Genomic DNA, 144,179 nt, shown 5'->3' on the forward strand with positions numbered 1-144,179 from the left:
GATAGTTGCTAATTAGCAAGTGCTCTATTATACACATTACCAAGAAGAACAGATAAGATGAAATGCTGAGATAAGCTCATACAGAACACTAAATTTTATGGAGATCTGATCCTCTATAATGGGTAGTAGGTGTTGCTTTAAGGGTGTTTTGCTGTGACCTGACATTCCACAGGACACAGTATCAATCCTGAACAGTGATAGAAGAGAATCCATGCATCTGGTGTTTTCCCCTTGCAATATTAAGTTCTTATAAAAAAATCCTGAAATAGGAACACGACAGGCTGTCCACTCTCTCCTTATCTCTTCAATATAGTGCTTGAAGTTCTAGCAATAGCAATAAGACAACATAAGGGAATCAAGGGGATTCAATTTGGAAAGGAAGAAGTTAAACTTTCATTATTTGCAGATGATATGATAGTATACATAAGCGACCCCAAAAACTCCACCAAAGAACTCCTACAGCTGATAAACTCCTTCAGTAACGTGGCAGGTTACAAGATCAACTCCAAAAAATCAGTCGCCCTCCTATACACAAAGGATAAGGAAGCAGAGAGGGAAATCAGAGAAGTATCACCTTTCACAATAGCCACAAATAGCATAAGATATCTGGGAGTATCTCTAACCAAGGAAGTGAAGGATTTATTTGACAAGAACTTTAAGTCTTTGAAGAAAGAAATTGAAGAGGATACCAGAAAATGGAAGGATCTCCCCTGCTCGTGGATTGGGAGGATCAACATAGTAAAAATGGCAATTCTACCAAAAGCAATCTATAGATTCAATGCAATCCCAATCAAGGTCCCATTAAAATTCTTCACAGAGATTGAGAGGACAATAATCAACTTTATATGGAAAAACAAGAAACCCAGGATAGCCAAAAAAATCTTATACAATAAAGGTTCTTCTGGAGGCATTACCATCCCTGACTTCAAACTCTATTACAAAGCTACAGTATTGAAAACGGCTTGGTATTGGCATAAAAACAGAGAGGTTGACCAATGGAATCGGATAGAAGACCCGGATCTTAAACCACAAACCTATGAACACCTGATTTTTGATAAAGGAGCCAAAAGTACACAATGGAAGAAAGAGGGCATCTTCAACAAATGGTGCTGGCATAACTGGATGTCAACCTGTAGAAGAATGAAAGTAGATCCATATCTATCACCATGCACAAAACTCAAGTCCAAATGGATTAAAGACCTCAATATTAATTTGAACACATTGAGCTTGATAGAGGAGAAAGTGGGAAGTACTCTACAACAAATGGGCACAGGGAACCGTTTCCTATGCATAACCCCAGCTGCACAGACATTAAGGGCAACATTGAATAAATGGGACCTCCTGAAGTTGAGCAGCTTCTGTAAAGCAAAAGACATCGTCACTAAGACACAAAGGCAGCCTACTGACTGGGAAAAGATCTTCACCAACCCTGCAACTGACAAAGGTCTGATCTCTAAAATATATAAGGAACTCAAGAGACTAGACGGTAAAATGCCAATTAACCCAATTAAAAAATGGGGCGCTGAACTGAACAGAGAATTCTCAACAGAAGAAGTTCGAATGGCCAAAAGACACTTAAGGTCATGCTCAACCTCCCTAGCTATCAGGGAAATGCAAATCAAAACAACTTTGAGATATCATCTTACACCTGTACAGATTGGCTAAAATCCAAAACACCAATAATAACCTTTGCTGGAGAGGTTGTGGGGTAAGGGGTACACGCATCCATTGCTGGTGGGAATGCAAACTTGTGCAACCACTTTGGAAAGCAGTGTGGCGGTTTCTCAGGAAATTCGGGATCAACCTACCCCAGGACCCAGCAATTCCACTATTGGGAATCTACCCAAGAGATGCCCAATCATACAACAAAAGCATATGCTCATCTATGTTCATAGCAGCATTATTTGTAATAGCCAGATCCTGGAGACAGCCTAGATGCCCTTCAGTGGAAGAATGGATGAAGAAACTGTGGAATATATACATGCTAGAATACTACTCAGCGGTAAAAAACAATGACATCTTGAATTTTGCAGGCAAATGGATGGAAATAGAAAACACTATTCTGAGTGAGGTAACCCAGACCCAAAAAAGATGAACATGGGATATACTCACTCATAATCGGTTTCTAGCCATAATTAAAGAACATCGAGCCTATAAATTTGGGATCCCTGAGAAGATAATAAGGTGAACTCCCAAAAAAAGATATAGTAATCCTCCTGGATATTGGAAGTAGACACGATCGCCAGGCAAAATTGGGAACTTGAGGGTTGGGCAAGACTGGGCCAAGGGAAGATGGGGAGAGAAAAGTGTGAAGGGGAGAACGGGGGGAGCTCGGAGGAATGGGGATGCTTGGGATATAGGAAGGGTGGATATGGGAGCAGGGAAGCATATATCTTAATTTAAGGAGCTACCTGAGGGTTGTCAAGAGACTTGACCCTAGAGGGGTTCCCAGGTTTCCAGGGAGACGCCCCCAGTTAGTTCCTTGGGCAGCTGAGGAGAGGGAGCCTGAAAAGGCCAGTTCCTATAGCCATACTGATGAATTTCTTGCATATCACCATAGAACCTCCACCTGACGATAGATGAAGAAAATGACAGAGCCCCACATTGGAGCACCGGACTGAGCTCCCAAGGTCCTGATGAGGAGCAGAAGGAGAGAGAACATGAGAAAGAAAGTCAGGACCGTGAGGGAACAACCATCTGGCGACAGATGGGGAAGGTGACTGAGCCCCACATTGGAGCACTGGACTGAGCTCCCAAGGTCCTGATGAGGAGCAGAAGGAGCGAGAACATGAGGGAGAAAGTCAGGAACGAGAGGGGTTCGTTCACTCATGGAGACGGTGGGACAGAACTAATGGGAGATCACCAACTCTAGTTGGAATGGGACTGATGGATCATGCGACCAAACCCGTCTCTCTGAATGTGGCCAACAGCGGGGGTTGACTGAGAAGCAAAGGACAATGGCTCTGGGCTCTGATTCTTCTGCATGGACGGGCTCTGTGGGAGCCTTCTCAGCTTGGTCGATCACCTTCCTGGACCTGGGGGGAGTTGGGAGGACCTTGGTCTTAGCATAGAGTGGGGAACCCTGATGGCCCCTTGGCCTTGAGAGTTAGGGAGGGGTGGTATGGGTGGAGGGGAGGGGAGGGAAGGGGGAGAAGGAGGGGAGGGAAGGGGGAGGAGGAGGGGAGGGAGGGGGGAGGAGGAGGGAAGGAGATGGAAATTTTTAAATATAAAAAAAATAAACCATGAGAAAAAAAAAAGAAAAAAAATCCTGAAATAGTAGTAAAAGGTAATAGAATATCATTTCTGTGAATCTTTTTTTGTTTTGATATAGTTAACTACACTTCACATTTTCAAACAAATGCATACAAAATTCAGCATAGTGCTATCATCTTCTCAAATATGTGAGAGTATTTTTCAAAGGTATTCATCATTGGTGGAAATGTTTAACTCCTTGAAAGCTTTACTAAAATGTGTTCTGTCTAGGTCGATGGACTTGAAATGGCAGACAGAGAGAAAGGGCTGTGTAAGAATCCTCTATACATGAGGGTCCTTTGCAAAGAGATTTCCTTTCTCCTCTCATTTCTTTAAATGCATGCAAATGTGGTTTGTGAAACAGATTAAGTCACAGCAATTGCTGCCTTGATTTTTTCTGTTTTTAAGTCCATTAATTTGGCTCAATGGATTTGTTGACACACACATATCAAATATCACTCCACTACCAAGATAAGGCATACTTGGTTATAATGGTTCATATTTTGATGTATGCATTTGATTTGCAAGTACCTTGTTTAAAAATTATGAACATTTTGCAATTATTTTACATTGACTACAGTTTCCATTCTCTCATCTCCTCTTGTTGCTTCCCCCATCTCCTCACTGTCCCTCCATTCACTCCTCATCTGTTTCAGTTCAGAAAGGTTTTTTTGGTTTCCATCTCCTCCTCAAAATGAATATATTTTTCTAATGTGATATCACAGTGGTCCCTCATCTTTCAGCTGACTCCTGTATTTGAGTGTGCCAGGAATTCATTGTTGGATTCATGAGGGGCTGCATTTGATATCAAGACGCATTGTGCTTCTGACTTCTGGTGCTCTGCCTCAGGTGTATCATGATGAAGGCAACAAATACCCTTTTCTGTCCTTCTATCACCTGTTTTCACTTGGGTACTGTTAGGGCTGAAACCAGCTACTACCAGAGATACACCTGGAATTGAGAGGACATTGATATTTACATAAGCAAACCTTAAAATCAATCTTGGAAGCATACAGTCAACCTCTCCAGATAAACAATTGCTATGATGCTTGAATCTGAGCTCTGTGAGCAAAGAAGTTTCAGGGATATATTACTGCTCCAGCCAGATTGTACAACTTCAGTTTAAGCCATTACAAACCAGTGTTCAGGGGAGTTCAGGACCAACAGGGGCACCATGGAGATAAGAATGCATAGTACAGAGATGAGGTCGGTGTGTAAGGGACTCTATATCTCTGTATTTTTTCTTGAAGTCTACTAGTTGACCTGCACCTGCTGTTATTGATATTTCCATGCTCAAGCACAGAATCTTTACTAACTCTTCACAGGTTTCTGGTTTCTTGTTCATATTATTATTTATATTTAATTTTATAGCTTATTTTTAAAAATTCAAGTACTATATTCTGATCATTGATTCCCCCCATCACCAAGTTCTCCAGGTTCCTTCTTACATCCTTACCTTCCCAACTCTATGTAACATGAGGGCCTGCTTGTTGGGGTTTTTGTCCTTCCCAGTTCCTACAGCTTGTATGTCCCAAAGAAAATCACACAGAGGTCTACATAAGTTATAAACTGATTGGCCCATTAGATCAGGCTTCATATTAGCTCTTATATTTATATTAACCCTTCATTCTTATCTATGTTAGCCACATGGCTCAGTACCTATTTCACAGGGTAGGTCACATCCTGCTTCTTTGGTGTCTGGATAGAACTGCCAGGGAATGGACTTCCTCCTTCCCAGAATTCTCCTGTTCTTATTGCCGCAGCTGTACTTCCTGTCTGATTGTCCTGCCTATACTTCCTGCCTGGCTACTGGCCAATCAGAGTTTCTTTAAAACATAATTGACAGAACATAGAATTGTCCCGCACCAACTCTACCCACTTTCCTTCTTTCTGAAGAAAAAAAATAGGAAAGTAAGAACTTTAAGAGGCAATAAAACAAACAAACTATCAAGAGAAACACATACAAACCCCATAATATTACAATTCTGGAACTACAGTACATAGGCAAAACCAATAAGAGTAAAAAAAATCAATGAACAAACAAAATGCTATGTAATAATATATCTACAAAAACATCACTGAGGTAATTCTGTGTTGTGTTTCTACTGCTGAGCATGTGTCTATTCTAAAGTGTAGTTAATATGCCCAATGCTACTCCATTGTAGAATACTAATATATCCTTTGCATTATTAGGTCAATTCCAAAAAATGTTTTGTTTGGGGTGAGAGTCTGTGTCCATATCCCTCTCTAATACAGGGACTCCATTTGCTTTACTTGGTTCAGGCTCTATGCGTGCAGTCACAGTCTCTGTGAGTTCATATGAGCATCAGTCCTATTATGTCTGGAAGACACTTTTTCCTTGGAGTCATCTACCCTATTTTCTCTTACATTCTGTTGAGATATTAAATTTCTTCTCAGTAATAAGGCTGAACTGTGGATTTGTTCTGGTCAAACAAGAGCCCTACAAATACCTTATAGTTTTTTCAGTATCTGGTGAGGGGTCTCCCATCAATTTTAGGGGATTATCCTGTGCCTGGTACTGAGGTCTACAATTAATAACTCCTGTCTGTGGAGAAGCACTGTCCCTCATGAGGGCACCTCTGTTCAAAGACTAACAAGTTAAAACAAAGTACAAAACTCATGCATGTGATCTCTACTCAGTTTTCTGCAAGCATATATGTCACATAACCATAGAGAATGATCAGAAACAGACAAGACGTATTACTACCACCATCATGATCACAACCACCTTTGGTAAATCCATCTGAATACCTCTCACAAAGTGAATAAAATGCCTCAGGACAGAAATCAATTAAAATGTAAGCCCTGATGTTACATCCACAGGGTCTGCCATTGACTTAGGGAAATTATATGAGATGCATTTCCTCAGAGGGATTATTACATGGATCTCAACATACTGCTGACTGACCCATGTCTACTGTACCTCCTTCTTTTCTAGCTGGACTAGATGCTTCTCTAAACATTTCCATGCTAATGAATATGCAAATTACTAAAATCTACTGTGGTAAATACACTGATATTCAGAGGCCAGGACAATAAGGCCAGTATCCTCTCCACAGTCACTGAACACACAAAGTCCTCACTATGAATTGGAGCTGGAACATTCTCTTTCTTATGACAGTAACTACAGGTAACAGCCTTTCAAAGTTCAAAATCCTAATAAGGAACAGGTCTGAGGTGACAATGATACCTACTCTGTCTTTGTCTCTGCAGGTGCCAAATCCAAGGTTCCAGCTGCTGCAGTCTGGAGCTAAGCTAGGGAAACCAGGGTTTTTCTTGATCAGATTATATTTATTGAGTTAATCTTACAATACAAATATCAGTTTTACCTAAAATAATACATTAAACAAGAATTATAGTTTAGGCTTACTTTAGCAACCTCTTTAGTTTCCTCATCTGAAAAGTGGCACAATAATATTAATATAATCTACTTTTTCAGTTTTGTGAGAATTAAGGAAGAAATTCATGTAGTTTTGTCAGTACACAACTGTGGTTGTATTGAGGCTTGGAATTTCAAGTGATAGTGCTTACCCTGATGAATTACCACAACAGATTTCTTTGTCTGCTTGACTGGAAGAAATGTGTTAGTGATCATTTACTAACTCAGTGATTACAGACTTCAGTGGTCATCATTGCTTCTCATGTATCTCTAGCCCTGTCGTGCCCTTTTCTCTTAGGTGTCAGTTCTATAACGTATCCCCTCACTCCCATGAGTGTGTATAAAACAAAACCAAACCATGGGTTCTTGGGGATCAAGTTCGAATCTTCATGCTTGCCATACAAGCAGTTACTGAGCCATATTCTCTGATCATCATTATACCTCTATGACTTCTACCCTACTATTACAAACAATTGATGATCTTGCTTGTAGGTCACTGAGAAAATGGTCACTTCGTCATCTACTGCCTTACATCTGCTCTAAGAGTCTTCCCTTGGTAACTAGATCCTAAAAAGCCCATTTCTCTTTTCTCTCACTCATGTCCACACTAGTAGTTCTCCCCTCTTCTGCAATATCCAGTTCTTTTTCTATTGTATTATTTCCATCAGCAAGAATGCTCTAATGTATCCTGTGCATAGTAGACAGAATAATAGTCCCTCAAAAAAACCCATATCTGAATTCCTAGAACCTCTGCTGAGTTATATTGCAAAGAGAATTAAGGTAGATAATGAAATTAAAGCTGTTAATGAGCTGAACTTAAATGAAGATTATCCTGTATTGTCCCATTGTGACAAATGTCACAGAGTTTTCAGAATGGAACATGGAGGCAGGGGAGATCAGAGAGCGATGTGACTGTAGGCAAATGGAGAGATGTAGGTGGTTGGCTTCAAAGGGGCAGGAGGAGCCAGAAGACCAAGCCTTTAACAGATGGGCCTTTGGGGAACACTTATCTAACAGGAAGTGTAATCCTTACTTCTTTCTTTGTTTTTTCCCAGAGAAAGAGATCATATGAACCTCATGGAACTTCCCAGCAAGTGGGATCAACCCCACTGAAATCACTACCTTGGGAAAAGGCTGTATTGCCAAGCACCTGTAAGTATGCTCTGGCCTTAGGCTGAGTTCTCCTTTTCTGGAGAAGCAATGGCAGACGAAAGTAATTTCTCATCTATGTAACTTGTAGGCATTTCACATAGAAGACCTTCGTTTCTCTTGACCACAGAGCACCAAGTCAGTGAAGCACAGTTCTTGGTGCTGGTTCTTACCCATGAAAGCTATGGACCTAGAGGTTAATCTAAAGGGCCTTCCTAGGTCAGAGTTCTTTTTTATTTTTATTAAAAATTTCCACTTCCTCCTCTCCTCCCATTTCCCTCCCCCTCCCCCTTCCTTTCCTGTTCCCTTTCCAGTCCAAAGAGCAGTCAGGGTTCCCTGCCCTGTGGGAAGTCCAAGGTGCTCCACCCTCCATCCAGGTCTAGGAAGGTGAGCATCCAAACAGACTAGGCTCCCACAAAGACTTTATAGAACATGGACCTAGAGTGATACATTATTACCATTCACAGGCCATTGGATACTTGGTGGCTACCTTTATTCTACAGAGTGTTTGGATTTTTGCCTGGTAGAATACTTGTAGTCACCATCCATCGGTTAACAACACTAAATAATGGGCTTCATGGAAATGTGGGAATCAACCCAGAGCTCACATTCATCACTGAAACATCTACTCAATATCACATGAGACAATAGAGACAGATGTGAGAGCCATAGTTACAGCAGTGTGAACCAATTGGCATAGTTATCCTAGTGGATTCTTCAAATCTGCAGGTGACAGTGTAAATCTACCAATTCCTAAGAAGAAAATGGCAGCATAAGACATAACTTTCTCAGCCTAAATATGGTAAGAAGGCCTTGGTCCTGACTCAAAATAATGTGCCAGACTTTGTTGATTACCTATATACAGCCTTACACTCTCTGAGGAGTGGGTGGGGAATGGGACAGATGGAAGGTGGGGGAAGCAGGAGGAGGGAGGGAGAAGGAACTGGGATTTGTACACACAATGAGAAGAGATTGTTTCAAAAGACAAATCAATAAAAAAATTGTGCACAGAGATGATTAGTGTCCTTGTGTCTGATGGGGGCAGGATGCTGAATGCACCTTCTTAGCATCTCCTTTATGGTTGAATCTGAGAAGTATCAGATGGCTCATGAATCATTGACATTTGAGTCACATTAAAAAGCCTGGATGTATTGATATTGCTCTCAGTGATATGGAACAGCTCTTTCTACACAGGTGCCTGTGTGGAACTGGCAATTCTTTTCCCCAGACAGATTTAGGACTTGGAACTCACTACCCACTGACTAACACAGAATGGCTTTGACTTTAACATAACAAAATTACATATAACAGAACAGTTATCAAGTAAGTGTTACAGTTACAATATTTATATTTATTTTATCTTTTATCATAAGTAAGGCAACTACAACTATAACTATAAATTCTACAACTCCATCAAATACTTCAGAAGGATATAATATTTCCTAAGAAAACAGAAAGTACATTGTAAGAAACTTCCAAAAACTCTAGAATTGACAGAGATTTCTTGCTGCCTGGACAATCACCCAAAGTTCTTTCGTACTGATGGGTTATTTATCTTCAGCCTACAGGTCCAGAGTATCCAGCAGATTTTTCCATGAAGCAGGAAATTTCAAAGACAGTCCTACCTACATTGGCAGTTTGCCAGTCACTTTCTTTGTATTCTGTAGAATGTCTAGTAGAATCTTTCATGTAGCAGGAACTCTTAAGGACCATCTCACCTTTAGGCAAGTTCAGCAGTCATTTCTCTGTGGGTCTTGTATGTCCAGTTAAGGAGTCCAGGCAAAAGCAATTTTTAGCCCAAATGGCTATCCAATGCCATAAGGAACCTCTTCTTCAATGCCTAACTTCCTCTTGAAGTAATTGGTGATACCAGGAACAATTGTGTCTCATTGTCATGAAAAGTCCTAGGTTTTTAAACATTTTAAATGCCATATTCTGAAGTTCTCTGAAAGATATGAAGAATATCTAACTAACTGAAATATATCTCTATGTATTTAGAAAACCTAACTAAGATGACTGCACGTTTGACTATTCTAGATGATTATATATTTATGTATATTTCTTAATTATACATTACATTTCAAATGATCTGGACAAACACTATACCTTAATTAAGATCAGAAATACATATACACAGTATAACAAAATTGACTTTAAATTCTTATCAATAAACAAGATCCATACCAGTGCAAATCTCTATAGAATATTCCCCATTAAATGTAAACAAACATTTATAGACAGCATTTGGGAATATGAGAATAGTTATCTCCAAACTGCTTCCTGCTGGTTATTGGGCAAAGTAATTTTTGAAGGAATTTTTGGGATGTTCACGGCTCCTTTTCAGGGTGCCTTTGTCCATCAAACCATATTGGTCTGGAAGCAATCCACAGGTTCTCATCCTCTATGGAGACAAAAGAACCTCTTTTACAAAGTAATATATCCTTAGACCCAAATTCTGAAGTCAAGATACCTTTATAATGTACATGTTGGTTTAGCTTAGAACCCCATACAATGTAATGTGTCTCTGTATTTAGCTCATTCACAGTCAAAAAATTCAAAAATAACACAATAATATACATAATACAGACTTTCTTTGAATTTTCCATTTTACATGGCTCATTTTTCTCTACTCTTTTTAATCTATGACTATCTGTAATCTGTCTTTAAATATTTTAACCTGTTTTTTAAAGCATTACTTTTATTTTATGACTCTATATACTCTTTATACTCTCTTCCAAGCCTACATATATTTATCCCACACTATGACTCATCTGGATTTGTTTTTATTGCATATCTGTAAATTTTTTATTGTCCAGGAGTGCTTTTGAAAATGCTAAGCACTTCTTGAAACTCAATCTGCACCATTATTATGGTAGATACTCTACTGACTTGCTTGCTTGTCCGATCTAAATCTTAAGCTGCACAATTACTATATATACAGTACTGCCTGCTTAACAGCACAGCCCAGCATGGTGGAGCCACTTGAACCTCTTAGCCAGGCCACAGCCCCATTCTCAGGCACAGAGTCATTCCATGTAGCCATTAAGCAAGCCTCATCATTCTGCTCACAAACCCCATCCAAATGCTCTGTAGCTGGACCTCCTGGTGAAAGAGTTAGAGATTTTGCTGGCAGGATGGCCCAGAAAGCTGGCATTTCTAAACAGTGCGGCTTTTTTTTCTGCTATGACTGAATCAGGAAAATCTCTCTAAAAGTAGCTGTGGCATGCCACCAGTGAACAGCAAGAAGCTGTGTTAAACTCTGTATTTTTGTGTCTAGAATTCCTTTTCAGGCCCTGTAAGGCTTTACATGGATTTAGTGCACCACATTGGCACGCCACTTTGTAGGAGGAGGTTGCATGTTGGTTTCAGCTACCTGGCTAGCTTAGGCCTGAAATAATCACACAGAAACTTTATTCATTAAATCACTGCTTGGCCCATTATCTCTAGCTACTTATTGGCTAACGCTTACATCTTAGTTTAACCCATCTCCATTAATTTGTGCATCACCATGAGGTCGTGACCTACCAGCAAAGGTTCAGCACCTCTATCCCTGATGGTGGCTTCATGGCATCTCCCTGCCCATTTTTCTCCCAGCATTCAGCCTAGCTTTCCCTGCCTACCTCATTTCTGCTCTGCTGTAGGTCTAAAGTATTTCTTTATTCATTAACCTATGAAAGAATCACAGACACTGAAGAATCTCCAACACCACTCTTCTACATTGCCACCCATGATAGCCATCTGCATCTTCTCACACTGGAGTATGAAATGTTCCTTGTACACATTACCCAGAAGCATAGATTTTAGGAATGCCAAGATAAGCCCATCCATAACTCTGAACGTTAGGGAGATTTGTTCCTCTATAATGCGAAGTGGTTGTTTCTCTGACAGTGTTACGCTCTGACCTGACAATCTACAGGGCATTATATCAATTCTGACTAGTGAAAGACAAGAAGTCATGCATATGATGGGTCTCAGCTGCTTCTCTCTTGAAAAATTATATAATACAATGCATAATCCCAAATTCCATGTAAAAAATACAAGAATAGCCTTACTTTCTGTAGCATATATTTTTGTTTTAATATGTGTAACCATACTTTGGAAATGTGTAACTCCTTAAAAACTTTACTAACACATGCTCTGTCCAGGAATTAAAGGTCCCTGGACTTGGAAAGTTATACAAGGATAGATAAATCAGTGTACAGAGAATTCTCAACAGAAGTTCAAATGGCCAAAAGTACTTAAGGTCATGCTCAAACTTTTTAGCGATCAGGGAAATGCAAATCAAAACAACTTTGAGATACCATCTTATACCTGTCAGATTGGCTAAAATCAAAAACACCAATGATACCCTTTGCTGGAGAGGTTGTGAAGTAAGGGGTACACTCATCCATTGCTGGTGGGAATGCACACTTGTGCTATCACTTTGGAGAGCAGTGTGGCGGTTTCTCAGGAAATTCGGGATCAACCTACCCCAGGACCCAGCAATCCCACTCTTGGGAATTTACCCAAGAGATGCCCAATCATATTACAAAAGCATTTGTTCAACCCTGTTTATAGCAGCATTATTTGTAATAACCAGAATCTGGAAATAACCTAGATGCCCTTCAGTGGAAGAATGGATGAAGAAAGTATGGGATATATACATATTAGAGTACTACTCAGCGGTAAAAAACAATGACATCTTGAATTTTCCATGCACATGGATGGAAATAGAAAACACCATTCTGAGTGAGGCAACCCAGGCCCAAAAAGAGGAACATGGGATGTACTCACTCATAATTGGTTTCTAGCCATAAATAAAGGACATTGAGCCTATTATTCATTATCTTAGAGAAGCTAAATAAGAAGGTGAACCCAATGAAAAACATATAGTTATCCTCCTTGATATTAGAAGGAGACAAGATTGCCGGGCAAAAATTGGGGAACTTGTGGGTGGGGTGGCATGTGACTGAGAGGAGAAAGGGAAAGAAAAATGTGAGGGGGAGGATGGGGAGAGCATGAGGGAATAGGATGGTTGGGATAAAGGAAGGGTGGACATGAGAGCAGGGAAGTATATATCTTAATTAAGGGAGCCATTTTAGGGTTGGCAAGAGTCTTGACTCTAGAGGGGTTCCCAGGTGTTCAGGGAGATATCCCCAGCTAAGTCCTTGGGCAGCTGAGGAGAGGGAGCCTGAAATGGCCTGATCCTTTAGCCACACTGATGAATATCTTGCATATCACCATAGAACCTTCATCTGGCAATGGATGGATATAGAGACAGAGCTGTTGCGGGAGCTCCTTCTGCTCCTTCCGCCAATAGCCACTGAGATACCAGCCCATTGGGGCATGGTCTCTCTTTAAAACGTGGCCACTTCCCTCCACTTGCTCTCTGGCTTCCGGCTCTGCTTCCGGTGACTAGGTTCCCTTCCTGATTGCACAGAGGGCTATTGTCTGGGATGGTGATCTGTAATTTTTCCCCCTTCAAATAAATAACCATTCTATTAATCATAATTCCAAACTGGTGTTGGATTGTTTGTGACTTATGCCTTCACAGAGCCCCACATTGGAGCACCGGACTGAACCCCCAAGGTCCAAAGGAGGAGCAGAAGGAGGGAGAACATGAGCAAGGAAGTCAGGACCAGGAGGAGTGCACCCACACTGAGATGGTGGGGCTGATCTAATGGGAGCTCACCAAGGCCAGCTGGACTGGGACTGAAAAAGCATGGGATAAAACCGGACTCCCAGAACATGGCAGACAATGAGGGCTGCTGAGAAGCCAAGGACAATGGCACTGGATTTTGATGCTGCTGCATGTGCTGGCTTTGGAGAGACCTGGCCTGTGTGGATGCTTGCCTTCCTGGACCTGGATGGATGGGGGAGGACCATGGACTTCCCACAGGGCAGGGAGCTCTTGCTGCTCTTCGGGATGGAGAGGGAGGAGAAAGGGAGTAGGGGGAGAGGGAGGGAGGTGGGAGGCAGGGAGGAAGCAGAAATTTTTGATAAAAATAAATAAAAAATATGTAAAAAAAGAAAATGTCTGAAAAGACTGAACAGATAAAAGTGCTTCCTGACCAATCTGGCAATATTAGTTTGATTTCTGAGAGCCACATCTTAGGAAAGGAGAACTGAACTACATAAGTTGCCTGATACATTTTTCACACAGGCCCTGGCTCATGTGTGCCCTGCCCCCACTATTAAATGAAGTGTGTTTTAAAAGATTGCAACACAGGACTCCCCATGGAGCACTCCAAAATGAGGAGCTGTTGGGATAGCAATACTGCTTAGGAAGTGGGAATCACTTACTTTAGAGTTGGGCCACTCAGAGGTTACTAAGCTAGTGTAGGGCCCCCACCCTATCCATGTGTATAAATTAATTAGCCTAATCAATTAATTAGACTTAATTAGTTATTCGTTAATAAATCTAAGGAGATCAATATGTTTGGAGAGAGGTCATAAGCAGAGCAAGAGAGACACACTGGGGAATGTAATGTGCACTGAACATATTTACCCATAAACTCCATCTATCATTTATCCTTTTCTTCCTCCTCTCATTTCAGTTTGCCACTTTTATTTCATTAGACACTTTCAGTTCTATATCATTACATATATGCAGACATAATCATCTCTCACTATGCTAAATCTAAAGAATAGAAATGAGAATCTTATATAATATCTGTTTCTGAGATGGTCTTAATTTACTTAATAAAGTTCTCACCAATTGCATTCATTTTCCTAAAAGCGATGTAAGTTCCTAATACTTTTCTGATGAATGAATTCTGGTATATTGTATGTATAACATGTTTTCCTGATACAATAATTTGTAGAAAGACATATAATTTATTTATTATAGATAATATTCTAGTAATATTTGTGTGCAAGTATTTTTGAGACATTTTCAGTTTTGGTAATTTGGGTAAGCTTTTTTTTAGCATGCAAACTGCTGGAAATGCATTTAACCACTTCATGTATATGAAAGAAAAGTGAAAATTCCTGTAATTTAGGAGATTTAAAATTTTTAGCACCACAGCCATCTGCAAATATTTTTTTTTCACCCAGAGGAGGAACTGTCTCTGAAGTATCATTGCGAATTGTGAGCATAGGTTATAATGTTAAATCCACAAGGTATGGTCAGCACTTGAGGAAATAGTATGGGATGCATTTTTTCAGACAGGATTAGGACTTTGTACCTTATCATCCTGGTGCCTGATTCAAAGTTCTCTAAATCTTTTTTCTCAAGATGAATGAGATCTTTACCTAAGAAGTACCCTCTCTTAAATATGCAAAACATGTTTATCTATGGTGGTAAATACAGGGATGTTCACACCCTAGAATAATACATGTTCAGTGTACTCTCCACTGTCATTGAGCACACAGGTCCTCACCATGGAATGGAACTGGATTATCCTCTTTCTAGTGGCAACAGCAACAGAAAAGGGTATCTTCAGTTCCAGACTTGCGGAGGGTCTATATACTCAGGTGACAAGGACACTCTGCATTTGTCTCCACAAGTGACCATTCCCAAGTCCAGCTGCGGCAGTCTGGGGCTGAGCTGTAAGGCCTGGGGCCTCAGTGAAGTTGTCCTGCCAGGCTTCAGACTGCACCTTTACCATCTACTATATTAACTGGATGAAGCAAAGGCCTCGGCAGGGTCTGGAGTGGACTGGACATATTTATCCTGGAAATGGTGGAACTGACTACAATCAGAAGTTCCAGGGCAAGGCCAAACTGACTGCAGACAAATCCTCCAGCACAGCCTACATGGAGCTCAGCAGCCTGAAATCTGAGGACTCAGCAGTTTATTACTGTGCAAGACACAGTGTTGCAACCACATTCTGAGTGTGTAAGAAACCCTGGAGGAGTAGGAAGCAGTTCTGGGACAGAGATGACAGAGAATATTAGATTATAGACTTGCTCATAAATAGTCATCTGAGTGTCCATTTTTTGACTTCTCACAGTACTATAGTTTTTCCTTTTTTCATATTACACACATAAATAATATAATGCTGACTGAAGAAGCCCTTGAGCACATCATACTGTGACAGTCTCTTCAACAATGACCATCTCCATGGACAAGTATGTTCCTTAATAAAATAATAAAAACTGAAAGCTGTGATTATGCTTTATGACAAAAATATTTCTGGATTATTAAAGACTGCTCTCTTTGTCATGGTAGCTTTCAATAAATGAAAATACGAATTTGACTGGTAAGAGGTAAATAAATAAAGTCTGGCTAAACAAAAATATTTTCATGCTTTTAATGGGTTACTTAACCTCAGGTGTATAGTTAAGTCTGGCTTTATGGTTGAGCAGAATCCAGTGTCTTAGAATGTAAAATATGGATAAAAATGTACAGCCACATAAGTGTAATTATTGTAAGTTGGTATTACTAAAGCCCTTTCTTCAAAAATCATTAATCTAATAAATATATGCATTTGCTAATTGAGTTAGGTTCTGAGATCATACATTATTCCCTGATCCCATGTTTACTTTCTTCATGTTCTCAGAAACCTGTCCTACATTCTCAATACTCAAGAGAACATGAACCTATACTGATACAGAATCAACTCTCACAGGCCATTGGATAACCGAGGGTCACCGTTGTTCTAAAGTATGTTTGGATTTTGACCAGGTGGAGTGCTTGTAGACTCCCTCCATCAGTTGAACTGTGTATCAACTTCATCATCAGTGGTGGCTGCTATAGACAGATCCCATAACACCTAAGAAAAGATTGGGTTTCATGGAGGTGTGGCAAACAGCTATGCGCAGCTCACCATTCATCCTTGAATCATCTACTAATCATCACCTTAGGACACTGAAGACAGATGTGAGAGTTATAGTTTGGGCACTGTGTGAGCTCATACACAAACTTGTATTAGCTGATTCTCCAAATCAGCAGGTGGTACTGTAGATTAATTCACCAATGCCTGGGAAATAAAATTAGCAGAAGCTGATAACGAAGTTGTGCACTGACTGATTTCTTCTGTGGATTCCATTGACATCATTACATTCAGAGAATGTGGAGTAGTTGAAATGTGAGATCCCTGTGCTATCTCAATACTTGAGATAGTCTTTGTTTAATACAATAAATACATGAGGTCAAATTATAATATATGAGCCAAATTGGAATTTGCCTATTGCCACTGGATAGGAAACTATGTTATTAACCACTCATTATTATAGGTTAAGCATATTTGGGCATCAGAATCATAGAAAATATTTTTGGGAAATTGTCCCAAAAATACAGAGCTCATACCTCCAATGTGTCCACAGCTCTGCAGAACACTGGTCCTAAAAGGACAACAACAGTCTCCAGAGTTCTATGCTAGTGTATGATGGGGGAAGGCTCATCAATGCATCTTCATAGCATCACTATTATGGTTGACTCTGAGGAGCATCAGATGGCCCATGAATCATTGACATGTGGGTCACATTAACAAACATGGATGTGATGACATAGTTCTCAGTGGGATGGGAGAGCTCTGTATGCACAGGTGCAATAACAGAACTGGGAATGCATTTCCCCAGAGAGTTTTAGGACTTGGAACTCACCATCCCACTGACTAACTCAGAAAACATTTACCTTTCTGGGTCAAACAGATTCCTGCTTTGATCTAAGGAATGCTCTTCCTCATTCATGTATAAATTTCAGAAATTATGTTTGTAGATACAGTGATGTCCACCTATCCCACAATTCCACAATAATACTCTCTTGATCACTGTCACTGAGCACACAGGTTCTCAGCATAAACTGCAGTTTGCTCATCCTCTACCTGGTGTCATCAGGAACAGGTAAGTGTGTTCCCAGGACCAGACTTAGTGAGAAGCCAGAAAATGAAGTGACAAAGGCATCTTTTCCTAAGTGTCTGCTCCCATGTTCAAATGGAGAAACCTGTGGCTGAACTAAGGAATTCTAGAGGCACATTAAATGTGTCATGCAAGGAATTTTACTCATATCTTCCCCATCAGTATCACAGAACTCTGGATATGGGCTTGAAAGAATTGGATGGAAACTGCCAAACATTATCGGAAGTTTGAAGACAGAGTAGACACAGTGCCTGATACTTCCTACATGGAGCTCAGAAGCCTAATATGAGTAGTCTGTCATCTATTACTGTGTAAGTCACAGTTTCATATCTACAGCTGAGCTGGTTCAGAAACTCTGAAGGAGTAGGAGGCTGTCTTGGGATGAGAAGACAGACATGGTTAACCTAAAGACTTGGTAAAAACCTGTGGTTAACTACTGATGAAAGGAATGATAGGACTAAAATTAATTCTTATTGAATAAATATATTTCATAACCACTATGTATGCAAAAATCAGTTTTAAATTTGTAAAGTTGACCCACATATTCCCCGGTTATTGTCAGTGTCAACACATGTCTGACATAACTGGGTCAACACTTTGGAACAGAAATATTTGATCACACATTAAGTAAATGTCTAACTCCTAGGACATGACCAATATCCCTGTTGGGATATTAATAATACTCATTCATCAATCCAATTCGTATGAATATGCTTTGAAGAGTAGATTCAGGGTTTATGCATTTCACATAGTCTTCTTCAGTCCCAATAACTTTTCCTATAATCAGAAGCCTGTTACATAGTGTGATACTCAATTTTCCCCAATTTTATTAAAAATTTCCATCTCCTCCCCTCCTCCTCCCCCTTTCCTCCCCTCCCTTCCACCCATACCCCCACTCTCTCCCTCACCAGGCCAAAGAGCCATCAGGGTTCCCTTCACTATGTGAAGTCCAAGGTCCTCCCAACTCCCCCTAAGTCCAGAAAGGTGAGCACCCAAACTGACAAGGCTCACAGTGAGCCCGTCCATGCTGTAGAGTCCAAGCCCATCGCCATTGTCCTTCGTTTCTCAGTCCTCCTCCACCGTCAGCTACATTCAGAGAGTCCGGTATGGTCACCTGTTCCATCAGTCCCATTCCAACTGGACTTGGAAAACTCCCGTTAGTTTTGTCCGACCGTCTCAATGGGTGAATGCACTGCTCATGGTTCTGACTTCCTTGCTCATGATCACCCTCCTTTTGCTCCTCATCAGGACCTTGGGAGCTCAGTCCCGTGCTCCAAAGTGGGACTCAGTCATTTTCTCCATCCATCGCCAGGTGAAGGTTCTATGGTGATATGCAAGATATTCATGAGTATGGCAATAGAATCTGGACATTTCTGGCTCCCTCTCCTCAGCTGCCCAAGGAACTAGCTGGGGGTATCTTCCTGGATACCTGGGAACCCCTCTAGAGTCAAGACTCTGCCAATGCTAGAATGGCTCCCATAATTAAGACATATAATTCCCTGCTCCCAAATCCACCCTTCCTATATCCCAAATATCCTATTCCCCCAAGCTCTTCCCATCCTCCACTTCATACTTTTCCCTCCCCATCCCCCCATCCCCCAATCACACCCCACCCCCAAGTTCCCATTTTTTTTTGCCTAGCAATCTTGTCTACTTCCAATATCCAGGAGGATAGCTATGTTTTTCTTTGGATTCACCTTCTTATTTAGCTTCTTTAGGATCATGAATTACAGGCTTGATGTCCTTTCTTTATGGCTAGAAACCAATTATGAGTGAGTACATCCCATGTTCATCTTTTTGGGCCTGGGTTATCTCACTCAGGATGGTGTTTTCTATTTCCATCCATTTGCATGCAAAATTCAAGATGTCATTGTTTTTTACCGCTGAGTAGTACTCTAATATGTATATATCCTATACTTTCTTCATCCATTCTTCCACTGAAGGGCATCTAGGTTATTTCCAGGTTCTGGTTATTACAAATAATGCTGCTATAAACAGGGTTGAACAAATGCTTTTGTAATATGATTGGGCATCTCTTGGGTAAATTCCCAAGAATGGGATTGCTGGGTCCTGGGGTAGGTTGATCCCGAATTTCCTGAGAAACCGCCACACTGCTCTCCAAAGTGATAGCACAAGTGTGCATTCCCACCAGCAATGGATGAGTGTACCCCTTACTTCACAACCTCTCCAGCAAAGGGTATCATTGGTGTTTTTGATTTTAGCCAATCTGACAGGTATAAGATGGTATCTCAAAGTTGTTTTGATTTGCATTTCCCTGATTGCTAAGGAGGTTGAGCATGCCCTTAAGTGTCTTTTGGCCATTTGAACTTCTTCTGTTGAGAATTCTCTATTCAGTTCAGTGCCCCATTTTTAATTGGGTTAATTAGCATTTTAAAGTCTAGTCTCTTGAGTTCCTTATATATTTTGGATATCAGACCTTTGTCTGTTGCAGGGTTGGTGAAGATCTTTTCCCAGTCAGTAGGCTGCCTTTTTGTCTTAGTGACAGGGTCCTTTTCTTTACAGAAGCTGCTCAGCTTCAGGAGGTCCCATTTATTCAATGTTGCCCTTAATGTCTGTGCTGCTGGGGCTATACGTAGGAAGCAGTCTCCTGTTCCTAAATGTTGTAGAGTATATCCTATATCCCAAATATCCTATTCCCCCAAGCTCTTCCCATCCTCCACTTCATACTTTTCCCTCCCCATCCCCCCATCCCCCATCACACCCCACCCCCAAGTTCCCATTTTTTTTTGCCTAGCAATCTTGTCTACTTCCAATATCCAGGAGGATAGCTATGTTTTTCTTTGGATTCACCTTCTTATTTAGCTTCTTTAGGATCATGAATTACAGGCTTCCTACTTTCTCCTCTAACAGGTTCAGTGTGTTCAGATTGATATTGAGGTCTTTAATCCACTTGGACTTGAGTTTTGTGCATGGTGATAGATATGGATCTACTTTCATTCTTCTACAGGTTGACATCCAGTTATGCCAGCACCATTTGTTGAAGATGTTCTCTTTCTTCCATTCTGTACTTTTAGCACCTTTATCGAAAATCAGGTGTTCATAGGTTTGTGGGTTAAGATCCAGGTCTTCTATTCGGTTCTATTGGTCAACTTCTCTATTTTTATGCCAATACCAAGCTGTTTTCAATACTGTAGCTCTGTAATAGAGTTTGAAGTCAGATATGGTAATGCCTCCAGAAGTTCCTTTATTGTATAAGATTGTTTTGGCTATCCTGGGTTTCTTGGTCTTCCATATAAAGTTGATTATTGTCCTCTCAAGATCTGTGAAGAATTTTGATCGGATCTTTAAGGGGATTGCATTAAATCTATAGATTGCCTTTGGTAGTATTGCCATTTTTACTATGTTGATCCTCCCAATCCACAAGCAAGGGAGATCCTTCCATTTTTTGGTGTCTTCTTCAATTTCTTTCTTAAAAGACTTAAAGTTCTTGTCAAATAGGGCTTTCACTTCCTTGGTTAGGATTACCCCAAGATATTTTATGCTATTTGTGGCTATCGTGAAAGGTGATGCTTCTCTGATTTCTTTTTCTGCTTCCTTATCCTTTGTATATAGGAGGGCAACTGATTTTTTGGAGTTGATCTTGTATCCTTCCATGATACTAACGGAGTTTATCAGCTGTAAGAGTTCTTTGGTGGAGTTTTTCAGGCCGCTTATGTACACTATCATATCATCTGCAAATAACGAATGTTTAACTTCTTCCTTTCCAATTCAAATCCCCTTGATCCGCTTGTGTAGTCTTATTGCTATTGCTAGAACTTCAAGCACTATATTGAAGAGATAAGGAGAGAGTGGACAGCCTTGTCGTGTTCCTGAATTTAGTGGGATGGCCTTGAGTTTCTCTCCATTTAATTTGATGTTAGCTGTCGGCTTGCTGTAAATAGCCTTTATTATATTTAGGAATGACCTTTTTATCCCTAATGTCTCTAAGACCTTTACCATAATGGGATGTTGAATTTTGTCAAATGCTTTTTCAGCATCTAATGAGATGATCACATGGTTTTTATCCTTCAGTTTTTTTATATGATGGATTACATTGATAGATTTTCATATGTTGAACCAGCCCTGCATCTCTGGGATGAAGCCTACTTCATCATAGTGGATAATTTTTCTAATGTGTTCCTGGATTCAGTTTGCCAGTATTTTACTGAGAATTTTTGCATCAATGTTCATGAGTGAGATTGGCCTGTAATTCTCTTTCTTGGTTGAGTCTTTGTGTGGTTTAGGTATCAGGTTAATTGTAGCTTCATAAAAGGAATTTGGCAATGACTGTTCTGTTTCTATATTATGAAATACGTTAAGGAGTATGGGTATTAGGTCTTCTTGGAAGTTCTGGTAGAATTCTGCTTTGAAACCATCTGGTACTGGGATTTTTTTGGTAGGGAGGTTTCTGATAACAGTTTCTAATTCTTCGCAACTAACAGGACTATTTAGATTGTTCACTTGGTCCTGGTTTAACTTTGGTATATGGTACTTTTCTAAAAAAGTATCCATTTGTTTTACATTTTCCAATTTTGTGGCATACAGGCTTTTCTAGTAAGATCTAATGATTCTCTGAGTTTCCTCTGTGTCTGTGGTTATGTCCCCCTTTTCATTTCTAATCTTATTAATTTGTTTGTTCTCTCTCTGCCATTTGATTAGTTTGGCTAGGGGTTGGTCAATCTTGTTGATTTTCTCCAAGAACCAGCTTTTTGTTTCATTGATTCTTTGGATTGTTTTCTGTGTTTCTATTTTGTTGATTTCAGCCCTCAGTTTGATAATTTCCAGTCTTCTACTCCTCCTATGTGAGTCTGCTTCTTTCTTTTCTAGAACTTTCAGGTATGCTGTTAAGTCTCCAATGTCTGCTTTCTTTGATTTTTTTTTTTTTTTGGTTTTTCGAGACAGGGTTTCCCTGTAGTTTCTAGAGCCTGTCCTGAAGCTAGCTCTTGTAGACCAGGCTGGCCTCGAACTCAGAGATCCGCCTGCCTCTGCCTCCCGAGTGCTGGGATTAAAGGCGTGCGCCACCACCGCCAGGCCCTCTGTTTTTTTTTTTTTAAGTGGGCATTTAGTGCTATGAATTTTCGTCTTAGCACTGCTTTCATAGTGTCCCATAGCTTTGAGTATGTTGTGTCTTTATTTTCATTAAATTCAAGGAAGACTTTCATTTCTTTCTTTATTTCTTCCTTGACCCAGGTGTGGTTCAATAGTTGACTGTTCAGTTTCCATGAGTTTGTAGGCTTTCTGGGGGTAGCATTGTTGTTGAATTCTAATTTTAATCCATGGTGATCCGATAAGATGCAGGTGGTTACTAGTATGTTTTTGTAACTGTGGAAGTTTGCTTTTTTACCGAGTATGTGGTCAATTTTTGAATAGGTTCCATGAGCCGCAGAGAAGAAGGTATATTCTTTCCTGTTTGGGTGGAATGTTCTATAGATGTCTGTTAAGTCCATTTGGTTCATTACCTCTATTAAGTCTCTTAATTCTCTGTTAGGTTTCTGTCTAATTGACTTGTCCATTGGTGAGAGAGGAGTGTTGAAGTCTCCTACTATTAGTGTGTGTGGTTTGATTGTTGCCTTGAGTTCTAGTAATGTTTCTTTTACATATATGGGTGCTTTTGTATTAGGAGCATAGATATTCAGGATTGAGACTTCATTCTGAAGGATTTTTCCTGTAATGAGTATAAAGTGTCCCTTTCCATCTCTTCTGATTTGTTTTAATTTGAAGTCAACTTTGTTAGAAATTAGTATGGCCACACCCGCTTGTTTCTTAGGTCCATTTGCTTGATAAACCATTTCCCAACCCTTTACTCTGAGTAGATGTCTGTCTTTGTGGTTGAGGTGTGTTTCTTGTAAACAGCAGAATGTTGGATCCTGTTTTCGTATCCAATCTCTTAGCCTGTGCATTGATATTAAGTGATATTAATGACCAGTGGATGTTAACTCGGTTGTTATTTTTTTGGTAGTAGAGATTGTGTGTTTCCTTTCTTTGAGATGTGCTGGTGAAGGGTCGCTAGATGTCTGAGTTATTTTGGGCAATGCTGGACTCCTTTGTTTGTGAATTTCCTTCTATTACTTTTTGTAAGGCTGGATTTGTGGCTATGTATTGTTTAAATTTGTTTTTATCTTGGAATATTTTGTTTTCTCCATTTATAGTGAATGAAAGCTTGGCTGGGTATAGTATTCTGGGCTTGCATCCATGATCTCTTAGTTTCTGCAAAACATCTATCCAGGACCTTCTGGCTTTCATGGTTTCCATAGAGAAGTCAGGTGTTAGTCTGATAGGTTTACCTTTATAAGTTACTTGACCTTTTTCCTTTGCAGCTCTTAATATTCTTTCTTTATTCTGTATGTTTTGCGTTTTGAGTATAATATGGCGAGGGGATGATTTTTTTTTTTTGATCCAGTCTATTTGGTGTTCTGTAAGCTTCTTGAACCTTAATAGGAATATCTTTCTTCAGTTTTGGGAAGTTTTCTTCTATAATTTTATTAAATATATTTTCTGGACCATTGAGTTGTAATTCTTCTCCTTCTTCTATGCCTCTTATTCTTAGGTTTGGTCTTTTTATTGTGTCCCAGATTTCCTGGATGTTTTGTGATGAGAATTTGTTGGATTTGCTGTTTTCTTTGATCAGTGCTTTTATTTTCTCTATGGTATCTTCAGAATCGCAGATTCTTTCTTCTATCTCTTGTATTCTGTTGGTTATGCTTGTTTCTGTAGTCTCTGTTCATTTACATAGATTTTCCATATCCAGCTGGCCCTTGGTTTGTGTTTTCTTCCTTGCCTCCTTTTCAGTTTTCAAATCTTGCACTGTTTCCATTATCTGATTGTTTTTTCTTGGTTTCCTAGGATATCATTTATGGATTTACTCAATTTTTCAAACTTTTTGTTATTCTTCTCGTCCATTTCTTTAAGGGAGTTTTTCACCTCCTGTTTAAGGGACTCTATTAATTTCATAAAGAAATTTTTTTCTACTTCTTCTTGATTAGTGTGTTCAAGTCCTCCTTTTATAAGTTTGCTGGGTTCTGGTGCTTTCATGTTGTTTTTCAAATTGTTGGAGGAATTCTTGCATTGGCACCTGCCCATTTCTTCCTCTGAACAATCCCCTTTGGGTCTTCTTTTAGAAGTTCAATTCACCCCAATGAATTCAATTCACTCACCCCAATGAATGATGGATCTTCTGGTAGACAGTCAGGTCTCCTTGCTGGTCAAGTGGCTCACTGACAAAGGGCCTACGTTGCTGTAGGCAGGCTATTGAAACAGGGGACCTCCCACCGGCCTGTGTGCACTCAATTCCAGGTCCAGGTGCCCAAACAGGCTGATCTGTGGGATTTTGTGGCCCCAAAGACGGGAGGATGAAGCCGGGGGGGGTGTTCTGGGTGCAAGCTGGGAAGGTACAGGAAGAGAAAGGCAGTATCCGAGGAGAATAACCCCTGCAGGAAGAGCAGGTAGTGTGTGTTGGGGGGTTTGGGGAATGCCTGTGGTCCCTCTCAGGGTGGCTGCCTAGGTTCAGGCATTCACTCATCCCAATGAATGATGGATCTTCTGGTAGACAGTCTGTGATACTCAATTTGTCCGTCTTAGGAGAAGATGCTCTTATCATTTCTTCACAATCTCCCAGAGTCCAGGACTTTGTGAATCAATTCCCTTATGAGAACAGTATGTCTCTGTTAATCTATACTGCTTAACCAGGCAAGTATTTCTCTATTATCAACCGTGATAGGCATTGGCATTCCACCAAACTGCTGTTTTCCTTCCTTCCTCTCATTCCAGTCCCTACCTGCATTTTCCCTACTTCCCCCATCCAGTTCACAGTCTTGTGTGGTTTTATCTTAGGTCTCTGAGCTATCCATTCTCTGGATCATGGCCCTCCAAGCATTGCATCGCATTCCATGGGTCCTAACTTGGACCAGTCATTGCTTGACCACTCCCACAATTTCTGTGCTACTTATACCTTAGTGTATCTGTAGTCAGGAAAATTTGTAGGCTGGAGGTTTTGTGGATGGATTGGTGTCCTAATCCCTCCACTAAAAGTGTTACCTGGTTATTGGAGATTGTCAGTTCAGATTCTGGAGCTCCCATTGTTAGGGTCACCTCCATAGATTCCAGTGAATTTCTATTGTGATAGGTGTCTATCTTGTCCCTGAGATGCCTCCCAAATACAGTTGTCTCTCCCAATACTCTCTCTCCATTTTCCCTACATTTGACCCATTCTCTTCCTGTCACATTTAAGCCTCACATCCAACCATGATGTCCATTCTATTCCCCCATCCAAGGGAGATTCATATGTTACCCCTTGAACTCTCTTTGTTACTTTGACTACCTGTGGATTGTAACATGGTTCTCCTTTACAGATATCTCAATCAGGATGAATTTTCTAGTTCTATCCATTTTTCCACATATTTCTTGGTGTCATTTTTTAATAACTAAGTATTATTTCTTGATGTCATATTTTAATAGCTCAGTAAATGTATCACAATTTCTTTATCCACTCTTTGTTTGAGGGACATCTAGTTTGTTTCCAGTTTCTGTCTATTATGTATAATGCTGCTCTGAACATAGTTGAGCAGGTATCATTGGAATAGGTTGGGGTGTCCTTAGGGTATACGCCCGAGGTTGTATAGGTAGATCTTGAGGTAGAAGTTCCCCATTTCTGAGAAACTTACATATTAATTTCCAAGGTGGCTGCACAAGTTTTCTCTCCCATCATCAGTGGAAGAGAGTTTTTCTTGCTTTATATCCTCTTTAGCATGATGTGTTCCTGTGATTTTAATATTATTCATTCTGATATGTGTAAGATGGAATCTTAGAGTTCTTTTGTATTGGGGACATCTGAGTGCCAGCCTCACTGTCTCCTCAGTGTTCATGATGGCTAACAATGTTGAAATTTTCTTAAAGTGCTTCCCCAACATTTGAGATTCCTCTGTTGAAAATTCTCTGTTTAGATTTATACTCCATTTTATAGTGATTTTTTCTTTTTTATTAATTTTTATTGAGCTCTACATTTTTCTCTGCTCCCCTCTCTGCTTCTCCCCTCCCCTTCAGCCCTCCCCCAAGATTCCCATGCTCCCATTTTACTCAGGAGATCTTTTCTGATGGAGGAGTGTCTATGTGCTACTTTCATTATTAATAAAGAACTGCCTTGGCCCTTTAAGAGACAGAAAATTAGGTAGGTGGAGTAGACAGAACAGAATTGTGGGAACAAGGAAGCAGAGTGGAGGAGATGCTTCAGGCAGTCGCCATAGTGAGGCTCCATGCTTCTCCTCTCTGAGATGGACGCAGGTTAAGATCTCTCCTGGTAAGCCACACCTTGTGGTGCTACACAGATTACTAACTATGGGTTAAAGGAAGATGTGAGAATTAGCCAATAAGAGGCTGAATCTAGTGGGCCAAGCAGTGTTTAAAAGAATACAGTTTCCGTGTAATTATTTCGGGTGTAAAGCTAGCAGGTGGCCGGGTGGCGGGACGCAGCCCCGCCGCTTCCTTCTACAGATTGGCGCCCTCCGCTTCCTTTCTACACTTTTCTTTTCCTACTTCCCATGCAGATTAGATGTACATATGTCTCTCTTAGGGTCCTCATTGCTGTCTAGATTCTCTAGGAATTTTGATTTGTGGGCTGGTTTTCATTGCTTTATGTTTTAAAACTACTTATGAGTGAGTACATGTAATAATTGTATTTCTGGGTCTCGGTTACTTTACTCAAAATGATGTTTTCTAACTCCACATATTTTCCTGCAAAACTCAAGATGTTATTTTTTTCTGCTGTGTATTACTCCATTGCATAAATGTACCACATTTTCCTTATCCATTCTTTAGTCAAGGGGCATTTAAGTCATGTGCTCAACTATGTTTATAGCAGCATTGTTTGTCATAGCCAGAACCCAGAATTATTTGTTTTTTATGTCTACTATTGAGTTCTTTATATATTTTGATGGTTAACCCTTTCTTTGATGTGGGGTTGGTAAAGATCTTTACCACTCTATAAACTGCCTTTTATTTATTTTTGATAGTTTCCTTTGCCTTCCAAAGGCTTTTTAGTTTCATCACGTGCCATTTGTTAATTGGTGATCTTGTTGCCTGTGCAATTGATGCTCTGTTCAGGAAATTTTCTCCTGTGCTAATGTGTTCAAGGTTATTCCTTACTTTCTCTTCTATCTGGTTCAGTGTATCTGGTTTTATGTTGAGACCTTTTGTCCACTTTGCCTTGAGTTTTGTGCAGGGTGATAGATATGGACCTATTTGCACTCTTCTACATGTTGACAACTATTTAGACCACCATTTGTTGAAGATGCTTTCTTTTTTGTATTGTATACTTTTCCTTCCTTCTCAAAAATCAAGTGTCCATAGGTTTGTGGATTTACTTCTGGGCTTTCAGTTCAATTCAATTGATCAACCTCTCTGTTTTTATGTGAATACAATGAAATTTTTATTACTTTTCTCTACAGCACAGACTGAAATCAGGGATGGTGATATCTCCAGAAGTCTTTTTTATTGTACAAGGTATTTTTAGCTATCAGCAACAAGATTTCTAAAGTCACTATGGAAGTTAACATTTATGTCAACATGTGACTATAGATTACCCTTTCCCCACATGCATGCCTGTATTTGTGGTCTTTTATTTTCTTGTTTACCATCATTTTTATTGAGGCAATAATGTATCATTGGAGTTGTTTTAATTTGAATTTCATGGGTGAACTAAGGACTTTGGTTGGAGGCAATAGAGAATTGATCTTGAACAGAATGAGAAATTGTCCCTGCTGGTTATATTACTGCAGGAAGGTGCTGTGAAGCCTGCAGGGAGAGAAATCCAACACAGTACGTTGGCTTTGCAGTCTACTTTATCAGCCTCCAGGTAAGAGGTACCAATTAGGGATTACTATTACATACTAAATAACTGCTTTCTTACTGGATTTGTGACTGCTCCACAGGAAAGACACTATCCAAGATAAACCTGTTCAAAAACGCATGACTAGGAATGATATAGCCCAAGTAGACCCTAGTTGTATTGCTAATGGTTATGTTGTCTAACTGCCTGTGTGTGTGTGTGTGTGTGTGTGTGTGTTTATATAATAGATTAGTGCTGGTTTCAGCCATGATCATGGAAGCATCTGTGTGCAGTGTGTAATGATCATTGTAGACATTCATGACTGGTCAAAGTGCAGAGAATGAATGAATGAGTACTCAGTCACAGTGAATCCTCTTTATCAACCTCCTCCTTTCCCCAAATCAAGGATCGACATGAAAAAGAGAAAAGAAAGAATGTAAGGTTCAGAGAATGAGGTTGAAAGTCATGGGATTCTGTCTACAGTGGTTGAAGTGTTCTCATTGCACAAATGACCTCTTAGCAGCTGTGGTTACCAGCCTAAGTCCTACACAAAATTAGATCAGTTAAAATTACAGTGTGAAAGCTTGTGGAAAGGCTAAGCAGGTAAATGTGTCTCTTGGCCAAATTGACAATATTAGTTTTATTTCTGAAAGCCACCTCAGAAAGAGAACTGAACTTTATAAGTTGTCTTCTAAGTTCCTTAGCACATGTGTGCCCTGCCCCCTCCCTCTTCTAAACAAAGAATATCTTAAAAGACTACACCACAGTTGGGGGAGGGACTCCCCATGGATCACTGCCAGCTGAGGAGACATTAGGATTGGAAGAATACGTAGGAAATTAGAATCACTATTTTTAGAAGTATGCCCGCTTGGCCGTTACTTATGAGCTAGTAGATAACACCCACCATATTCATACAGACAGAATTTATTAGACTTACTGAGTTATTCGTTAATAAACAAAAGAAATCAATATGTTAGAAGAAAGACTTTTTGTTTTGGAGGATCATAAGGGGAATAAGAGGGACATAGTGGGTAAGAACATGATCAAAATCTATTGCTTTCATAAATGAAAATTGCAAGGGATAAACAAAATTATTCTAAAATAACAATATTCCATACGTTTAGAAGTTTTATATAGGTGTATAATGTCCACTGTTCATATTTACCCTATAAAATCAACCTATCATTTTCTTGCCTCTCCATATCCATTTGCCACTTTTATTCCTTTGGACATTTTCATTTCTACATCCTTACATATGTGCATTCACAATTGTTTTTAACTATACAATATCTAAGGACTACAAATAGGACTCAGACAATATCTGTTTCTGAGAGGGTCTTAGCTATCTTAATAATGTCATTACCAATTGCATTCATTTTCCTCAAAGTTATGTAAGTTCCTTATACATTATTGATGAATAGATTGTTTTATAGCATATATATCATGTTTGCTTGATACAGTCATTTGTTCAAAGACATAGTTTGTTTCTATAATTTATCTACTGTAGACAATGCAGCAATAGCATTGTGTGCAAAATTTTTTGAGACATTTTCACTTTTGATCATTTGTTTAGGTGTTTTAGTATGCAATCTTCTGTAGAGATACTTGCCACCTTCATGTATATGAGAAAAGATTAGAAGTTCTCATAATTTACAAGTTTTGAAATCCTTTTCACAACTACTAACTGTACATCTTTTGTCACAAGAGGAACAACTGTCTCTGGCTGAAGTCTCTTTGTAAACTGAGAGCTATGTCTTGAAGTTACATCCACAGGTCGGCACAAGGCTTGGGGATATAGTATGGGTTTCATTTACTCAGACAAAATTAGAACTGGACTTTAGAATCCTCCTGCCTGATCCAAGGTCCTCTACCTCTTTCTTCTAAAGCTGTTCTAGGACCTTCACTGTTCATGAATATGCAAATTACATGGTAAATATAGAGATATCCACACCCCAGAATAACATATGATCAGCATCCACTCAATAGTCACTGAGCACACAGGTCCTAACCATGGAGTGGGGCTGGATCATTCTCTTCCCCATGTCAGCAACTACAGGTAAAGGGGCATTCAAGTTCCAAATCTGAATAGGAAAGAGGGACAGAGGTGACAATGACACCTAAACTGTCTTTTCTCTACAGGTGTCCACTCCCAGGTACAGCTGCAGCAGTCTGGGCCTGAGCTTGTGAAGCCTGGGACCTCAGTGAAACTGTCCTGCAGGACCTCTGATGGTATCACTGAGTACTATATTACCTGGATGAAGCAGAAGCCTACTCAGGGTCTGGAGTGGATTGGATATATTGATCCTGAAAATGATAATACTGACTACAATGAGAAGTTCCAGGGCAAGGCCACACTGACTGCAGACACATCCTCCAGCACAGCCTACATGGAGCTCAGCAGCCTGACTCCTGAAGACTATGCGATCTATTACTGTGCAACACACAGTGTTGCAACCACATCCTGAGCACTTCAGAAACCCTGGAGGAGCAGGAAGTTGCCCTGGGACTGAGATGACAGAGATGATTAACCTAAAGGTTTACACAGAAATAATCTAAGTGTCAGTTTTTCTGCCTCCTTCTCTATAAATAAAATTATGCTGATTGACCCCTATTTACATGTTTCTCTGTAGTAAAACACTAATGAAGGAAAACTGTGTTAATGCATAGTGATAGATTATCTCTGGATTTGAAGAGACTTAAACTTTTTGGAGTAGCTTTGAATAATGTATAATATGAATCTTACCAGTAAAGTTCACATAATCAGCATCTGACCAAACCAAAACTCCTCTCACACTCTTAAATAGCATGAATGTGTGTTTTTAAATTCTACCTGTGTTGTGCAGCAGAATTTTGGCTTCTCAGAATGGAAGAAATAATTACATTATTAAAGTGGCCTTTAACAGGAATGGAGACAGCCCTCTGGGAGACTGGTTTTGATGAAAAAGCTCAACTTTATTTCACAGTATGGGAATATGGAGAACTGGGTTGTCTGTGGAGATACCATGATTTGCATTAAGTTGCAAGGTTCTATCATGCAGTTAAGTTTGTAGAAGCATGGCCTATCAAAATTTCTAGAGCACTTGCCTTATTACTATGTCTGTCATCAAAGGAAGAACACTTGCCAGAGATGTGTTAAAGGTAACGCTTGAGATAAGTCAGGAATCCTGTACCTTGAGACATCTTCCAGATCAGCCTAAGTAGAAAGCAGGAAACTTTTGCTGTGTGGAGGGAGACCTCCATGTTGCCCAGCTTAGAGAATGCTGCCAGGCCATGGTAGACTGTAACATCTGATCAGCCAGCAATGTCTTCCAATACATTCACTAGATTTCTACTTCCTTCTTCATATAGTTTTTTGAAGTTGTTAACTGATCTATAGATACCACATTGATGCCTCCTGTCCTGTTGGCTCTTGTGTCTGGAAACAGGTGGGAGCATGAACTAAGCTCAAGACTGTGATTCTCTGACTTTAGGTGCTCTGCCCCAGGTATAGAATAATGAGGGCAGCCAAGATTCTGCTCTTTCCTGTGGTCACCATGTTACAAGGGGGATTGCTAGAGTTGGATATATACAACTGTCACCAAGGAGAAACCTAGTTTTGAGAGGGACATTGATAATTATATAGGCATAACATAAAATCAATTTCTGGAACATCTATTCAGCATCTCCAGGTTAATCAAAAGCCATTTACATATGCAGCTGAACACTGTATTTAATGTCTATGTTACAAGTTAAACCAGACTCTGCAACTTCAGTGCAAGCCATGACAAATCAACTTGCAAAAGAGCAAAGGACCAGAGGGGGCACAATGAAGCTAAGAATCTCCATTAGAGAGATGGAGTGAAGTGTTGAGGGGATTCTGTATCCTCTGTGGTTTCCTTCCTTAAAGTCAGTTAACTGATTTGCACCATCTGTGATTGATATGAATTTTCCATGTTCATCTATAGTAAAGATTCCTCGTCAAACTCCTCACATGTTTGGATATTCTTTTAAAATTTTATTTAGTTTTATTTATTTTATACATTTTTTGAAAAATGTACAATATATTTGATTACTGAATCCCCTCCCCAAATTCACACCTGCTTCTTCTCTCTGTAGAAAGAAATCAAAAAAGAAAAGTTAAAATAACAATCATTTATGTATGAATAAAAACAGGAACTTACATACATATAACCCATAACAACACTCAACTATGAAACTATGTTATATAGGTAAAAGTCGAGTAAGACTGAAGAAATAATGCACAATGTGAAATCATAGAAAATATCTGTAAAATATTGCTTTCATTCTGTGTTAGCCATCTACTGCAAGACTGTGTCCAGTCTTGAGTGAAGTAAATACACCCAACAATACTTCAACAGAGAAAGCAAACATTTCCTTTGCAAGGAAATATCAATTATAGAATTTCTTGGTTAGGGGATGAAAGCCTGTGTCCGTGTTCTTCTCTCCACATTGGGATCCCATTAGGATCGAATCTGTGCAGACTTGGCATGCTTTCCAGGCTCTTGACTTCATATGTGCATCAGTTCTTTAGTGTCTGGAAGACACTCTTTTCTTGGAGTTATGAACCACTTCTAGCTCTTAAAATTTATTTATATTTTAAATTCTTTCTCAGAAACAAGGTCTAACTATTGAGCTAATGTAGACAAATAAGTACATTGGCAATACTTCATAGTGTTCTCAACACCTGCAGGTCCTCGCTGATTATTAAATCATAGAGAGCTGTCTTGTGCCCATACAGAGATGTTCATTAATAACTCATGGTTTCTGGGAGCAGAACAGTTCACCCATGCAGGTATCTGTGTTCAAATACTAATTAGTTAATTAGAAACCAGCTTTGTACTAAATAGAAAATTCTCCCTGCTGGCGCATTTTTCTTGTGTGGCAAGGAGCTAGGCAGCTTGAAGGGAGAGAAAAGACATCAAGGATCTTATACAGTAGCAGACCTCATGGTCTACAAATCTCATTCATGAGCTCTCTAACTCATATTTCTGGAAGCATATATCTCTTATATCCATAGAACATGATCAGAAAAAGAACACAGGGACAATGCTAATAACTAAATGACAAGTTTATCTACATCTCACTAGTTTTGATACAATTACTTTAAAATATAATTTTTGATAACAATACTGTATCATCATCCGATCCATAAAGCCACACCAAAAGCTGAACACAAATTTATTCAGGCAACACATAGAAAATCTCAAATGCAAAACTAGGCAACTAGAAAATATTCCTTATTTCATGAAATTTTGTTATAAAAATAACCTTATATTTACATTTCTCTTATTCCATAGTCTATTTTTCTTTACTTTCATGTTCTTGCTTCATTATGTCCTGCAAATGCATTTTATATCCTTTACATTGATATGTATACTTATGTTTCAGGATCCTCATTTTAATATGATTTTCTTACAACTTAAATTGAGTTTTCTTACACCAACAATTAATGTCTTCATTTTGCAAATTATTTTATGTTTCAAATTCTGTCACCTGTGTTTTCCTGATCTCCTTTCATTTTATCTATATTTTATATATTCTTGACCTTAATTCCTCAAACCCCAATAGCCAATTTTAAATCTCTTGGTTTATATAAATTAAACACAGAAACTAAATATTCACATCTTGCAATCACATATAAGTGAGAACATGTAGCATTTTTATTTATGGTCTAGGGTGACCTCACTCAGTATATTTTTCTAGTTTCATCCACTTATCTATAGATTTCTTAGCTCATGTTTTACTACTTTTTATTATTCCATTGTTTATACAGCCAACATTTTCATTATATATTTATCCTTTGTTGGAAATATAGGTTTGGTCAATCTTCCAGCCTCTTTGAATAGAACACCAATAAACATGGACACAGAACTGACTCTTTAATAAGATATGGAGTCATTGAGCACATGCTTGGGAGGGATATGGCTGGGACACCGCATAGTTTTATTGATTAATTTTAGTAAAAATCTACAAACTGATTTCCCATGCAACTACACTAATTTATTCTTACATCAACCTGTAAACAATCTTTCCCCAGCTCATGCCTGTATTTGCTGTGCTTTGTTTTCTTATTTATAATCATTCTCAGGTAAAAAGAGAACAAGAAAGTTGATTCAATCTACATTTCACTGTGAGTTGAGGACTTTAGTTGTAGGGCATAGAGAAACCAACATTGAACTGAACAGGAAATTCTCCCTGCTTGGTAAGTTTACTAGTGCAGAAATGTGTTATAAAGACTGAAGGGAGAGAAAAGACATCAATAGTCTTACACAGTGGCAGACCTCTTGATCTACAATATCAGACTTCAGCTAAGATGTATCCACTAGTACCTAGTAGTTATGTAATAATGAACTACTTTCTACTTGGATTTGTGGTCAGATTCATAGGAAAGTATCAATTCTTATTACACATGTTAAAAAATACCCATGACTGGAGATGACATACTACTTACCTAGTAGATCCTACTTGTATTGCTAATGGCCATCTTGTCAAACTGTCTTAAAAATATCTATGTCTATTCCCATAAGTTGATACTGCTCTCAGCCTTGATCCCAGAATTTCTTCTGTGCTGTGTTTCATGATTAATGCAGACATTCATGACTACTGAAAGTTCTGAAAATGAATGTTTGAGTACACAATCCCAGATGAGTCAATTAACTTCCAACCTAAAGCACAATGATCATTACAAAGAGGCACTGGAAAGAATGTAAGATTCAGAATACAGGGCAGAAAGTCATAGAATTCTAATGTTACTACTTGACTTGAACATTGCACCTATGAGCTAACAGCCACTATAGTTTCTAGCACAAGAAATGAAAAAAATCCAGCCAAACACAAAGACAGACTGAGAGCCTGTAAAATTGCTGATCATGTAAAGGTGTATACTGGCAGTCTTGACAATACTATTTTGATTGCTTGCAGCCACATTGTACAACACAAAAATTTAATTTCTTAAATTGTACCAGGTGTGAATGCATCCCCCTTGGTACATGTGTGCACTGCTCTCACCATTAAATAAAATTTAATGATATTAATGATAAAATATTCAATAATATTTTAAAATATTGAAATATGATGTTGAGGCACGCATGAAGGCCCACACAAACATGGAAGTCTGTTTGCTTTTCAAGACTGATGAGGAAATTATAATCACTTTTCTTTGTACGGGTTCTGTAAGTTGTTTATGTATTGCGAATGATCCCAACTCTATCTGTGCATATAGCACTGATTGAACTCACTGTGTTAATGATGAAAAGAGGTCTGGAATTTGGGAAAGAGATTAATTGGAAGGTCCCAAGTGGAGCCAGAGGGACATATTTGTGATAGATTTGATCATAATATATATCATACATCAATAAACAATTAAAGAATAAGCAAAGTCATCTTGAAAACTGAAACTATTTTAATGTATGTTTAGAATTTTCACTCAAATTGATATTGTAGACTGTGTAAATTTCCTGAAAATCTCTACTCTTTTATTTCTTGACACACCTGTTTTTCCTCTTATCATGCTAGACAGTTTCTTTTAAACATTTTTGTGTATTGGTATATGTAATTGTTTTGTCACAAAATCTAAAAATTAATAATAAAATACTCTTATAATGTCTGCATTTCTAAGTTGGTCTTTAATATAGCTGTCTATAGTTGCATTGAATTTCCTGAGAGTAATGCCATTTATTTATTCCCTTTAGATAAAATATTTCTGTTGTATTGCATATATAAACACATTTTCTTGCTGGAATCATCTGTTTACAATTATATTTGTTTCCATAATTCAGTTATTAGAGAAAATGATGTAATAAACTTTGATATACAAATGTTTCTATGGTATGTTCCCTTTTGCTCATTTTTGTCAGTTTTTATTTATTGTGTATGTAACAGGGTGCAAAGGCAAATATAAATTGTATATATCTGAAAGGAGGCTACAAATTCTAAAAATTTAGCAGGTTTTGGAATTACTAACGGCCATCACCTTCATAATCACAATCATCTCTTATAACTCAATCTCATATCCTTGTCTCAAGGTGAAGTAATTGTTTCAGGCCTAAAATCAATTGAGATCTTAGGTTCTGATGTGATTTACAGAGGGTCTGCACAGTGTTCAGGGAAGAAGTATGAGATCATTTTCCCAGAAAGGATTAGGATTTGAACCTCAACATCTTGCTATCTGATCCAGGTGCCGTGTACCTCCTTATTTAAGGAGTTCCTTGTTCATGAATATACAAATCACATGAGTGTATGGTGGTAAATACAGGGATGCACATACCATAACATCATATGATTAGTGTCCTCTCCACAGTCACTGAGCACACAAGGTCCTCACCATGGGATGGAGCTATATTGTCCTCTTCCTATTGGCAGCAGTTACAGGTAACACTCTTCCCAAATATAGATTTCAGCACTCTCAGGTGACAATGGCATCCACTCTGCTTTTCTCTTTGCAGGGGTGAACTCACAGATCCAGCTGCTACAGTCTGTGGTTGAACTTGTGAGGCCTGGGGCTTCAGTGAAGATGTCCTGTAAGGCTTCAGGATACACATTCACTAGCTACTTTATGTACTGGATAAAACAGAAGCCTGGGCAGGGACTGAAGTGGATTGGAAGGATTGATCCAGCAGATGGTGAAACTAAATATGCTCAGAAGTTCCAGGGCAAGGCCACACTGACTGCAGACACATCCTCCAACACAGCCTATATGGAGCTCAGCAGACTGACATCTGAAGACTATGCGATCTATTACTGTGCAACACACAGTGTTGCAACCACATCCTGAGCACTTCAGAAACCCTGGAGGAGCAGGAAGCTGCCCTGAGTTTGAGATGACAGAGGGATTAGCCTGGAGACTTGCTGAAAAATAACCACTAGGAGTGTCCCTTTGTCTGTCAAATCAGTCTTTTAGGGTCTTTGTCACCTTTTCAAAAGGACTGCTGGGAAGGAAGTGATGCTGATTCAGGATGCCTCAGAGCAGGCCATAACTGAACCAGATGTTTCCCAATGACCACCTCCACTGACACAATTATTTTGTTTATAGACAAAATAGGACAAACTGTAGAAATACATTATGATATAAATATCTCTTCAATCTGAGGGTTTGGAACTGTTACTGGAATAGCTGGGAATAAGCTATAATCACGACAATATAACACAAATCAACAGTGTTCAGGCAAAAAAAAAGCCCCTTTCATAGTCTAGTTTGATTTCCCACAAATAATCAATAGCAGTTTGTTGGAAGTGGGTCCCTATAGATGTTGAGTTATGTTTATTAACCTCTCTTATGAAATCAAATGGTATGTCTTTAGTTTTTGATACATTGTGGTCATGAATTGCTTTTATTATTATTATTATTATTATTAATTTTCTTTAATAAAAAATTTTCACCTCCTCCCATTTCCCTCCCCCCCATCCCCTTCCCCCTCCCTCTCCAGTTCAAAGAGCAGTCAGGGTTCCCTGCCCTGTGGGAAGTCCAAAGTCCTCCCCAGTCCATCCAGGTCTAGGAAAGTGAGCATCCAAACAGACTAGGCTCCCACAAAGCCCAGTACGTGCAGTAGGATTAAAACCCAGTGCAATTGTCCTTGGCTTCTCAGTTAGCCCTCCTTGTCAGCCACATTCAGAGAGACCGATTTGATCACATGCTCTATCAGTTCCAGTCTAGCTGGCCTTGGTGAGCTCCCATTAGATCAGCCCCACCATCTCAGTGGGTGGGCACACCTCTCCCTGTCCTAACTTCCTTGCATTTAATAAACAGAAGGTAAAATGAGGCAGAAGCAGCTTCTTTATCATCAATGTGCTGCTCTGTAGGAAATATGTCTCTGTGAAGCCATATGGATTAAGCAGGCAAAGACTATTGTACATTGTCACAAATGATATAAATGCCAGCTTAAGTCCATTCAGCCTCCTGAACTGTACAGAGAACTGCTCCTTTATAATGAGATGTTGCCGTGAGGGTGCTGCCCTATGAACTGAAAGATCCAATGACATCATACCAATTATGGTCAGTGATAGAAGAGAAGCCATGTAACTGACAGATTCAAGCTGCTTTTCTACTGCAATATCAGCCACAAATGATTCATGATCCTGAAGTTAGAACAAAACATATGTGAGTAGCTTGGCTTTCTGTAGCATGAATTTTTGTGTTAATATTTGTAGTTACACTTCAGAAATTTAAAGTCAAACAGACAAAATATTGTGTAGTTGTCTTGGATTCTCTCATTCCTGGAAGCATCTTCTAAATTCATTCTTCCTGGTGAAAACATTCAACTCCTGTAAAGCTTTATTAATACATTCTCTGTCCAAGAATAAGAGGATCCTGGATTCGGAGAGATAGACAGAGACAAAACTGTCTAAAGAGATATACCTCTACCCATAAGGACCCTTGTCAAAGGATCTTTCTCCCCTTTCATTCCCTTAAATACATGTAAATACGTAATGGTAAATACATTGTGTTAAATTTCAAATTGGCTTGACTTTTATCTCCTCAATGTGAAAGTATTTTTACTGAGTTATTACATGGTCTGTGAGTGCCACAGTTGTTTCTCCTCTTCCTTTTGACTCCTGTTCTGAATGTCTAAGGAAGTCATACATGAACACCTGGGGGAATACAGCTGAACTCAAGATCCACTGAGCTTCTCTGAGTTCAGGTGCTCTTCCCCAGTTGTAACAAGATGAAAGCTGCAAATACCCAGGTCTGTCTTCATTTTGTGTATTACAAGAAGGATTTGATAGAACTGGATCCTTTCAACAGGAACCTGACATTGAGAGAGACATTGACAATCATATAGGCATAAATGCAAACCAATCTCTCAAATATCCAGTCATCATCGACTAAGATCCAGATCCGTTTCTCCCTGCAGCTGAGCTCTGTGAGCACTGAAGTTGCAGGGGTGCTGATGCTCATGGCAGACAATGTCACTTCTGTGTAAACCTTGACAAACCAACCTGCAGGGGATCTCAGAACCAGAAGAGGGCACAATGGTACCAAGAATCCATAGTAAAAAGATGAGGTTTGAGTGGAGGTTACTCTGTATTCTCTGTGGTATCCTTACTTAAAATCTACTAGCTGATCAGCACCTGCTGTGATTGACATGTGATGTTTCCATGCTCAAGAACAGTAAAAATTATTTATTAAAATATTCAGAGGTTTAAATTTTCTTGCTTATTTCACTCAGTTTTCATTAACATTTATGTATTTTTTTTTAAAATTAATGCAATATATTAAAATTTCTGATTTCCATCTTCTAACTTTTTATAGATATTTTCTATCTCCTCACTTTCCAGCTCTTTCTCTGTAGAGAAAAGACACATAAGCAAAAAAAAATAAGTTTTAAAATAGGATTAAAACAATCAAAATTACACAGATCACAGAAACATACACATACACACACACACAAACACAGAGACAGAGAGAAACAGAGACAGAGAGAAAGAGAGAGAGAGAAACTATTGAGAGAGAGAGAGGGAGAGAAACTAAAGTAAACCAAACCAAACCAAAAAAATTTAAACAGTTCAAACCTAAAACCATAGTATTAATCAAAACATTTTGTTAAGATCAGTATTAAAGATTTCCCCTCTATTCTGTACCCCCAGTGTTTTTAACTTGATTTTAGAGTTCTTTGTCTTGTGATGCAGAGTGGAAAGACTGAAGCGCTTTGGCTTGCTCTTGCCTCTGCTTGATTTACTTATCATGTTCACTCTGGTCTCCCTGTCATCAGTCACTTCCCACTTCAGACAGAATAAAGCACCCTTAACTCCACAAAAAAAAAAAAAAACATATTGGGTGAAAAAAATACAGTAAAAATCGATATGATAGAAAATATCTACAAACATACAATTGAGGTAATTTTGTGTTGGCCTTCTAATCCTGGGAATGGATCCACCCTTAAGTGTGTTTAATATACCCAATGATAGTCCATTACAGAAAACTAATTCTTTTTTGCAAACATCAATTGCTGAAACTTCTTGCTTTGAGTTGAGAGCCCTTGTCTGTCTGTCTGTCTCTCTATCTCTCATCACTGGAAACCCATGTCTATTGAATCTTTGAGGCATTGTGCATACTTTCACAATCTCTGTAGGTTCATGTGTGCATCAGTCCTGTTGGAAAAGATATTTTCCTTAAGAGACCCATCTGCTCTGGCTCCTATTGAGTTTTTAATGGTTTTCAGAAAGAAAGTCTAACTATTGAGTTATTGTGGAAACTAAAGACAATTGCAGTACCTCATACTTGTATGTTAGGTCTCTCTGACCATTAACTCATAGAAAAATATTCTAACTTGGCATTCAGATGTTCAATTGAAAACTCATGTCTTTGGAAAACAAAACTGCTCACCCAGGCCAGTACCTCTGTTGAAAGGCTCACAGGTTAAAATAAATTTAAAGTTCATCTTTGTGCTTTCTACTTAGGTTTCTACAATAACCCAGATAACCATAGATCATGATGATAACAGACCTTTGAAATAGCACTAACAGCTGAACTACAATTTTATCTAGATATAACAAGGTTTGCCCACAATTCATTAGTTTTGATATAAATGCTCTCTCATCACATTATTGTCTAAACACAGAAAATATTGTCAACCAAAGAAACTGCACATTTGGAACAAGGCAACTATTTACTGTTTATTATTTCCCCTTTTTTGTTATAGAAACAACAAAGGTTATTTCTGTTTGTCTTTATTCCATACTATACCTAACTTTACTATAAGCAATCTCACTTTATTTTTTTCAGGCAACACACACTCCATGTTATCTACAACTTTATTTTTTACTTCTGCTGAAGGATCCTATATTTACACATAATTTTGTTATCACCTCTAATTTTGGTTTGCCTTACAACAATTCCCAATTTCTCAAATCCCAAGTGCCACTTCATGCTTGAGAATTTTTTTCTCCAGGATCCCCCTCTGGTTTCCCTTTGTCCCTGTTTTATTATACCATCTCCCTTAATTCCTTAGGCTGTAATGACCCATTTCTAGTCATTTGAGTTCTACAATTTAAATACACAAAGCAAGTATTCAAATCGTGGAATCAAATATAAGTGAGAACATGAAGTATTTATCTTCATGGAACAGTGTGACCTCACTCAGAATATTTTTTTCCAGTTTTAACCACTTATTTATAGAGTTCATGATTCTTGTTTTACTACTGAGGAATATCCCATTGTTTTTGTGCCCCAGCTTTCATTATCTATTTGTCCTTTGTTGGAATCTAGGTTGATTGCATTTTCCAACTGCTGTTAATAGAGTAACAATATATATTGATGTGCTACTGTCTTTACAGTAAGATGCAGAGTCTCTTGAGTATATGCTTGAAGGAATAAAGCTAGAGTGCAGAATAGTTTTGTTTAGTAATTTTATGAAATTTCCAAAGTCAGGACACTAGTGTATACTGTCATCAAAAGTGTATTAGGCTCACCCTTCCTCCACAACCAAGTATGCATTTGTTATTATTTATTTTCTTGTTCCTAATCATTCTAACTGAGGTAAAAAGAGAACCTTAAGTTTTTATGAACTGCAATTCATTGTGAGCTAAGGACTGTATTATTGTACACCATAGAGAAATCAACCAGAAATTGAATGGGAAATTCTTCCTTCAGCTTCCTTTCCTAATATAGGAAGATCTGCATTGGGAGAAAGGACATCAATGAGCATGTAAAGTAGCAAATCTTGTAGTCTTCAATAACAGCCTTCAGTAAAATATACCCACTAGTGTCTGAGAATTATGTGGTGATCAACTTTATTCTAATTATGTTCATTGATTGATTCATGGTAAATATTAATCTCTGGTAAACATGTCCAAATCCCATGGCTTGGGATGACATAGGCCCTAGTAGACCCTACCCAAGTTTCATTGCTAACAGTCATGTTGTCAAATTGCAATATAAACATTTATTTTTAAAACCAAATGATTAGTCTTGCTCTCAGCCATGATCACAAAAACTTCTGTGTGCAGTGGGTAATAATTAATGTAGATATTCTTACCTGGTCAAAGTGCTAAGAATGGAAGACTGAGGGCAGATCCACAGATGAGCCCCTAGTACCTACTTTGCACCCAAAACTCAGGGATTTTCAAAAGAAAGATGGGATCAAATTTAAGAACCACAATGTGAGGTTGGTAGCCATGAAATACTGTCTTCAAGTCCTGACATAACTAATATACAAATGAACACTCAGCAGCTATAGTTACCAGCGCAAACCTCAACCAATCAAGCAAGTCAATGTTACAGCATGAGAGTAACTGAGTAAAGATGTCTACTTGTAAACTTGGCAATATTGTTTGAATTGCTTTGTATCTACTTGGTAGAAATGATAATTGAATTTCATAAACTGTTTTCCAAGGTTCTTACAGGTATCTTGGTTTATTTGAGCCTTGATTTTACCATTGAACACAATGTAACAATTTTTTAAAAAGTAATAAAAACTAGTCAGTTCAGGCTCTGTGTCCCCCATTTACTAGGAGTTGTTGATAGGATTAGCTTCATAGATTGCATAGATTTTCCATTGTACCAGTTTTCCTGAATAGAATACCTTCTGTAACCATGCAAGGTCTAAAGTGGAGGTGTTAAAACACCAAACCAGCTACAAATCCATTTACCTACAGTTAGCTTGTCCTGCCTGGAGAGTGTTCTGTGACTGGAAGCTAGCAAAATCATAATCATTGAGACCAAGGAAACTGCATCTAGCAACTGATGGGAGCAGATACATAGTCCTAGAGTGAAATATTTGTACAATTCATGGAGTCTAATAATGAGTGAGAGGAAGGGTTATAAAAACCAGAGGGCCCACAGACACCATGAGATCATGGTCCACATAATTAACTAATGAGGACTCATGGGGATTTGTGGAAATCAGGGATCTGGTAGGGACTGCCTTAGGTCCTCGGCATATCTGTTTTGGCTGAATAGCTTGGTATGCTTTTGGGATTTCTAACACTGGAAATGGGATCTATCTGATTCTTTGCCCTACTTGTTGGACACTTTTCTTCTTACTGAGTTGATTCATTCAGGCTGATGTTATGGTATTTTCCTGGTCTTATTTTATCTTGGTATGCCATATTTTATGGACGTTCCTGGAATAGCTGCTTTTTTTTCTGGGGAAGACAGAACAGTATGCATCTGGGGGAGAGAAGAAATATAAGTGAGAGAGAAGAGTAAGGAGAAACTTTGGTTGGGATGTACTTTATGAGAAAAAAATTACAAATTTTAAGAAATATTCAACATGATGGGCAGGGACTCTTCGTGGGCCAACACCAAGCTTTAGATCTATTGGTATTGGGTAACTAATGAGAAAAGTATAGTAAAAATAACAATTTAATATATGTTTAGAATTTTCATACCTGTCCATTTTACACTGTGGATATTTCCCCCATAACTCCTACCCTTCATTTTCTTGATATTCTTGTTTTTGCTATATTCTGCTAGACAGTTTCATTTCTAAGTTGTTAGATATTTGCATAAATAGTTCTGTGTACATATTCAATATATAAAAACTACTTAGGTTTCATATAGTATCTGTATTTTATACATAATTTTAATTAACAGAGTTATCTCCAGTTACATTGATTTCCCTAAAGGTGATATAAGTTCCTTATTCTTTCAGATGACATAGTCCTGTTGTGTCACATATATAATGAGGTCTTATTGCTGCAATCATATGCTGAAAGTCACAAAGTTTATTTTCATAGGATATGGCAGATCATGCTGCATTAAACATCATTGTGCAAATATTTCTGAGGTATGTTTCTCTGGGTCATTTCAGTGAGTTTTTCTATTAAACCTTCTCGTTTGGCAAATATTTATCATTTGAAATGAGGCTATAATTTCTCAAAATTTAGCAAGTTTTTAAACGTCCAGTCATCACCATTATCATCACAGCCTCCTTCTGTAAATCAAAAAGACAGCCTTGTCACAAAGTGGAGATTTCTCAGGCCAGAAATCTATTGAGAGCTTAGGTCCTTATTGTTACATCCACAACATATGCAGAGCTGAGGGAATGATATGAGATGCATTTCCTCGGACAGAATTAGGACTTGAATTTCATCATCTTCTTGCTTGCCTCAAGTGTCCTCAACCATCTTCTCAAACTGAACTAGGTGCTTATTTAAGAAGTCCCCTCTTCTTGAATAGGCAAATTACCTGAGTCTATTATGTTAAGTACAGGAATGTCGACACCCAACAATAACATATGATCAGTGCCTTCTCCACAGTCACTGAGCACACAAGGCCCACACCATGGGATGGAGCTGTATCATTCTCTTCCTTGTGTCAGTAACTACAGGTAAGGGACTTCTAATTCTAAACCTGAAGAGAAGACAGTGACTGAGGTGACAAGGTCTCTGACAATCTACTCTGTCTTTCTTTGCAGGTGTCCTCTCCCAGGTACAACTACATCAGTCAGGGCCTGAACTGGAGAAACCTGGGACCTCCTTGAAGTTGTCCTGCAAGGCTTCAGGCTACACCTTCACTAGCTACCTTATTAGCTGGGTGAAGAAGAGACCTGGACAGGGCCTGGAGTGGATTGGAGTTATTAATCCTTATAGTGATGGTACTAGCTACAATGAGAAGTTCCAGGGCAAGGCCAAACTGACTGTAGACACATCCTCCAGCACAGCCTTCATGGAGCTCAGCAGCCTGAATTCTGAAGACTCTGCACTCTATTTCTGTGCAAGACACAGTGCTGCAACCACATCCTGAGTGTGTCAGAAACCCTGGAGGAGCAGGAAGCTGCCCTGGGACTGACATGACAGAGAAGATGAGCCTTTAAGACATTCACAGAAACAAACATTCTGAATGTTGCTTTGTCTCTCACTTTTATGTAACAAATTCTCAAAATTATTTCTGTAAATGAAGGGATACTGAATTAGGATGACTAAATGCCATACCTTCACAATCTCTTCACCAATGACCACATTCATTGAAATGTTTCTTCATTAATTAAACAATAAAAGTGAGAATTGTGATGATGAAGTATGGTAAAAATATCCATCTCTGGATTCTAAGAGAATGGAGCATTTTGGAGGTAGTTTTTAGTAAACTGAAATATGAATTTGAGCAGTAAATTCCAAATGATAACTGCTGGAGAAACAAAAGTCCTTCAAAGTCTCAAATGTTAAATGACTTCAGGTTTAGGGTTAACTCTGGTTGTGTAGTCCTGTAGAATTTGCCGTCTCTTAGAGTGTCAGGTATGTGTCAAAATGCACTTCATATAATATAATTCCTGTAAGATGGCCAAGGATGATAAAATTACTTTTACCAAAACCATTAATCAAATCAATGTATGTACATGTTAATTCAGGTAGGTTGTGAGATCATACATTATTCACTGGTCCCATTTTAATTCTTTCTCAGTCTCAGAAACCTGCCCCAGGGTCTCAAACCTTTATAGAGCATACAACTATACTGATATGTCATTACCTCTCACAGGCCATTGGATATCAACCTGGTGGTTAACTTTGTTCTACTGTGTGTTTGGATTTTTGATGACTGAGTACTTGTGAAAATCATCAGTCAATTGTGCTGTCTACCAACTCACTTCATCACCCGCATTCACTGCTACAGCTAGATCCAACAACACCAAAGAAAAGATTGGGTTTCATGGAGATCTGGAATTCAGCTGAGGCACAACTCAATATTCATCCTTGAAACATCTACTCAATATCACCTTAGATAATGAAGGAAGAAGAGACAACCATAATTTATGCACAGGGTGAGCCTATCTGAGATTTTCTGGTGAAGGGCAGAATCTATGTCCACAGATAAAGCAGAATTATTCCAAATACCCTATAAATGTGCCTGAACTTGAACACAATCATATTCTGTGTCATCATATGGAAGAGCAGTCACACAAATATTTTTAAAGGTAGAATGATACTGAACACTAAGCCTAAGATTAATATTGTGCAATGATTTCCCATAAAAAAACAGCTTCCTCCAAAGCATTGATATGATCCTGTCTTCTAGATTTACAGAAATTTTTGGATAACATAGTTTGAGAGCCAATTAACATCCTCTGTAGTATGAACCCGTTGTACTAATGCAGTTGTACATACAACAGTTCTTATAGTAGTAATGAGTATAGTAATGCCCAAATTAAAGCAGCATTGAGTAATTTAGGCCTACTAAGAACATTTGTAATTTCTTTGATAGCACATGTTAAATAGGTTCATCCATATGTTCTAGGTTAAGAAATTGATTCTGTAGACTATTTGTTAAGAATAAATGAATGACAAGGTACAATTTATCATCTCCCTACTTCATGCTGAAATTAGGAAATTGTAGTTGGGAACCCAAAAAGCTGCAATATTGGCCAAGTTCAGTAGGTACAGGTTGTTTTTCTCATTGTTCATGCCCAGTATGATCATATGAGACTAGGGATGTGTAGTCTGTGAGGCTGGAGCGAGCAGGATATAGATTCTGAGGAAACAGCTAATGTTGATAATGGATTTGCAGGAAGTATCTGTGGTTGATTTGAAACCTGTTGGACAGATAGACTAGGGACAGAAGTACAGTTAAGTAGTTCAGAAAAAATTATGTTGGGGTATAGTCTCAGTAGTTGGGAAAACAGATATTCAATATTGAGAGAGAGAGAGAGAGAGAGAGAGAGAGAGAGACAGAGACAGAGAGACAGAGACAGAGACGGTGGAGAAAGTGTACCATTAAGAAAATAGGCTGGTGGGAAACAAATCACAGCTTCATTGTAGTTTCCTTAAGTTTATTTTGACCTGTGGGTGTTGGTGAATTCATATTGACATTTAGAAGCCTATAAGAACCTTCATAAAGAGACAAAAATTCTATAACATTTTTATTGTTTGTGGTTATTATAATAGTGGTGGTATTTTTTCAGAACCAGAATAATAGTTTATCAAATTTTATTAATTACTGTCAAAATTAAGAACCTTGTAGTCCCAATGTAACAGCAGACTAGCAATAGAAAACAATCTGGAAAATGTTTCTTGCTTACATAACTCAAATCATTTTTGTATCACTACTTAAACCTTCTCATTCTAAATCTTTCATAATTGCTTTTATCTATCTCAATAACTTGCATTTCACATATCCTAAGTTATTTTTTTCTTCCCAAAACATTTTTCATCTAAGCCTTCATATATCCCCATACCTTAAACCTATACATTTATTTCTCATAAAAAATTCACACAAATTTAAACCTTCATGTCTTACTTAAGCTTTCTTATTTTTGACCTTAAAATATGTTGTTATAACTTTAGACCAAAATTAGACCCATATAACTTGTATAATTTATTTTCCTTGGCCTACATATCATAATTGAAGCTTTAATGTCCTCACACCTTATATAAATTTGTGCTTATATATCTTAAAATATCTTAATTTTACTTAGGAAAAAAACCTGAGAAGGCAGCAGAAGCCTCTGGAAGTTATTTATTTATCTATTTATTTATTAAAAATTTCCACCTCCTCCCTTCCTCTCATTCCCCCCCTCCCTCTCCAGTCCTAACAGCAGTCAGGGTTCCTGCCCTGTGGGAAGTCCAAGGTCCTCCCCACTTCATCCAGGTCTAGGAAGGTGAGCATCCAAACAGACTAGGCTCACACAAAGCCAGTACATGCAGTAGAATTAAAACCCAGTGCCCTTGTCCTTGGCTTCTCAGTCAACCCTTGTAGTGAGAGCTGCTGGCTGCAGTCCTGCTGACTCCCAGCTGCCTGGCTAGCTTATGCCCCGAAATAACAACACACAAACTGTATTCATTTAAATACTGCCTGGCCCATTAGTTTCAGCCTCTTACTCACATCTTGATTAACCATATCTAATAATCTGTGTAGCACCATGAAGTGGTACCTTACCGGGAAGATTCTAGCCTACGTCCATCTTGGGCCAGAGCTTCATCGCATCTCGCTCAGAAAGGAGAAGCATGGCATCTTATTAACTTCCCTCCCCAGCATTCTGTTCTGTCTACTCCGCCCACCTAAGGGCTGGCCAATCAAATGAACCAGGAAGTTTCTTTATTAAGCAATGAAATCAACTCAAACAGAAGACCCTCCCACATCAAACCCTTATTATAAGCCACATTCAGAGAGTCCGGTTTGATCACGTACTCATTCAGTCTCAGTTCAGCTGGCCTTGTTGAGCTCCCATTAGATCAGCCCCACTGTATCAGTGGGTGGACGTAGCCCTCACATTTCTGACTTCCTTGTTCATGTTCTCCCTCCTTCTGCTCCTCATTTGCACCATGGGAGCTCAGTCCAGTGCTCCAGTGTGGGTCTCTGTCTCTATCTCCATCTGTCACCAGATGAAGGTTCTACGGTGATAAGCAAGATATTCATCAGGGTGGCTATGGGATAAGGCCAGTTCAGGCAGGCACTTTCTCCTCTGCTGCCCAAGGAACAAGCTGGGGACATCTCCTTGGACACATGGGAACCCTTCTAGAGTCAAGTCTCTAGCCAAACCTAAAATGGCTCCCTTAATTAGGATATGTATTTCCCTGCTCCCGTAACCACCCTTCCTCCATCTCAATTATCCCATTCCCCCAAGCTCTTTTCAATCCTCCCCTTCTCCCATCTCTTTCCCCATCTTCGCTCCCCCCCCACTCCCACCCCCTTACTCCCAACTTTTCCCTGGCAATCTTGTCTACTTCCAATATCCAGGAGGATAACTATATGTTTTTCTTTGCGTTCACCTTCTTATTTAGCTTCTCTAGGATCATGAATTATAGGCTCAATGTCCTTTATTTATGGCTAGAATCCACTTGTGAGTAACAACATACCATATTCATCTCTTTGGGTCTGGGTTAACTCACTCAGGAAAGTGTTTTCTATTTCATTGGTTTTTTTTTTAACCACTGAGTAAAACTCTAAAGTGTATATGTACCACACCTTCTTTCTCCATTCTTCTATTAAGGGGCACCTAGGTTGTTTCCAGGTTCTGGCTTTTACAAATAGTGCTGCTTTGAACATAGTTGAACAAATGCTTTTGTAGTATGATTGGGCATCTCTTGGGTATATTGCTAAGAGTTGAATTGTTGGGTCCTGAGGTAGGTTGACTCCCAGTTTCCTGAGAAACCACCAAACAGATTTCCAAAGTGGTTGCACAAGTTTACATTTCCACCACCAACGGATGAGTGTTCCGGTTACTCCACATCCTCTCCAGCATAGGCTATCATTGGTTTTTTTGATTTTCGCTATTCTGACAGGTGTAAAATAGTATTTCAAGTTGTTTTGATTTGTATTTTCCTGATCACTAAGGAAGTTGAGCATGACCTTAAGTGTCTTTTGGCCGTTTGAACTTCTTCGGTTGAGAATTCTCTGTTCAGTTCAGTACCCCATTTTTTAAATGGGTTAATTAGAGTTTTAATGTCTAGTTTCTTTAGTTCTTTATATATTCTGGAGATCAGACCTTTGTCTGTTGCGGGGTTGGTAAAGGTCTTCTCCCAGTCTGTAGGTTGCCTTTTGCCTTAATGACAGTGTCCTTTGCATTTCAGAAGCTTCTCAGTTTCAGGAAGTCCCATTTATACATTGTTGCTCTTATTGTCTATGCTACTGGGGTTCTACGTAGGAAGTGGTCTCCTGTGCCCATGTGTTGCAGAATACTTCCCACTTTCTCTTCTATCATATTTAGTGTGTTCAGATTAATATTGAAGTCTTTAATCCATTTGGATTTGAGTTTTGTGCATTGTGATAGATATGAATCTATTTTCATTCCTCTACAGGTTGACATCCAGTTATGCCAGCACCATTTGTTGAAGATGCTTTCTTTCTTCGATCAATTCCATTGGTCAACATCTCTGTTGTGCCAATACCAAGCTGTTTTCATTACTGTATCTCTGTAATAGAGTTTGAAATTAGGGATGGTAATGCCTCCAGAAGTACATTTATTGTATTGGATTGTTTTGGCTATTCTGGTTTTTTTTTTTTGTTTTTTTCATATAAAGTTGATTATTGTTCTCTCAAGATCTGTGAAGAATTTTGTTGGGATTTTGATGGGGATTGCATTGAATCTATAGATTATTTTTGGTAGAATTGCCATTTTTTTTTACTATGTTGATCCTCCCAATCCAAGAGCATGGGAGATCCTTCCATTTTCTGGTATCTTCTTCAATTTCTTTCTTCAAAGAGTTAAAGTTCTTGTCAAATAGATATTTCAATCCCTTGGTTAGAGTTACTACAGATACTTTATTTTATTTGGGGCTATCATGAAAAGTGGTTTCTCTGATTTTCCTCTCTGCTTCTTTGTTCTTTCTGTATAGGAAGGTAACTAATTTTTTCGAGTTGATCTTATATCCTGCCCCTTCACTGAAGTTATTTATCAGCTGTAGGAGTTCTTTGGTAGAGTTTTTGGGGTCGCTGATGTATACTATCATATCATCTGCAAAAAACGAAAGTTTGACTTCTTCCTTTCCAATTGGAATCCTCTTTATCTCCTTATGTTGTCTTACTGCTATTGCTAGAACTTCAAACACTATATTGAAGAGGTATTGAGAGAATGAACAGCCTTGTCTTGTTGCTGATTTTAGTGGAATGGCTTCGAGTTTTCCCTATTTAATTTTATGTCTGCTGTATATTGCTTTTACTATATTTAGGGATGAACCTTGTATCCCCAAACTCTCAAAACCATTATCATAAAGGGGTGTTGAATTTTGTCAAATGTTTTTTCAGCATCTAATGTAATGATCATACTGTTTTTTCCTTCAGTTTATTTATATGATGGATTACTTTGATAGAATTTCATATGTTGAACCAGCTGGGCCTCTCTCAGGTTAAGCCTACTTTATCAATGATGTATAATTTGTTGGATATGTTCTTGGATTCGGTTTGCCAGTAATTTATTGAGAATTTTTGCATTAATGTTAATGAGTATGATTTGTCTGTAATTTTCTTTCTTGGTTAAGACTTTGTGTGATTTTGGTGTCAGGGTGACTGTAGCTTCATAAAAGGAGTTTGGCAATGACTGTTCTGTTTCTATTTTGTGAAACACATCAAGGAGTATAGGTGTTAGCTCTTGGAAGTTCTGGTAGAATTCTGCATTGAAACCATCTGGTCCAGGCCTTTTTTTTTGGTAGGGAGGTTTCTGATGACAGCTTCTAATTCCTCGTGACTTACAGGTCTATTTAAACTTTTCACCTGATCTTGATTTAATTTTGGTATAACATACTTATCTTAAAAAATGACCATTTCTTTCACATTTTCCAATTTAGTGGCATATAGGCTTTTGTAGTAAGATTTACTGATTCTCTGAATTTCCTCTCTGTGGTTATGTCCCCTTTTTCATTTCTGATCTTGTTGATTTGCATGTTCTCTCTCTGGTGTTTGATTAGTTTGGATGGGTGTGTGTCAATCTTGTTGATATGTTTTCCTTTATATGTTACTTGAACTTTTTCCCTTGCAGCTCTTAATATTCGTTCTTTATTCTGTATGTTTTGTGTTTTGATTATTATATGGCAAGGGGATGCTTTTTATTGATCCAGTCTATTTGTTGTTCTGTATGCTTTTTGTACCTTCATAGGAATATCCTTCTTTAGGTTTGGAAAGTTTTCTTTTATCATTTTGTTGAATATATTTTCTGGGCCTTTGTGTTGTAATTCTTCTCCTTCTTCTACCCTTATTATTATTAGATTTGGTCCTTTCATGGTGTCCCAGATTTCCTGGATGTTTTGTGTTAAGAATTTGTTGTATTTGTTTTGTTCTTTGATCAGTGAGTTTATTTCCTCTATAGTATCTTCACTGTCTGAGATTCTTTATTCTATCTCTTGTATTCTATTGGTAATACTTGTCTCGGTAGTTCCTATTCATTTACCCAGATTGTCCATATCCAGCCTTCACTCAGTTTGTGTTTTCTTCATTACCTCCATTTCATTTTTCAAGTTTTGAACTGTTTCCCTTACCTGTTTGATTGCTTTTTTTGGTTTTCTTGGGTATTTTTGAGAGATTTATTCATTTCCTCTACCATTTTTTGTCATCTCCATTTCTTTATGGCACTTTTCCACATACTGTTTAAGGACCTCTATTATTTTCATAAAGTTCCATTTAAAGTTGATTTCTTCTATCTCTTCTGGAGTAAGTTGTTCAATTCTTCTTGATGCATGATCACTGGATTCTGGTGATGTCATGTTGCCTTTCAGGTTGTTGGAAGAATTCTTGCATTGGTGCCTGCCCATCTCTTCCTTCAAATGGAGCCAGGAGGGTCTTAGTGTCTTGTTCCAATCTTTGCTTTGACTGACTCGCTGGGTGGATTTCCTCAGTGCTGAAACAGGAACTGTTCCTGGGCTAAGGACCAGGGACTCCTGGTAGTCCAAGGAACCCCGCAGACAAAAGAGCGAATGTGGGGGGAGGGCAGGATCGAGTGGAACACAGAAGACCCTGCAGCAGAAGCTGAATGTGCCCTGCACTCCCTTGTGGGGATATTCTGGCCTGCCTGGTCAGCAGACACTCACCCCTCTGGATGGATAGCCTTAGTGCAGGAGCAAGAACTGTTCCTGGGCCAAGGACCTTACAGATAATCTCATTTAATATATTTTAAGAATAGAGATAAAGCTTGGGGCCTTGTGCCTGTTACCTCTCCCACAATTCCATGCTCCTAGTTCAGTTTTGTTCTTTAATTCTATGTATTCTTCATTATTCATTGATCTTAACATTAGCTTTTATGCAGTTATCAAATGGTAATTTTTATAAACTACTACAATTTATTATATAATACTTGGTAAGATAAGCAGTAACATGCATATGTTAAAAGAAAACACAATATGTTGAAGATTTTTTATAAACATAGTTGATAATATTTTAATTAAATCATGGTCATGTAGCTACTTCATTTTCTCTCAGACATTTGAGTCATTAATTACTTCCCCAATGGCTCACACAACAGAGCATAAGATAATTAACAATATATGCAAATGCAACCTTCCTGTGGTCATAAAACTAGCCTTGCCTTGATCCTGCAGTTAAGACAGAGGATACTAGCCTTGTCTTCTCATTTAGTGATCAGAACTGAAAATATGACAATCAACATGGGACTGGGGCTGATCTGGGATTTTTGGTTTGTTTAAAAGGTAATTTATGGATAACAACCAATACTGAGTGAATGAATAGACAGACATGAGTTGGGGTAACAGTGAGCTTGTGTGACATTTTCTTGATCAGTATCTTCTCTGTTTTCAGGTGTCCATTGTGCGATGTAGCTAGTTGAGACTGGGAACCTCATATAGACTTTTCCCTCATACTGAGATTAGGGTACACACTTGATTGGAAAAGTGTCAGTAATTCATAGGGAACCAAGTGGAAGCAGAGCCAGGCTCTGTCACAGGTAAGCACTCTGAGTTGTTCAAGCCCCTTTCCTCTTCTGGATGACTGCACATATAAGGCTAAGAAGTGTTAGGCTTCATTTTTAATCAAATTCTCTCCATTACTGCATTTAAACTTTATGTCTTTTGTTTCTCTTACCAATTAGATAATTCTATTTCTCACTACTATACACTAAACTCAGAGTTCAGCCCCTCATCTAGAGCTAAGGGATGACTTACTGTTTGGTGAGGGCAACTTCATCTTCACCTCTAGAAACACATCTAATGAAGAGCTATTCTCAAGGCTGACTTCTGTTCTAGTGGAAGTGACAGCCAAATAGTACTGTGATAAACACACTGAGGAACATCACAATCAGGCACACAACACTCCCTGAAGTGTGCTCAGGAACATTTTTGGAGCTCACTTCCAGCAGGAGGCACACAGAACACAGGAACTCAGGGTCAGCCCAGGAGCAGGTGCAGAGAGTGACTAAGGAAGGGTGTATTTCCTTTGGGACCTTGAGTTTCCCCCAAATATAACAGTTTCCTTTAAAAACCAACAGCACAAGAGGATGTAAAGAATGTAAAATGCAGTGAGGACTAGACCGTATTATCTTAGGGGAAAATAAGGAAACACACTTTCTGCAGTTAACCTAAAAAAAGTGAGAAATGCATGCTTTTCTGGTGGAAACTTTCTTTTTTACTTCATTTTAAAAATACTGTCTGAATATCTGTCTCTGCACACCTACCTTGATAACATACAGTGACATATTTCTCTTACATACAAAGATCTCTCTCCTGCACAGTTACATATTTCTACATTCAGTTACATCTCATTTCACAGGGCTACACATCTTTCTTTTATATACATTTCTCTTTTACATCTCTTTTCTATATAGCTTCATTTTCCTTGCTCCACACAGTTACAAATATCCACACAGCTAAATAACTCATTTACCTGTCTCTCACACAATTCAGCACTTTACACAGTTCCTAGGCATAGGTCCTATATGGAGTAGCAGTTCTTTCACACAGCTCTCTCACACATTTTTTCACACACACACACACACACACACACACACACTTCTACATTATTCAATTCTTTTCATTCACTCAGCATCACTCATTCACTCTCACACTTCTTCCATGCTTCCTCTCACTCAGCACACACTCTCTTCACTCACATTCTGCAGCAGCTCTCACATAGCTCCACACAATCATCCCTGTCTGTCTCCATGCTGCCACTGCTGCTCCTCAATACTGCTATCTCATAGCCTAAACTCTAGACAATATTGTCACATTTTCAGGGCCCAGCCCATTCTCACACCCCATTATAAGCCGTCTAGTTTCTCTTAGGTCAGCAATGTCACACTGCCCCATATTTGTAGCTCTAAGTTGGTAAGGGCTCCTGGACAGAAAATAGCATTTAAACTTAAGACTTAACAAAACTATGAATTAGTTTGACTTTGAGTGGTAGAGAGCACTTGCAGATTAAAGTTACTTCAAGCTCTGACCTTTAATCAGCAACAAAAAACACCCAGGAAAATGACTACTTTTTTGTCTCTAGGGGCATGCTAATATTTGCCTCCAGATGCCACCAAACTGCTTTGAATCTGCTCTGATATCCAAAGCTTGTTGTCTGTGTAAAAGGCCATGTTTGTGACTGAGAACCTATGTTAGTCTGAGTACTGCAAAATATCCTAATATTGTGTCTATTTGTCAAATCATACAGCCTAAACAGAATTCATTGTCTTGACTAATCATAGCTATATGCATGCCCGAATAAATGTAAAACCATTGCCAAGAATCACAGAAAGAAATCCCACAGCTGTTCTTAGGGAAGAAATGAAGTAGCTCATGAGAGAAATTACAGAGAGGAGCAACTGTTCCACAGCTAATAACCACATGGTCTTTCTAGGGGATCATTTGTCTGGTGCATCAAACTGCTCAACACCTGCTACACCTTCCCATGGCCCTATGCATTAGACTCTGAGGAATCTTGAAGGAATCTAGAATTTGTTCTGATGAGAGACAACACACCAGTGGCATTCTCTGTTTCAGTCTTTGGGATTCAGACAGGCAATCTTGGCCCAGTGACTAAATTCCAAAATCATTTCACATCTAATGTGATTTTGTCTTTATAGCTGTGAACCTCATACCCAGAGAGGATCTGAGCTGTTTTAAATGCCAGTAAATATCTGTTTTCCTTCAGATTTCAATTTTTATTTGACAGTTTTATAAATAAATATAGTTAACTTTACTCATCTTGATGCTCACTCTCCTTTCTTATTCTGTCCCTCTTTTCTAAAAGACATTTTTTCATCAGTATGTCTCACCTTGTGACTCTTTTTATTTGTGAATCATTGAATTTAATTAGAATTTTATGACTGAGTATGGGTGGGATCTTGGATAAACAGACAAAGGGGAAATCATAAGCAGGATATATTTCATGAAAAATATCTATTTTCAATAAAAATGAAAATGATAATTGTGAAATGAAGCACTTTTATATCAAATCAAAATGAACCATAATTTTTTCTCTCTTGGAAAAACATCAGGAGTAATTATTTGTATAAAGGCTTTCACTTCTTTAGAACCTTAACTTAAATAGTAACACAGGACCTTGGAGAATTGGCTGCTCATCCTGAGGACTTGTTTCCAGTGCCCAGCAACCACATAGCAGCTCTTAACTCTCTGTAACTTTTCTTCCATGGTGTCCAACACACACTTCTGGTCTCCAAAAGTTCCAAGTATGAACAAGGTGTTTTTGATAAACTTGGAACACAAAATGATTTTAAAAGTAAAATAAAATAAGATAAAATTTCCTTTGATAGTCTGGTTTACTGAGTAGAAGCCAAGAATCCCAGCACTCTGGAGGTGTAGACAAGGAAATTAGCAGGTCAAGGATAGTCTGAGTACACAACTATTTCCAGGGAATGTGGGAGAACTTGGGACCCTGTTTCAATCAGGAACAAAAGGAAACCATGAGGTTCCATTAAATAATCTTACTCCCATGGTTACTTATACAGCCCTGGTTAAATTAATAAGGTCAAAAAAAAAACCACCTGACTACCTGGAAATGACATCCTCCTCCTAGTTGTTGATCTTCAGGGACAACCTACCTGACCTGAGAGAAAAAGCGATAAAGTCAGGTGGACAGTGTGCAGTTGTCCATAAATGTCCATAAGTATGTCAATAGACATGGTCAAGAACCAGTTCACATTGATGCTGGGCTCTCTAAACACTGAGGACACAGCCTTGCATTACTGTGCAGCAGACGTAGTGAGCAGGTTCCCCGTGTGCTCATAAACAAATACATTTGAGGCTTCTCACTAACAGCAAGGGTATTGTAGATAAAATATTCACCAGGAAAGAAAATGTAGTAGGTGAGGGGATCATCTAGAGTGTGATGGAGATTCCTGATACTCCAAGGTTTCCTTCCTCAATAACAGGAACAGTAGTAACCTTAAATAATTATAATGACAATATAATACGTGTGATGTAGTTACTGTGGCAGGACTCCAAACTTTGTACAGTAAAAATTCTTTGTTAAGTTATATTGCACATATGAGTTTAGTAATTATATGAGAGCTTTATTGGAGGGAGAAACATCAATTGTATATACATATAAGAAGGCTATAATTTTCCAAACATGATGTATCAGACCTCTAGTCATTGTCATCACAACATCAGCAGTGGCATCTGTAATTCTATATGTAACTTCTTTCCATTGGCAGAAGGAGTTTTCTCAGATGGAATGTATGATTATAATTTAGGATCTCAGGTCTTGATGTTCCATCCAGTGTTGAGCCCATGCTGCTATGCTGTAAGGGACCTGGTCTGAAGGCATCCAGTGCCCTGTAAAACCCCCAGTTCAGGAGATAAGGAAAACATGGGAACAACTACATAATTTGCCCTTCACTGAATATAGGATTTCATTTCTCATTTTTTTCTGTGTATGTTTTGTTTTGTACAGGAAAGGATTTTAGTCAAGTTAGTACTACCATGCCCTAATATATGTTGTTTTGACTTGGGAAAAGAGATTTGAAGAAAATATATTAAATCTGGACTTTACCTATTCACACTCAGGATCCTGAAGGTGGAGAAGATGAGACATCCTCCTACCTACACCACTCCACTGTTCCTCTTACATGAATTCTGGCAGTGTTTCATATCATATCACAATTGCAATGGTTACCTTCATCTCTTGACAGTACTTTAGAACTCACCTGAGATCAGCTTCTTCTCTGTCCTTTCTTGTTTCTAAAGAATGAGAGCCCTTCAGTCTGGTGTGATGTCCCAGGTTTATGGACTGCATCTATCCTAGTATTAAGATAATACTAAAATTTGATTATCTGATGAGGAACCAGCACTGATGTTGATTTGTAGAATTTCAGTTTACTATGGAGAATTCTGAGATTAATGGTGATTTCTCATAAGGGATTCATTTTCTTCCTTTCTTTCCAGACTCAACTGTTAATGAATGGATGATATGGACCTCATGAGTTTAAAATCTGCCTCTGGTAGCAGACTTTATGTGCCATCTAAAGGAAAGTTTGATTGCTCTTCTACTCTGTGCATAAGTTGCATCCAATTACTCACATAATCAGTATATAACATACTCTCCTCACATGAGTCTCATAATAATATCTACAATTTCAATCCCGGTGTTTGACAATTTCTGAAGAATGTATTGATGGTTGCATTTTATCTAACAATTGTTCTCTCTCTAGTAAATTTCACCACACATTTCACTGTGATGAACAGGAGAGCCAATCATGCCTGTAGCACTGGTTGCAAATACACTAAATAGACCCTTAATTTGGATATATCTGAGACCGGTAATTTTGAAAGCTATAAAGCAGTTCAGTGAAGTGTAAATGGATGAGTTATTCTGCTCCAAATTTACAGTAATATTTAGTAATTTTTGACCTTGGCAGTATGCTTACCATCTAAATTTATAAAATAATTTTAAACAAATTTAGAAATTTTAATTTTTATATCACATAGTCCACAATTTTTCTTTTCTTTTCTTTTTAATTAAAAATTTCTACCTCCTCCCCTTCTCCCATTTCCCTCCCCCTCCCCATCATCACCTTCCCCCTCCCTCTGCAGTCCAAAGAGCAGTCAGGGTTCCCTGCCCTGTGGGAAGTTCAAGTTCCTCTCCCCTACATCCAGGTCTACGAAGGTGAGCACCCAAACAGACTAGGCTCCCACAAAGCCAGTACATGCAGTAGGATCAAAACCCAGTCACATTGTCCTTGGCTTCTCAGTCAGCCCTCAATGTCAGCTTCATTCAGAGAGTCCGGTTTGATCACATGCTCTATCAGTCCCAGTCCAGCTAGCCTTAGTGAGTTCCCATTAGATCAGCGCCACTGTCTCAGTGGGTGGGCACACCCCTCCTGGTCCTGACTTTCTCCCTCATGTTCTCTCTCTTTCTGCTCCTCATTTGGACCATGGGAGCTCAGTCCAGTGTTCCAATATGGGTCTCTGTCTCTATCTCCATCCATCGCTAAATGAAGGTTTTATGGTGATATGCAAGATATTCATTAGTATGGCTACAGGATAGGGCCATTTCAGGCTCCCTCTTCTCAGCTGCCCAAGGAACTAGCTGGGGGCATCTCCCTGGATACCTGGGAGGCCCTCTAGAGTCAAGTCTCATGACAAACCTAAAATGGCTCCCTTAATTAAGATATATACTTCCCTGCTCCCATATCCACCCTTTGTCCATCCCAACCGTCCCATTCCACCAAGCTCTCTCCATCCACTCCTTCTCACTTTTCTCTCCCGATCTCCCCTTACCCCCACCCCACCCGCACCTCAAGTTTCCAATTTTTGCCTGGAAATCTTGTCTCCTTCCAATATCCTGGACAATAACTACATGTTTTTCTTTGGGTTCACCTTCTTATTTAGCTTCTCTAGAATCACTAATTATAGGCTCAATGTCCTTTAGTTATGGCTAGATTCCACTTATGAGTGAGTACATACCATATTCGTCTTTTTGGGTCTGTGTTACCTTATTCAGGATAGTGTTTTCTATTTCCATCCATTTGCATGTCAAGTTCAAGATGTCATTGTTTTTTACCACTGAGTAGTACTCTAATGAATATATATTCCAAACTTTCTTTATTCATTCTTCCATTGGGGGGCATCTAGGTTGTTTCCAGATTCTGGTTATTACAAATAATGCTGATATGAACATAGTTGAACAAATGTTTTTGTAGTATAATCGGGTATCTCTTGGGTATATTCCCAAGAGTGGTATTGCTGGGTTCTGGGGTAGGTTGATCCTGAATTTCCTGAGAAACTGCTACACTAATTTCCAAAGCGGTTGCACAAGTTTGCATTCCCACCAGCAATAGATGAGGGTACCCCTTACTCCACAACCTCTCCAGCAAAAGCTATCATTGGTGTTTTTGATTTTAGCCAATCTGACAGGTGTAAGATGATATCTCAAAGTTGTTTTGATTTGCATATCCCTGATAGCTAAGGAGGTTGAGCATGACCTTAAGTGTCTTTTGGCCATTTGAACTTCTGTTGAGAATTCTCTGTTCATTTAAGTGCTCCATTTTTAATTGGGTTAATTAGCATTTTAAAGTCTAGTTTCTTGAGTTCTTTATATATTTTGGATATCAGACCATTGTCTGTTGTGGGATTGGTGAAAATCTTCTCCCAGTCAGTAGGTTGACTTTTTGTCTTAATGACAGTGTCCATTGCTTTACAGAAGCTGCTCAGTTTCAGGAGGTCCCATTTATTCAATGTTGCTCTTATTGTCTGTGCTTCTGTAGTTATACATAGGAAGTGGTCTCCTGTGCCTATGTGTTGTAGACTACTTTCTACTTTCTCTTCTGTCAGGTTCAGTGTGTTCAGATTGATACTGAGGTCTTTAATCGATTTGGATTTGAGTTTTGTACATGGTGATAGATATGGATCTATTTTCATTCTTCTACAAGTTGACATCCAGTTCTGCCAGCACCATCTGTTGAAGATGCTTTCTTTCTTCCATTGTATATACTTTTAGCTCCTTTGTCGAAAATCAGGTGTTCATAGGTTTGTGGGTTAATATCTGGGTCTTCTATTTGATTCCATTGGTTGACTTCTCTGGTTTTTTTTTTTTTGTTTTTTTTTTTTTTTTTTTTTTTTGGTTTTTCGAGACAGGGTTTCTCTGCAGCTTTTTTTTTAGAGCCTGTCCCGGAACTAGCTCTTGTATACCTGGCTGGCCTCAAACTCACAGAGATCTGCCTGCCTCTGCCTCCCGAGTGCTGGGATTAAAGGCGTGCGCCACCACCGCCTGGCTCGACTTCTCTGTTTTTATGCCAATACCAAGCAAGCTGTTTTCATTACTGTAGCTCTGTAATAGAATTTAAGTCAGGGATGGTAATGTCTCCAGAAGTTCCTTTATTGTATAAGATTGTTTTGGCTATCCTGGGCTTTTTGTCTTCTTATATAAAGTTGATTATTTTTCTCTCAAGATCTGTGAAGAATTTTGATGGGACCTAGATGGGGATTTCATTAAATTTATAGATTGCCTTGGTAGAATTGCCATTTTTACTATGTTGATCCTATCCATTCAAGAGCATGGGAGATCCTTCCTTTTTCTGGTATCCTCTTCAATTTCATTCTTCAATGCCTTAAAGTTCTTGTCAAATATTTCTTTCATTTTCTTGGTTAGAGTTAACCCAAGATACTTTACGCTATTTGTGGCTATTGTGAAAGTGATGTTTTTCTGATTTCCCTCTCTGCCTCTTTTAATTTTTATACCACATAGTCAATATTTTCCTCACAGTTTTAGCCTTGAACCCAGCAGTAATTCAAACACTACTGAAAAAAATCAGGAAAAATTTCTGCTTACATTGCAACTCTTATCACAAACTTACGACAGAGCATCACACTGTTATGCTCTCCATGAACAAAGCATCTGTAATTCAATCAGTGATCCCAGTTAGAAATGAATTTTTTATCTCAGAATAGGCTGTTGCCTGCCTTTTCTATACTTAGGAACCAGCAGTCCTTGCTTATCTGGCCCTCTGTCTCATTCATCCAAACATTACATCTTTGCACCAGTATGATCTATTACAGGGTCTTTTCCTTTCTGTGGAAGGTTTCTACTGCCTGCCTTTTTATTTGGTTTATTTATTTTTTTATTTAAAAATTTCCATCTACTCCCCTCCTCTTCCCTCTTCCCTCCCCTCCCCTCCACCCATAACACCCCTCCTTCCCTCTCCAGGCCAAGGAGCCATCAGGGTTCCCCAGTCTATGTTAAGTCCAAGGTTCCCCAAGGTCCAGAAAGGTAATCAACCAAGCTGACAAGGCTCCCACAGAGCCCATACATGCAGAAGAATCAAAGCCCAGAGCCATTGTCCTTGGCTTCTCAGTCAGCCTCCACCATCAGACACATTCAGGAGTCCGGTGTGATCGCATGCTCCATCAGTCCCATTCCAACTGGAGTTGGTGATCTCCTGTTAGTTTTGTCCCACCATCTCCATGGGTGAAAGCACCCCTCACGGTCCTGACTTTCTTTCTCATGTTCTCCCTCCTTCTGTTCCTCATCAGGACCTTGGGAGCTCAGTCCCATGATACAATGTGGGGCTCAGTGATTTTCTTCATCTATCGCCAGGTGGAGGTTCTACAGTGATATGCAAGAAATTCATCAGTATGGCTATAGGATCTGGCCTTTTCCGGCTCCCTCTCCTCAGCTGCCCAAAGAACTAGCAAGGGACATCTCCCTGGACACCTGGGAACCCCTCTAGAGTCAAGTCTCTTCACAACCCTCCGATGGCTCCCTTAATTAAGATATATGTTTCCCTGCTCCCATATCTACCCTTCCTGTATCCCAAGCATCCCATTCCCCCCGAGCTCTCCCCATTCTCTCCTTCACGCTTTTCACTCCCTATCTCCCCTTGGCCCCGTCTCACCACACCCCCAAGTTCCCAATTTTTGCCCGGCGATCTTGTCTACTTCCAATATCCAGGAAGATTACTATATGTTTTTCTTCGGGTTCACCTTCTTATTATCTTCTCAAGGATCCTGAATTATAGGCTCGATGTACTTTAATTATGGCTAGAAACCGATTATGAGTGAGTACATCCCATGTTCATCGTTTTGGGTCTGGGTTACCTCACTCAGAATAGTGTTTTCTATTTCCATCCATTTGCATGCAAAATTCAAGATGTCATTGTTTTTACCGCTGAGTAGTATTCTAACATGTATATATTCCACAGTTTCTTCATCTATTCTTCACTGGATAGCATCTAGGTTGTTTTCAGGATGTGGCTATTACAAATAATGCTGCTATGAACATAGATGAGCAGATGCTTTTGTAGTATGATTGGGCATCTCTTGGGTAAATACCCAAGAGTGGAATTACTGGGTTCTGGGGTAGGTTGATCCTGAATTTCCAGAGAAGCCGCCACACTGCTTTCCAAAGTGGTTGCAAAAGTGTGCATTCCCACCAGCAATGGATGAGTGTACCCTTTACCCCACAACCTCCCCAGCAAAGGCTATGATTGGTGTTTTTGATTTTAGCCAATCTGACAGGTGTAAGATGGTATCTCAAAGTTGTTTTGATTTGCATTTCCCTGATAGCTAAGGAGGTTGAGCATGATCTTAAGTGTCTTTTGGCCATTTGAACTTCTTCTGTTAAGAATTCTCTATTCAGTTAAGAGCCCCATGTTTAATTGGGTTAATTAGCATTTTAAAGTCTAGTTTCTTGAGTTCCTTATATATTTTAGAGATCAGACCTTTGTCAGTTGCAGGGTTGGTGAAGATCTTTTCCCAGTCAGTAGGCTGCCTTTTTGTCTTAGTGACAGTGTCCTTTGCTTTACAGAAGGTGCTCAGATTCAGGAGGTCCCATTTATTCAATGTTGCCCTTAATGTCTGTGCTGCTGGGGTTATATGTAGTAAACGGTCTCCTGTGCCCATTTGTTGTAGAGTACTTCACACTTTCTCCTCTATCAGGTTCATTCCACCCAAATAGGAAAGAATACACCTTCTTTGCAGCTCATGGAACCTTTTCGAAAATTGATCATATACTTGGTAACAAAGCAAACTTCCACAGTTAGAAAAAAATATTAGTAACCACCTGTGTCTTATCGGACCACCATGGATTAAAATTAGAATTCAACAACAATGCTACCCCTAGAAAGCCTACAAACTCATGGAAACTGCACAGTCAACTATTGAACCACACCTGGGTCAAGGAAGAAATAAAGAAAGAAATTAAAGTCTTTCTGGAATTTAATGAAAACAAGGACACAATATACTCAAACCTATGGGACACAATGAAAGCAGTGCTAAGAGGAAAGTTCATAGCACTAAGTGCCCACTTAAAGAAAACAGAGAACGCACTCATTGGAGACTTAACAGCACACCTGAAAGCTCTAGAAAAAAGGAAACAGAGTCACCCAGGAGGAGTAGAAGACTGGAAATTATCAAACTGAAATCAACAAAATAGAAACACAGAAAACAATCCAAAGAATCAATGAAACAAAAAGCTGGTTCTTGGAGAAAATCAACAATATTGACAAACCCCTAGCCAAACTAATCAAACGGCAGAGAGAGAACAAGCATATTAATAAGATCAGAAATGAAAAGGGGGACATAACCACAGACACAGAGGAAATTCAGAGAATCATTAGATCCTACTAGAAAAGCCTGTATGCCACAAAATTGGAAAATGTAAAAGAAATGGACACTTTTTCAGATAAGTACCATATACCAAAGTTAAACCAGGACCAGGTGAACAATATAAATAGTCCTGTTAGCCGCGAAGATTTAGAAACTGTTATCAAAAAACTCCCAACCAAAAAGAGCCCAGTACCAGATGGTTTCAATGCAGAATTCTACCAGAACTTCCAAGAAGACCTAATATCTATACTCCTTAACATATTTCATAATATAGAAACAGAAGAGTCACTGTCAAATTCCTTTTTTGTAGCTACAGTTACGCTGATACCTAAACTACACAAAGATTCAACCAAGAAAGACAATTACAGGCCAATCTCACTCATGAACATTGATGCAAAATTCTCAATAAAATACTGGCAAACCGAATCCAAGAACACATTAGAAAAATCATCAACTATGATCAAGTAGGATTCATCCCAGAGATGCAAGGCTGGTTCAACATATGAAAATCTATCAATGTAATCCATCATATAAATAAAATGAAGGATAAAAACCATATGATCATCTCATTAGATGCTGAAAAAGCATTTGACAAAATTCAACACCCCTTTATGATAAAGGTTTTGGAAAGATTAGGGATACAAGGGTCATTCCTAAATATAATAAAGGCTATTTACAGCAAGCCAACAGCTAACATCAAATTAAATGTAGAGAAACTCAAGGCCATCCCACTAAATTCAGGAACACAACAAGGCTGTCCACTCTCTCCTTATCTCTTCAATATAGTGCTTGATGTTCTAGCAATAGCAATAAGACAACATAAGGGGATCAAGATGATTCAAATTGGAAAGGAAGAAGTTAAACTTTCATTATTTGCAGATGATATGATAGTGTACATAAGTGACCCGAAAAACTCCACCAAAAACTCCTACAGATGATAAACTCCTTCAGTAACATGGCAGGATACAAGATCAACTCCAAAAAATCAGTTGCCCTCTCATACACAAAGGATAAGGAAGAAGAGGGAAATCAGAGAAGTATCACCTTTCATGATAGCCATAAATAGAATAAAATACCTTGGGTAACTCTAATCAAAGAAGTGAAGGATTTATTTGATAAGAACTTTAAGTATTTGAAGAAAGAAATTGAAGAGGATACCAGAAAATGGAAGGATCTCCCTTGCTTGTGGATTGGGAGGATCAACATAGTAAAAATGGCAATTCTACCAAAAGCAATCTATAGATTCATTGCAATCCCCATCAAGGCCCCAAGAAAATTCTTCACAGATCTTGAGAGGACAATGATCAACTTTATATTGAAAAACAAGAAACCCAGGATAGCCAAAACAGTCTTATACAATAAAGGTACTTCTGGAGGCATTACCATCCCTGACTTCAAACTCTATTACAGAGCAACAGTATTGAAAACAGCATGGTATTGGCATAAAAACAGAGAAGTCGACCAATGGAATCGAATAGAAGTCTCAGATCTTAACCCAGAAACTTATGAACACCTGATTTTTGATAAAGGAGCCAAAAGTACACAATGGAAGAAAGAGGGCATCTTCAACAAATGGTGCTGGCATAACTGGATGTCAACCTGTAGAAGAATGAAAGTAGATCCATATCTATCACCATGCACAAAACTCAAGTCCAAATGGATTAAAGACCTCAATATTAATCTGAACACACTGAGCCTGTTAGAGGAGAAAGTGGGAAGTACTCTACAACAAATGGGTACAGGAGACCATTTACTACGTATAACCCCAGCAGCACAGACATTAAGGGCAACATTGAATAAATGGGACCTCATGAAACTGAGCTGCTACTGTAAAGCAAAGGACACTGTCACTAAGACAAAAAGGCAGCCTACTGACTGGGAAAAGATCTTCACCAACCCTGCAACTGACAAAGGTCTGATCTCTAAAATATATAAGGAACTCAAGAGACTAGACTTTAAAATGCTAATTAACCCAATTAAATATGGGGCTCTTAACTGAACACAGAATTCTCAACAGAAGAAGTTCAAATGGCCAAAAGACACTTAAGGTCATGCTCAACCTCCTTAGCTATCAGGGAAATACAAATCAAAACAACTTTGAGATATCATCTTACACCTGTCAGATTGGCTAAAATCAAAAACACCAATCATAGCCTTTGCTGGAGAGGTTGTGGGGTAAGGGGTACACTCATCCATTGCTGGTGGAAATGCACACTTTTGGAACCACTTTGGAAAGCAGTGTGGTGGCTTTTCAGGAAATTCGGGATAACCTACCCCAGAACCCAGTAATTCCACTCTTGGGTATTTACCCAAGAGATGCCCAATCATACTACAAAAGCATCTGCCCAACTATGTTCATAGCAGCATTATTTGTAATAGCCACATCCTGAAAACAACCTAGATGCTATCCAGTGAAGAATAGATGAAGAAACTGTGGTATATATACATGTTAGAATACTACTCAGCGGTAAAAACAATGACATCTTGAATTTTGCATGCAGATGGATGGAAATAGAAAACACTATTCTGAGTGAGGTAACCCAGACCCAAAACGATGAACATGGGATGTACTCACTCATAATTGGTTTCTAGCCATAATTAAAGTACATCGAGCCTATAATTCGGGATCCTTGAGAAGATAATAAGAAGATGAACCCAAAGAAAAACACACAGTTATCCTCCTGGATATTAGAAATAGACAAGATTGCCGGGCAAAAATTGGGAACTTGGGGGTGGGGTGGGATGGGGTCAAGGGGAGATGTGGAGAGAAAAACGTGAAGGGGAGGATGGGAAGAGCTTTGGGGAATGCGATGCTTGGGATATAGGAAGGGTGGATATGGGAGCAGGGAAGCATATATCTTAATTAAGGTTGCAATCTTAGGTTTGTCATGAGACTTGACTCTAGAGGGTTTCCCAGGTATCCAGGGGGAGATGCCCCCATGTAGTTCCTTGGGCAGCTGAGGTGAGGGAGCCAGAGAAGGCCAGATCCTATAGCCATACTGATGATTTTTTTGCATATCACCATAGAACCTTTACCTGGCGATGGATGGAGAAAATGACAGAGCCCCACATTGGAGCACCGGAATGGATTCCCAAGGTCCTGATGAGGAGCAGAAGGAGGGAGAACATGAGAAAGAAAGTCAGGACCATGAAGGGTGCGTTCACCCACTGAGACGGTGGGCCGGAACTAACATGTGATCACCAAGTACAGTTGGAATGGGACTGATGGAACATGCGACCAAACCGGACTCTCTGTATGTGGCTGAAGATGGAGACCGACTGAGAAGCCAAGGACAATGGCGATGGGCTCAGACTCTACGAAGAACGGGCTCTGTGTGAGCCTTGTCAGTTTGGTTGCTCACCTTCCTGGATCTTGGGGAATTTGGGAGGACCTGGTACTTAACATAGTGTAGGGAACCCTGATGGCTCTTTGGCCTGGAGAGGGTGGGCGTGGGGTTATGGGTGGAGGGGAGGGGAGGGAATGGGGAGGAGGAGGAGAGGATATGGAAAGTTTTCATAGTAAAAAAAAAGAATAAGAGGATCCTGAATTCGGAGTGATGGACAGAGAGAGATAAAACTTTCTAAAGAGACATACCCTCTACCCATGAGGATTCTTGTCAAAGGATCTTCTCTCCCCTTTCATTCCTTTAAATACATGCAAATACATTGTGGTAAATATATTGGGTTACATTTGAAATTGGCTTAACATATTTCTCATCAATGTGAAAGTATTTTTATTGAGTTTTACCTGGTGTGTGTGAGTGCCACAGTTGTGCCTCCTCTTTCTTTTGACTCCTGTATCTGAGTGTCTCAGGAATTGATACACCTGGGGGGATTCAGCTGAACTCAAGATACACTGAGCTTCACTGAGTTCAGGTGCTCTCCCCCAGTTGTAACAAGATGAAAGCTGCAAATTCACAGGTCTGTCCTCATTTTATGTATTAGAAGAAGGAAATTCTAGAACTGGATCCACTCAAGAAGAGCCTGGCATTAATAGAGACACTGATGATCATATAGGCATAATTTAAAATCCATCTCTCAAATATCCAGTCATCACCTAAGAACCAGAGTCATTTCTCCCTGCAGCTGAGCACTGTGAGCTCTGAAGTTGCAGGGATGCTGGCGCTTATGGCAGACAATGCCACTTCTGTGTGAGCCTTGACAAACCAACCTTCAGGTGATCACAGAACCAGAAGGGGGTGCAATGGTACCAAGAATCTCTAGTTTAAAGATGAGGTTTGAGTGGAGGTCACTCTGTATTCTCTGTTGTGTCCTTACTTAAAAACTACTAACTGATCTATCTGTATTTGCTGTGACTGACATGTGATGTTTCCATGCTCAAGAACAGTAAATATTATTAATTAAAATTTTTAGAAGTTTAAATTTTCTTGTTTATTTTACTCAGTTTTCATTTGCCGTTTATATATATATTTTTTGGTTTTTCGAGACAGTGTTTCCCTGTAGTTTCTAGAGCCTGTCCTGGAACTAGCTCTTGTAGAGCAGGCTGGCCTCGAACTCAGAGATCCGCCTGCCTCTGCCTCCCGAGTGCTGGGATTAAAGGCATGCGCCACCACCGCCCGGCCCATTTATATATTTTTAAGATAAATTTTAATGCAATTTATTATAATTACTGATTTAAATTTTCTAACTTTTTCTAGATCCTTCCTACCTCCCCACCATCCAGCTCTTTCTCTCTGTAGAAAACAAACACATAAGCAAAAAAAAAAACAAGTTTTAAAATAGGATTAAAAGAAACAAAAATACACAGATCACAGAAACACACACACACAAACACAAACACACACACACACATACACACACACACACACACACACACAGAGAGAGAGAGAGAGAGAGAGAGAGAGAGAGAGAGAGCACAAAACTAACATAAACCAAAACAAACCAAAATATTTTAAACTATTCAAACCTGGAACCATAGTACTAAGCAAAACATATTAGATGAAAAGAAATACAGTAAAAAAATGATATGATAAAAAACATCTACAAATACACAATTACAGTAATTTTGTGTTGGCCATCTTATCCTGGGCTAGAACCAACCTTAAGTGTGGTTAATATACCCAATAAGTCTCCATTTTAGAAAAGTAATTCTTTTTTTGCAAGCATCAACTGCTGAAATTTCTTGCTTTGTGTTGAGAGCCTGTGTCTGTGTCTCTCTCGCATCACTAGAAACCCGTCTGTATTGAATCTTTGCAGGCATTGTACATGGTTTCATAATCTCTGTAAGTTCATGTGTGCATCAATCCTGTTGAGAAAGATATTTTCCTTAAGACACCTATCTTCTCTGGCTCCTACAATCTCTTGAGTTTTTAGTTTTTCCAAGTAATAAAGTCTAACTATTGACTTATTCTGGTCAACTAAAGACAATCGCCTCATACTGATTTTAGACCTGTCAGGCCTCTCTGACTATTAACTCATAGAGAGTTATTCTAACTTTGCATTCGGATGTTCAACTGATAACTCATGTCTTTGGAAAACTGCACTGTTCACCCAGGCAGGTACCTCTGTTGAAAGGCTCACAGGTTAAAATAAATTTTAAAGTTCATCCTCGTGCTTTCTATTAAGATTTCTAAAATAATCCAGATAACCATAGATCATGAAGAGAACAGACCACGGAAATAGCAGTAACAGCTAAACTACAAGTCTTACCTAGATATAACAAGGCTTGCCTACAATTTTCTTTAATTCATTAGCTCTGATGTAAATGCTTTTTCATTACATTATTACCTAAAAAGAAAATTATTGTCAACAAGAGAAAACTGCAAATTTGGAAGAAGGCAACTATATACTGTTTATTTTCCCCATGTTTTGTTACAGGAACAACAAAGGTAAGTTATGTTTCTCTTTATTCCATAGTACACTTAACTTTACTATAAGCAATCTCATTTCATTTTGTCATTCAACATGCACTCCATGTTATCTAAATCTTTATTTTTACTTCTGCTGCAAGAATGTATATTTATACATACTTTTCTTATCATCCCTAATTTTGGATTGCCTTATACCATTTTTTGTTTTCTCAATTCCAAAATGCCACTTAATGCTTGAGACTTTCTTTCTCCAGGGTGCCCCTCTGGTTTCCTTTCATCCCTGATTTATTATACCTTCTCCCGTAGTTCTGCTGGCCCTAATGACCCATTTCCAGTCACTTGACTTCTACAAATTAAACCCAAATGCAAGTATTCAAACAGTGGAATCACATATAAGTGAGAACATGAAGCATTTGTCTTCATGGACCTGGGTGTCCTCACTCAGCATATGTTTTTCCAGTTTCAACCACTTACTTATATATTTCATGATTCTTGCTTTACTACTGAGTAATATCCCATTTTTTATGTGCCCAGCTTTTGTTATCTATTTGTCTTTTGATAGAATTCTACGTTGATTCCATTTCCTATCTGCTGTGAATAGAGTAATAATAAATATTGATGTAGAGTCTCTTTTTACAGTAAGATGTAGAGTCTCTTGAGAATACTTGGAGAGATAAAGCTAGAGTACAGAATAATTTCATTTATTATTTTTGATGAAATTTCCAAAGTTCGGATACTAGTGTATCCTGTCATCCACAGTGCATGAGGATCACCCTTTCTCCAAAACCAAGCATGCATTTGTTATTATTTATTTTCTTGTTCATAGTCTTTCTAATTGAGGTAAAAATAGAATGTTGATGTTGTTACAAACTGCATTTCACTGTGAGATAAGGACTGTATGCCACAGAGAAATCAACCAGAAATTGGGAAATTCTCCCTTCAGCTTCCTTTCCTAATGCAGGAAGATCTGCATTGGGAGAAAGGACATCAATGAGCATGTAAAGTTACAGATCTTGTAGTCTTCAATAACTGTCTTCAGTAAGATATACCCACTAGTGCTCAGAGTTATGTGGTGATCACCTTTATTCTAATTATATTCTTTGAGTAATTCATTGTAAATATTCATCCCAGGTACACATGTTCAAAAGCCTGTGGCTTGGGGTAACATAGGCCCTAGTAGAACCTACCCAAGTTTCAGTGCTAACAGTCATGTTGTCAAATTGCAATATAAATATTTGTTTTTATAACCAATGATTAGTCCTGCTCTCATTCATGATCACAAGAACTTCTGTGTGCAGTGGGTAATAACTGATGTAAACATTCATACCTGATCAAAGTGCTAAGAATGGAAGACTGAGTACTCATCCTCAGATAACCCATCTGTATCCACTTTGCACCCAAAACTTAGGGACCCTCACAAAAAAGATGGGATCAAATTTAAGAACCAGAATATGGGGTGGATAGCCATGAAATGTTGTCTTCAGGACCTGACATAGCTACTATACATATGAACTCTTAGCATCTCCAGTTACCAGCTCATGATCTCAACAAGTCAAGCAAGTCAACATTACAGCATGAAAGTTTGTGAAGTAACTGAGTGAGTAAATATGTCAAGTTGTAAGCTTAGCAATATGTTTTGAATTGCTTTGTATCTACTTGGTAGAAATGAGAGTTGAATTTTATAAGCTGTCCTCCAAGTTTCTTACAGGCATCTTGGTTTATTTGTGCCTTGTTTTACTACTGAATACAATGGAAACCTTAAAAAATAATAAAAATGGCCAGTTCATGTTCTGTGTCTCCCATTACTAGGAGTCTTTGATAGGATTAGCTTCATAGATTGAATAGACTTTCCATGGTACCCGTTTTCCTGAATAGAATACCTTCTGTAACCATGCAACTTTTAAAGTGGAGGTGTTAGGACACCAAACCAGCCACAAAACCTACAGTTAGATTGTCCTGCCTGGAGAGTGTTTTGTGACTGGAACCTAGAATAATCTTCATCTTTGAGACCAAGGAGCATCAAGCAACTGTTGGGAACAGATTCATAGTCCTAGAGCCAATAGTATGTGGAATTCATGGAGTCCTACTAAGGAGTGTGGGAGAAAGGATTGTAAAATCCAGAAGTCCCATAAACACCATGAGATCACTATATTCAACTAGTGAGGACTCATGGGGGTTTGTGGAAATCGGGGATTGCGTAGGGCTGCCTTAGGTCCTCAGCATACCTGTTATGCCTGAATAGCTTAGCATGGTTTTGTGATTACTAACACTGGAAATGCGGTCTGTCTGATTCTTTGCCCTACTTGTTGGACACTTTTCTTCATACTGGGTTGATTCTTCCAGGATGATAATATGTTATTTGTCTGGCTTTATTTTAGCTTGCTATGCCATATTTTATGGATGTTACTGGAACATCTACTTTCTTCTGAGGGAAGACAGAGCAGGATGCATCTGCTGGAGAGCAGAAGTATGAGTAAGAGAAAAGAGTAAGGAGAAACATTGATTTGGATGTACTTTATGAAAAAGGAATTAAAAATTTAAAGAAATATTGCAACATGATGAGCAAGGACTCTTTGTGGGCCAACAAAGTTTTGGGTCTATTGGTATAGGAAAACTGATTAGAAAAGTATAATCACTTTTGGGAAGGTCCCTAGAGGATCCTTCTTTACCTTTGTCATGCTGGAATGACACACCTATGTGTATATAGATAGCACAGTTTGGACTTACTCTGCTATTATGAAACAAAAGAGAGATTTTTTGGAAGGTTCCCAAAGAAGTCAGAGGAACATAGTTGGGGATAGACGTGATGACAATATATTTTATACATGAATAAAAATTTTATACAATAAGTACAATTATTTTGAAAAATGAAGATAAGACTTTTATATATGTTTAGAATTTTTATACTTGCCCACTCCCATTTTACACTGTGCATATTTCCCCCACAACTCCTACCCTTCATTTTCTAGATATTCATGTTTTTGCTATATTCTGCTAGACATTTTCATTTCTAAGTTGTTAGATATTTGCACAAATAGTTCTGTGTACTTATTCAATATATAAAAACTACTTAGAGTTTCATATAGTATCTGTATTTCAGACATAATTTTAATTAATACAGTTTTCTCCAGTTACATTAATTTTCCTAAAGGTGATATAAGTTCCTTTTTCTTTCAGATGACCTGTGCCTGTTGTGTCACACATACAGCCATGTCTTCTTGGTGCAACCTTCTGCTGATGGACATGTAGTTTATTTCCATAAGTGTGGTAGATAGTGCTGCCACACTTTTACACTATTAAATATCAATGTGCAAATATTTCTGAGGTATGTTTATTTAGGTTATTTCAGTGAGTTTTTGTATGAAACTGTCTGGTATGCAAATATATATATATCTGAAATTAGGCTATAATTTCTCAAAATTTAGAAAGTTTTGAATTATCAGTCTCCACCATTATCATCAAAACCTCTCCATAAATCTGTCAGACAACCTTGTCACAAAGTGGAGAAACTGCCTCAGGCCAGAAATCTATTGAGAGCTTAGGTCCTGTTGTTACACCCGCAGCAGAGTTGAGGGAATGGAGTGAGATGCATTTCTTCAGACAGGATCAGGATTTCAACTGCACCATCCTGTTGCTTGAATCAAGTGTCCTCTACCACCTTCTCAAACTGGGCTATGTGCTTATTTAAGAAGTCCTCTGTACTTGAATATGCAAATTACCTGAGACTATTATGGTAAATACAGGAATGTCTACACCCAACAACAACATATGATCAGTTCTTTCTCCATAGTCACTGAGCACACAAGGCCCACACCATGGGATGGAGCTGTATCATTCTCTTGCTTATGTCAGTAATGACAGGTAAGGGATTTCTAATTCCAAATCTGAGGAGAAGAGAGAAACAGAGGTGACAATGTCTCTGACAATCTACTATGTCTTTTTCTTCACAGGTGTTCACTCCCAGGAACAACTACATCAGTCAGGGCCTGAACTGGGGAGACCTGGGACCTCAGTGAAATTGTCCTGCAAGGCTTCAGGCTACACCTTCACTAGCTACCTTATTAGCTGGGTGAAGCAGAGACCTGAACATGGCCTGGAGTGGATTGGAGAAGTTAATCCTTATAGTGGTGTTACTAGCTACAATGAGAAGTTCCAGGGCAAGGCCAAACTGACTGCAGACAAATCCTCTAGCACAGCCTACATGGAGCTCAGCAGCCTGAATTCTGAAGACTCTGCCATCTATTACTGTGCAAGACACAGCGTTGTAACCACATCCTGAGTGTGTCAGAAACCCTGGAGGAGCAGGAAGCTGCCCTGGAATTGACATAACAGAGAAGACAAGCTTTAAGACATTCACAAAAACAATCATTCAGAATGTTGTTTTGTCTCTCAGTTTTTGTAACAAATTCTCAAAATTATATCTGTGAAGGAAGGGATGCTGATTTACTGTACACCATAACTTCACCAATGACCACATTCATTGAAATGTTTCTTCATTAATAAAATAATAAAAAGTGAAAACTATGATTATGAAGTAAGATAAAACATCCATCGCTGTATTCTAAGGGAATGAACATTTTGAAGGTAGTTTTTAATAAACTGAAATATAAATTTGAGTAGTAAAGTCCAAATAATAACTGCTGGGAAAACAAAAGTCCTTCCGAGTCTTAAATGTTACATGGCTTCAGGTTTATAGTTAACTCTGGCTGTGTGTTTCTGCAGAAGTTCCAGTCTCTTAGAGTGTTAGATATGTGTCCAAATACACTGCATATGAATATAATTCCTGTAAATTGGTCAAGTATGATTAAATTACATTTCACAAAAATCATTAATCAAATCAATGTATGTTTATGTTAATTCAGGTAGGTTCTGAGATCATATATTATTCCCTGGTCCCATATTTACTTCCCTCCCAGTCTCAGAAACCTGCCCCACAGTTTCAAACCTTTATAGAACATAGAACCTTATTGATACATCATTACCTCTCATAGGCCATTTGATATCAACCTGGTGATAACCTTTGTTCTACAGTGTGTTTGGAGTTTTGAATGGATGAGTACTCATGAAGATCATCAATTAATTGTGCTTTTCTATCAGCTCACTTCATCTTCAGTGTTCACTGCTTCAGCTTTATTAAACAATGCCAAAAAATATTGGGTTTCACGGAGATCTGAAAATCAACTGAGGTGCAGATTACTATTCTTTCTTGAAACATCTACTCAATATCACCTTAGATAATGAAGGAAGCAGTAACAGACATATTTTGTGCACAGAGTGAACATGTCAGAAATTTTCTGGTGAAGGGAGGAATCTATGTCCATAGATAAAGCAGAATTATTCCAACTAGCATATAAATATACCTGAACTTTATCCCAATCATATTCTGTGCTATTATATGGAAGAACAGTTACACAAATCCATTTAAAGGTAGAACAACAATGAACACTAAGTTGTTGTCTGAGGTTTTCTGTCCTGCCCAGTACCCACAATCATTTAGTCCCAAAGAAAATCACACAGAGGTCTACATTAACTAAAAAACTGGTTGGTCCATTATCTCAGGCTTCTTATTAACTCTTATAACTTATATTAGCTCGTTATCCTTGTGTAGGCTAGCCACATGGCTTAGTACCTTTTTCAGCAGGGTAGTCACATCTTGCTTCTTCTCTGGCAGGTTCACAACTACATCCTCATCCCAGAATTCTCCTGTTGTCATTGACCTGCCTCTTCTTCCTGTATGGTTGTCCTGCCTATACTTCCTTCCTGGCTACTGGCTACTCAGTATTTATTCAAAATATAATTAACAGAATACAGACCATGGGCCAACACCACTTTCCTATTGTTGGGGTTTTCTGTCCTAGCCAGTCCTGGAATCATTAAGTCCCTAAGAAATCACACAGATGTCTACATTAGGTTATAAACTGATTGGACCATTAGCTCACGCTTCTTATTAACTCTTATAACTTACATTAGCCCGTTATTTTAGTATATGTTTGCCACATGGCTCGGTACCTTTTTCAGCAGGGTAGGTCACATCTTTCTTCTTCCATGTCTGGGCAGGACTGCAGAGAAACTTCCTTCTTCCCAGAATTCTCCTCTTCTTTTTTACCCACCTCTACTTCCTGACTGGTTGTCCTGCCTATACTTTCTGGCTGGCTACTGGCATATCAACGTTTATTTAAAATATGATTGACAGAATACAGACAATTCTCCCATACCACCCCCCCCTTTTTTTTTTAAAAAAAGCAAGAACATGCATAGTTTATTATTTGGGAATGTGGCCGTAGTTTTCCAAGATACTTCCTGCTAGTTGGGGGCACTGGTAATCTTATGGAGACCTAAAGAAAATTTAGACTTATGATAAAATCCCGACTGGAGTATCTTGTGAGATTTCATCATCCAGACAGCATCTTGAATCTGTTCTGGATGTAAAACTCAGACATCTGGGCCATCCGTTCCTATCAGAAATTTCTTACATGATCTGGCTTGATGAAACCTGATTTTTCTTAACTCGTAATGAATCCACAGTTTCTCATTTCCTATGGAAACAAAAGCAAATCCTTTTCTCCAAATAACATACCTTTTGACTTCAATTTTTGAAGTCAAGGTATTTTCAAAATATCTATCTTGGGCTATTGAAGCAGGGGACCTCCCACTGACCTGAGTCCACTCAATTCCCGGTCCCAGTGCCCAACAGGCTGAGCTGTGGGATTTTGTGGCCCCAAAGATGGGAGGATGAAGGGGAGGGTTCTGGGTGTAAGCTGGGAAGGGACAGGAAGAGAGAGGCAGTATCCTGGGAGAATAAGCCCTGCAGGAAGAGCAAGAAGTGTGTGTGGGGGGTTGGGGAATGTCGGTGGTCCCTCTCCGTGCAGCTGCCATGGTTCAGGCACTAACTCACCCCAATGAATGATGGATCTTCTGGCAGACAGTCAGGTCTCCTTGCAGGCCAAGCAGCTCGCTGACAAAGGGCCTACCTTTCTGTAGGCAGGCTGACAAAACAGGGGACCTCCCACCAGACTGGGTGCACTCAATTCCCGGTCCTGGCACCCAAACAGGTTGCGCTGTGGGATTTTGTGGCCCCAAAGAGGATGAAGTGGGGGGGGTTCCGGGTGCAAGCTGGGAAGGGACAGGAAGAGAGAGGCAGTATCTGGGGAGAATAAGCCCTGCAGGAAGAGCAGGAAGTGTGTCTGTGGGGGTTGGGGAATGTCGGTGATCCCTCTCTGGGCAGCTGCCACAGTTCAGGCACTCAAACTGGTACTGGCATAAAAATAGAGAAGTCGACCAATGGAATCGAATAGAAGACCCGGATCTTAACCCACAAACCTATGAACACCTGATTTTCGATAAAGGTGCTAAAAGCACACAATGGAAGAAAGAAAGCATCTTCAACAAATGGTGCTGGCAGAACTGGATGTCAACCTATAGAAGAATGAAAGTAGATCCGTATCTATCACCATGCACAAAACTCAAGTCCAAATGGATTAAAGACCTCAATATCAATCTGAACACACTAAACCTGTTAGAGGAGAAAGTGGGAAGTACTCTACAACATTTGGGCACAGGAGACTGCTTCCTACGTATAGCCCCAGCAGCACAGACATTAAGGGCAACATTGAATAAATGGGACCTCCTGAAGCTGAGCAGCTTCTGTAAAGCAAAGGACACTGTCACTAAGACAAAAAGGCAACCTACTGACTGGGAGAAGATCTTCACCAACCCCACAACAGTCAAAGGTCTGATCTCCAAAATATATAAGGAACTCAAGAGACTAGACTTTAAAATGCTAATTAACCCAATTAAAAATTGGGGCACTGAACTGAACAGAGAATTCTCAACAGAAGAAGTTCGAATGGCCAAAAGACACTTAAGGGCATGCTCAACCTCCTTAGCAATCAGGGAAATGCAAATCAAAACAACGTTGAGATACCATCTTACACCTGTCAGATTGGCTAAAATCAAAAGCACCAATGATAGCCTTTGCTGGAGAGGTTATGGAGTAAGGGGTACACTCATCCATTGCTGGTGGGAATGCAAACTTGTGCAACTGCTTTGGAAAGCAGTGTGGAGGTTTCTCAGGAAATCTAGGATTAACCTACCCCAGGACCCAGCAATCCCACTCTTGGGAATTTACCCAAGAGACGCCCAATCATATTACAAAAACATGTGTTCAACTATGTTTATAGCAGCATTATTTGTAATAGCCAGAACCTGGAAACCTAGATGCCCTTCAGTTGAGGAATGGATGAAGAAAGTGTGGAATATATACATATTAGCGTACTACTCGGCTATAAAAAACAATGACATCTTGAATTTTGCATGAAAATGGATGGAAATAGAAAACACCATCCTGAGTGAGGTAACCCAGGCCCAAAAAGATGAACATGGGATGTACTCACTCATAATTGGTTTCTAGCCATAAAGAAAGGACATCGAACCTATAATTCATAAAAAATCCTAGAGAAGCTAAATAAGAAGGTGAATGCAAAGAAAAACATATAGTTATCCTCCAGGGTATTGGAAGTAGACAAGATTGCCAGACAAAAATGGGAACTTGGGGCTGGGTTGGGATGGGGGGTTGGGAGGATGGGGAGAGAAAAGTGTGAAGTGGAGGATGGGAAGAGCTTGGGGGAATAGGATGGTTGGGATATAGGAAGGGTAGATATGGGAACAAGGAATTATATATCTTAATTAAGGGAGCCATTCTAGGGTTGGTAGAGATTTGACTCTAGAGGGGTTCCCAGGTATCCAGGAAGATGCCCCCAGCTAGTTCCTTGGGCAGCTGAGGAGAGGGTGCCAGATCCTATTGCCATACTCATGAATATCTTGCATATCACCATAGAACCTTCACCTGGCGTTGGATGGAGAAAATGACAGAGCCCCACATTGGAGCACCAGACTGAGTTCCCAAGGACCTGATGATGAGCAAAAGGAGGGAGATCATGAGCAAGGAAGTCAGGACAATGAGGGGTGTGTTCACCCATTGAGACAGTGGAACAGAACTAATGGGAGACCACCAAGTCCAGTCGGAATGGGACTGATGGAACAGGGGACCAAACCGGACTCTCTAAATGTGGCTGAAAGTGAAGGAGGACTGAGAAACCAAGGACAACGGCAATAAGCATGAAATCTACAGCATGGACGGGCTCACTGTGAGCCTTGTCAGTTTGGTTGCTCACCTTCCTGGACTTAGGGGGAGCTGGGAGGACCTTGGACTTAACATAGTGAAGGGAACCCTGATGGCTCTTTGGCTTGGAGAGGGGCGGAGTGGGGGTATGGGTGGAAGGGAGGGGAGGGAAGGGGGAGGAGGCGGGGAGGAGATGGAAATTTTTAATAAAAAATGAGAAAAAAAATCTATCTTGCATTAATTTAGCAGCATTTAAAAGTAAATATCTTTTAACAACTGTTCCTCTTTCCTCAGCATTCAAACAATTCAAAGCGATCATAATAACATACACTATTCAGACTCTCTGTGTATTATTCATCTTTACATGGCTTATTTTTACCTTTATTTCTTTTATTTTACATTTATTTATTTATTTATTTATTTATTTATTTATTTATTTATTGTTTTTTGAGAAAGCTTCTCTTTGTATCTTTGGCTGTCCTGGAACTCCCTCTGTATACCAGCTGTCCTTGAAATCTCAGAGATCCACCTGCCTATGCCTCCCAAGTGCTAAGATTAAAGGTGTGTGCCACTACACCTTGAATTCACAGAGTTCAGCCTGCCCCTGTCTTCCAAGTATTGGGATTAAAGGTGTGAACCACCACACCCAACTGATCTTTTTTTTCCTTTTTTCTTTTTTTCTCCCAAGCCTACATATATTTTTAAACACACAGTAAACCATTTAGAGATTTTTTTGTCTTTGAATATATCTTACTGTATCTCTCTCTTTTTTCTAACCACATGAGTCTTTAATTTGCTAAGCAATATGGGTAAGATTAAAGCCCTGGCTTTGATGGCTGGATCCAGCCAATTCCTTAGTTTTCTGAGATTCCAGCCTCATGGCTCAGGTTCCAGCTGTAGCCATGTTTATTGCCACAAGTCTATGACATTTCAAGGTCCTTGCCAGCAAGCAAGCTGCAGCAATCTGCTCCAAAATCACACTCAAATGCTCTGTAGCAGGACCTCCTGCCTAAAACAATCAGAGTTGTGCTTGCAGGATGGCCCAGAAAGTCAGCATTTTAAAATGGTGCTGCTTTTTTCCTGCCATGGCTGAAAACCCAAAAAGCATGTGGTCAGCTTTTCACCAACATCATTTAAGTGTTTTATGGCAGGACCTCTTGAAAGAGCTGCAAAGTTTTGTAGCTAAAGCTGAGTCATGAAGCTTCTCATAAATGAGATCACTTGCCTCTAGCAAGCAGGACCCATGTGATAAAATGCTGCTATCAATAAACTGTGCTTAACTCTGCTCTTTTTTGTCTATAATTACTTCCCAAGCTCTGTCAGGCTTTATTTGGATGCAGTCGTCCATACATTGGGCACCATTTGTTGTCAGGGCTCCTGTTCTGCCTGATTTCCACAGTTGTTAAGTCTCAAAAAATCACACAGAGGTCTATATTAAGTATAACTGATAGGACCATTAGCTCAGGCTTCACATTAACTCTTATAACTTATATTAACCCATTATTCTTAATTGTGTTTGGCACATGGCTCAGTACCTTTTTCATCAAGGCAGTTACATCTTGCTTCTTCTCTGGTCAGGAGAGAACTGCTGAGAAATGGCTTCCTTCTTCCCAGAATTCTCCTGTTCTCAATGACCCATTGCTACTTCTTGTCTGGTTGTCCTGCCTATACTTACTGCCTGGTTAGCAGCCAATCAGCATTTGTTTAAGATATAATTGACCTAATACATGTTCTCACTCCATTAAGTCTAAGATTAATATTGTTCAACAGAGTTTCTGTAAAAGAATAGCTTCCTCCAAAGCATTGACATAACCCTGAATGCCCCTGTCTTCTAGAATTTTAGCAATTTTTAGATAACATATTTTGAGAGCCAATTAACATGCTCAGAAGTATGAACCTGTTGTACTAAGGCAGTTGTATATACAACAGTTCTATTAGTAGTAATGAGTATAATAATGCCCAAATTAAAGCAGCATTAAGTCATTTTAGCCTACTAAGAACATTAGTGATTTCTTTTATAGCACATCTTAGACAGGTTCATCAGTCATTTTCCCCAAGTTAGGAAATTAATTGTGTAGACTTTTTGATGATAATAAATGAATGACAAGTTACAGTGTAATCCCTACTTCATGCTGAAATTAATGTGTGGTTGTTGGGAATCGAAAAAGCTGCAATGGTGGCAAAGTCCAGCAAGTTAAGCTTGTTCCTGTCATTGTTCATGCTCTGTATAACCATCTGAGACTTGGGATGTGTAGTATGTGAGGCTGGACCAGGGTATAGATTCTGAGGAAACAGCTAAAGTTGATGCTGGATTTGCTGGAAGTGTCTGTGGTTGATTTGAAATTTGTTGGAACAGATAGACTAGGGACAAAAGTAAAGTAGTTCAGAAAAAAATTATGGTGGTCTCATAGTCCTTGTAGATGAGAAAGCAGATTTTCAATATTGCGAGAGAGAGAGAGAGAGAGAGAGAGAGAGAGAGAGAGAGAGAGAGAGAGAGAGAGAGAGAGAGAGAGAGAGAGAGAGATCCCATTAAGAAAATAGGTGGATGGGAAAGAAATCACAGCTTGGTGGTACTTAAGTTTTTCTTGAATCGTCGGTGTTGGTGAATTCAAGTTGACCTTTTCAAGCCTATTAAAACCTTCATAAAGAGACAAAAATTAAACCTTCATGTCTTACTTAAGCTTTCTTATTTTTGACCTTAATAAATGTTGACATTACTTTAGACCAAAATTAGACCTCTATTCCTTGTATAATTTTTCCTTGAACTACATATCATAACTTAAGCTTTTATATCCTCAGAAGTTATATAAATTTGTGCTTATATATCTTAAAATATCTTTTTATTTCTTATATTATTTTTATCCTTATATTTTAAGTTTAAATTTTAACCTTTTTTATCCAACTATGTCAGGAGACATAGGTGGTTGGTTAATGAAGTAGTCATTGTAGAGTGAGTTCCTTTAAACAAAGAAATAATCAAAAGTTATTTTGAACCTGTTTGGTGAGTATATTTATATTTTGGAATTTGGTAACAATGCAAATTGCTTTTCACCATTACATTAGCCATAGAAAGTGAGGTCAGTGGCTTAATTTTTACTTAGGAAGAAAACTGAGATGGCAGCTGAAACCTTTGGAAGGTGTTTTTTTTTCTTTAAAGTTGCAGTCATTCAACAAATTATAATTTGAAAATAATCTGTTTTTTTTTTTTTTGGTTTTTTGAGACAAGTTTTCTCTGTAGCTTTGGGGCCTGTTCTGGAAATATAATCTTAATGGTCCATCTATCAATTCAAATGAAAGAGACCCAAAAGTATACATCGTTTGAAATGAGTCTTGGCAACAAGCAAGATGCATGGCACAGTTTTGTCCATAGTGGAAAAACTTAAACATTTTAAATATCAAGGGGCTAAGTAAGGAATTGTTTATTTTACTTAACATACTTAATTGCCTTTGCTCCTGATTATCTTCAATAGCTCACACTTTAAGTAAATTCATTCTTAACTATATAATATTAGTTAGTTGTCTTCGTAAATTTCCAACTTTATGTTTGATCCCTGTTAGATTTAGAGAGTTTTTAGGGAGGCAAGGAAGTTAAAGTAGAGAGCTGAGTGGAATTATGAGCGAGCAGAGAGGGTAAGTGTGTTGGTAACAAGAGTTTCAATCCAGGAGTCTCCAAACAGACTGAAAGACTTGTCAGATAGAAATATCCCAATTTATAGAGGAGAGAATTCCCTCTCCATGTAATGGGGTCCAGGTAGGGGCTAAATGTAGCTTCCTGACATACTGGTGTGATTTTTTTAGTAGAAATAAACAAACAGGTAGCTCCATAGTGGCACTTACCTCTGAAGGGGAAAGAGAAATGAGTAAGTAGAATTATTCCAAGTGTTGGGATTAAGATAAGAGTGGGGGAATCACCTTTTAGAATTCAACTAGAAAGTATTTTGAAAGAGGGTCTCCAAATAACTACTCCCATAGGCAGTGACAGACATGCCTAAGAGTCCTGAACTATGATGTTTAAAACTCTCCCTTACTTTTATAAGAGGAACAGATGATATATTATGAGGTGAAGGCCAATCTTTATTATGATATTTTGCAATTTTTTCTAAATAAGAGACATCATGATGATGTAAAAGCTTCTTAGAAGCATGTTTCCAAATCATTGTTTAACAGGACAATTAAATCTTCAAGCTTTAGTAAAGGAGCCTTAGTAGAGGGTTCTAGCATTTTAAAGTCTAGTTTCTTGAGTTCTTTATATATTTTGGAGATCAGACCTTTGTCTGTTGCGGGGTTGGTGAAGATCTTCTCCCAGTCAGTAGGCTGCCTTTTTGTCTTAGTGACAGTGTCCTTTGCTTTACAGAAGCTGCTCAGCTTCAGGAGGTCCCATTTATTCAATGTTGCCCTTAATGTCTGTGCTGCTGGGGCTATACGTAGGAAGCAGTCTCCTGTGCCCAAATGTTGTAGAGTACTTCCCACTTTCTCTTCTATCAGGTTCAGTGTGTTCAGATTGATATTGAGGTCTTTAATCCATTTGGACTTGAGTTTTGTGCATGGTGATAGATATGGATCTATTTTCATTCTTTTACAGGTTGACATCCAGTTCTGCCAGCACCATTTGTTGAAGATGCTTTCTTTCCTCCATTGTGTACTTTTAGCTCCTTTATCGAAAATCAGGTGTTCATAGGTTTGTGGGTTATAATCTGGGTCTTCTATTCGATTCCATTGGTCAACTTCTCTGTTTTTATGCCAATACCAAGCTGTTTTCAATACTGTAGCTCCTTAATAGAGTTTGAAGTCAGGGATGGTAATGCCTCCAGAAGTTCATTTATTCTACAGAAACAGGAGTCTTAACAATTACATACTTCTAACAGGAGAAATTTCTTTAGAAACATTGTCAGGGAGATCTGTCTCTGCCTTATAGACAGAGTTTAGTTAATAATTCCACACAACACTTGAATAAACATATTTTCAGGATCATGTTTAGTTTAGCAACAGCTTATAATTTTTAACTTCATTTTTAAACTTGTAAGTCTTAATTTCCATTGTCTGCAAACCAAGAAATTGTCTATTTTTACAAAAAAAATTATGAAAAATTTTCCTTGAACATTAATATTCTTTATTCCTTCCTTCCCTTCTCTTTTTTCTCCTTCCTTCTTCTTTCCTTCCTTCCCTTCCTTTCTTGATCCTTCCTTCCCTTACTCACTCCCACCCTTTTTCTCTTTCTTTCTTTCTTTCTTTCTTTCTTTCTTTCTTTCTTTCTTTCTTTCTCTCTCTCTCTCTCTCTCTCTCTCTCTCTCTCTCTCTCTCTCTGTCTCTCTTTCTTATTTCTTTATTTCTCTTTCTTTCTTCCTTTCTCTATGGGGACAATTTTAAGAATATCAATATATATATTTGTCTCTCAAAGGTGTTAGTCCATTTTATTTTTACACCACTTCTTCTCACTCTTCTTACCCAGCATTTTCTTATACCCAAGAGTTTGCAGCACCCTTAGTGAGCTCCTAGCTATGGCTTTGATTAGGGTGTTGTCTCTTTTTGGAAAATAATCAGGAGATGCCTCTGTCTTGAACAATATCCAAGAAGACCTGCTTCTCTACCTTGGACAGTCTTCTTGCTTATCCTTTCAAATTCCCTGTTCATGATTCACCAGGAAACAATGCCTGGAGGTCTAGCCTCCAGCCGCACAAGGCTTGAAAGAAACTCACAGAGTAGGCAAGTATGAGACATTTTTATTTAAGAGGGTTGCAAATTAACTCTCTGGGGCAGGCAAGGGGGACAAAACTTAACTCTCTGAGGCCAGTGAAAAGGTACTTCAATAACATTTTTCTGTAGGGTATGTTGTATTATATCTATAATGAGTCTTTTTATTTAGCCTCATTATGACCCAGTTTTATAAAGTTTTATATCTATAAAGAATCTTCCTTTAACTCCTTGTGTCCCATGACATGTATATTTCTTAACTTTTAACCCCACCTTAGTTCCTGGTCTATTCCTCATCCAGGGACCCTGTAAAACACTTTGAATGAAGTCCCACCTTACAGCCAGTAGATTATTTCTGCAGTTACATGATCTGGACACCAGTTGCTGGAAGCCATCCCTGATGGTAGACAGGTCCCAGCAGAGAATGTAAGGAGTTGGTGAGGAAGGAAGTGAGTCAGGCCATGATTGTTGAGAAAATCTTGTATTCTGACAGATTGGATACCAGAGTGCTTCTTTATTGATACAGAGTTCAGTAAGTAGGCATATATACATGTTGCCTCAAAGCATAGATCAAATCATTTCTTTTGTTTTTGAACATGTGTTTCAGTTCCTTTTACTCATCTATTAGTCATCATTAACAAACTGTGGCAGAACAGAGTTATCATTTCCAATCTTTTTCCTCAAGTTTGACATCATTATATCAGACAACTCTGTTATCATTTTTACTCATTAACCCTATAACCAAAATTTTTAGCACCTAGAAGCATATGGCAAGTTGTTCTCAGGCTGGTTACTACTGTTACTACAAGGACATTTGACCAAAACAATCTTCAAGCCATCCCAGGAAGTCTTCCATGTATTATTAACTCTTAATGGTCAGAGGGCCAAGAAAAATCCTCAGGTGAAGGCTGATATAGTTATTCAAATTCTGGCATAATACAATGTTTATAGATTATATCTTTATAGAATATACTCATCATCTTTCTGCATCTTTTTTTGCCCATCTAAGTCTCTGTGTAGGACAGAGGTAACGTCAGCTATTCTAACTTTGTTGTAGTATATGCCACACAATTGCCTGAGTGTATAGTGGGAAGAGGCTTATAATCTGAAATGTAGTAACTCCTATAGCCCACCAAATCTTGTTGACCTTTTCAAACTGACTTTGTTTTGATTATCTTGTTCAAGTATAGATGTTTCAAAAATGTATCATAACATCATAAAGAAACAACTTCATTATGTGTGTCATAACACCCAAGATTTAAGAAAGACCTTCAAGTAGATAAGAATATCTTCCTAAATCAGGGTATAGTATGGTCAGAACTGTCCTGAGGAAGCTTAGAGATAGCATTCCTTGGAGAAAGCATAGACAACTCTTATATTAGTGGATTCTTCAAATCAAGAACTCACACTGTAGATCCACCAATTCCTATGAAGCAAATGGTATCAGAATCTAATAATTAAGTTGTGAACTGAAAGAATTCCAACAGCTTCTATGGATTTCATTGCCAAAATTATTACATCCAGAGTCTATGTTGTAGTTGAAATGTGAGATCTTTATGATACAACACTTCTGAACTTTTGGTTTAATAAAATCAATGTAGAAGGTCAAAATGGAAAATAAGAGCCAAATTAGAATCTTATATCTGCTAAATAGGAAACTAGGTTGTGAACCACATAGTACAAGTTTAGGATATTTTTGTATCAGAACCATGGTAACACTTTTGGGGAAATTGTCCCAGGATTACCCAGCTGACAACACCTGATGCACATAGTTCTGCTGATCACTGGTGTGGAATGGACAACTGTACTGTCTAGTGTTCTGTTCCAAAATCTCATTGGGGCAAGATCATCAATGAACCTTCAGGGCATGACTGCTATGGTTGACACAGAGGAGGATTCGATTGCAATGAACCACTGACATGTGAATCACATTCACAAACATGGGTTTAACAATATGGTTCTTTTATATGGAAGAACAAGAAACCCAGGATAGCCAAAACAATCTTATACAATAAAGGAACTTCTGGAGGCATTACCATCCCTGACTTCAACCTCTATTACAGAGCTACAGTATTGAAAACAGCTTGGTATTGGCATAAAAATAGAGAAGTCGACCAATGGAATCGAATAGAAGACCCAGATCTTAACCCACAAACCTATGAACACCTGATTTTTGATACAGGACCTAAAAGCACACAATGGAAGAAAGAAAGCATCTTCAACAAATGGTGCTGGAATAACTGGATGTCAACCTGTAGAAGAATGAAAGTAGATCCGTGTCTATCACCATGAACAAAACTCAAGTCCAAATGGATTAAAGACCTCAATATCAATCTGAACACACTGAACCTGTTAGAGGAGAGAGTGGGAAGTACTCTACAACATTTGGGCACAGGAGACTGCTTCCTACGTATAGCCCCAGCAGCACAGACATTAAGGGCAACATTGAATAAATGGGACCTCCTGAAGCTGAGCAGCTTCTGTAAAGCAAAGGACACTGTCACTAAGACAAAAAGGCAGCCTACTGACTGGGAAAAGATCTTCACCAACCCCGCAACAGACAAAGGTCTGATCTCCAAAATATATAAGGAACCCAAGAGACTAGACTTTAAAATGCTAATTAACCCAATTAAAAAATGGGGCACTGAACTGAACAGAGAATTCTCAACAGAAGAAGTTCGAATGGCCAAAAGACACTTAAGGGCATGCTCAACCTCCTTAGCAATCAGGGAAATGCAAATCAAAACAACGCTGAGATACCATCTTACACCTGCCAGAATGGCTAAAATCAAAAACACCAATGATAGCCTTTGCTGGAGAGGATGTGGAGTAAGGGGTACACTCATCCATTGCTGGTGGGAATGCACACTTGTGCAACCACTTTGGAAAGCAGTGTGGAGGTTTCTCAGGAAATTTGGGATCAACCTACCCCAGGACCCAGCAATTCCACTATTGGGAATTTACACAAGAGATGCCCAATCATATTACAAAAGCATTTGTTCAACTATGTTTATAGCAGCATTATTTGTAATAGCCAGAACCTGGAAACAACCTAGATGCCCTTCAGTGGAAGAATGGATGAAGAAAGTGTGGAATATATACATATTAGCGTACTACTCGGCAGTAAAAAACACTGACATCTTGAATTTTGCATGCAAATGGATGGAAACAGAAAACACCATCCTGAGCGAGGTAACCCAGGCCCAAAAAGATGAACATGGGATGTACTCACTCATAATTGGTTTCTAGCCATAAATAAAGGACATCGAGCCTATAATTCATAAAAAATCCTAGAGAAGCTATATAAGAAGGTGAACCCAAAGAAAAACATATAGTTATCCTCCTGGTTATTGGAAGTAGACAAGATTGCCGGACAAAAAATGGGAACATGGGGGTGGGGTGGGATGGGGGGATGGGCGGATGGGGAGAGAAAAGGGTGAAGTGGAGGATGGGAAGAGCTTGGGGGAATAGGATGGTTGGGGTATAGGAAGGGTGGATATGGGATTAAGGAATTATATATCTTAGTTAAGGGAGCCATTCTAGGGTTGGCAGAGACTTGACTCTTGAGGGGTTCCCAGGTGTCCAGGAAGACGACCCCAGCTAGTTCCTAGGGCAGCTGAGGAGAGGGTGCCAGAAATGTCCAGATCCTATTGTCATACTCATGAATATCTTGCATATCACCATAGAACCTTCACCTGGCATTGGATGGAGAAAATGACAGAGCCCCACATAGGAGCACCAGACTGAGCTCTCAAGGTCCTGATGAGGAGCAAAAGGAGGGAGACCATGAGCAAGGAAGCCAGGACCGCGAGGAGTGCTTTTACCCATTGAGATGGTGGAACAGATCTAACGGGAGACCACCAAGTCCAGTCGGAATGGGACTGATGGAACAGGGGATCAAACCTGACTCTCTGAATGTGGCTGGCGGTGGAGGAGGACTGAGAAACCAAGGATAATGGCAATGAACATGAACTCTACAGCATGGACGGGCTCACTGTGAGCCTTGTCAGTTTGCTTGCTCACCTTCCTGGACTTAGGGGGAGCTGGGAGGACCTTGGACTTAACATAGTGAAGGGAACCCTGATGGCTCTTTGTCTTTGGAGAGGGGTGGAGTGGGGGTATGGGTGGAAGGGAGGGGAGGGAAGGGGGAGGAGATGGAAATCTTGAATAAAAAAATGAGAAAAACAAAACAAAACAAAAAAAAACAGTTTGGTTCTCAATAGGATGAAGGAACTCTGTCTGTACAGGTGCCAGTATGGACTGGGAATTCATTCCTCCAGACAGGGTTAGAACTTGGAACTCACAACCCCACTGAGTAACACAGAAAAGCTTTACTTTTTCTCTATCAGTCAGATTTCTGTTTTTTAAAGATTTATTTATTTATTATGTATACAACATTCTGCCTCCATGTATTCCTGTTTTGATCTAAGTAATATCCTTCCTCATTCATGTGTAAATTACAGAGATACTCTTTGTAAATATAGTGATGTCCCCATACCCTACAGCTCCATATAAATGAACTCTCCTATTCACTGTCCCTGAGTACCCAGGTACTAGGCCTGGAATGAAGCTGGATCATCCTCTACCTGGTGGAAGAAGCTATAGGTAAGTGCATTCCTATAACCCAGCCTGAGTAGGGAGCCAAAGACTGAAACCAACAGCACCCTTACCACAACTGTAAAGTCCAGGTTCCAGTAGAGCTGTCTAGGTCTGAAATGAAGAGTCTGGGAAGAGCAGGAAAGGTGTCCTTTAAGGATTTTGACTCAGATAACTTCTCTACTGGGTGAGGTAGAAAACTGGATATAGGCTAGAGAGGAATGGGTGTATACTCCTAAGCATTGGTAGAACAAATTATAGACAGAATCACAGTGGATAAAGACACAATATCCAATACAGGCTACATGGTGTTCAGCCTATAAGGACATTTCAAACTGTGTAAGACACAGTGTCACAGTACACATATGAGGTGTTTCAGAGACTCCAAAGGTTCAGGATGCTGCCTTGAGGCTGAGAGGACAGGACAAAATAACCTGAAGTTCAAAATTTATGGTTAAGTATATAGGGAAGGAACAGCTAGACTAAAATTTAATTCTCATTGCATAAAGAAATTTCTAGTAACCCTGAATACAAGGTTCAGGGAGCAGATAGTTTTAAATTAGTAAAGTTGATACACATAGTCTCATGTTGATTTCAACGTGGACACACTTGTGTATGAAAATTTGGTTGGTACTTGGAGAAAAAATATTTTATCACATATAAAATTAACATCAAATTCCTAGATGATGACAAGAAGTCTGTTGGTTTACGATTAACAGAACTCATCCCGCAATACATTTAATATTCATGAGATAGATTAGAGGGGTAGGTTAATAAATTAATCATTAATCACTGACTCAAATTTCATAGTCTACCTCTGTTCCAATAGCCTTCACTACAATTATAAGCTTTTCATAGAATACTGACACACAGTGACAGAAGATGATCTCCTACAGTGTTTGGGAAACATGGGTGTCACAGGTATCCTTGGTGCTTTGCTGAGGACTGTTTAGTTTGAGTAAATTTTTTAACAAATTACACAGCAAGCCGGGCAGTGGTGGTGCACGCCTTTAATCCCAGTACTCGGGAAGCAGAGGCAGGCAGATCTCTGAGTTTGAGGCCAACGTGGTCTACAAGAGCTAGTTCCAGGACAGGCTCTAGAAACTACAGGGAAACCCTGTCTTGAAAAAACAAAAAAAAAAAAAATTACACAGCGATATGTGAGGCTATGATTTCCAGGATTGTGTTGTTGAAGAATATAGCTGATAACAGTGACTGCCTTTGCATATTCCTATAGCACAAGTTCACCTCCATGAGAAATCTAAGTACTTTGGTTTGATTAATGCTATGATCTTAGGTATGCCTTTTGGCAACTGTAAATCATCCTCTACAATTCTAAGTAAGAATAAATGCTACTGTATACTTAATTTAAAAGAATGCATGAAGGAGCAGTGAGTTTCCAAAGCACACTCCCATCTTCTTTCTCCAATTGCAAAGTGGTGATTGATCAACATGTAGAAGCATTTTGTTCTTCTTAAATAAGAACCAAATAGATTATTGAAGTATAATGAGGATAGTTGCTAATTAGCAAGTGCTCCATTGTACACATTACCAAGAACAGATGAGGTGAAATGCTGAGATAAGCTCATACAGAACTCTAAATTTTAGGGAGATCTGACACTCTATAATGGGGAGCAGGTGTTTCCTTAAGGGTGTTTTGCTGTGACCTGACAATCCAAAGGACAACATATTAGTCCTGACCAGTGATAGAAGAGAATCCATGCATCTGGTGTTTTCCCCTTGCAATATTAAGTTTTAATAAAAAAATCCTGAAATAGTAGTAAAAGGCAATAGAATATCATTTCTGTGACTTATTTTTTTGTTTTGATATAGTTAACTACACTTCACATTCCCAAACACATGCATACAAATTCCAGCATAGTGCTATTGCCTTCTCACATTTGTGGGAGTATTTTTCAAAATCCATCATTGGTGGAAATTTTTAACTCCTTGAAAGCTTTACTAACATGTGTTCTGTCTAGGTCGATGGACTTGAAATGGCAGACAGAGAGAAAAGGCTGTGTAAGAATCCTCTATACATGAGGGTCCTTTGCAAAGAGATTTCCTCTCTTCCCTCATTTCTTTAAATGCTTGCAAATGTGGTTTGTGAAAAAGATTAAGTTACAGCAATTGTTGCCTTGAATTTTTTTTCTGTTTTTAAGTCCATTAATTTAGCTCAATAGATTTGTTGACACACACGTATCAAACATCGCTCCACTACCAAGATAAGGCATACTTGGTTATAATGGTTCATATTTTGATGTATGCATTTGATTTTCAAGTACCTTGTTTAAAAATTATGAACATTTTGCAATTTTATATTCAGACTACAATTTCCCTTCCCTCATCTCCTCTTGTTGCCTCCCCCATTTCTCTGCTCTACCCCCATTCACTCCTCATCTGTTTCAGTTCAGAAAGGTTTTCTTGGTTTCCATCTCCTTCTCAAAATGAACATATTTTTTCTGATGTGATTATCACAGTCGTCCATCATCTTTCAGCTGACTCCTGTATTTGAGTGTGCCAGGAATTCATTCTTGGATGCATGAGGGGCTGCATTTGATATCAAGACACATTGTGCTTCTGACTTCTGGTGCTCTGCCTCAGGTGTATCATGATGAAGGCAACAAATACCCTGTTCTCTCCTTGTGTCACCTGTTTTCACTTGGATACTGTTTGGGCTGAAACCAGATGCCACCAGAGATACAACTGGAATTGAGAGGACATTGATATTTATACATGCACACACACATATTCATATATAATGTATATAATACACACACACATATATATATTAATATTTAATATAACACACACACACACACACACACACACACACACATATATATATATATATATATATATATATATATACATATATATTCTCAGAAGCATACAGTCAACCTTACCAGATAAGCAATTGCTGTCACTCTTGAATCCGAGCTCTGTGAGCAAAGAAGTTTCAGGGATTTATTACTTCTCCAGCCAAATTCTACAACTTCAGTTTAAGCCATTACAAACCAATGTTTAGAGGAGTTCAGGACCAACAGGGGGCACCGTGGAGCTAAGAATGCATAGTACAGAGATGTGGTTGATGTGTAGGTGACTCTATATCTCTGTTTTTTTCTTGAAGTCTACTAGCTGAACTGCACCTGCTGTGATTGATGATTCCTTGCTCAAGCAAAGAAAGAATCTTTTCTAACTCTTCATAGGTTTCTAGTTTCTTGTTCATTATATTATTTATATTTACTTTTTATAGTTTATTTTTTAAAATTCATGTAGTATATAATGATCATTGAATCCCATCCACCAAGTTCTTCAGGTTTCTTCCTACATCATTACCTTCCCAACTCTACCCACTTACCTTCTCTCTTTAGAAATCCAAAAAATAGGAAAACAAAAACTTTAAAAAGGCATTAAAGCAACTGTAAACAAACTATCAAGAGACACACATACAAACCCCATAATAATACAATTCTGGAATTATTAAACATAGGCACAAGACCAATAATACTAAAAAAATCAATGAACAAACAAAATAGCAAGTGATAAAATATTTACAAAACATCACTGAAGTATTTCTGTGTTCTGTTTCTACTACTGATCAATCATGTGTCTATTCCTATGTGTGGTTAATATGCCCAATGATACTCCATTGTAGAATACAATATTTCCTTTGAATTATTAGGTCAATTTTATTTTATTTTTTTTAAATTTTTTCTCATGGTTTATTTTTTTTATATTTAAAAATTTCCATCTCCTTCCCTCCTCCTCCCCCCTCCCTCCCCTCCTCCTCCCCCTTCCCTCCCCTCCTTCTCCCCCTTCCCTCCCCTCCCCTCCACCCATACCTCCCCTCCCTCCCTCTCAAGGCCAAGGAGCCATCAGGGTTCCCCACTCTATGCTAAGTCCAAGGTCCTCCCAACTCCCCCCAGGTCCAGGAAGGTGATCGACCAAGCTGAGAAGGCTCCCACAGAGCCCGTCCATGCAGAAGAATCAGAGCCCAGAGCCATTGTCCTTTGCTTCTCAGTCAGCCCCCGCTGTTGGCCACATTCCGAGAGACGGGTTTGGTCGCATGATCCATCAGTCCCATTCCAACTGGAGTTGGTGATCTCCCATTAGTTCTGTCCCACCGTCTCCATGAGTGAACGCACCCCTCTCGTTCCTGACTTTCTCCCTCATGTTCTCGCTCCTTCTGCTCCTCATCAGGACCTTGGGAGCTCAGTCCAGTGCTCCAATGTGGGGCTCTGTCATTTTCTTCATCTATCGTCAGGTGGAGGTTCTATGGTGATATGCAAGAAATTCATCAGTATGGCTATAGGAACTGGCCTTTTCAGGCTCCCTCTCCTCAGCTGCCCAAGGAACTAACTGGGGGCGTCTCCCTGGAAACCTGGGAACCCCTCTAGGGTCAAGTCTCTTGACAACCCTCAGGTAGCTCCTTAAATTAAGATATATGCTTCCCTGCTCCCATATCCACCCTTCCTATATCCCAAGCACCCCATTCCTCCGAGCTCCCCCCCGTTCTCCCCTTCACACTTTTCTCTCCTCATCTTCCCTTGGCCCAGTCTTGCCCAACCCTCAAGTTCCCAATTTTGCCTGGCGATCGTGTCTACTTCCATTATCCAGGAGGATTACTATATCTTTTTTTGGGAGTTCACCTTCTTATTATCTTCTCAAGTATCCCAAATTTATAGGCTCGATGTCCTTTAATTATGGCTAGAAACCGACTATGAGTGAGTACATCCCATGTTCATCTTTTTGGGTCTGGGTTACCTCACTCAGAATAGTGTTTTCTATTTCCACCCATTTGCCTGCAAAATTCAAGATGTCATTGTTTTTTACTGCTGAGTAGTATTCTAGCATGTATATATTCCACAGTTTCTTCATCCATTCTTCCACTGAAGGGCATCTAGGTTGTTTCCAGGATCTGGCTATTACAAATAATGCTGCTATGAACATAGATGAGCATATGCTTTTGTTGTATGATTGGGCATCTCTTGGGTAGATTCCCAATAGTGGAATTGCTGGGTCCTGGGGTAGGCTGATCCCGAATTTCCTGAGAAACCGCCACACTGCTTTCCAAAGTGGTTGCACAAGTTTGCATTCCCACCAGCAATGGATGAGTGTGCCCCTTACCCCACAACCTCTCCAGCAAAGGTTATTATTGGTGTTTTGGATTTTAGCCAATCTGACAGGTGTAAGATGATATCTCAAAGTTGTTTTGATTTGCATTTCCCTGATAGCTAGGGAGGTTGAGCATGACCTTAAGTGTCTTTTGGCCATTCGAACTTCTTCTGTTGAGAATTCTCTGTTCAGTTCAGCGCCCCATTTTTTAATTGGGTTAATTGGCATTTTACCGTCTAGTCTCTTGAGTTCCTTATATATTTTAGAGATCAGACCTTTGTCAGTTGCAGGGTTGGTGAAGATCTTTTCCCAGTCAGTAGGCTGCCTTTGTGTCTTAGTGACAATGTCCTTTGCTTTACAGAAGCTGCTCAACTTCAGGAGGTCCCATTTATTCAATGTTGCCCTTAAAGTCTGTGCAGCTGGGGTTATGCGTAGGAAACGGTTCCCTGTGCCCATTTGTTGTAGAGTACTTCCCACTTTCTCCTCTATCAAGCTCAATGTGTTCAAATTAATATTGAGGTCTTTAATCCATTTGGACTTGAGTTTTGTGCATGGTGATAGATATGGATCTACTTTCATTCTTCTACAGGTTGACATCCAGTTATGCCAGCACCATTTGTTGAAGATGCCCTCTTTTTCTTCCATTGTGTACTTTTGGCTCCTTTATCAAAAATCAGGTGTTCATAGGTTTGTGGTTTAAGATCCGGGTCTTCTATACGATTCCATTGGTCAACTTCTCTGTTTTTATGCCAATACCAAGCCGTTTTCAATACTGTAGCTTTGTAATAGAGTTTGAAGTCAGGGATGGTAATGCCTCCAGAAGAACCTTTATTGTATAAGATTTTTTTGGCTATCCTGGGTTTTTGTTTTTCCATATAAAGTTGATTATTGTCCTCTCAATCTCTGTGAAGAATTTTAATGGGACCTTGATTGGGATTGCATTGAATCTATAGATTGCTTTTGGTAGAATTGCCATTTTTACTATGTTGATCCTCCCAATCCACGAGCAGGGGAGATCCTTCCATTTTCTGGTATCCTCTTCAATTTCTTTCTTCAAAGACTTAAAGTTCTTGTCAAATAAATCCTTCACTTCCTTGGTTAGCGATACTCCCAGATATCTTATGCTATTTGTGGCTATTGTGAAAGGTGATACTTCTCTGATTCCTCTCTCTGCTTCCTTATCCTTTGTGTATAGGAGGGCGACTGATTTTTTGGAGTTGATCTTGTAACCTGCCACGTTACTGAAGGAATTTATCAGCTGTAGGAGTTCTTTGGTGGAGTTTTTGGGGTCGCTTATGTATACTATCATATCATCTTCAAATAATGAAAGTTTAACTTCTTCCTTTCCAAATTGAATCCCCTTGATTCCCTTATGTTGTCTTATTGCTATTGCTAGAACTTCAAGCACTATATTGAAGAGATAAGGAGAGAGTGGACAGCCTTGTCGTGTTCCTGAATTTAGTGGGATAGCCTTGAGTTTCTCTCCGTTTAATTTGATGTTAGCTGTCGGCTTGCTGTAAATAGCTTTTATTATATTTAGGAATGACCCTTGTATCCCTAATCTCTCCAAGACCTTTATCATAAAAGGGTGCTGAATTTTGTCAAATGCTTTTTCAGCATCTAATGAGATGACCATATGGTTTTTTTCCTTCATTTTATTTATATGATGGATTACATTGATAGATTTTTGTATGTTGAACCAGCCCTGCATCTCTGGGATGAAGCCTACCAGGTAAATGCTCTAAATCGTCCTGTTAGTCGCGAAGAATTAGAAACTGTTATCAGAAACCTCCCTACCAAAAAGAGCCCAGGACCAGATGGTTTCAATGCGGAATTCTACTAGAACTTCCAAGAAGACCTAATACCTATAATCCTTAAGGTATTTCATAATATAGAAACACAAGAGTCACTGCCAAATTCCTTCTATGAAGCTACAGTTACCCTGATACCTAAACCACACAAAGACTCAACCAAGAAAGAGAATTACAGGCCAATCTCACTCATGAACATTGACGCAAAAATTCTCAATAAAATACTGGCAAACCGAATCCAAGAACACATTAGAAAAATTATCCATTACGATCAATTAGGTCAATTTTAAAAACTGTTTGGCTAGGGTTAAGAGTCTGTTTTCATATCCATCTCTCAACACAGGGACCCCATTTTCTTGACTTGGTTCAGGCTCTGTGTCTGCTGTCATAGTATCTGTGAGTTCATATGAGCATGTATCAGTCCTGTTATATCTGGAAGATCCTTTTTCCTTATAGTCATCTACCATTCTGCCTTTTACAATCTGCTGAGATATTAAATTTCTTCTCAGTAATAAGGCTAAACTGTGGGTTTGTTCTGATCAAACAAGAGCCCTACCAATACTTCATAGTTTTTTCAGTATCTGGTGAGGTATCTCCCATCAATTATAGGGAATTATCCTGTGTCTGGCACTAAGGTATACAATTAATAACTCCTGTTTTGTGGAGAAGCACTGTCCCTCATGAGGATACATCTGTTCAACATCTAACAAGTTAAAATAAAACACAAAACTCATGAATGTGATCTATTCAGTTTTCTGAGTCACCAAACATATATGTCACCAAACCATAGAACATGATCAGAAACAGACAAGACATATTACTAAACTACAAGTCTTAACTAGATGTATCTAATTTTGTATACACCTTTCTTAAATTTATTTTTGGTAAAATATTGAATCACCAGATACATAAAACCAAATAATTATCTTAACACAAAATTATTCTAACATCTCAAATAAAATACCATATATAAAGCCAAACAGGTATGAACTGTTTGTTATTTTCAAACATTTGTTATTGAAAAACATTGTAATTTAGTGCATCTACGCAGTCCTTTGCTCCCAATAAGCAGGGTGTTTTGTCATTGACTCTATAACCCACATTTATTCTATAACCTCTACAGTTTTATTTTTTACTTATACTTCAAGATCCTAGAGTTAATATTAACTTTTTGTAATACTTAATTTAGTTTACCCTACAGAAACTACTTTAGTTACTATTCAGCACCACTTCATGTTTGAAAATTCCTGTCTCTTGTTTTCTCCATCTGCTTTCATTAATTTGTATTTTACTATAAAATCCACCTTATTTCCTCAGATCACATGGGCCTATTTCTGCTTTCTTGGCTTCTACAAATTAAACCCACAAAACATAATATTCAAGTCTAGGAACCAGTTATGAGAAAGAATATGAACCATTTGTCTTTTGAGATCTGGGTATCCTCACTCATAATATTTTTTCTTGTTTCATCCATTTATCTATAGATTTGATCTTTCATGATTTAGCAGTGATTAATATTCCATTTCCTTAGTGTTCCACATTTTTGTTATATATTCATCCTTTGTTGGAAATATAGGTTGATTCCATATCCAAGCTGCTGTGAATCCAGCAACAATGAACATGTGTGTGTGTGACTTTCTCTATAAGATGTAGCATTATTTAATGCATTCTTAAAATACTTATGACATTGTCTCTATAGTTTTATTTATTAATTTTTAGTGGAAATACTAAACTTACTGTCAAAGTCACTACACTAGTTTATACTCCCATTCTGGGTGAGTAGGAATTACCCTCTTCCTGCATCCATGCCTGCATTTGTTTCAATTTTTTCTTGCTTATGATCATTTTTATTGAAATAAAAATATAGGACTGAGGTGGTTTTAACATACATTTCACTGATAAGTAAAGAGTTTGGTTGCAGAACATAGAGAAAGCAACCTTGAACTGAACAGGCAACTCTCCCTGCTTATTAGGTTTCCTAGTGCAGCATAGTGTTATGCAGCCTTCAGTGAGAGAAAATTTTCAATGATGATACATAGTACCAGACCTTCTAGCCTTCCAGGGAGATATACCCACTAGTGCCTGTCTTTTATGTATTTTTCATATGCTTTCTAATTGTATTTGTGACTTGTGACATAGGCAATATTTATCCCAATAAGAATGTTCAAAAGTCCACAGCTATGTATGACATAGCCATAGTAACTGTTGTTGTATTGCTAATGGTCATATTGTGAAACTGCCTCATAAATACTTATGTTTACAGCTAATAGGGTTATGCTCTACTTTCAGCCTTGATCACAGAAGCTTCTGTGTGCTGCGTAATGATTCATGCAAATGTTCATGACTGGGCAAAATGATGAGCATGAATGTGTACTCAACCACAGAAGAAACATCTGTATCAAACTCCCATTCAAAGCTCAAGGACCATCACAAAAGAGGGACTGGGAAGAATGTAATACTCAGAATACAAGGTGGATAGACAAGAAATACTATCTTCAGGGCTTGAAATGGTGATTGTACACATGAAGTCACAGTAGCTAGCTATAGTTACCAACAAACACTGAAAAATCTAGCCAGTCATAATAACAGCATGGGAGCCTATGAAATATCAACACATAAAGGAGCCTACTGGCAAGCTTTGCAATATCAGTTCAATCCCTTGGGCCCACATTGTAGAATACAAGAATTGAATTTCACAAGTTGTCCTGTGATGACCACAAATACAATTGTGGTCATTTATGCCCTGTTATCACCACTAAAGATAGGATAATAGTTAATAAAACATTACAACACAGATGAGAAGGGACTCCTGAGGACCCAAACCAAGCTTTGCATTTATTGTCATTTGGTACCTGATGAGAAAAATATAATAATTTTCTTTGGAATGTTCCTATAGTTCCTTTGTACCAGTGAATGGCACACTTATGTGTATATAGATAATACTGTGTTCATTGTGAGAGAGCCATAATGTCTGTGTTTCAGAGATATTTTAATTAATATGGTTATCTCCAGTTGTATCCATTTTCCTAATAGTGATGTAAGTTCTTCATTCCTTCTAGATGAAGAGCTTCTACTGTGTTGTGTATATAACAATATATTCTTGATAGAGTCATGTTGACAGACATGTTTATTTTCATAATTTAGTTATTGTATATTGCTGCAATGAACATTGATTTCTGAATAAGTTAACAATAATATTTAAAATAACATAAAGTAATAAAATAACAATATTTCAGAAGTGACCTCTTAAAAAACAGTCTGTCATTTTGAGGAGCAGAAATAACTGTGCCATTGTCACCAGGGTTAGAATATAATTGGCTTGGAGGGTTAGCTCTCAATCAACATAAGGGTATATAAAAAATCTAAAATGCAGCAGGGACAAGTCTTTTTTATTGGAGGAGAAAATAAGGAAACACACACTTTCTGCAGGTAACCTAAGGAATAAAGGAAGAAGTTAATGCTTTCTTTTTGGTAACTTTTTTTTACTTCATCTTAAAAATACTCTCTGAAAATCTCTGTCTCTAAACAGGTACATTCTAAACATAGCCAAAAACCCTCTTTACATGCAAAATGTTCTCCTGCACAGTTACATATTTCTATATTCATTTGTATCTCTTTTTACTTGGATACACATTTTTCTTTCATATACATTTCTCCTCTATATCTCTTTTCTACATAGCTTCATTTTCCACAAGTTACAAATCTCCACACAGCTGAAAAATCACATTGATATCTCTCTCACACACACAATTCAGCACTTTACAAAGTTTCTGGGCACAGCTCCTCTACATAGCACCAGCCCTTTCACACAGCTCTCTCCATCACACTCATTCACTCATATATTTGTACATTAATTACATTCTATTTTTTCACTTACTCTCAGTCACTCGCTCTCTCACTTATTTCATACTTCATCTGACACTCAGCACATACACACTCTTCACTCAAACTCTACAGCAGCTATCAAATAGCTCAATCATCTCTATCTGTCTCTGTAACTCTGCTGCTTCCTCAATGCTATTCTTTAATATCCATAACTTTTGACACAAAATTCTTGTCACATTTTCAGTGTCTGATCCATTCTCATACCTCATAAGAAGTCATTCAGTTTCTTAGGCCAACAATGTCACACTGACCCATGCATGTAGCTCTAAGTTGGTTGGGGTTCTTGGATAGAAAATGTCATTGGAATTTAAGACTTACAATAACAATTAATTAGCTTGACCTTGAGCCTTGAGTGGTAGGGAGTTCGCGTAGACTAAAGTTGCTTCAACTACTGACTTTCAATCCGCAAAAAAGTACCTAAGAAAATGACATCCCAAGGTTACTTATGCAGTCCTGGTTAAATTCAATAGGTCACAAAACACCTGGCTTTCTGGAGATGAGATTGTCCTCCTGCCTGTTGACCTTATGGGAGAGGCTGCATGGCCTGAGACAAATGTCAGTTTGAAAGTGTGCAGATGTTACTAAATTGTCCATTAGGTTGTCAATGGATATATTTAAGAACCAGTTCACCATGATGCTGAGCTCTCCTACCACTGAAGACACAGCCTTGCATTACTATGCAGGAGACACAGTGATCAGGCTCCCTGTGTGCTCAGAAACAAAATACTTGATGACTCTCACTACCAGCAAGAGCTGTTGTAGATAAAAAAAAATTATCAGGAAAAAAAATGTAGTAGGCGAGGGAAACATCTGGAGAGGGAGGGAGTCCTCTGAGATTATAAGGTTTCCTATTCTGATTCATATAAATTCAGATAACTTATGTAGGAGGAGGGCCCTGATGTTCATTCTGGCTTCATGGCTAGTTTATCCCCAAAATAACCACACAGAAACTGTATTAATTAAATGACTGCTTGACCTATTAGCTCTAGTTTCTTATTGGCTAATTCTTATATCTTAATTTAACCCATTTCTATCAATCTATTTACCACCACGTGGTCATAGCCTACCAGAAAATTATCAGCACGTCTACCTCCAGCCTTGGATTCATGTCATCTCTCCCTGAATCTCCCTGAATTCCAGAATTTAGTTCTGTCTTCTTGCTTATCTATGTTCTGCCCTATCAACTAGTTCAAGGTAGTTTCTTTATTTATTTACCAATGAAAGCCACAAACAAATAGAAGGAACTCCTATACCATTTCCCTTTTTCTGTTTAAATAAAAAGCAAGGCCTTAACTTTAACATAGTAAAATTACATGTAACAAAACAGGTATCAAATAAGAATTACAGTTATAATACTTATATTTACTTTATCTTTTATCATAACTAAGGAGATCTATAACTGTAAATTCTTTAACTCCATCAAAGACTTCAAAAGGATATAATATTAGCTAAGTAAACAGAAAATGCATTATAAGCAACTTCCAAAGCTCTAGAATTGACAGACATCTGGCTGCCTGGACAGTCACTCAAAGTTCTTCTATACAGTTGGTGTATCTATCTTCAACCCACAGCCCCATTGTTTCCAGCAGACTTTTCCATGAAGCAGTAGAATTCAAGGACAGTTTAGTCACTTTCTTCTTTATCCTGCAGAATGTCTCACAGACTCTTTCATGAAGCAGAAACCCCAAAGGACGATCTCACCTTTAGGCAGGTTCATCAGTCATCTTTCTGTAGGTACCACATGCCCAGTGAAGCAGTCCAAGCAAGAACAGCTTCTTCCCAAAAGGCTAAGGAGCCTCTTTGATGCCCATCTTCCTCTCACAGTAATTGGTGCTGTCAAGAGCAGATGTGTCTCACTGTCATGAAAAGTCCTAAGTTATTAAAATATTTAAATGCCATATCCTGAAGCTTTCTGAAAGATTTAAAGAATACCTATCTAATGGAAATATATCTCTATATATCTAGAAAATATTACTAACATGGCTACAAGCTTGACTATTAACCTATATTTCTTAAATGAACTATATAATCACAATACCTTAATCAAGATCAGAAGTACATATACATATGACAAAATTGGCCTTAAATTTGTATCAGTGAACCAAGATTCATTCCAATGCAAATTATTCATATCTATACCATATCCCTCATTAAATGTAAAAGAACATTTATAAACCAATTTGGGAATATGTGCATAGTTCTGTCCATACTGTTTCCTGCTGATTTGGGGTACTGATAATCAGGTCTTTCATGGTGTATCCTGTGTGCTAGGTTCATCTAAGTCATCAGTTGGGTGAAGTAATTTTTTGTGGGTGTTCATAGTAACCTTTCAGGGATCATGGTCTATCAAACCATATTGGTCTATAAGCAATCCACAGGTTCTCAACTTCTATGAAAACAAAAGAAGAATCTCTTTTCCAAAGCAATTTATCCTTAGACCCAAATTTTGAAGTCATGATACCTTTAAAATATACATGAGGGTTTAGCTTAGCAGCCCATATAATGAAATATCTCTCTGTACTCCTTTTCATCTCTTTTTTTTCTTTTTTCTTTTTTTGGTTTTTCGAGACAGGGTTTCTCTGCAGCTTTTTTAGAGCCTGTCCTGGAACTAGCTCTTGTAGACCAGACTGGCCTCGAACTCACAGAGATCCGCCTGCCTCTGCCTCCCGAGTGCTGGGATTAAAGGTGTGCGCCACCACCGCCCGGCTCTTTTTCATCTCTTTTCTAAGCCTATGTACATTTTTCCAACACTGTGGCCCATTTAAAGGTCTTTTATGTCTGAATCTGTCCTATTATGAATCTGTAATTTTTTAGTCAAGCAGCAGTTTTGCTTCGCACTTTTAAAATGCTAAGTGCTTAAGAATCTAAGCCGTGACATTCCTAGGTAAATTACAGGTACTGTAGGCTTGCCCTGCCCATTCCAGTATGGCAGAGCAGCTCATGCCTCTGAGAGCCAAGCACACCACCCAACTTCCAGACACAAAGCTGGTCTATGTTTTCATTAAGCAATCTGCAGCAATCTGCTCACAAGTCCCATCCAAATACTCTGTTTACCAAAAGAGTCAGAGGTCACACTGGTGGCACAGCCCAAAAGGTAGGTATTTTAATACTGCCACTTTTTCTTGCTATAGCTGCTGAATCAGAAAAATCTCCCTGTAGAAGACTGCCAGCAAACAGCAAAAAGCTGTGGTAATCTCTCTCTCTCTCTCTCTCTCTCTCTCTCTCTCTCTCTCTGTCTCTCTCTCTCTCTGTCTCTGTCTCTCTCTCTCTCTTTCTCCACCCCCCACACCCCCACACATATGTCTATAATTCCTTCATCAAACCCTGTCAGGTTTTACGTGTATTTAGTTTACCACGTAGGTGTGCCAATTGTAGAAGGAAGGTTTTCTTGTTCACCCAGCCTCCTGGCTAACTTAGCCCCAAAATAACCACACAGAAAGTGTATTAATTAAATCACTGCTTGGCCTATTAGCTCTAGTTTCTAATTGGCTAATTCTTACATCTTAATTTAACCAATTTCTATCAATCTGTGTATTGCCATGTGGCTGTGGCTTACCAGGAAAGGTTCTAATCAGTGTATGTATCAGGTGGAGGATTCATGGCATCTATCCCTGACTCTAATTTCTTCCTCCCAGAATTCAGTTTTGTCTTCTCCACCTACCTAAGTTCCACCCTATCAACAAGGCCAAGGAAGTTCCTTTATTCATTAATTGAGGAAAGCAACACACAAATAGAAGGAGCTCCTACATCATACAAGTGATATAGCTACTGTGACTATACTCTAAGTGTGAATACAGTAAAATTCTTTGTTAAGGATTATGGCACATATCATATATGTTCCAGTCATTACATGAGAACCTTATTATAGAACAAACACCAAGGGCAAACATACATAAGAAGGCTACAAGTTTTCAAGCATGAGGTGTCAGACATCCAGTCTTTTTCATCACAATAGCAGCAGCAGCAGCAGCAGCAGCAGCAGCAGCAGCAGCAGCATCTGTAATTATATCTGTCACTTCTTTACCTTGCAGAATGGGTTTTCTTACCTGGAGTGTATGATTGTGATTTAGGATCTCATTCCTTTATTTTTCCAGCCACAGTGTTGAGCCCATGCTGCTCTGCAGTAGGAGACTTGTTCCCAGGATGTCATACACTGCCCTGTAAAGCCCACGGATTAGGGGAAGGAAGATGGAAATGACCACGTTTAGAATTCACTGCATTTAGAATTTCATCTCTCATTTTCTCTGTGCATATTTTTTTTCTACAGAAAAGGTTTTTAGTCAAGTTGAAAATACCATACTCCAATATATGATTATTTTTGACTTGTGAAAAGATATTAGAAAAAATATATTAAATACAGACTCTACTTGTTCACACTCAAGATCTTGAAAGTAAAGATGAGACATCCTCATACCTGCACCACTCTACTGCTTCTCTTACATGAATTCTGACAATGTTTCATATCATATCCTGACTGCAGCAATTACCTTCATCTCTTGATAACACTTCAGAACTCACCCATGGTCAGCTTCTTCTCTGTCCTTTCTTGTGTCTAAAAACTGAGAGTCCTTCAGTCTGGTGTGATATTACAGGTGTATGGACTGCATCTCTCCTAGTATTAAGATTCCCTCCAAGAAAATTTCATTATCTGATTAGGAACCAGCCCTGATGTTGGATTTGTAGAAATTCAGCTCACTATGGAGAATCCTGAGATTGATGGTGATTTCTCATAAGGGATTCACTTTCTTCTCTTCTTTCCAGAGTCAGCTGTTAAGGGCTAGATGACATGTACCTCATGACATTAAAATCTGCCTCTGGTAGCAGAATTTATATGTCATCTAAAAGAAAGTTTGGTTGCTGTTATACTCTGTGCATACATTGAATTCCATTACTCACATAATCATAACATGCTTTCATCACATAAATCACATAATAATATCTACTATTTTAATTCTGGTGTTTGACAATTTCTGAAGGATGCATTGATGGTTGCATTTTATCTAACAATTATTATCTCTCTAGTAATTTTCACCACACATATAACTGTGATGAACAGGAAGGGCCAATCATGCCTACAGCACTGACTGCAAATGTAATAGAGTCTCCAATTGAATATATCTGTGGTCTGTAATTTTGAAAGCTATAAAGCAGTTCAGAGAAGTGTGAATGGATAAGTTATTCTGCTCCAAATTTACAGTAATATTTTCTAATATTTGACCTTGACAGTATGCTTTGCATCTACATTTATGAAGTATTTGTTGTAATATATTTAGAAATTTAAAATTTATACCACATAGTCCATATTTTCCTTACATTTTTAGCCTTGAACCCAGAAATACTTCAAATATTACTGACAAAAACAGAAAAAATTTTAGCTTACTCTGCAGCTCATATCACTGACTTAAGACAGATCACCACACTGTTATGCTTTCCATGGACAAAGCATCTGTAATCCAATCAGTGATCCCAGTTAGAAATGAAGTTTCCTCTCAGAATAAGCTGGTGCCTGCCTTTCCAAAAATCAGGAACAAGCAATCCTTTCTTATCTGGCCCTCTGTCACATTCATCCAAACTTCACAACTTTGCCCCAGTATCATCTATTACAGGGTCTTTTTCTTCTTATAAAACCTTTCTACTGCCTGCCTTTAATAAGGATAGGTGTGATAATTTTTGAATTCCATAGAAAGAATGACATTTATATTCTTATTTCTAGATACATAATTTAATTATAGATGAAATTCAATGTAACATTAAAATGCCCTAGAAAATGAACCAAGAGTCAGTGCAGGTCTAATTGTCCATACTACAATAAGGGTTTCGTGCCTCAGCCTGATGAGAACTTGGATACAGTCTCTTTAAGACACAATAGGATTGATGCACACATGAACTCACTAGACTCTCAAACAAAGCACAAGACTTTCACAGGTGCATGCCACATAGGATTCTAGTGCATAGAGGAGGAAATGGACATAGAATTCCAACCCTAACCTGGAAACTGTTTGCAATTGTTAAGTACATGCAAAGAAAAGTCAGTGCACTTCATTGGAATGTCATTGGCTGTATTAAACACACTCCACACTAGGTCATATAACTAAAACCAACACAAAACTAACATAATGGTGTTTTTGTAGATTTTCTTTTCATATAGCTTTTTTTGGTTGTTTATTTGAGACATGGTTTCTCTGTTGTTTGGAGGCTGGCCTTAAACTATCAGGTATCTGCCTGCCTCTGCCTCACAAGCACTGGGTTAATCCTTTAATAGGCATGTACCACAATCATTCAGTTCACATAACTTAATTTAGGCATTCTTTTGTCTTGTTAATATTTTCTTTGTATATTTTGGTTTCTGATTTTATGTTTTTATGAATTTGTGTGTGTGTGTGTGTGTGTGTGTGTGTGAGAGAGAGAGAGAGAGAGAGAGAGAGAGAGAGAGAGAGAGAGAGAGTAAAAGAATGTTTCTTGTGGTGTTTGGTTATTAGGGATGTAAGGTGAATCTAGGATTACTTGGGAAACTCAGTATAATCAGAACATATTGTTTAATATTTTTACCAATGAAAATTTAAATCAAACACTAGAATCCTCTCTTCAGAATTGTATATTGATTTGTAATCAATAAATAAAGACATGGTGAATAGACATATCATGTTTATTTATGTTTCTGATGTGCATATGAACAAGCTGGTTGGAGACTTTCCAACAACTTCTCATCAGTTGCCTACTGCACTATTAATTTCATAATTTATCATTTCCTTCTTGCTGCAATGATAATAACCAGGTAGTAATCTATGGAGTTTTCTAAATGTTTCACTACTCAGATGTTTTCTTAGAACACTTGGAGCATCATCACAAGATAATGCTCCCTTCCAGACTTACTCAAACATAGAGACAGTCAGATAGGTTTTTGTTCCTTAAAGCAAAAATATTATTTTAGTTTCCATCTGCTTATTTATCATTGTACTACATGAAATCATCAATATGGGTTTTATGGTCCATATCTATGCTGTAATTCTGGTATTATTTCCAGTGCTAATCTCTAAGATTTAGATTATTCCTATATTTGGTTCATTTTGATTTTCTCTAAGCAGAACTGCCCCTCACTATCCATTCTTAGAAACACGGGCCTGTTTCATTACTAAGTTCAAAGTTGTTTCAGCTTCTAAGAATCATCCAGGTCCTCAAATGAATCAATATTTATACATTTATATCAATGTTCTTCCTCTTCTGTACAATTCTATTGCAACTCTCTTTACTCTGTCTATAAAACAATGCAAAATGAGTTATTTACCATAAATAGAAGTGAAATGAATAATCATTCTTCTGGAGCAAAAGTCCAAGATATTTGACAAGGAGAAGGACTTTCTTTTGCCATTATTGGAAGACAGGGAGGCACAATGACAACAGAATAAAAATGGTTTGGAAAATCCTTTTGGCATAGGCTATCATTGGTGTTTTTGATCTTGGCCATTCTGACAGGTATAAGCTGGAATCACAAATTTGTTTTGATTTGCATTTCCCTGATTGCTAAGGAGGTTGAACATGACCTTAAGTGTCATTTGGCCATTTGAAATTCTTCTGTTTAAAATTCTCTGTCCAGATCACTACCACAGTTTTTAATTGGGTTAATTAAAATTTTTAATGTCTAGTTTCTTGAATTCTTTATGAATTTTGGAGGTCAGACCTTTGTCTGATGTGGAGTTTGGGAAGAAATTCTTCCATTCAGTAGGATGCCTTTTTGTCTTAATGACAGTATCCTTTGCTTTGCAGAAGCTTCTCAGTCTCAGGAGGTCCCATTTATTCAATGTTGCTCTTATTGTCTGTGTTACTGGGGTTATATGTAGGAAGTGGTCTCCTGTGCCCATGTGTTGCAGGGAAAACTCATCCATTGCTGGTGGGAATGCAAACTTGTGCAACCACTTTGGAAATCAGTGTGGCAGCTTCTCAGGAAACTGGGAATCAGCCTACATCAGGATCCAACAATCCTACTCTTGGCCATATACCCAAAAGATGCCCAATTATACTATAAAAGAATTTATTCAGCTCTGTTCATAACAGCATTATTTGTAATAGCCAGAACCTGGAGACAACCTAGATGCCCCTCAATGGAAGAATGGATAAAGAAAGTGTGGCACATCTACACATTAGAGTACTACTCAGTGGTAAAAAACAATGACATCTAGAATTTTGCATGCAAATGGATGGAAATAGAAAACACCATCCTGAGTGAGGTAACCCAGGCCCAAAAAGATGAACATGGGATGTACTCACTCATTAGTGTACTCTAGCCATAAACAAAGGACATTAAGCCTATAGTTCCCAAGCCTAGAGAAGCCAAATAACAAGGTGAATCCCCCCCAAAAAACATATGTAGATCCTTCTGGAAATTGGACGCAGACAAGATTGTGTGGAAAAAGTAAGGAGCATGAGGGTGCGGGTAGGGGTTGGGATGGGGGTTGAAAGGAAGAGGAAGGGAGAAGGGAAAGACTGGGGAGAGCTTGGGGGAATGGGAGGGTGGAGATGGAGGAAGGGCAGACAAAGGAGCAAGGAAGAAGATATCTACATTAAGGGAGACATTTTATGGTTTACAAGCAACTTGGCTCTAGAGTGAGTCTCAAGTATCCATGGGGATGTCCCCAGCTAGGTCTTTGGGCAGCAGAGGAGAAGGTGCCTGAACTGTCCTTGCCCCACTACCACACTGATGATTATTTTAAATATCACCATAGAATCTTTATCCGGCAACAGATGGAGATAGAGACAGAGACCCTCATAAGAGCAATGGACTGAGGTCCCAAGGTCCAATTGAAGGGCAGAAGAGGGAGAAGGTGAGCAAGGAAGTCAGGAACATGAGGGGTTGGTCCACCCACTGAGACAGTGTGTCTGTTCTAATGGGAGATCACCAAATCCAGCTGGACCAGGACTGAACAAGCATGTAATCAAACCAGACTCTCTGATTGTGGCTGACAATGGGGGCTGACTGAGAAGCCATTGATAAAGGCACTGGAACTTGTTTTTATTACATGTAGTGGCTTTTTGGGACCCTATTCTATTTGGATACACAGCTTCCTAGGCCTGGAGTAGGGGGCAGGGCCTTGGACTTCCCACAGGGCAGGGTTCCCCATCTCTCAAGCAGGGATGGGGAAGGGAGGAGGGCGAGTGGGAGAGCAAGAGGGGAATGGGAGGAGGGGAAGAAGAGTAAATTTTTGAATGGAAAAAGAAAAAAAGAAAAAAAGAAAAAATTCCTGATGTGGAAGGTTTTTCTATCTATCTATCTGTTGCTTTTATTGGTTAATTAATAAAGAAAACTGCTTAGCCTGATAGGTTAGAACATAGGTAGGCAGGAAAGACAGAAGAGAATTGTTGGATAGAGAAGGCAGTGACTCAGATGCCATGCCTCTCCTCTCTGAGTCAGTCGCCATGATTCTCTGACCAGAGACAGATGCCATGAAGCCAGCTGCCAGGTCAGACATGTTAAAATTGATTACTAGGGGACCCTAAACACTTTTCAATACAACATCAACACTTTTGGGAGTGAAATGCATTTAACTCATGATCACTCTGCTTACATCCGGACAAATTCACAAATTCACCTCAGTATGCAGCATATATATGTGATATGTGTGTGTGTGTATGTGTATGTGTGTGTGTCCACACACATACACACACACACACACACACACACACGCACACACATAGGTTCCACTAATTTTTTGAAGCTGGTAGTTGCATAGCTTTCATTCACTAAGTCTGTAGCAAGTACATCCAAGTTTCTAAAAATCAATACCCATTACTTTACATGAATAAGAGAATGATGAACATGGAAAAACTAGGTCAACAGAGAAAAAATATTCCTGAGAACATAGCCAACATTAACACCTAGAAAAATGCACTGCAAAGGGACAAACAATTGCTTTTAATCTTCACATACAGTTCTACATCCCTCCATAATACAAATGCTGAATTAGAAAACACATGGAATCACAGTCCAAATGACCCTAAATTCTGGTCACTTATCAAATATGAAAATATTTTCTGTAGTTGAAAACTTATCTGTAACTGCTACATTATTTCCTCTTCATGGTCCTGTGAGTTTTGTGTTCCAAGGGCAGCTGCATGAGAGGGGAAAGTGCATTTTAGAGCAAGTGTAAACCCATTGCATCACTTGTCCTCTATGGTAACTCACTTCATCACACGTGGTCACTGCTAAAGCTAGATCTAACTGCCTTTAGAAAAAGGACTGTGGTTCATGGAGACAACATTTGAGGAACAGTTCATCATTCATCCTTGAATACATACTCATCATCACCAGGTATATTACAAAGACGAGAAAAAAGAGTCTTAGTGAGAGACCTGTGTGAGAACTTACAGAAGCCCATTACCAGAACCAGCAGGGGGCATTGTGGATCTACCAGTTCTCTAAGAAATAGAGGACAACAGAAGCAGCTAAGAATGTTGTACAGTTCCTAGCTGATATTTGTTGAGATCTCTGTGATTTTCATTAGCAGTATCATAACATTCATAGACCATGGTCTAGTTGACTGTAAGATCTCTATGTTACAACACTGGAGAGGTTATTAAATGAAATACACTGTGATGTCACCAAGGTCCAAAATAGATTTCTCTTGCTACTGGATAAGATTCTAGTTTACAGAAGACTTACCAGTAACATTTAAAGATATTAGAAGTCCAGGATGCTGAGTAATATTTGGGGAAAGTGTCCCAGGAGTTCGCAGCTGATATCAAAGGTATGCATCTTCAGCCTGAACATTGTTATGGAATGGGGAGCAGCTTCCAAAGCTCTGGGCCAGTGACTGGTGGGAGAAGGATGGTCAATGCAATTTCTGAGCATTACAAATATGTTTGTTTCTAAGTTAATTCAGATGACCCTTGAAGCCTTAAAGTATGGTTCACTTTAACAAGGATGTGATGACTAGACTTTCGACTAGATGAAACAGCTCTGTCAATAGAGAAACTTTTAGGAAGCAATGAATGCCTGTCCCCAGACAGGTTTAATTCTTGAACTTCATCCTCCCATTAATTAATTTAGTAATACTCTACCTTTTTCTCACTGAAAAAAAAAACAGGCCTTGATACAAGAAATACCAGTTTTATGATTATATAAACTACAGATTTTGTGATTGTAAATAGAGGAATATTTGTACAACATAGAGTATCACATTAATCCTCATTTGTTCACATTCCCTGAACATATAGGTTCTTAATATCGATTGAACTCATACCATGTTCTACCTGGTGGCAGCAGCTATAAATAAGTGCATTACTAATAACAGGGTTGATGGGAGCCAGGGACAGTAGTGATTGGGGCATCTTTTCTACATGCAATGTCCACTCGTAAGTTCAGTTGCAGCTCTCTGGTGTTAAACTGCAGAGTCCTGGAGATTCAGTAAAGTTTTCCTAAAAGGACGTTGACACATAGCTTCTTCGTGTACTATATGAACTGGTTGTTTCAGTAACTAGACCTGAGCTTGAAAGGCTTTGATGGATACCTCCAAGCATAGGCCCAATAATCTATGGATAAAAGTTTCAGAACAAAGCCATACTGGATACAACAAAATACTCAACACCATATATGTGTAGCTCAGCAGCTTGACACCTGAGAACTCTGTCCTATATTACTGGCATAAGAACAGTGTCATAATACATTTCTGAGTTGTGTCAGAATCCCTGAGGTATCAGGAAGAGCTTCTTTGTGGCTGAGATGACAGGGAAGATTAACTTTCACTACAATGTTCAGCTTTTGAGAAGCTCAATTAACACATGTCCTGTCCAAGAATAAGAGGATTCTGGACTTGGAATGGTACACAAATCTGTAAGTACAGATATCCACCACCCATGAGGATCCTTGTGAAAGATATTCCTGGTGTCCTCTCATTCTTTTAAATGCAGTGTGAAATAAAGCGTATATTTCCTTCACTTTTTCTTCCTCCTTAAAGTGAATATATTTTTCTGAAATTGATAAATTTTCTGTGAGTACAACAGTTGGCTTTCTTCTTTCTGTTGGTCATTTATTTTTCATGCCTCGGGAATTCATAAGTGGTTTGATGGGAGATTGCACCTGAGCTTAAGATTCATTGTGGTTCTCTGGCATCAGGTGTTCTGTCCCAGGTATAGTCTAATGAAGGTAGCCAAGGCTTTTTTCTCTTTGTTGTCACCTTACTACAAGTGGGAACTGTTACATCACTGTCATCAGAGAGGAGCTTGCCATTGAGAAGGGCATTGATGATAGTACATCATAAAACCAATTTCTGAAACTTCCAGTCAACATCTCCAGGTAAACAAGAGCCATTTCTTCCTGCAATTGAGCTCTGTGAGGACTGGAGTTGTAGGGATGTGTTATGTTCAAGGGAGACAGTGTAACTTCAGTGTAAGCCATGAGAAACCAAAGTTCATGGGAGCACAGGACCATCAGGGGGCAGAAAAGAGTCAATTATCCCCATTCTTATGGGTTTATATTTTCTTGTCTATTTTATTCAGTTTTTTATTTGCTCTTCACAGATATTTTGAAAAATTTCATGCAATGTGCACTGATCACTGATTCCCTTCTACCTATTCTTCCCAGATCTTTCTTTTGTCCTTTCCTACTCAACTCCATAACCTATTTTTCTCTTTGTAGGAAAAAAAACAAATAGACAAAAATATTTTTAAAATGGGTTTAAACCAAAGTGAAATAAAACAATACATAGTCTTACCTACAAGCACATACAAACCCTATATAATCATGTTACATAGGCAAAAGACAAGTAAGATAAAAATGCACAATGTGATATGAGAGAAAATATGTTTATAAATACCATTGAGTTCATTTTGTTTTGTGGGAGCTAAGAGCTTGTAAAGTACCTGAAGAGGTAAAGGAGTTTAGTGCCAAGTTTATTAATATCACTTTGACTACTTGGACCCATATGATAGTAGTACACAAAAATTGAATTCCATAAGTTTTCCTCTAAGGATAACACATACACATTGTTGCATTGTGCACTCTTCTTAGTAATAAAGAAGGTGTAACAACTTTTGCTACTATTACATGGATGGATAGAAACTTTTGAGGACCCAAAGCATTCTGAGGATCTATAGTCATTTGATGGTTGATGAGGAAAATATGATCAATTTTCTTTGGGAGTTGTCTGGAGAGTTTTTATGTACTAGTCAATGACTCCACTTACGTGTGTATAGATACCACTGATTGTACTCACTGGGTTATTAGTTAATGATTCAAAAGAGGACATGAAGTTGGGAGACTTATTGGAAGTTTCCAAGATGAATCAGTAAGGCATAGTGGATGTAGATATGATTATACTATATTTTATATGTGGAATAAAATTTTAAAGAATATTAATTATTACATGTTAAAGTATTTTACATATGTTTAGAATGTTCATACATGTGTATTTTGTACACTGTGTATATTACCCCCCTAATTCAATACCCTTAATTTTCCCCTCCATATTTTTCTTGATTCTGCAAGAGAATTTCACATAAACTACTAATAAGAGTCTCATTTTATGTCTGTTTCTTAGATGGTCTTATTATATTTATCATTAGTTGCACCCATTTTTCTATAAGTGATGTAAGTTCCATATTTCTTGCAGGTGTTGTTTATAAACATGTTGTTTATATAAATATGTCTTCTTAATAAAATCCTCTGTTGAAAGATACATAATTTATTTTCATAATTTAGTTTTTGTGATGTTGATGCAATAATCATTGTGGTGAAAATGTTGCCTAATAACATTTATTTTTGTTCATTTTGATGAATTTATTAGTTCATATTCTGTTTGAAAGACAAATATTAATTGCATCAATCTGAAGAATTTTAAACTAAGCGGCTTTAAACTTCTCACAACTATCTTTATTATCACAACTACTATCTATAAATCAGACTGATAAGCTTTTCACAAAAAAGAGCTATTGTCTCAGGCTTGAAATTTATTGAGACCTTATGTCCTGATTTACATCCTCAGCATTTGCACAGGGCTCAGAAAAGGAACATTTTATACATTTCCTCAGACAGGATTAGCATTTGGCCCTCATCATTCTTTTGCCTTTCACAGTTCTTCTCTAACTCCTTCTCCTCCTCCTGGACTGGGTCCTTATCTAACAAGTTCACTGCTCATAAATATGCAAATAACCTGAATATATTATGGTAAATACAGGGATGTCCATATCCCAGAATAACATCTGACCAGTGTCCTCTTATCAGTCACTGAGCACACAGGTCTTCAATATGGGATGGAGTTGGACCATTCTCTTCCTTGTGTCTGTAACTACAGGTAAGGAGCTTTTCAGTTCCAAACCTGAAGAAAGAACAGGTACTGAGGTGACAGTGATATATACTATGCCTTTTTCTTCACAGGTGTCCACTCTCAGGTACAACTGCAGCAGTCTGGTCCTGAGCTTAGAAAACCTGGGTCTTCAGTGAAGCTGTCCTGCAAGGCTTCTGGCTACACCTTCACTGAATACACTATTGAGTGGGTGAAGCAGAAGCCAGGACAGAGCCTGGAGTGGATTGGAGCTATATATCCTGGAAATGGTAATACTGCATACAATCAGAAGTTCCAGGGCAAGGCCAAACTGACTGCAGACACATCCTCCAGCACAGCCTACTTGGAGCTCAGCAGCCTGACATCTGAGGACTCTGCAGTCTATTACTGTGCAAGACACAGTGTTGTAACCACATCCTGAGTGTGTCAGAAACCCCAGAGGAGCAGGAAGCCCTGAGACTCAGATCGCAGATAAGATTGTCCTGGAGCCTTGCTCCAAAATGATCACTCTAAGTGTCCCTTGATCAGTTCACAGTCTTAGAGAGTCTTTGTCAGGTTTCCAAAAGGACTGCTAGGAATGAATTGGTGCTAATTCAGAATGCCCTTAGAGTACGCTATACCTTGACCTGCTCTTTACCATTGACCACCTCAATTGACATTATTAATTTTTTGGGGGGTATCAAAATTCTTTTTTTTTTAAAGAAATGGTACAAATGAAAGAACTTAAGCGGATGTTTCAGTGAGACTTAAAGAAAAGATAAAGGCAGTCCGACATGCACGCACTGCCTCAGTGACCAGTAAAGTCACTTGTGGCTTTGGGGATGTCAGCTTAGCTCTGATTACTGTGTCCCAGGGTGTGCTTGTCAAACAGATATTCTGCCATGCCACCTCAGATATTGCGCAGTTGGTCACGTGGTCACCCCAAGAAACCAGACCGTGATGACTGGGAGAACGGGCTGAATGCAATGGAGTGTGCACTGCACCTGGAAAAGAGTTTGAGTCAGTCACTACTGGAACTGCACAAACTGGCTACTGACAAAAATGACCCCCACTTGTGTGACTTCATTGAGGCGCATTACCTGAATGAGCAGGTGAAATCCATGAAGGACATGATTAATTTTTAATAAAGTAAAGTAGGACAATATGATTGTGGCATTACATTATGATATAAATATCTCCTAAATCTAAGAGAATGAAAGTGTTGCTGAAATAGCTGGGAATAAGATATAATATGGATTAGGCCAGTAAAGATAGAACAACATGTTCTATCTTTATAGATAGCATGTGCACTAACAAAGCCCCTTTCATAGTCCATTTGGTTTCACAAAAAGTACAGTTAGTTTTTGTTAGTTTTGGGGGCATATAAATATAATTTTACATCTTTAGTTATTTATGCATATGATCATGAATCATGAATTGCTTTTGATAGTAACAATTAAAACTCTTACTGTCTTATCATTAGGGATGGAGCTGAGTGTCATGCTGTGAATTCCATAGGGTGTGGGATCTGATGTTTTGGCAACAAGCGGGGCTCCTGCACAGATAGCACTGGGGAAGAATAGTAGGATAACAAGTTGGGAATGTTAGAGGCCTGATCCTGTCATCAGTAGCCCTGGTTGCTCATGCCCCCTTTTCTGAAGTTTGATTGTCTTTTTCACCACTTCTTGATTGAAACTGAATAATTCAGTGAAATTGCATTTTACATTTTTCAGGTATTTTAGAGGAAAATTTACTATACTGAGGATAATTATAAGCATTTTGTTTATATTATATTTGAGAATGGTTACATCCCTCCACATTTAAAACATATAGGAGGCTACAAGGACACTGACTGAATTTGAACTTTATATTCCTCTGTTCCATCATTTTAGCATGTTTTTATAAAATCAGCAATAGTATGAGAGACATTAGCAACTTCAGAATGAATCTTGGTACAGATAAAATTTGCATTTTCACTTCTTTTCCAATTCCAATTTGCATCCTCTTGTTTTTTTTTTTTTGTCTTATTTCTCTAGTTAGAACATTAAGAACTATGCTGCACAGAGATGATTTGTTCCTGTCTTGGTGTCTTGATCCTGGTATTAGTGGAATTACTTTGAATTTCTCTCCATTTAATTTGATGTTGACTGTTGGTTCACGGTATATTGTTTATATTATGTTTAGATATGTTCCTTGTATCTCTGATCTCTCCAAGACCTTTATCATAAAGGGTGTTGGATTTTTGTCAAATGCTTTTTTAGCACCTAATGAGATGATCATTTTTTTTCAGTTTATTTATATAGTAGATTACATTGATAGATTTTTATATGTTGAATCATCCCTGCATCACAGGAATGAAGCTGACTTGATCATGGTGAATGAATTTTTTTTGTGTTATTGGATCCAATTTGCCAGTATAATATTGAATATTTTTGCATTAATTTTCATGAGGGAAATTGTTCTGTTATTCTATCTCTTTGTTGAGTCTTTGTGTGGTTTTGGTATTCATGTAACTGTAGCTTCATTGAAAGAGTTTGGCAATTTCAGTGTAGAAGAATGAAAATAGATCCATACCTATTCCTATGCACAAAACTCAATTCCAAATGGATTAAAGACTTCACCAAAAATCTGTCTATATTGATCCTGATCGAAGAGAAAGTGGGAAGTATCCTATATTGCCTAGGTACAGGAGAGCACTTCCTAAATATAACACCAGTAGCACAGACACTTAGAGCAACAATAAATAAATGGGACTTATTAAAACTGAGAAGTGGTGATTGCAGCTCTTTTAAGAGGTCCTGCCACAAAACACTTGTTGTGTTGATGAAAAGCTGACTGGATGGTTCTTGGTTTTCAGTCATACCAGGAAACATGCTGTGCCATTTTAAAATGCCAGCTTTCTAGGCCATCCTGCCAGTTCAAACTCTGACTCTTCCAGGCAGGAGGTCTAGCTACAGAGCATTTGAGTGTGGTTTGTGATCAGACTGCTGAAGCTTGCTTGCTGGCAGCAATCTGGAAATGCCATAGAGTTGTGGCAATAAGCATTACTTTAGCCAGAACCTCTGCCATAAGCCTGGAATCTCAGAAAGCTAAGGAATGGGCTGGATCTAGCCATCAAAGCCATGGATTTAATCCTCTCCATATTGCTCCATAAAGACTCATATAGTCAGTCAAAGAGGGAGATGTACAGTAAAAATATATTCAAAGACAAAAAAAAAAACCTCTAAATGGTTTACCATGTGATAAAAATATATTCAGTCTTGGGAAAGAAAGGAAAATGGTAAAATCCTTAAAAGAAAAAAGAATAAAAGAGAACAGTTGGGGGTGGCGGTACACATCTTTAATCCCAAAATTTAGGAGACAGAGGCAGGCAGACCTCTGTGAGTTCAAGGTGTGGTGCAAACACCGTTAATCCCAGAACTTGGGAGTCAAAGGCAGGCAGATCTCTGTGAGTTCAAGGACAGCCTGGTCTATGGTGTGAGTTCCAGGACAAAGACACACAGAGAATCCCTGTATAAAAAGCCAAAAAAATAAAAATAAAAGAAATAGAGGTTAAAATGAAGCCACGTAAAGATGAAAAATACACAGATAGTCTGGATACTGTACGTTATTATGCTCTCTTTGAATTGTTTGAATTCTGAGGAAGGAGCAACAGATACTAAAAGATATTGCTTATAAATGCTGCTGAATTAATCTAATATAGGTATTTTGAAAAAACTTGACTTCAAAATTGAAGTCAAAAGGTATGTTACTTTGTAGAAGATGATTTGCTTTTGTTTCCACAAGAAACGAGAGGTTGTGGATTCATTTTGAGTTAAGAAAAATCAGGTTTTATAAAGGAAGACCACCTGAGAAATCTCAGGTAGTAACAGGTGGCCCAGATGTCTGAGTTCTACATCCAGAACAGATTCAAGACTGCTGTCTGAGGTGATCAAGCCTCACTCTATACTCCAGTGAGAACTTGATCACAATTCTAAAATTTCTTTAGATCCCCATAAGATTATCAGTTCCCCCAACCAGCAGGAAGTAGCCTGGAAACCTACATCCACATTTCCAAAAAATGGACTCTTGATACTTTCCTTTGTTTAAAAAAAAGCAGGGGAAGTGGTGTGGGAAAATGATCTATATTCTGTAAATTATATTTTAAATAAACACTGATTTGCCAGTAGGTAGGCAGCAAGTATAGGCGGGACAACCTGATAGGAAGTAGAGTTAGGTCAATGAGAACTGGAGAATTCTGGGAAGGAGGAAGCCCATTCCTCTGCAGTTCTGACCCGACCACAGAAGAGGCAAGATGTGACTGCACCACATGGCTAACACAGATAAGAACAATGGCTAATAATGGACTAATATATGTTATAAGAGTTAATAAGAAGCCTGAGCTAATGGGCCAATCAGTTTATAACTAATGTAGACCTCTGTGTGATTTTTCTGGGACTTATTGTTTGTGGGAACTGGGCTGGGGGACCAGGCGGGACAGAAACCCCAACAACAGAGAAGCTTATATAAAACAAAGGACACAGTCAGTAAGACAAAAAGGTAATCTACCAAATGGGAAAAGATCTATACCAGTCCTACATCATACAGGGGACTGATATCCAAAATACATAAAGAACTAAAGTAATGAGACATCAAAATTTCAAATAATCCATTTAAAAATTAGAGTACAGATCTAAACAGAATTATAAACAGAAGAATTTCAAGTGTTGTATTTTGTCAAATGCTGTTTCAGCATCTAATGAAATAATATGTTTTTTCTTTCAGTTTATTTATATGATGGGGTATATTGACAGATTATCATATGATGAACTAGCACTGAATTTATGGGATGAACCCTACTTGATTTTGATGGATGAGGTTTTTGATGTGTTCTTAGATTTGGTTTGCCAGTATTTTATTGAGAATTTTTGCATCCATGTTCATGAGTGAGTTTGGTCTGTAATTCTCCTTTGAGGTTGAGCCTTTGTGTGACTTTGGTATTAGGGTAACTGTAGCTTCAGAAAAAACAAACCACAAATTACAATCTCAGAGAATTTAGATAACACTGAGGACACTTGGAGAGACAACATAGATCTAATCTACATGGTAAGTAGAAAAAGACAAGATCTTCTGGGTAAATTGGGAGCATGTTCTTTGTCCTTAGCTCCCAGGGAAATAAAAATCAAAACAATTTTGAGATACCAACTTACACCTGTCAGAATGGCTAAGATCAAAAACACTAATGATAGCTTATACTGGATAAGTTGCAGAGCAAGGGGAACACTCATCCATTTCAGGTGGGAATGTAAACTTGTGCAACCACTTTTGAAATCAGGGTGGTGGTTCCTCGGAAAATTGGGAATCAACCTATCTCAGGATCTAGCAATTCTACTCTTGGGAATATATCCAAAAGATTCTAAATCTTACTACAAGAGCATTTATTCAACTTTGTTTATAGTAGCATAGCCAGGACCTGGGAAAAAACCCAGATGCCCCTCAACTGAACAATGGGTTAAGAAAGTGTGGCACATCTACACATTGGCATATTTTTCAACATTAAAAATTAATGACATCTTGAATTTTGCATGCAAAGGAATGGAATTAGGAAACACTACCCTGAGTGAGGTAACACAAACCTCCTGCAAAAACTGAATATTTTATGTACTCACTCATAAGTGGATACTAGTCATAAACAAAGGGCATTGAGCCCATATCTCAGGATCCTAGAGAAACCAAGTAATAAGGTGAACCCAAAGAAAAACATCTATAGATCCATCTGGAAATTAGAATCAGACAAAAATTTGTGAGCAGGGGGTGAGGGAAAGGATGGTGGAGGAGAACTTGAGAGAATGGGATGGTCAAGATGGAGGAAGGATAGATATGAGAGCAAGGAAAAAGATATCTTAATTGAGGGAGCCATTATGGAGTTAGCAAGAAACATGGCTCTAGAAAAATGCCCAAGAACCCACAGGGATGAACCCAGCTGAGACCCTAAGCAATAGATGAGATGGTGTCTTAATTGGCCTTACCCTGTATTCTGATTGATGATTATCTTAAATATCACCATAGAACCTTCTTCCAACAAAGATGGGGAACAGAGGCAATGACCTACATCAGAGCATTGGACTGAACTCCCATAATCCATTTGAAGAGTGAAAGAAGTGATAGTATGAGCAAGGAATTCAAGACCATGAAGGGGTCATCCAATGAAACAGTTTGCTTGAGCTAATGGTAGCTCACCAACTCCAACTGGACTGGGAGTGAACAAGCATGGAAACAAACAAGCCCTCCCAACTGAAGGACATTGACAGCTGAGGCAGACTGAGGGGCCACAGATAGTGACACTGGAATGTGTCTCTACTTGCATATACTGGCTTCATGGGATCCTATTCTCTTTGGATGTAAACCTTGCTCAACCTAGACATAGTAGCAAGGCCTTGGACTTGATACAGGTTAGGGTGAATGGCACTGCATTAGGGTTGGAGGGGTTAGGGGAAGGTTTGTGGAAGGAGCAGAAGGGGACTGGGAGGAGGGGAGGGAGTGGGAATTTAAATTGGTATATTTTAGGTAATAAAAAAGAAAACAACTTATGCAGCAAGGAATTAAACAATGTGAAAACTCAACATAGCAAATATTGTGAGAAAATTAGAGTAGACATATGGTATGTACTCACTCATTAGTGGACTCTATCTATAAGCAAAGGATATTAAGGCTATAGTTCCCAAGCACAGAGAAGTCAATAATAAGGTGAACCAAAAGAAAAACATATATAAATCATCCTGGAAATTGGAAGCAAACAAGATTGCCAGGCAAAAGTTGGGAGCATTGTGGTGGGGGTAGGGGTAGGGGTGGGATTGGCATAATGGAAGAGTGGGAGAGGGAAGGGAGAAGGGAAAGACTAGGGGAGAGCTTGTGGGAATGGGAGGGTGGAGATGGAGGAAGGGCAGATATAGGAGCAGGGAAGGAGATATCTACATTAAGGGAGCCATTTTTGGGTTGGCAAGAGACTTGTCTCTAGAGGGGATCCCATGTGTCCACAGGGATGTCTCCAGCTAGGTCCTTGGGCAGCAGTGCAGAGGGTGCCCAAACTGGCCTTGCCCCATTATCACACTGATGATTATCTCAAATATCACCATAGAATCTTCATCTGGCGATGGATAGAGATAGAGACAGAGACCCTCATCAGAGCAATGGACTGAGCTCCCAAGGTCCAGTTGAAGGACAGAAGGAGGGAGAAGATGAACAAGGAAATCAGGACCATAAGGGGTTGGTCCACCCACTGAGACATTGTGCCTGTTCTAATGAGAGCTCACCAAATCCAGCTGGACCAGGACTGAATGAGGAGGCGATCAAACCAAACTCTGATTGTTGCTGATAATGGGGGCTGACTGAGAAGCCATTGATAAAAGCACGGGGACTTGTTTTTTCTGAATTTACTGGCTTTTTGCAACCCTAGTCTGTTTGGATGCTCAGCTTCCTAGGCCTGGATGTAGGGGGAAGGGCCTTGGACTTCCCACAGGTCAGGGTTCCCTGCCCTCTCTCAAGCAGAGAGGGGGAAGGAAGAGGGTTAATGAGGGAGCAAGAGGAGAATGGGAGGAAGGGAGGAAGCGTAAATTTATGAATGGAAAAATTAAACAAACAAAAAATTTGAAAGAGCAAAAAAAAGCATGTATTTCTTGGAAGACTTAATATTGTTAACATAATCAAATATTAAAAGTGATTTATTGGTTCAGTCAACTCTAGCAAAGTATCAAATTTAATTTACCCTCAATAAATGTTATCACAAAGGCCCAAAAGTATTTAAAAAAAACAAAAGAAATGAATAAAAACATTTAAAAAAAGAAACATCATTAGGATGTCTCTTTACTAAACAATAACTAATTAGATTCCTCTAGGAGTCAGTCTCTCCATAGACAAATATGATGCTCTGTGACTAATATGGAGAATATCATGCTAAGAATGTCTTGTGGCAAATGCGAGTTCCCTTGGCCAAACATATGTTAGAAGCTTTTCAATCTAGGTAAATTAAAATTTGTTCCTTGAACTCATTTCCCTTTTGGTCTGCCTGCTCTTATATAGATGAACACCTCCACACCATAGATGATTTTACAATACTTCCAATAAATTTATTTTATTCAATTTAAAAATATTTATTAGGAAGCTTTATAAATATGTGTAAAGGATTTTAGTTACTTTCACTTTCATTCCTCTTTCTCATGTTTTCCCTTTCTTGTTACACATCATTGTCTTCCTTTATATGTGACCAATTGCATTTAAGTTGAACTTCTTGACTGAATGGGGGAAGTAGATATCCTGAAAGTGTTACGAGATGGTATATGACTGAAGAAATGGAAGTCCATTTCCCAACATCCATTTTGTCAATAGTCATTCAGGAAGGAGTGAAGCCTTGGATTCTCTGACACTGTCCATGATGAACCTCTGAGGTTCCTAATCTTTAGGAGTCATAGATAGAAGCATAGCTACTTCTTGAATAAATAGCTACCTTATGTATAAGAAACAACTTTGATTCTCATTCTTTAAATCCGACTTGTTTTCTGCCCTTTATTCTCCAGTGCACTCTGAGACATAGAAGAGTTTATATAGCTGTTACATTAGGGCCAAACACTCCACTATAACATTTCTCAGCAGTTATAAATTTCTATATTTTAATTACAGATATCTTTATTAATCTAATGCAATAAGAAACTCCTCTTTGAATGCTGAGTACAATGTTAGTGTCTGTACAAACTGTCAACAAAGGTAGCCAATAGATATGTGAATATAGTTTTCAGTGTTTTGAATAGTATTTTTCTTTATCTTATTATTTTTGAATAGTAGAATAAAACTCATGTTCTTATACATGTGATGTTAATCCGGAATGAGCATAAAGACTGTTTATAAGTATCTTCTAAAATAATTTTACAAATTGAAGTATAGTAATAAAAGTATGTTGAAATAAAATTGAGGTATGTAGACACAAATATAGAGCCATAGCATTTTAAACAGAGGTCATTTCTGACACCACCCATGGCGCTGCAGGATAATTTAATATGCAGAAAGAGAAAATTGCCTCTTATCATTTGTTCACTAAATATCTACTCAACACCAGCAGTTATAGAATGAAAAAGAGAAGGAGCAGACATTTTAAGAAGACTGTGTGTGACACTATAGACAAAGTTACAGAAATGGGGTCCTAAGACTGGAAGGGGTCATTGTAGACTCACCAATCCCTAAGGAGTAAATGGCAGCAGAAGTAGAACAGGAAGTTGTACATTGAGATTTCAACAGACCCTGGTTTCCACTGTAAATTTTATTATACCCAGAGCTTATGCCATAGCTGACAAGTGAGATAACCATGCTATAATACCAGAGAGGTTCTTTGTTAAATAGAACCCAGATGTTAACCCATCAAAGGTCACATTGCAGTCTTATTGTCTCTGTATATACATGAAGCACTTATTAGCATAGATTAAGGTCTTCTGGGTCTCACAACTCTGAGAAACATTTTGGGAAAAAAGTGTCCCAAGACTTCTCAGCTGATATCATAGCTAACCATAGTCCTGCTTATCACTGGTGTTGTCATGGACAGCAGTCTCCAATGTTCTGTGCTAGGGTCTTATTGGACAATGATAATCTCAATGGACCTTCTCACATCACATTTAATTGTTGACCCTAAGGAGATTCAGGTGGCCCTTGAACCATTAAAGGGTATTTCACAATAATGTATGTGATAAACTGATTCTCAGTGGGATGGAAGACTCTGTGTGTACAAGAACCAGGATGGAGCAAAGACTGCATTTCCTTAGACAGATTTGAGACTCAGATCTCAACACATTTCTGCATAAAACAGAATCTTCTTTTTGTTCTGTCTCAAACAGGATCAATTGTTGATCTAACAAATACCCTCCCTCATGAATATATAAATTACAGAGGTTCTAGTTGTAAATAATAGAGTTTTGGGTGTAAATAAAAAAATCTCCATAAGCTCTACAGCAGCACATTATTACCCTAGTCCCTGAGCACTCATGTTTTCAACATGGACTGGTGCTGGATCATGCTCTGCCGGGTGGAAGCAGCTACAGGTTCCTGAGGCGGGAAAAGAGGGTGAAGTGACAGTGACAGCCATTATTTCCTCTCCACAGGAGTCCATTATCAGCCTCATCTGCACAAGTCTCTGTCTGAATTGAGGGGTCTGGAGCTTCAGTAAAAGTGTCCTGCAAGGATTTTTACTCATGCCTTTCCCATTTCCAATATGAGTTGGGTGAAGCATATGCTAGCATGTGGGCTTGAAGGGACTGGAAATATACTCCCAACAATTGGTAGAATAAACTATAGGCAAAAAGTTTGAGGACAGAGCCACAGTGTATGCATACACCATGTTCTCAACAGCCTACATGGAGTTCAACATCCTGACACTGTGGACTCTGTTATCTATTACTGTGCAAGACACAGAGTCACAGCACACATCTGAGGCATGTCAGAAACTCTGAAGGAGAAAGAAGCTGCCTTGCTGATGAGAGGACAGAGAGGAATAACATGCAGACTTGCTCAAAATTGTGATTAACTGTTGAGGAAAGTAATATATGGTTACTTCTTCACTTGCTGAATCTTGGAATTTTATCAGATTTTTTCAACTCTTATGCCCACACTCAAAGCATATAATGTCTTGTCTGACATAAGTCTCTTGTCAATAGTCAGGAAATATCCATATCCTATAATTGTCTCTTTGTTTTCTTAGAACCACAAAGATTCATATGCATTTCTTAAATTTTTCTAGATGCCAATAAATGTGCCAAGTCTTTCTCATGAGTATTTTCATATGATTGCACATTGGTAACCTGTACTTGTTTATTATGCTTTTCAGTGATCCAATTGTGTCATCAGGTGTCCCATCCATAAGAAGTATTGGGTCGACATTTAATAAACCTTCATACACATTCCCCTTGACTTGTACAATCTAAGTGTTCTATCATAGCAATTCCAGATACTGATTTATAAAGTTTCAGAGAAGTGGACTGTAGAAGTTATCTTTATACTCCTCCACAGGTAAATTACCTAGCAGATACCCCAGACAGCTGCAGAAACACACCTAAATTGCTTCTTGTTTCAGCTGAGATATCTGATCACTGAGGAAAACATGGTGTTTCCACCTGTGAGTGAAAGAGAGTGAGAAGGTATGATCCAGGTTGTAGATGCAAACCTATCTGGAAAGGGACTCAGAATAGTGCTAGTCTTGCTCAGGCCCTTCAGTGGTGAAGACACATTAAACATAGAAACAAGGAAATACTGTGCATTTATGGTTCATAAAACCAGGCCCCAGACAGATGTGAATAGGAAAATAACCCACAAGTAAAGGGTGGATGAGAATGCTAGAAAGCAATGTGTTCATGTATTTTGGAAAAGTCTCACATAGTTCCACAGACATTGCATCAGATCAACACATGCTGCAATACTCACATTGGTTTACATTAGGATCAGACTCTCTTGCCATCTCTCAACAATTTCAGGGCCCAGAATTTTGTGAATATATTTCATTATATGAGGAGGATGTCTCTGTGAAGCCATATGGATTAATCAGTAAAAGACTCCTGAACATTGTCACACATGATAGCCATCAGCATCCCACCAAAGTCAACTATGAGGGGAAGACTAATGGACACCACTCTAACAAGAACAGAAGAGGAAATGCCAGTTTAAGTCCATTCAGAACTGTACAGAGAGCTGTTCCTTTTTAATGAGATGTTGCTCTGAGTGTGCTGCCCTATGAACTGAAAGACCCAATGACATCATACCAATTATGGTCAGTGATAGAAGAGAAGCCATGCAACTGACTGGTTCTGGCTGCTTTTCTCCTGCAATATTATGCACAAATGATTCATTGTCCAGAATTTAGAACAAAACATACATGAGTAGCTTGGCTTTCTATAGCATGAACTTTTGTGTTAATATTTGTAGTTACACTTCAGGAATTTAAACAGGCATATTGACAAAATACTGTGCAGTGTTCTGGGATTCTCTCATTCCTGGAATCATCTTCTAAATTCATCCTGCCTTTTGAAAACATTCAATTTCTGTAAAGCTTTAGTAATACACTCTCTGTCCAAGTGTTCAGAAAGGCAGACAGAGAGAGATAAAACTGTCTAAAGAGATATACTCTTTACCCATGAAGATCATTGTCAAAGGATCTTCTCTCCCCTTACATTCCCCTAAATATATGCAAATACATTATAATAAATATATTGGGTTACATTTCAAATTGGCTTGACTTTTATCTCCTCAATATGAAAGTATTTTTATTTTTATTTTTTATTTTTTTCAAATTAATTTTTTTAATTAAAAATTTCTGCCTCCTCCCCACCTCCCATTTCCCTTCCCCTCTCTTAACTCCCCTCCTCCTCCCTTTCCAGTCCAAGGAGCAATCAGGGTTCCCTGCCCTGCGGGAAGTCCAAGGTTCAACCCACTCCATCTAGGTCCAGGAAGGTGTGTATCTAAACAGACTAGGCTCCGCAAAAGCCAGTACATGCAGTAGGATCAAACCCCACTGCCATTGTTTTTGGCTTCTCAGTCAGCCTTCATTGTCCGCCATGTTCAGAGAATCCAGTTTGATCCCAAGCTTTTTCAGTCCAGGTCGAGCTAGCCTTGGTGAGCTCCCATTAGACCAGCACTGCAGTCTCAGTGGGTGGGCTCACTCCTCATGGTCCTGACTTCCTTGCTCATGTTCTCCCTCCTTCAGCTCCTCATTTGGACCTTGGAAGCTCAGTCCTACACTCCAGTGTGGGTCTCTGTCTCTATCTCCATCCATCGCCAAATGAAGCTTCTATGGTGATATGCAAGATATTCATCAGTATGGCTATAGGAAAGGGCCATTTCAGGCTCCCTCTCCGCAGCTGCCCAAAGAACTAGCTGGGGACATCTCCATGGATACCTGAGACCCCCCTCTAGAGTTAAGTCTCTTGCTAGCCCTAAAATGGCTCCCTTAATTATGATATCTTCTTCCCTGCACCCCTATTCACCCTTCCTCCATCCCAACCATCCCATTCTCCCATGATCTCCCCATCCTCCCCTCCTCACTTTTCTCTCCACATCTCCCCATCACTAGCACCCCACCCCCACCCCCAAGATCCCAATTTTTGCCTGGTAATCTAGTCTACTTCCAACATCCAGGAGGATAACTATATGTTTTCCTTTGGGTTCACCTTCTTATTTAGCTTCTCTAGGGTCAGGAATTATAGGCTCACTGACCTTTATTTATGTCTAGAATCCACTGATGAGTGAGTACATACCTACTTCATCCTTTTGGGTCTGGGTTACCTCACTCAGAATAGTGTTTTCTATCTCCATCCATTTGCCTGCAAAATTCAAGATGTCATTGTTTTTTACCGGTGAGTAGTACTCTAATGTACATATATTCCACCTTTCTGTATCCATTCTTCCATTGAAGGACATCTAGGTTGTTTCCAGGTTCTGGTTTTATAAATAGTGCTGCTATGAACATTGTTGAACAAATGCTTTTGTAGTATGATATGGCATCTCTTGGGTATATTCCCAAGAGTAGTATTGCTGGATCCTGGGGTAGGTTGATTCTGAATCCTGAGAAACTGCCACACTGATTTCCAAAGTGGTTGCCCAAGTTTGCATTCCCACCAGCAATGGATGAGTGTACCCCTTACCCCACAACCTCTCCAGCAAAGGCTATCATTGGTGTTTTTATTTTAGCCATTCTGACAGGTGTAATATGGTATCTCAAAGTTGTTTTGATTTGCATTTCTCTGATCGCTAAGGAGGTTGATCATGACCTTAAGTGTCTTTTGGCCATTTGAATTTCTTCTGTTGAAAATTCTCTGTTCAGTTCAGTGCCCCATTTTTAATTGGGTTAGTTAGCATTTTAAAGTCTCGTTTCTTGAGTTCTTTATATATTTTAGAGATCAGATCTTAGTCAGTTTGGGTTGGTGAAGATCTTCTCCCAGTCAGCAGGTAGCCCTTTTGTCTTAATGACAGTGTCTTTTGCTTTACAGAAGCTTCTCAGCTTCAGGAGCTCTCATTTATTCACTGTTGCCCTTAATGCCTGTGCTGCTGGGGTTGTACATAGGAAGTGGTCTCCTGTGTCCATGTGTTGTAGAGTACTTCCCACTTTCTCTTCTATCAGGTTCAGTGTGTTCAGATTAACATTGAGGTCTTTAACTCATTTGGACTTGAGTTTTGTGCATGGTGATAGATATGGATCTACTTTCAACCTTCTACAGGTTGACATCCAGTATGCCAGCACCATTTGTTGAAGATGCCCTCTTTCTTCCATTGTATACTTTTAGCTCCTTTGTTGAAAATCAGGTGTTCATAGGTTTGTGGGTTACTATCCAGGTCTTCTATTCGATTCCATTGGTCGACTTCTCTGTTTTTATGCCAATACCAAGCTGTTTTCAATACTGTAGCTCTGTAATAGAGTTTGAAGTCAGGGATGGTAATGCCTCCAGAAGTTCCTTTATTGTATAAGATTGTTTTGGCTATCCTTGGTTTTTTGTTTTTCCATATAAAGGTGATTATTGTTCTCTCAAGGTCTGTGAAGAATTTTGATGGGACCTTGATGGGGATTGCATTGAATCTATAGATTGCTTTTGGTAGAGTTGCCATTCTTACTAAGTTGATCCTCCCAATCCAAGATCAAGGGAGATCCTTCCATTTTCTGGTATTCTCTTCAATTTCTTTTTTCGAAGACTTAAAGTTCTTGTCAAATAGATCTTTCACTTCCTTGGTTAGAGATACTCCCAGATATCTTATGCTATTTGTGGCTATCATGAAAGGTGACACTTCTCTGATATCTTTCTCTGCTTCCTTATCCTTTGTATATAGGAGGGCAACTGATTTTTTGGAGTTGATCTTGTATTCTGCCACATTACTAAAGGTGTTTATCAGCTGTACGAGTTATTTGGTAGAGTTTTGGGGTCGCTTATGTACACTATTATATCATCTGCAAATAATGAAAGTTTGACTTATTCCTTGCCAAATCAATCCCCTTGATCTCCTTATACTGTCTTATTTCTATTGCAAGAAATTCAAGAACAATATTGAGGAGATATGGAGAGAGTGGACAGCCTTTTCATGTTCCTGATTTTAGCGGAATGGCTTTGAGTTTCTCTCCATTTAGTTTGATGTTAGCTGTCAGCTTGCTGTAAATACCTTTTATTATATTTAGTTATGAACCTTGTATCCTTTTTAATTATTTTTTATTGAGTGGTTACATGGCCTGTAACCCAGTTGTTCCTACTCTTTCTTTTGACTCTTGTATCTGATGTCTCAGGAATTCATACATGAACACCTGGGGGAATAAAGCTGAACTAAATATCCACTGAGCTTCCCTTAGTTCAGTTGCTCTTCCCAAGTTGTAACAAGATGAAAGCTGCAAATACCCAGATCTGTCCTCATTTTATGTATTACAAGCAGGAATAGCTATAACTGGATCCATGCAAGCAGAGCCTGGCATTGAGAGAGACATTGACAATCATATAGGCATAATTGAAAATCCATCTTTCAAATATCCAGTTATCACCTAAGAACCAGAGCCTTTTCTCCCTGCAGCTGATCTGTGTAAGCACTGAAGTTGCCAGGATGCTGGTGCTCATGGCAGACAATGCCACTTCTGTGTGAGTCTTGACAAACCAAGCTACAGGGGATCTCAGAACCAGAAGGGGGCACAATGGTACCAAGAATCCCTAGTAAAAAGATGATGCTTGAGTGGAGGTTACTCTGCATTCTCTGTGGTGTTCTTATTCAAAATCTACTAGCTGATCTGCACCTGCTGTGATTGACATGTGATGTTTCCATGCTCAAAAACAGTAAAATTTACTTACTAAAATTTTCAGAGGTTTAAATTTTCTTGCTTATTTTACTCAGTTTTCATTTACTGTTATATATTTTGAAAATAAATTTTAATGCAATTTATTATAATTACTGATTTCATCTTCGAAATTTTTTAGATCCTTTCATCTTTCCTACCATCCAGCTCTTTCTCTCTGTAGATAGAAAACACATGAACAAAAATGTTAGAAAATAGCATTAAAAAAACAAAAATACACAGATCACAGAAACTCTCTCTCTCTCTCTCACACACACACACACACACACACACACAGAGAGAGAGAGAGAGAGAGAGAGAGAGAGAGAGAGAGAGAGAGAGAGAGAGAGAGAGAGAGAGAGAGAGAAACTGTAACTAAAGTACACCAAAGAAACCAAAAAGGTTGTAAGGAATTAAACCCTGGAACCATAGTACTATGCAAAAACATATTAGATGAAAGGAAATGCAGTATAAACTGATATGATAGAAAATATATACAAAAATACAATTGAGGTCATTTTTTGTTGGCCATCTACTCCTGGTCATGGATAACCCTTAAGTGTGGTTAATATACCCAATGAGACTCAATTTCAGAAAGCTAATTCTTTCCTTGCAAAGAAAAATTGCTGAAACTTCTTGCTTTTGGTTGACAGCTTTTGTCTGTCAGTCTCTCTCTCTCTCTCTCTCTCTCTGTCTGTCTTTGTTCTGTCTTTGTCTATCTTTCTCTCATCACTGGAAACCCATTTGGACTGAATCTTTGCAGGCATTGTGCATGCTTTCATAATCTCTGTAGGTTCATGTAAGTGTCAGTCCTGTTATGTCTCTAAGATATTTTCCTTAGCATTATCAATCTGCTCTGGCTCCTATAATCCATTGAGTTTTTACTTTTTCCAGTCTAATTATTGAGTTATTGAGGTCAACTAAGGACATTTTCAATAGTTTATACTGATTTTATACCTGGCAGGCCTCTCTGACCATTAATTAACTCATATATTGTTATTCAAAGTTGACATTTAGATGATAAATTAATAACTCATGTATTAGGAAAGCAGCACTGTTCACCCAGGCAGGTACCTCTGTTGAAAGGCTCACAGGTTAAAAAAAAATTCAAAGTTCATCCTTGTACTTTCTACTTAGGTTTCTGCAATAATCCAGATAACCATAGATCATGATAAGAACACACCACTGAAATAGCACTAACAGCTAAACTACAAGTCTTCTCTAGATATAACAAAGTTTGCCTATATTAATGAATCTTTAATTCATTAGGTTTTCTGTAAATGTTCTCTCATCATATTATTATCTTAACACAAAAAATATTGTCAACCAAAGAAAACTGCAAATTTACAACAAGGCAAGTATTTACTGTTTATTATTTCCCCATGTTTTGTTATAGAAAAAAAACAAAGGTAATTTATGTTTTTCTTAAACATAAACATTTAACTTTATTGTAAGCAACCTAACTTCACTTTGTCATGCAACACACTCCATGTTATCTACATCTTTATTTTGTACTTCTGTTGCAAGATCCTATATTTACACATAGCTTTCTTATCATCCCTAATTTTGGTTTGCCTTATATCATCGATTCCTGATTTCTCAGTTCCTAAGTGCCACTTCATGCATGAGACTTTTTTCTCCAGGGTTCCCCTCTGGTTTTCTTTTGTCCCTGTTTTATTATACTTCTCAATTAATACCTCAGCCCCTAATGATGCATTTCTAGTCATTTGTCTTTTACAAATTAAACTCACAATGCAAGTATTCAAATCGTAGACTCACATATAAGTGAGAACATAAAACATTTATCTTCATGGACCCTGCTGACCTCATTCAACGTATTTATTTCAGTTTCAATCAGTTACTGATATAGTTGAGTCTTGTTTTACTACTGAGTAATATCCCATTGTTTATCTGCCCAGCTTTCATTATCTATTTGTCCTTTGTTGGAAATCTATGTTGATTCCATTTCCCATCTGCTGTGAATAGAGCAACAATAAATATTGACGTGCAAGTGTCGTTACAGTAAGATATAGAGTCTCTTGAGTATATACTTGGAAGAATAAAGCTAGAGTACAAAATAGTTTTATTTAGTATTTTTGATGAAATTTCCAATGTCAGGACACTAGTGTATACTGTCATCAACAGTGCATGTGGATCACCCTTTCTCCACAACCAAGTATGCATTTATTATCATTTATTTTCTTATTCATAATCATTCTAACTGAGGTTTAAATAGAAATTTAAAGTTGCTATGAACTGTATTTCACTGTGAGCTAAGGACTGTATTATTGTACACCATAGAGCAACCAACTAAAAAATGAATGGGAAATTCTCCTTTTAGCTTACTTTCCTAATGTGGGAAAGTGTTATTCAGTCTGCATTGGGAGAAAGGATATCAATGATCATATAAATTGCCAGATCTTGTAGTCTTCAATAACATCCTCCCAGTAAGATATACCCACTAGTGCCTGAGAGTTATGTGATGATCAACTTTTTTTCTAATTACATTTATTGATTTATTTATTGTAAATATCCATCCCAGGTAAATATGTTCAAAATCCCATGGCTTGGAATGATATAGATCCTAGTAGACCCTACCCAAATTTCATTGCTAACAGGCATGTTGTCAAATTGCAATATAAATATTTAACTTTAAAACCAATAGATTAGTCCTGCTCTCAGCCATGATCACAAGAACATCTGTGTGCAGTGGGTAATAATGAATGTAAACATTCACACCTGGTCAAAGTGCTAGGAACAGAAGACTGAGTACTCATCCTCAGATGAGCCCTCTGTATCCACTTTGCACCCAAAACTCAGGGATTTTCAAAAAAAATGATGGACTCAAATTTAAGAACCAGAATATGGTGTGGGTCGCATGAAATGTCGTCTTCAGGCCCTTTTATAGTTACTATACATATGAATTCTCAGCAACTATAGTTACCAGCCCATGATCTCAACAAATTAAGCTAGTCAACATTATAGCATGACAGTCTGTGAAGTAACTGAGTGAGTAAAGATGTCTACTTGTAAGCTTGGCAATATTGTTTGAATTGCTTTGTATCTGATGAGAACTGAATTTCATAAGCTGGTTTCCAAGGCTCTTATAGATATCTTGGTTTATCTGTGCCTTGCTTTCACCATTGAACACAATGTAACAATTTTTAAAAACATAAAAAATTTGCCAGTTCAGGCTCTGTGTCCTCTAGAAATCTTTGACAGCTTCATAGATTCTCTAGATTTTCCATTGTACCAGTTTTCCTGAATAGAATACCTTCTGTAACCATGCAAGGTCTAAAGTGGAGGTGTTAGGACACCAAACCAGCCACAAAAATTACAGTTAGGTTGTCCTGCCTGGAAAGTGTTCTGTGACTGGAATCTAGCAGAATCTTCATCATTGAGACAAAGGAGACTGCATCCAGCAACTGATGGGAGCAGATTCATAGTCCCAGAACCAAATATTAGGTGGAATTCATGGGGGCCTAATAAGGAGTGGGAGAAAGGATTATAAAAACCAGAGACTCCACAGACACCATAAGATCACAGTCCACATATTTAACTATATAATGAGGATTCATGGGGGTTCATGGAAATCAGGGATAACAAAGGGCTGCCTTAGGTCTTCAGTATTCCTTTAATGGCTAAATAGATTGGTATGCTTTTTGGATTACTAACATTGCAAAAAGGGTCTGTATGATTTTTTTGCCCTACTTATTGTATACTTTTCTTTCTACTGGGTTGATTTATCCAGGTTGATGATATGGTACTTGCCTGGTCTTATTATAGCTTGCTATGCCAGATATTTTCTTCTTTTTTTTGTACTAATTTTTTTTAATTAAAAATTTCCATCTCCTCCCCTCCTCCTCCCCCTTCCCTCCCCTCCTTTCCACCCATACCCCCACTCCACCCCTCTCCAAGCCAAAGAGCCATCAGGGTTCCCTTCACTATGTTAAGTTCAAGGTCCTCCCAGCTCCCCCATGTCCAGGAAGGTGAGCAACCAAACTGACAAGGCTCACAGTAAGCCCGTCCATGCTGTAGAGTTCATGCTCATCGCCGTTGTCCTTGGTTTCTCAGTCCTCCCTCCTCCACGGTCAGCCACATACTATGCCAGATTTTAAAAATGTTCCTGGGATGTCTCCAATTTTCTGGGTTGAGACAGAACAGGATGTATCTGGGGGAGAGTAGAAGTATGGGTGAAAGAGAAGAGTAAGAAGAAACTTTGATTGGGATGTACATTATGAGTAAACAATTAAAAATGTAAAGAAATATTGCAACATGATGGGCAGGGATTCTTCATCAGCAAACTCCAAGCTTTGTGTCTATTGGTATTGGATGATTGATGAGAAAATTATATTCACCTTTTGGAAGGTCTCTAGAGGCTCCTTCGTCACCTTCATTACTATGGAATGACACCTATGTGTATATAGATTGCACAGTTTGGACTTACTCTGCTATTATGAAATAAAACAGAGACATTTTGGAAGGTCCCAACGAAGTCAGAGGAACATAGTTTGGGATTAACATGATTACAGTATAATTTATACATGAAGGAAACTATTATACAATAAACATGATTATTTTGAAAATGAACATAACAATTTTATATATGTTTAGAATTTTCAGACTTGAACATTTTACCCTGTGAACATTTCCCCTGTAACTTCTACCCTTCATTTTCTAGATATTCCTGTTTTTGCTATATTCTGCTAGACAGTTTCATTTTAAGTTCTTAGATATTTGCACAAATAGTTCTGTGTACATATTCAATATACAAAAACTTCTTAGAGTTTCATATAGTATCTGTATTTCAGAGATAATTTTAATTAATACAGTTATCTCCAGTTACATTGATTTTTCTAAAGGTGATATAAGTTCCTTATTCTTTCAGATGACCTAGTCCTGTTGTGTCACATATAAAGTGAGGTCTTATTGCTGCAATCATCTGCTGAAAGTCACAAAGTCTATTTTCATAAGATATGGCAGATCATGCTGCATTAAACATCAATGTGCAAATATTTCTGAGGTATATTTCTTTAGGTCATTTCAGTGAGTTTTTGTATAAAACCTTCTAGTATGGCAAATATTAACTATATTTATTTGAACTTAGGCTGTAATTTCTCAAAATTCAGCAAGTTTTGAAATTTCCAGTTACTGCTGTCATTACAACCTCCTTCTGTAAATCAATCAGACAACCTAGTCTCAAAGTGGAGAAGCTGCCTCAGGCCAGAAATCTACTGAGAGCTTAGGTCCTGTTGTTACACACACAACATCTGCAGAGCTGAGGCAATGGTATGAGATACATTTCTTCAGACAGGATCAGAACTTGAACTTCACCATTCTGTTGTTTGACTCAAGTGTTCTCCACCACTTTCTCAAATTGGACTAGGTGCTTATTTAAGAAATCCCCTGTTCTTGAATATGCAAATTACCTGAGTCTATTATGGTAAATACAGGAACGTCCACACCCAACAACAACATATGATCCGTGTGTTTTCCATAGTCACTGAGCACACAAGGCCCACACCATGGGATGGAACTGTATCATTTTCTTCCTTGTGTCAGTAATGACAGGTAAGGAATTTCTAATTCCAAATCTGAGGAGAACACGGGGACTGAGGTGACAATGTCTCTGACAATCTACTCTTTTTTTTCACAGGTGTCCACTCCCAGGTACAGCTGTATCAGTCAGGTCCTGAACTTGGGAAACCAGGGGCCCCAGTGAAGTTGTCCTGCAAGGCTTCAGGCTACACTTTCACTAGCAACCTTATTAGCTGGGTGAAGCAGAGACCTGGACAGGGCCTGGAGTGGATTGGACTTATTAATCCTTATAATGGTGGTACTGAATACAATGGGAAGTTCCAGGGCAAGGCTAAACTGACTGCAGACAAATCCTCCAGCACAGCCTACATGGAGCTCAGCAGCCTGACATCTGAAGACTCTGCCATCTATTACTGTGCAAGACACAGTGCTGTAACCACATCCTGAGTGTGTCAGAAACCCTGGAGGAGCAGAAAGCTGCCCTAGGACTGAGATGACAGAGAAGATTAGCCTTAAGACATTTACAGAAACAAACATTCTGAATCGTTTTGTCACTCAATTTTTTGTAACACCTTTTCAAAATTTCATTTGTGAATGAAGGGATGCTGATTTAGGATGACTAGTGTACACCATACCTTCACAATCTCTTCACCAGTGACCACATTCAAGAAATGTTTTTTTCTTTAATAAAATAATAAAATGTGAATACTGTGATTATGAAGTATGATAAAATATCCATCTCTGGATTCTAACAGAATGTGACATTTTGGAGGAAGTTTTTAATAAACTGAAATATGTATTTGAGCAGTAAAGTTCAAATAAAAACTGTTGGGAAAACAAAAGTCCTTCATAGTTTTAAATGTTACATGACTTCAGGTTTGCAGTTAACTCTGGCTGTGTGGTCCTGCAGAATTCCAGTCTCTTAGAATGTGAGATACATGCCAAAATGCAGTGCATATAACATAATTCCTTTAAGATGATCAAGGATGACAAAATTATTGCTTACAAAAATCATTAAACGATCAGTGTATATACATGCTAATTGAGGTAGGTTCTGAGATCATACATTATTCCCTGGTCTCATATTTACTTCCTTACCAGTCTCAGAAACATGCTGCATAATCTCAAACATTTATAGAACATAGAGCTATACTGATACGTCAGCACCTCTCACAGGACACTGGATATCAATCTGGTGGTCACCTTTGTTCTACAGTGTGTTTTGATTTTTGAATGGTTGATTACTTGTGAATATCATCACTCGGTTGTGCTATCAACTCAATTCATCTTCGGTGGTCTCTGCCACAGCTATATCCAACAACACCAAAGAAAATATTGGGTTTCGTGGAGATCTGAAAATCTATTGAGGCACAGCTCAATATTCATCCTTGAAACATCTACTCAATATCACCTTAGATAGTGAAGGAAGCAGAGACAGCCATATTTTTCCTTATAGAGTGAGCTTGTCAGAGATTTTCTGGTGAAGGGAGAACTAATGTCCATAGGTAAAGCAGAATTATTCCAACTACCCTATAAATGTACCTGAACTTTACCCCAATCATATTCTGTGTCATTATATGGAAGAGAAGTCACACAAATCCATTTAAAGGCTTAATTACCCTAAACACTAATGCTAAGATAGTATTGTTCAATTGATTTCCTATAAAAGAGCAGCTTCTTCCAAAGCATTGATTTGATCCTGATGGTCCCCGTCTTCTAGTCTTTTAGCAGTTTTCAGATAACATATTTTGAGAGTCAATTAACAACTTCTGTAGTATGAACCTGTTGTACTAAAGCAGTTGTTCATACAACAGTTCTTATAGTAGTAATGCATATAGTAATGCCCAAATTAAAGCAGCATTTAATCATGTAGGCTTACAAAGAACACATTCTTTTTTATCACATGTTAAATAGTTTCATAAACCGTATGTCCCACCCCCGGTTAGGAAATTAATTCTGTAGACTTTTTGTTAATAACAAATGAATACAAGGCACAATGTAATTCTGACTTCATGCTGAAATTAGGGTGTTGTAGTTGGAAACCCAAAAAGTTGTAAGTGAAGATTGTTTCTCTCATTGTTCATGCTCTGTAGGACCATCTGCGACTAAGGATGTGTAGTCTGTGGGGCTGGACCAGGATATAGATTTTGAGGAAACAGCTAAAGTTGGTGCTGGATTTTCTGGAGGTGTCTGTGTTTGATTTGAAACCTGGTGGAACAGATAGACGAGTGAAAGAAGTAAAGTTAAGTAGTCCAGAAAAAGAAATTATGGTGGGCTCATGGTCCTTGTAGATGAGAAAGCAGATATAATATACAATTGCACATTGAAATCTTAGATTTAGTTTTTGATGCTAGTCAGTGATATAATTTTTTTTAACCAGGCATTTCATCCTTCTGAGAAGATTAATATGGGCCCAAGCATAAAGCATCACAAAAATTCTCTTTGACACTATAATCTGGCTGTTCTAAGAGTAGTAATTCCAGATAATGATGAGTGATATTTTCACAGAGAAATGGGGTATAGAACTTGTCTGTACCTCTTCCTGGAGCTGATACACAGGATATCCTGAAACACATTTTAACAGGTTAAACCTGAGATACATGAACACTGAGAAAAACCAATGTGTATGAATATGTGAGTCAATCAGAGTGAGGTGTTATAAACCAGATTCCAGACTTATTCTTCGCTGCAGGGGGATTCAGGGCATCAAAAAATGGTGCTGAGACCCTTAATTGATGTTGAGAAAAGTCAAGTATAGACCAGTTATAGAAAGAATTGCTGGACACTTGTGATAAATGAAAATGAGCCCCTGGAGTAAGAGAAGGGTTAAGTAAATCTCAGAATAAAGAGTGAATGAATAATGCCAGGAACCAATGTCTGTATGTATTCCAAGAAATATTTTGTTCACATTCATAGGCATTGTACTTGCTCAGCCATTTGTGATCCTAGCATTGCCTTAACAGAGGAGAAGAAGCTCATATCTCTTCATAATCTTACAGAATCAAGACTTTTGTAAATGAATTATTTGAGATAGGAGGCTGTTGATTTATTTCCATACTTCTTTTACATTAAAGTACTACTCCATAGGAGGAGACTACTTTTGGTTCCCAATTGTCTGGCTAGCTAGATCTGAAAGAATTATACAGAAATGGTATTCATTAAATTCTTGCTTGACCCATTAGCTGTATCTGGTTACTGGCTAACTCTTACAACTTAGTTTAACTCATCTATGTTAATCTGTACATCACCACAAGGTCATGACCTACCAGCAAAGTTTCAGAATGTATATTCCTACCAGCAGCTTCATGGCATCTCCCTGATTCCACCCTTTTTTGCCCAGTATTCAGCATAGCTTTCCATGCCTCCCTAATTTCTCTTTTGCTATAGGTCCAAAGCAGTTCTTTATTCTTTTTTCTTTTTTTTCTTTTTTTCTTTTTACTAAACATTTCCCTCTCCTCCTCGACTCCCATATATGCCCCTCCCCCCCACTCCCCCTTCCTCTCTTGTCCAAAGAGCAGTAAGGGTTCTCTGCCCTGTGGGAAGTCCAAGTACCTCCCCCTCCATCCAGGTCCAGGAAGGTGAGCATCCAAACAGGCTACCCCCCAAAAGGCAGTATGCATAGTATGATACAAATCCAGTGTCATTGTCCTTGGCTTCTTAGCAGCCCTCATTGTCCACCATGTTCAGGGAGTCTGGTTTTATCCCATGCATTTTCAGTCCCAGTCCAGCTGGGCTTGGTAAGCTCCGAATAGATCAGCCCCACCATCTCAGTAGATGGGCGTACCCCTCGCAGTCCAGAATTCCTTGTTCATGTTCTTCCTCCTTCTGCTCCTCATTTGGGCCTTGGGAGCTCAGTCAGGTGCATCAATGTGTGGCTCTGTCTCTAACTCCATCCATCGCCAGATGAAGGTTCCCCCACGGTCCTGACTTTCTCATGTTCTCCCTCCTTCTGCTCCCCATCAGGACCTTGGGAGCTCAGTCCACTGCTCCAATGTGGGACTCTGTCTCTATCTCCATCCATCGCCAGGTGAAGGTTCTTCTTATTATCTTCTCAAGGATCACGAATTATAGGTTCGATGTCCTTTATTTATGGCTAGAAACCGATTATGAGTGAGTACATCCCATGTTCATCTTTTTGGGTCTGGGTTACCTCACTCAGAATAGTGTTTTCTATTTCCATCCATTTGCATGCAAAATTCAAGATGTCATTGTTTTTTATCGCTGAGTAGTATTCTAATATGTATATATTCCACAGTTTCCTCATCCATTCTTCCACTGAAGGGCATCTAGGTTGTTTCCAGGTTCTGGCTATTACAAATAATGCTGCTATGAACATAGTTGAACAAATGCTTTTTTAGTATGATTGGGCATCTTTTGGGTAAATTCCCAATAGTGGAATCTCTGGGTCCTGGGGTAGGTTAATCCCGAATTTTCTGAGAAACCGTCACACTGCTTTCCAAAGCAATTGCAAAAGTTTGCATTCCCACCAGCAATGCATTAGTGTACCCCTTACTCTACAACATCTCCAGCAAAGGCTATCATTGGTGTTTCTAATTTTATCCAATCTGACAGGTATAAGATGGTATCTCAAAGTTGTTTTGATTTGCATTTCCCTGATAGCTAAGGAGGTTGAGCCTACCTTAAGTGTCTTTTGGCCATTTGGAATGCTTCTGTTGAGAATTCTCTGTTCAGTTCAGAGCCCCATTTTTAAATGGGTTAATTAGCATTTTGAAGTCTAGTCTCTTGAGTTCCTTATATTTTAGAGATCAGACCTTTGTCAGTTGAGGGGTTGGTGAAGATCTTTTTCCAGTCAGTAGGCTGCCTTTGTGTCTTAGTGACAGTGTCCTTTGCTTTACAGAAGCTGCTCAGCTTCAGGAGGTCCCATTTATTCAATGTTGCCCTTAATGTCTGTGCTGCTGGGGTTATACGTAGGAAATGGTCTCCTGTGCCCATATGTTGTAAAGTACTTCCCACTTTCTCCTCTAACAGGTTCAGTGTGTTCAGATTGATATTGAGGTCTTTAATCCATTTGGACTTGAGTTTTGTGCATGGTGATAGATATGGATCTACTTTCATTCTTCTACAGGTTGACATCCAGTTATGCCAGCACCATTTGTTGAAGATGCCCTCTTTCTTCCATTGCGTACTTTTAGCTCCTTTATCAAAAATCAGGTGTTCATAGGTTTGTGGGTTAATCAATAAAAGAACCACATAGTCTGAAGTACCTCCCACACCATTTCCCCTTTTCTGTTAAAACAAAAAGGAAGGCTTTAACTTTAACAACAAAATTACATATAACAAAACAGGTATCAAGCATGTGTTAGTTACAATATTTATATTTACATTATCTTTTTTGCATAATAAGTGCAATATTTTATTTATTTAAAGTATTACATCAGTGAGGTGTAACATTAGAATCACTGACATGATAATTATAAATTCTTCAACTCCATCAAAGACTCCAGAAGGATGTAATACTACCTAAGTAAATAGGAAGTACATTGTAAGCAACTTCCAAAACTCTAGAATTGACAGAGACTTCTTGCTACCTGGACAGTCACCTAAAGTTCTTTTGTACCATTGGGTTATCCATCTTCATTACTATAGTATATATGGTGCTTCTTGCTTGCCTGTCCAGTCTAAACTCAAGCTGTGCAATTACTATGATATATATGGTACTTCCTGCTTGCAGGCACAGTCCAGCAGGGTAGAGCCACTTGCACCTCTGGGCCATGCACACAGTTCCATTTTCAGGCACAGGGTCATTCCAGGTAGCCATTAAGCAAGCTGCAGCAGTTTTCTCACAAACCCCAACCAAATGCTCTGTATCCAGATGTCCCATCTGAAAGAGTGAGTGTTTGTACTCCAGGGTAGCCCAAAGAGCTGGTATTTCAAAATGGTGCAGCTTTTCTCCTGCTATGGTTGAGTCAGGAAAACCACACATAAAAAAGCTGCAGCTATTTTACATACAAACAGGAAGAAGCTGTGTTAAACTCTGTATTTTTGTTCTAGAATTCCTTTTCAAGCCATCTCAGGTTTTACATGGATTTAGTCCACCACATTGGTGTGCCAATTTGTAGGAGGAGGCTGATTGTTGGTTCCCAGCTGCCTGGTGAGCTTAGGCTCAAAATAATCACATAGAAACTGTATTCATTAAATCACTGCTTGGCCCATTAGCTCTAGCTTCTCATAGGCTAAGTCTTACATATAGGTTAACCCATCTCCATTAATCTATGCATCACTATGAGGTCATGACCTACCAGCAAAGTTTCAGCCTCTCTATACCTAGTGGCAGCTTCATGGCATCTCCCTAACTCTGTCCTTCTTTCCCCAAGCATTCAGCCTAGCTTTTCCTGCCTACGCAAGTTCTGCCCTGCTATAGGCACAAAGCAGTTATTTATTCATTAACTGACTAAAGAAACACATAGTTAGAAGGACTTCCCATGCCACCCTTCTACATTGCCACACATGGTAGCCATCTGCATTTCATCACCCTGAAGATATAATGCTCCTTATACACATTACCCAGGAGAATAGATTTTAGGAATGCCAAGATAAGCCCATCCAGAACTCTGAATGTTAGGGAGATTTGTTCCTCTATAATGGAAAGTACTTTTTTCTCTGACAGTATTTTCCTCTGAGCTGACAATTCACAGGACATTGTATCAATTCTGACTAGTGAAAGATGAGAAACCATACATCTGTTAAGTATCAACTGCTTAGCTCTTGAAAAATTATTTTATACAATGCATGATTCCAAACTTCATGTAAAAAATGCAAGAATAGCCTTACTCTCTGTATCATATATTTTTGTTTTAATATGTGTAACTACCCTTTGGAACATGTAACTTTTTAAAAGCCATATACACATGTTCTTTCCAGGAATTGAAGGTCCCTGGACTTGGAAAGTTATAGAGGGAGAGAAAAATCTGTATACAGAAAAATATCCTATACTAAAAAGTATTCAATTCTGACATCAGGTGCTTTTCCTTAGGTATAGCATGATGAAGGAAATTCATACCCAGTTCTTTCCATGTGAAGCTAACTTTCAATTGCATACTGTAAGAGCTGAATCCAGCTACCACCAGGGAAGAGCCTGGAATTGAATGGGATATTGATGATAATATAGGAACAACTTAAAGTCAATCTCTGAAACATCCAATCGTCATCTCCCGATAAACAAATTTCTTTCTCTCTGTGCCTCATATTTGTGAGCACTGAAGTTTCAGTGATATATCAATGCTCTTTCTAGACCGTGCAACTTCAGTGTAAGCCATGATAAATGAAACTGCAGGGTATCTCAGGATCAGCAGGAGGCACAGTAGAGCTAAGAATGATTAGTACAGAGATGAGGTTGGTTTAGATGCTACTCTGTATCCTCTGTGTTTTCCTTTCTTGAGTCTACTATCTGACATGCCCAAAGGATGCTTAATCATACCCCAAGGGTGTGTGCGAATCTACATTTATAACAGCATTATTCGTAATAGCCAGAAACTGGAAACTAAGATGCCCTGACCTTTTCTTTCTATACAATGTAAATAGACAAAAAAGAGAGTATTTTTTATTCTATTTTATTATTTATTAAAAATTTCCACCTTTTCCCTTGCCCCATTTCCCTCCCACTCTCCTTCCCTCTCCCTCTCCCTCTCCAGTCCTAAGAGCAGTCAGGGTTTCCTGCCCTGTGGGAAGTCCAAGGTCCTCCCCATCTATCCAGGTCTAGGAAGGTGAGCATCCAAACAGACTAGGCTCCCACAACGCCAGTCCATGCAGTAGAATCAAAACCCAGTGTCGGAGCTGGAGGGATGGCTCAGCGGTTAAGAGCATTGTCTGTTCTTCCAAAGGTCCTTAGTTCAATTCCCAGCAACCACATGGTGGCTCACAACCATCTGTAATGAGGTCTGGTGCCCTCTTCTGGCCTGCAGGCACACACGCAGATTGAATATTGTATACACAATAAATAAATATTTTTAAAAAAAACCCAGTGCCATTGTCCTTGGTTTCTCAGTCAGCCCTCATTGTCAACCATATTCAGAGAGTCCCATTTGATCACATGCTCCTTCAGTCCCAGTCCAGCTGGCCTTGGTGAGCTCCCATTAGATCAGTCCCACTGTCTCAGTGGGTGGACGCATCCCTCGCAGTCCTGAATTCCTTACTCATCTTCTCCCTCCTTCTGCTCCTCATTTGGACCTTGGGAGCTCAGTCCAGTGCTTCAATGTGGCATCTCTGTCTCTATCTCCATCCATCGCCAGATGAAAGTTATATG

At 38.7% G+C, this 144,179-nt stretch overlaps 6 gene segments (V, D, J or C); all 6 read left to right on the forward strand.

Annotated features, from left to right (window-relative positions):
• Nucleotides 1-30,413: 30,413 nt before the first annotated feature.
• On the forward strand, nt 30,414-30,868 carry LOC119818911. The segment is given in 2 exon segments: nt 30,414-30,459; nt 30,543-30,868. Coding segments are annotated over 2 exon segments (372 nt in total).
• A 5,853-nt stretch (nt 30,869-36,721) lies between these two features.
• Nucleotides 36,722-37,176, forward strand: LOC119818509. The segment is given in 2 exon segments: nt 36,722-36,773; nt 36,848-37,176. Coding segments are annotated over 2 exon segments (375 nt in total).
• A 7,409-nt stretch (nt 37,177-44,585) lies between these two features.
• LOC119819781 lies at nt 44,586-45,087 on the forward strand. The segment is given in 2 exon segments: nt 44,586-44,671; nt 44,759-45,087. Coding segments are annotated over 2 exon segments (375 nt in total).
• A 28,784-nt stretch (nt 45,088-73,871) lies between these two features.
• LOC119819782 lies at nt 73,872-74,375 on the forward strand. The segment is given in 2 exon segments: nt 73,872-73,957; nt 74,047-74,375. Coding segments are annotated over 2 exon segments (375 nt in total).
• A 40,125-nt stretch (nt 74,376-114,500) lies between these two features.
• Nucleotides 114,501-115,012, forward strand: LOC119819425. The segment is given in 2 exon segments: nt 114,501-114,600; nt 114,684-115,012. Coding segments are annotated over 2 exon segments (375 nt in total).
• Nucleotides 115,013-135,903: 20,891 nt separating this feature from the next.
• LOC119819783 lies at nt 135,904-136,363 on the forward strand. The segment is given in 2 exon segments: nt 135,904-135,949; nt 136,035-136,363. Coding segments are annotated over 2 exon segments (375 nt in total).
• Nucleotides 136,364-144,179: the final 7,816 nt, after the last annotated feature.

Source organism: Arvicola amphibius, chromosome 7 (assembly GCF_903992535.2).
Source record: "Arvicola amphibius chromosome 7, mArvAmp1.2, whole genome shotgun sequence".
Classification (NCBI taxonomy): domain Eukaryota; kingdom Metazoa; phylum Chordata; class Mammalia; order Rodentia; family Cricetidae; genus Arvicola; species Arvicola amphibius.